General features: G+C 45.1%; 7 protein-coding genes across 18 annotated transcripts; 5 read left to right on the top strand and 2 right to left on the bottom strand.

Annotated features, from left to right (window-relative positions):
- Positions 1–4,838: 4,838 nt before the first annotated feature.
- LOC104474690 (carbohydrate sulfotransferase 4) lies at positions 4,839–6,685 on the top strand. Its single transcript, XM_010128038.2, has one exon. The coding sequence runs from the start codon at positions 4,930–4,932 to the stop codon at positions 5,968–5,970; it is 1,041 nt and encodes a 346-aa protein (XP_010126340.2). The 5' UTR covers positions 4,839–4,929; the 3' UTR covers positions 5,971–6,685.
- Positions 6,686–11,509: 4,824 nt separating this feature from the next.
- On the bottom strand, positions 11,510–14,461 carry TERF2IP (TERF2 interacting protein). 2 transcript variants are annotated; one of them, XM_086758003.1, is made up of 3 exons: positions 13,963–14,461; positions 13,763–13,839; positions 11,510–13,142 (listed from the first exon to the last, which is right to left on the bottom strand). In XM_086758003.1, the coding sequence occupies exons 1-3, from the start codon at positions 14,459–14,461 to the stop codon at positions 12,699–12,701; spliced, it is 1,020 nt and encodes a 339-aa protein (XP_086614129.1). In that variant the 3' UTR covers positions 11,510–12,698. The 2 variants fall into 2 exon arrangements, with proteins under 2 accessions (XP_086614129.1, XP_010126350.2); XM_010128048.2 differs by having other exon boundaries at positions 13,763–14,461.
- Positions 14,422–23,790, top strand: KARS1 (lysyl-tRNA synthetase 1). 2 transcript variants are annotated; one of them, XM_086758002.1, is made up of 14 exons: positions 14,422–14,580; positions 16,529–16,679; positions 16,927–17,092; positions 17,504–17,597; positions 17,711–17,897; positions 18,057–18,182; positions 19,216–19,335; positions 19,577–19,739; positions 19,839–20,012; positions 20,758–20,843; positions 21,496–21,581; positions 21,926–22,052; positions 23,195–23,338; positions 23,659–23,790. In XM_086758002.1, exons 1-14 carry the CDS (start codon positions 14,519–14,521, stop codon positions 23,743–23,745), a joined length of 1,773 nt encoding a protein of 590 aa, XP_086614128.1. In that variant the 5' UTR covers positions 14,422–14,518; the 3' UTR covers positions 23,746–23,790. The 2 variants fall into 2 exon arrangements, with proteins under 2 accessions (XP_086614128.1, XP_086614127.1); XM_086758001.1 differs by lacking the exon at positions 14,422–14,580 and adding an exon at positions 14,611–14,801.
- Positions 23,791–23,927: 137 nt separating this feature from the next.
- Positions 23,928–59,829, top strand: ADAT1 (adenosine deaminase tRNA specific 1). 8 transcript variants are annotated; one of them, XR_015260042.1, is made up of 12 exons: positions 24,316–24,612; positions 25,355–25,423; positions 27,826–27,880; positions 28,654–28,784; positions 30,309–30,930; positions 34,988–35,133; positions 37,542–37,671; positions 38,988–39,074; positions 46,925–47,016; positions 55,034–55,205; positions 57,264–58,316; positions 58,901–59,829. XR_015260042.1 is itself a non-coding variant. In XM_086758274.1 (10 exons), exons 1-10 carry the CDS (start codon positions 24,113–24,115, stop codon positions 47,055–47,057), a joined length of 1,632 nt encoding a protein of 543 aa, XP_086614400.1. In that variant the 5' UTR covers positions 23,928–24,112; the 3' UTR covers positions 47,058–47,934. The 8 variants fall into 8 exon arrangements, 4 of the variants coding, with proteins under 4 accessions (XP_086614400.1, XP_086614398.1, XP_010114424.1 ...); XR_015260044.1 differs by lacking the exon at positions 57,264–58,316 and having other exon boundaries at positions 59,030–59,829; XR_015260043.1 differs by lacking the exon at positions 57,264–58,316.
- GABARAPL2 (GABA type A receptor associated protein like 2) lies at positions 53,222–62,423 on the bottom strand. Its single transcript, XM_086758278.1, has 4 exons — positions 62,229–62,423; positions 61,837–61,892; positions 55,867–56,039; positions 53,222–53,799 (listed from the first exon to the last, which is right to left on the bottom strand). Exons 1-4 carry the CDS (start codon positions 62,260–62,262, stop codon positions 53,709–53,711), a joined length of 354 nt encoding a protein of 117 aa, XP_086614404.1. The 5' UTR covers positions 62,263–62,423; the 3' UTR covers positions 53,222–53,708.
- A 306-nt stretch (positions 62,424–62,729) lies between these two features.
- On the top strand, positions 62,730–69,379 carry TMEM231 (transmembrane protein 231). 2 transcript variants are annotated; one of them, XR_015260045.1, is made up of 8 exons: positions 62,730–62,892; positions 62,969–63,138; positions 64,047–64,175; positions 65,510–65,653; positions 65,930–66,011; positions 66,146–66,256; positions 67,097–67,376; positions 68,844–69,379. XR_015260045.1 is itself a non-coding variant. In XM_086758277.1 (7 exons), exons 1-7 carry the CDS (start codon positions 62,751–62,753, stop codon positions 67,279–67,281), a joined length of 963 nt encoding a protein of 320 aa, XP_086614403.1. In that variant the 5' UTR covers positions 62,730–62,750; the 3' UTR covers positions 67,282–69,379. The 2 variants fall into 2 exon arrangements, 1 of the variants encoding a protein (XP_086614403.1); XM_086758277.1 differs by having other exon boundaries at positions 67,097–69,379.
- LOC104485499 (carbohydrate sulfotransferase 5-like) lies at positions 67,259–79,477 on the top strand. 2 transcript variants are annotated; one of them, XM_086758275.1, is made up of 2 exons: positions 67,259–67,376; positions 77,962–79,477. In XM_086758275.1, exons 1-2 carry the CDS (start codon positions 67,309–67,311, stop codon positions 79,169–79,171), a joined length of 1,278 nt encoding a protein of 425 aa, XP_086614401.1. In that variant the 5' UTR covers positions 67,259–67,308; the 3' UTR covers positions 79,172–79,477. The 2 variants fall into 2 exon arrangements, with proteins under 2 accessions (XP_086614401.1, XP_010126168.1); XM_010127866.2 differs by lacking the exon at positions 67,259–67,376 and having other exon boundaries at positions 77,990–79,477.
- Positions 79,478–121,896: the final 42,419 nt, after the last annotated feature.

The raw sequence follows: 121,896 nt of genomic DNA, 5'->3' as shown, positions 1-121,896 counted from the left end.
TGTCTCCTATATTCCACTTGCTCTCAAGTAAGTAGCTCAGTGAGATGCTCCAGGAGACGGGATACCATCAAGAGAAGATCTACACCTCTCCAGACTGTGTGACAGAAACAATGAAACCTGGAATAGGAATGACCCAAAGTGATTGTCTCTGCATGGTTACAGGACACCATGTGTTTCTCTTGAGCCCCGCGCTGCCCTGCTTCACTACCTTACCTGGCACAGCCTCATTGCAGCTCCAACACTTTTGTGAATCATTAACAGGCCAAGTCCAGCTGCTCCTTTCACATAATTTTCTTTCCCAGCCTCCAAATGTTTAACTCAAGCAAGGCATAGACAGAAAAGAGTCAAAAAGACTTCACGTGAATCTGCTGACAACACGGCAAGCAGCCAGAGCAATGGTAGGCAAATATGCCCTGTTTCTGCGCTCCTGGTGGGCAAGCTGGTCCTCCTTGCTCCTGTTTGTCTTTTGCTCTGGCACTCCACAGACATTCCTGTTCCTCCTTTTATGGAGAGCAGTCTCTTTTGGGGCTTGCAGCGGGACTTAACATAGAAGCACCTCTCAGTCTCCTTCATTAATTTCCTGGCCCTTCTCCTTTACTAGCAGCGTTTGGTCATTTGTGCCTCTACAAGCAACTGCCATTTCCATGTTTTGCTGCATAGCATCGGGTGGAGTTTTATAGTTCAAGGCTGGTCAAAGTAGGCGGGGACTGTAGTCAGTCTTAGAGCTGGGCATACACAATTGAAGGGGACAAGAGGGAGCCGGCACAGGTATAGGTAAGAGCTGAGTATATGTGTATATGAGAGCCCAGCATGAAGGCGGAGTGCTGGTACCTGAACGCACAGCTGTTTGAGTGGCTGCCTGGACGAGTGTGTACCGCATTCAGTGTATGCGTGTGAGGGCAACTTTGCTTGAACCAGGTCTGATGGTGCTTCAGGAGGACTTGTTAAGGTGAGATTTTCAGCCATTTCTCGGTATCTGGCGTGGATGCTTTGGTGCCCACAACGATATTCACTGCTCATGCTCAGCAGCCTGAACTGGGAGATTTTTGTAAAACACTGTAAACATCTGGAGGCCAATAAATTGCTGCATGATTCCTCCTGCAGTCAGAAGCTGTTGGTCTGGCTTACAGGGTAGTTTCTGCTTCTCCAAACTATCTTCTCAGTGCCCCTTCTCAGCATTTCCCACTTGTGACAGTCATGCTACCTGTTCTAATTCTGCAGAAGCTGATCAGGCCAAATTGAAGAAGGATTTAGTAAAAATATGAGCAACTATGAGTGCCATCAAAGACCATTGTCTGGGGCTTCCCTGGCACCAGATCCTCTTTGCTACACTACTGCCACTACAGCAATGAGGGATCTGTACAGGTGTGGAGAGCTCCCCCAGATTTGCAGAGCACTCAGCCACAGTCTGCATAACATGAAGCATTTTGGGCTGTACTGCCACCCCCTGCCCCGATATGTATAGGTTCAACAACCCTGTACTCTGGGGACAGACCGCCTATGCTCAAGAGTGTGTTTGGTGGGTATGTCTCCCTGGGGATGCTTGCTGCTTTCTTTGCTAGGATCAAGCTTTTCCAAGGCCCCTGCATATTTCTGGAAAAGCTTAAAAGGGTTCGTTTTTGTTTGGGTTTTTTTTTTGTTGAGACTCTGGCTGCTCAGGCAGGCAGGTCCCAGTTCTTTGTGGGAGACTTTAACATGGTGACACTCAATTGTCTTGTTTTTCAGTAGTTTCTGTTCTTCATCCTTAGCGCCTTGAGATTCTTCCTGTTCTTTCTGCTCTCAGCCAAATCCTGGCTCATCTGTCTGCCAGCAGACAGTAAGTGTGCAAGTTTTTGTTCTGCAGCTCAGATTGTCTCAGTCGTTATGAGCTGATCTTTGCTCTGCAGCTTTGTGACGGTTTCATATTTCATTTTTGCAACATGCAATGAACTGAATAACTTTTGATTCTGGGTCTTTGCTGTAGGGGAAATGTTGTTAAGCTTAAGACTTTAGTTTAGAAACATGTCAGCTGCCACGATTGAGAGATACAGGTTAATATAAGGTTATATAATTACTATTTCTTTCATATTAGAAAATGTGTGATAGAATCTCTACCGTTCTTTGCTGCTCCTCTGTTCCACTTCACCAGGCACATGCAACTAATTTCAGGCCTTCTCTGTCCCTGTGGGACAGACTGGTCAGGGTAATAGTCATCACTGCTTCTTGGGTAAAGAGTGAAGAAGCTGTGGCATCACATGAGGCCATTTCTCAGGCAAACACCAGGAGGAGTCACAGCGATGGTCTGCGTAATCTGTGAAATGTCTAAAACATTCAGTTGTCCCACCTTGGTTTGATTCAAGATAAAAACACACCCTTGCTTCCCAAAAAAACCTGAATCCATTCTCTTTAACTCATACTCAGACTATTCACACTCAGACTGTTCTGTTTTAAATCTGCCTGGGTATCTTAATGCCAGTGTTCGTGTCTGCTTAGCAGAGTTTTTCTCAATTAAGAGCTTCTCGTTATAGTCCAGGAACTCTGTCGGGGGTTAGAATAACAATATTAATGGTGCCAGATGGAAGTGATATCGTCAAAGTTCATTTTGAAGCCAGGACTTTTGGTAAACACTGCTGTATTCATTTACAAGGAGGAAGCTGATGTATGACTTATTTTTACAACCGTCTTTGTTTGCAGCTCTTCCTGGGCTTGGTCCAAATGTCAACTTGAATCAGCTTCTTGTCAGACTTGAACACTACAGTCCATTTGTGTAACCAAAGAAATCAGTGGGCTTCTTGTCCAGGAGACCAGAAGCCTGTGGTCCCTCACTAAACGCACAGCCCTGTTCCTTGCAGGACATTACTAGAATCAAATTCATATTGTGGTAGCGCTTATTGCCAACAACTATGCTTACCCATTGGGCTGGGTATTGTCCTGGCTCTGAGAAATTATAATTGCTGCCTTATAAACCCTAAGCTCAAAACGAATGCACACCAGGGAGATTAGATAAACAAGCCATTTTACGCATATGTGCTGGAGAGAAAGACGAGTACTCTTCCTAGTTGGTTAGCAGCAGTGACCGTACCTGGAAATCTAAACATCAGTGCTATAGGAACTGAAATCATGGGAGGGGGCATCCCCGTGCAAATTAGTTTGAAAGGCTCGCTACAGAGGGAAATTGAGGCAGGGCATAAGGAGAAGGTTAGGGAAGTTTTGACTGGGAGTATTCACGCATTACCATGGACCCAGAAAATAACCTGGTAAGTGCACAGCAGGGAAGTGATGTCTGCACTGTGGCCCATTGGGGCACACTTCACACCTCTGTGGCTTTAGTGGGAAGGTGGCCGCTCTGTGTGGGCACGGCTGCCTGAATTCAGTGCAATTGCAGGCTGCGCAAAAGCAGTGTACAAAGCTGTAAGGCCCTGGGCCCCAGTGCTGCTCTCTCCAGGAGAGCTGTCAGCTTGCCCCGCAGCCCTGAAGGCCCTGCTCTCTCTATCCTGGCTGGCTGTGGAAGCACCTGGAAGGACTGACTGTGACCAAGAACCAGTAAAGTTTTTTAATCTTAGTTAACCTTGGGAAATGTAAAGCAGTTGCGCTGGCTGGGGAGGCCTGTCTCCACTGCAGCGTGGCTAAACTGCCAGCCTGGCACGCAGTGACAGGAGAGCACACCATCCGTGCTGTGTGGCCATCCGTGCTGTTTTGGGGAGCCCGTCCCCAGGGGTGGCCGGTGCTGAATGCACCCACCCGTGTTCACGGCACAGCCAGGCCGTGAGAGCGCACAAGAGAGGAGCATTTGGGAGAGCAGGCTTTACGGTACTTTTTAAAATTAAGTGAACGCTTTCTGCCTCAGATCCCATGCCTGGCAGTGTACTTCCTGCAGATTCCTGTGCCAGCCGGTACTCAGGCTGTGAATTGTCCCCAGGCAGCACAATGGACGTTTTCTGATAATGTCATCCTCAACAGGCAGAATAGAGGTTTAGTGCGGGGAACAAGGAGCCAGCTTTGGGCAGACCTTTGAGTTGGACTAACATTTTCTGTTGTACCTCTTCTCGTAAAAGACCTATAGGATGAGTGGGGTTGAGGGAGGGGCAGCAGGAGACCATCTTTAAAAAGGAGTTAGGGTAAAAAAGGACTTAGTTGTGGGTAAGCCTGCCTGCACAAAGATGGATGAGATAAACCCTTATGGGCCTTGCCAGCAAAAATGCCTATAATGCTCTGATTGTGAAGGAGATAGTTGTGCTTGGATTTATTACAGTGACAAATGACTTCCTTTGGTATGTGAGTTTTTGCCTGTGATGACGATAAATGTTTCCTGAAATTCCAAAAAGAATATAAGCAAAATAAATTGAAACCTACATTGTATTTTCACAGCATTCGGGCATAAAAAGAACTGTAAACAGTAGTCAGAGCAGGAGCTTAAAAGTTACAATGTGGAACTGTTGAATTCCCTAATAAAAGTGTTTGTTTCATCTCTCCTCCATAAAAATTGCCGGGATCATGTCTGCAGGGATTGTGTACACTTAAGTATTCATTTATGTGTACTGACTTATTTCAATACACTGGACTAACTCTCAAACTTTGATAGAAGTGCAGACAAACTTTTCAGTGATCTTCTAAGACTGCATTAGAATGGCTTCCTGGCAAACAGAGTTTTTGTTACAGAAAACTTCTAGTCCTCCAGTATTTCCATCCTTTCCAAAGACACCTTGTGCTGTGGTTGTCACAGTGTCACTGGTAGTGTGACAGCTTTCCAAAACCCTGAGCCTACAGAGGGATTGGCAGGTGCCTGATGCACCACATCTTGCCTTCTTCATGATGCTGAACTTCCTCTGTCTCTGCAGGTCCCTGGCAATTGTGATGAAGTCTAGAAGAGTGCGGGTACTCCTGGTTCTGGCAGTTCTGTCCTTCCTTCTGATCCACTTCCACTTCCTACCCTGCAGCAACAATGCCCCTATGGAAGAAAAACCTTCTCCTGTCCACATCCTTATTCTCTCCTCCTGGCGATCAGGATCTTCCTTCACTGGACAAATCTTCAGCCAGCACCCCAGTGTCTTCTACCTGATGGAGCCTGCGTGGCACGTATGGGTTACAATGTACCAGAACAGTGCTGAAGTCTTACACATGGCAGTGCGGGACCTAGTCAGGTCGGTCTTCCTGTGTGACATGTCTGTGTTTGATGCTTACATGTCTATTCAGAAGAAAAAGTCTGATTTATTTAAGTGGGAGACAAGCCGAGCCTTGTGCTCTCCCCCTGCCTGTGACTCATTCAGTCGCAGTGACATCATCACTGCAAGCAATTGCAGGACAATCTGTGGAAAGTACCCATTCAGCAAGGTGGAGGAAGCTTGTAAAACCTACAGCCATGTTGCCATCAAGGAAGTTCGGTTCTTTGACCTGAAAGTTCTCTACCCCCTTCTCACAGATCCATCCCTGAACCTCAAAATCATTCACTTAGTACGTGATCCTCGAGCTGTATTCAGGTCCCGAGAGAATACAGTGGCAGACCTGAAACGTGACAGTAACATTGTTATGGGGTCCCAGAGAACAGAGGGAGAAATGGGGCCCTACAACATGATGCAAGTAATCTGCAAAAGCCACGTTGAGATTTACAAGGCAGGCAGTCAGGCCGTTCCCAGCTTCCTGAAAGACCGCTACCTGCTGGTTCGCTATGAGGACATTGTCAGAGACCCGCTAGCAAGGGCTGCTCAGATGTACAGGTTTGCAGAACTCCATTTCACACCAAAACTTCAGAAGTGGGTGCACAACATCACCCATGGGAAGGGGCAAGGAGCACGGGCCTTTGATATTGGGTCCAGAGATGCGCTGAGAGTATCCCAGGCCTGGAGGAAGACCCTTCCCTTCCAGAAAATAGAAAAAGTGCAAAATGTGTGCAAGGATGCAATGGACTTGCTGGGCTACCGGCTCGTTCAGTCTGAACAAGAGCAAAAAAATATGTCACTGGATCTCTTGTTTGCCCAGAACTCCTCCCAGTAACAAATTCTGCAGGCAGAGAAACTGCTGTCTGCACCTACTCTCTGAAGGCTGCAGAGTGGAGAACTGTTTACTAGAGCAAAAGTGGACAGAGGTGCATGCATATGTGTATGAGTGCATGCATGGATGTGCTGTGCAAGGACAAGTAACGTAGGAACCCCGACTGCACTCGTGAGAGTTTTCTCAGCAGCACAGGGTCACTCTCCAAGGCCCCTGGAGGCTCAGCCACAATGCAAGCTGAAGTAATGCAAGTCTGTTTTCCCAATTAAGTCTATGGTTTATGCGAAAGAGGAAGTATGTGTAGGTTGGAGCAAACAGAATAGCAAAGGAGTGGGACCAGATAGCAGAGCTCGAACCCTTCACAGACCACAGCTAAGTGCTAGTGAAACCACATGGAGCAATTGCACTGCAAAGGAGGAGGAGATATAAATGGAAGCTGAATAAAGAGAACGTTATTTGTCGTGCTGCCACCCAGGATATGTAATGTCAGAACAGACACAAGGATGACCAGACATTGGTTTCTGGAATGATGCCTTTTTGGAACGGTTGCATTTTCAAGCCCAGTTTTTCTTTTGCTCCATCCCTGTGCCTGGGCATCCAGCCTTGGTGACATTATTGGGGAAATGTTTGCGTTCACTTACTATATGACGGGAAAATGGAATAAACCAGCTATAGTTGAAAATAAATATTGAGTTTGCATGTGGGGATCCATTTCTGGGACTATATGAATCAATTTTTTTTTTCAGCTGAAATAATTCTGTCTTCTAGCTTTCAAAACCAAGAATAGTTGTTCCCTGGGAGTTCTCACAGTCCACATGTGTGACTGAGAAGAATTCATGCTAAGGTTGAGACTGCAAAGACAAGGTAAGGACACAGATTCCATTGGTATAAATAAACTGGGAAGATAACGTTTATGGCAGTGGACTGAAGAAGCTGAGAGGAGAATGGAAGTTATACTATTGAATTATTTAGTGAGAGTATTTCCTGTCTTAGAGCACAACAAAAATATGTTTAATAGACTATGCCGTTCTCTGCCATCTCCATTGCAGATGCCATTCTCCCATCTTCAATGGGAATAGGTAGCTCAACCCTGAACAATAGAAATATTTTTACCTGGTTTTAACGGTGCTCCATAAGACAAGAAGAAATGCTTGCTACCAGACTTTGGGAGTAAAATGCCTACAAATACCTCCTTCTAAACATCCTCTTTCATGTGTAAATGGCAGAGTCCCTTTTACACGCATCTATTTAATAGTGTATTCGGATATTGCTCAGAGCTGGAATATTTCCACTACCCTGCAGACAGCAAGGCAGCTGTCCTAAATCAGGCTCACAAGCATCAACAAGAGATGATGCTCAATTCTGAGGATGTGGATCCTTGGGAGAAGGTGATCAAGGCACAGCTGGGCATTGGAGGTGATCTGAGGAGGCTCCAGGCAGGATCCATGGCATTCGGGGCCATGGGAAGCTGTGTTCCATCTCCACCAACACCACCCTCTCACACTTCATCCACTGGTTCACTGCTCCTCCTCCCGGTGCTCCTTTTCGCTATCTGCCCTGGCTGCAGCCCCTTGCCTCGGGGCCCTGTGCACTCTGTTGGTGAGCTGCCCTCCTCATGCCAGCGTAGCTCTGGTGAGGAGTGCTCATGTTAAACCTGCCAGAAGGGCATTTGGTGCCAGAAAAGGGTTCACCTTAACTGAATAGCAATCCCTAATGGTAGGAAGAAGGCTCTCTGGCGAATTCACAGCAGCTGGGTTGGCTGGTTTTTTTTGTTTTTTTTTTTTTTTTTTGTACAAAAAAAATCATGAGCATTTTGTTATGTACTGATTCTGCGAAGAAAAGTAGGGAAAGTAACCTTAGACAGGCACTGAGCAGTTATGTTGGTTAGCAAGAGAAAGTAGCTGCCAGCCAAAGAGTGGACCTGTGGAATGAAATGATGAGCTGTCCCCAGTTAACAGTCAGCTCTGGGACCACAAAGGGTAGCAAGCTTAGAGAAGTTGGAGAGCTTCCTAGCCCAGGAGCAGCTGTGTAGTCACCTTCACTGGGGTAGGCATCAGCATTCCAGATCCTGTGTGTCCCTTTAGGGTAAGAGACCGTCCTGCAGAAGTCATGAAGAGAACTGCAGGATGAATTGTGCAACAGCAAGTGGTGAGTAGGGGAGGTTAGCTGCCCAGGAAGGCAACTCTAGAAGCAGAATTGGTCAGCAGTGGGAAAGATTATATAGGCAGGAGGGAGGAACTTTTCTTTTAATTTCTGTTACATCCAGTATTATTGTTAATTATTTAGATTTCACAGGCCAGTGTTTTGTTGCAGCATTTCTCTTAACGCCTCTATGTACAGTCATACCTTTTAAGGGGTGGGTAGGTAAAGGCAGACCTCAGCTCGTTATCTAGTTAGCAGAGTTTCCCTGGTTTCTGGGTGCAGGACTAGATGGCAGTGTTTCTGAAGAAGCCCTTTGAAATTGTACTCAGACATCTCTTACCACTAAACAGGGCCGTGCACACTGAATTACTCAGATACACTACTAAGCCTGTATGCCATACAAGCTGAATTTCTCCTGCTGGTGATTCCTTCAGCACAAAGTCAGTCACTATCCAAATTTCACTTTCAGTCATGCTTTTCTTTTGGATGAAGCAATCAGCCCTGATCACCAAGACTAAAAACATTTTTAAAGCAGCTATGGATGATTACAGGATGTTTGCGCCTCGGGGACATGGTTTCTTTCTGGAGACCACTAAGATAGAGTTCCTCTAAGTATGACTCCTATTGTTTAAAACAAAGCTTATTCTTAGTGGTTGGAAAGACTTCAGGTGCTTTTCAGAGTCTGAATTTCCATTTCATCATCTGTAAAACTGCAATAATACAGACACAATTCAGAAGAGGCAGCTCTCAGTCTTGTATTGTGTAAGGTTTGAAGCTAAACTCATAAAGATAAAACATCAGAAGTTGTATCCAACAGTTAGGCTTTAGTGACATTTACAGATTACCTACTGCCATAGCACTGTGGGTATCTATATTCCCGGAGGTAAATCCCTGCAAAGGGTGGGATGTTGTACGTTATGGAAATCCTAGTTTTACTACTAGGAATCCTCTTGTTGAATGACAGAATCCATGCTGAGCAGGCAGCACCGGCATCATGGTAGTAAGTCCCCTGAAAGCACGGTATCTTCCTTTACACAGTTTTTATGCAAACTTAGAGCAGGCAGGCTGGCATAGAGAAGTAAGGCTCATACTGTGCCAGAGAAGCATACAGCTGCTGTATTTCTTTTAAAGTCACTTCAAAATGGACCTTAACATAATCAGCTGAAAGCATGGAGTCTCAGAAGCTTCTTCTTACTGAAGTCATAGTAAAGAGCTTCCTACCTTAAGTGCCAAGAAGCCTGTTTCTGAGCAAACATTGCTAATTATGTCTCTACATTAACCAATGTCAGCTTGAGTAGCATAAGTGTTTTTTTTTTTTTGTTGTGTTTTTTTTTTTTTTTTAATGAATACTTGTTTTCAGTGGACTTAATCAATTCTGTGTATCAAATGTTTAGCTGGACAAAATCCTTCATAGCGTTTTCAGTCAGCCACTAATCAAATGACATAAAAATAGTATATGATGCATTTTCTTAATGTACTTTTTTGAAAATAACTTCTGCTTCCTAAGCTTGATAAAAGAAAAAGCAGGGTTGTTGATTTCAATGTATCTTAACTACACTCCTTTAGCTATGTTTCTTCAAGTCAGCAATTGGTAAGATTTTTTCTTTTTTTTTTTCTTCCCTGGAAGCACCAAAGCCACACGTGAAAATTTAAAGTTGTCTTAATGCAAGCAAAGATGACTTAAAATTCTTTTTGGAAGAGGAAGAAAACAACAAAAAACTCTCAGACTTTCAAGATGGTGAGCATGACGCTTAAAACTATGGCTGCATCCTTTGGCATATGCATTAAAGAAGGATCGTGGAAATCTGTTTAGAAACAAAAGTCAGGTTTATGTTGTGCAAGTTCAGAAGCATAAACTGTTCTTATACCTATGAAGTGTAAAGAGGAGAAGTCAGCAATCAAAGGGATATTTTAAAACTGACTCTAGTATTCCTGTCTGTTGCTCTTCAGCCTGGTGTGTGCAATCAGTTCTTCACTGGTAACTTTAATTAAGAAAGGCCAGAATTCATCGATTTTGATGAGTGCTGGCTAACTCTAAAAGGAAGCAAATGGGAAATACTCAAATTCCAGATAATAGTTTGCAGACACTGTATTTCTGCCTCTGGAATTGTCTTTAGCTCAAAGTTCTGGCATGTACTTTGCCACTCTGCTCACTCTTCCAGGTTTTTACAAATACTGCTGTTCCAGGCAATAATACAAAGAAGAAACTTGTATACTACTTTGAGCTGCAAAAAGGGAGTTCCTGACGCTCCCCAATAGTACAGGGACTGAATTTGAACGTGGAAAGTCAAACTGTCTCCAGCATATTAGAATGTAACTGTATCTTTGGTAAGACAAAGCCGAGAAAACAAGGATTTTTGTCGTGGGAGAAGACAGGGCCTTCTGAAACACAACCATATGATACAGTGACATCTCCAGGTCATTAATGGGAAAGTGGACTGAAGAGATCTAGACCCATGTGCCTGCACAAGGAAAAATGTGGATCAGCAGTGCCTTTGAGAACAGATGAAAGAGGGCAACCTTGAGTAAGCTGTGCTGTTTGTGTCTTAGTTCCTACCCTACTGCGTGCACCAAGTGCATACATAAAGGTTCTCAAGAGGTAGACAATGTGTTTGGTTCTGCAAAGGTAAAAGCACTGTATGCGGACTCTGAACTTTGACATTCTGTGTCTGACGAATTGCCCTGAAAAAGACATACTCACTCTTAAAAATAAGTGTCACAGAATTATAAGATGTAATAAGCCTCACACCTGATCTTTTTATATTGCAGCCATTTAATGTGTGCTACCTCTGACTTTGAATTCTAGAGCAGTTTTGGTTAAAGAAGATGACCATTGATTGAACTGTGAGGTTATGGTGCTGCTGAGATGTGTACGCCACCCAAGCTAGAACGGGAGTTTTTGGCTGCAGGAGGCGAAGGGTCTTCTGTTCATGAACCCGGTCATTGGCAGTCCTTGGATTTCAAATCCAGCTGCTAAAGTTTCTAAACTTTAAAAAATCTTACTACTTTAATTGCGATGTTGTCTTGCACTCTCTCTTTAAGGGCTTGTCTGGCCTTACACAGAAGTCTTAAATAATCAGTCTGAGCAGCATGCATGTACCAAATAAGTTTCACTTTTTCAGCAGGACTGACCTGGCCAGTGAAATACCGCATAGTCGAAAACAGAATTTTGGCATTTATTTGGTTACATTGGTTAACTCCCCAAATAATCAGCTGGTATTTCAGGACAGCAGTTTTCTGATGTAGCAGTCTCATTATATCAAGTTATCTTGGCTTTCAATATAATTTGAATTTGGCTTAAAATCAGCAGTTTGCTAATTCATCTTAATTTTTTGAGTGCCACAGTACAATAAGCAAAAACTCCAAAATATAATTCTACAGAAAAACACCAAACAAACTGTGCTTTTATGAGCCCATTTTATTTCACCAAAAGAATGAATTTGATTTACAGGACTGACTTCAAATAATATTAAAATAGTGACCAGAGCACGATTTCAGGCTCAAAGTAGTGAGTTCTTCAGATTGTGACAGTATACTAACAGTGGTTTTCTCTCTCTCAAACACGACTTAGGTGATAGACAACTAAACTCTTGGCACTCTTTCTTAACTTCTATCTCCTGCTTGAACTATTGCATGTGGCCCTACAAGCTGGTCTACTTTTCCCAACTAGACTATATGGTCTGGTACAAGTGTTTCTTTGCCTGGATTAAAGAAGCTGGGACTCTTTAATCTGTAGAGATGCAAGCTGTGGCAGAGATATTCATTGGTTTTGAAATCATGCCGCGAGATGATACAGTTAATGTTATTAAACAAACCTTGCAATATTAGCACTGGAGAATACATGCTGGAAGTGGTAATAAAAACTGAGATGACTGTCTTACCTGCCTGAGGTTTTAACTGACAGATCTCTGTAACATGAGATTGAATATTATAACGTCACAGTGACCTTTTTTGGCCATTCCCAGTGCACTTGGCCACTCGGAAATATCTCAGCATTCATTTATAAGACCAAGTGCCTCATCTTCTGGCATGAATCTTCTTGATCCCTCTTTTTAAACAGTTACATTCTCATTGTTATAGTTTCCAAATGACTGCTGCTGTTCATTAACAAAAGAAAAAGGTAATGACAACAACTGGAAGAGGAGGTTATTAAATGATCATCTGTAACAGTCTCAAGTAAGACAGACGACAGAGAGCAGGCTGCTATTGAGCACTAATAATGTATTACAGGTTAGAGCACTTAACGTGATTCTATCAGATTTTGGTGCCAACCCTATTCAAAATCCTTTGCATGCAGCAATGTAAAGGTAGGACTGCCAGTTGGTAATATAGTAGATACACAATTAAAAGCAAATTTTCAGTGAAAACTTGATACTGTAGAGAACCTCTCCATTTTCTGCTTTTAGATGTTTAGTGTACTCAGTATTACAAGTAAAAATCAAATACAAAATAGGCCTTTTATTAAAAAAAAATTAAAGCATTTCTGAAACTTCAGAATGTATCAAATTTTCTGTCACATTCGCATTTCTGAAATGACTTTTTAAAGCTCCTGCCACAGTCCTAGATAGCAAAAGAGGGGAGTGACTGATTTAACTTTTCCTAAATGCCACCCGCTTTGCTACATTTTCAGCTCCAAATTTTGCTATCAATTTATTTCTGACACATTCATCATCTTTTTGCAATTCCAAATCATCCTCTCTGCTCCACACAGGGTACCCATCCAAGCGCTGCCCTGTCTGCAGAAAGTAGAAAGTAGTCTCCACTTCACCAGTGTTTTTCAGAAAAGCTTGTGTAACAGTGAACAGGTCCATGCTGAACTTCTCCATGAAATGCTGCATAGTTTTTACTACTTCTCCCACCACACTGGAAGAAGAGCAAGTACTTGTTGGTCTGTCTTCCCTTTGTAATTGGGTGTCAGGGAGAGCAGAGTCCTTTGGTCCAGTTTTCAAACCAGGTGCTGTTTCTCCTGGGGACTTTCCCTCTCCATCTTGTGTAGAAAGTTCCTCTGAAATGTCTGAAGTGTCACTTCCTGACTAAAAGTAAGAGAAGTGGAGTCATCAATTAGACATGGTATTTTCTGGCAAGCTTCTTTTTTCACTGCTACCCAACCACTTTCCACTGTGACTCTAGAGTATATAAAAAAACGCAGAAATTACTAGGCATCGTAAAATTCAGTGACTGATGTGAAGCCATGTTAACGAGGATATAAAAGATCACAGAAAAGCATGAAATATAAGGGAGAACTTGAACAAACTAAGCATAAAAGGCAAATGTTAATGCAATAGCAGGAACATTTTATGCCCGAGGTGAAAGGATGACTTCCATTTGCCAATAAAGCTTTTAATGTGACAACACTGACACATTGATTTCTTCAAGTTAAATTCGGCAGGGAATCAAACTAAGAAAATAAGCTGCAGCAAGGCACCGTTCATCATAAACCGCGTAGTTCACAGCTCACAAGAAGCTCCCACTGAGTCATAGCAGAAGGCACGTCATGGTACGAAGTCATTTAAGAAGTTAATTATGAGTTACTTGTGCCATTTTGTGACAGCCAGGAAGGGCCATTCCGAGCAGCTCGCTCTCCGGAGCGCTGTGGCGCGCTGAAGGAGCTGCAACAGCAATGCTGCTCCCCGTGCTGGCTCCGGACGCTTACCTCCGTGCTCTCAAACTCCCGATTTGCTGCCTCGAAAAGACCCGTGCTTTGTGCAGGCTCCTCCGTCCGTTGGGGCTCTGCGGGAACACACGCGCATCGACTGCCGGGCCGCAGCGGGGCCCGGGAACACGGTCGCCCCCGTCCCCCCGCCCACCAACCTCCCCTCCGCCGCCCAGCCCCGCCGGCTGCCCCCAGCTCACCCCCGAGCAGCGGCCGCAGGTGCCGCAGGTAGCGGTCGCGCATGGCCTGCCAGCTGTGCCGCGTCAGGCCGGCCCGCTCCAGCTCCTTCCAGAGCGCCCGGCCGCTCGCCGGCGCCCCGCCCCGCCCGCGCACCGCCCGCAGCAGCGCCGCGTCCTCCGCCTCTGTGAAGGCGAGGCGGCCGCGCGGCGACGCTGCGGGCGGCGCGGGCGGCGCGGCGGGCAGCCGGAAGGGCTCCAGCGGCAGCCGCTGGTTGCGCTCCACGCACTCCGTCACGTACTCGGTGGAGACGGCCCCGCCGGGCGCCGCCTCGCCGGGCTGCGCCAGCAGCACGGCTCCCGGCTCCTGCACGCGGCACAGCCGCCCGCCGCCCGCCAGCAGCAGGGGCGCCAAGCGCAGCTTGGCCAGCCCGGGCCGCACGTAGAAGCGCATCGGGCTTCCGTCGTCCCACAAAAACAGCGACCGCGAGCGCGCCACCGCCGCGCCCCCGCGTTCCGCCATCGCCGCGCCGGCTGCGCAGGCGCGGGAGTGCCGGAAGAGCCGACTGGAGCAGGCGAGATGGCGGCTGCAGCAGAGCGGATCTCCGAGGCGGCGGAGAGCGAGTCGCACCTCAGCAAAAAGTGAGAGTGGGCGGGCAGGTGGAGCCAGGCCGCGCTGCGCCGGGCTGGGGAGGCGAGGCGAGGCGAGGCGAGGCGAATGTCTGGCTGACCCAGTGCGTGCCTCCTCCAGGTGATCCGTCGGAGCGCGCCATGCTGAGCCCCGGCGCTGCGCGGCTCCGCAGCTGGGCCTGGAGGGCCGCGCCCGCGCTCCGATGGCGCCAGGCACTTCATGACCAAAGCAGGTCGGTGCTTTGCGGTCTGCTGGGCCCGCCTCTTTCCTCATGAAGTCTCGGGCGGCGGGGTCGGTAGCGGCGGGAAGAGCCGCGGCGCATGTGGGCCCTGTGGGGCCAGTCCCCGCCGCGAAGGCAGCTTCGGGAACCCGAAGTAGAGCCTGACTTTTTTTTTCGGTGGAGAGTTTGCCTTATTTCACGTACATGCTACGTGGGGTTGCTGGGCTCTTATGTGTAAAATGGCCTGCAGAAGTTCCTTGGCACGCATTCTCAAGGACTGTTTATGTAATGTTTAATTTAGTTTTAACTTTCTCTGAGTATTTGTCTCTCATAAAAGATGAACTAAAAGAATTCAAAGAAGAAAATGCATAAACATGCTTAAGGATTATCTTGACTTTTGGGCAGAGTAAGAGAAATGACGGTGTTGTAGTTCAGCCCTGATCAGGACCAGACTACGCAGTCTGTCTCTCGCTCCCCCCACCCTCCGAGAGAATAGGAGGAGATGATATAAGAAAAAACAGCTCAAGGTTTGAGATAAGGACGGGGAGAAATCCTTAAAGTTACCGTCACGGGCAAAACAGACTCAACTTGAGGAAAACTATTCATTTATTACTACAAACAGCAGGAGAATGAGACAGGGAACAAGATAACCTCCATCCACCCCTCCCTCTTCCCAAGCTTAACATTATCTCTACCACCTTCCCCTCCCGAGCGGCACAGGGGAGAAGAGGGAATGGGGGTTGCAGTCAGTTCATCATATGTTGTTTCATGCCGCTGTTTCATGGTTCATGGTTGGGGGAAGAACTCCTCGCATTCCTCCCCTGCTCCATTGTGGGATCCCACCCCTACGCCACAGTCCTTTGTGGAACTGCTCCGGCATGGGTCATCTCTTCCACGGGTGCAGTCCCTTCAGAACAGCTGTCCCAGCGGGCCCTCCACGGGCCACAGCTGCCTTCAGGCATCCACCTCCCCCGGTACGGGGTCCTTCACGGGCTCCAAGTGGATCTCTGCTCCTCTGTGGACCTCCATGGGCTGCAGGGGGACAACCTGCTCCACCATGGTCGTCACCACAGGCTGCAGGGGAATCTTGGCCAGGAGCCGCATTACTCCTCCCCCTCCTTCTGAACTGACCCTGGCGTCTGCAGCCGTTCCTCACAACAGGCTGGTAGATGTCTCTCAGGATCTTTTTTTACATCTTATTCACTTCCTTCTCATCTCCTTTCCACTTCTTGCAGCTGGGCTGGACCGAGTCGGGCCCAATCGGCTGCCTGGCGAGAGGCCAGAGGGTGAGGCCTGCAAGGCCCATGAGGCCTGTGCCTCCCCCTCTGCGCCTCTGCCCCCGCTCAGCTTCTTCACATCTTCTCTCCTCCTTTTTTTTCTGTTTTCCCATTCTTAAATACGTTATCGCAGAGGCGTTATCACGGGACATTCTGCTACCAATCGGCTCGGCCTTGGCCAGCAGCAGGTCCGCCCTAGGCCCGGCCGAGTCCACTGAACAAAGGGGAGCGACTTCTAGCAGTTTCCTACAGAAGCTACCACCTTAGGCCCCCCCTTACTAACAAAACCACGACATTCCACCCCTCGCCTCTGCGAATTACGTATTTAAGAATTCTAATTAAAATACACACACATCAACAGAAAAGCTGTCTCTACGATAAGCTTTTGGCGGAATCCTGATGGATGTTTCCCTGTAGAAGTATCAGAGTACCTGCTGCATCTGGTTTCTTTCTCTTTTGCAGTGAGCTGAAGAGACGTTTGAAGGCTGAGAGAAAAATAGCTGAAAAAGAGGCAAAGCAGAAAGAGCAAAGTGAAAAGCATTCAAATAAGCCTTCCTTGACATCTGACTCTGAGAGTAACATTGGTGCTGATGAGGAAAGCTTGGATCCAAATGTGAGTGTCTGGCCTCATGCTTATTACTGTTCTTAGAATAAATATTATTGATTTACATTTGATTTTTTTTTTATTAAAGGGGAACTGTATGGTTCCCCTTTAATAAAAAAAGGGAGAGATCTTTCTCTCCCTGTAGGGGAGAGACCTACATATTCCTATGTAAGAGCAGCTGTGTTTTAATTTACAACCTGTAAAATATTTTCCGTTTGTAACACAATCATTTGGTTTTGTTTGTATCTGGTGACAGCAATACTACAAGATTCGTAGCCATGCAGTCCAGCAGCTGAAGGGCACCAACGAAGATCCCTATCCCCACAAGTTCCATGTAGACTTATCTCTCTCAGATTTTATAGAGAAGTACAGTCACCTGCAGCCAGGAGATCACCTGGTGGACATTACAGTGAGAGTGGCAGGTAAAGGCTTATCTGGGATACAGAAAGATGGTCTGTTGCTTTGCTAAGGCAAGTCTTAGCTGCTTTTAGTGTTGGGGTGGTCTCTTTTGAATTTTGCTGATCCTCTGTTCCTGGGTCATGAAGTCTGTAGCAGCATTAGACTATTCAGGACGCGTCCTTTCAGACTGAGTGAACCCGTGTGACATCCCTTACAACTACAAGATCAGATTGTGGTATGGGCTCCAGGACCCACAGTTCATATGTTTTTTTTGTGCACTGACACTGATTTTGAGACTTAACTGCTTCTCTTTCACAGTTGGTGATCAGCTCAGAGCTGACGATCCTTTGTCCAAGTGATAATACTGTGGCTTTTGCCCCATATCCTTTTTGTTAGGGACTCTTCCTGATGTCCTAGGTATTTTTGACATTTAGGTCGAATCCATGCAAAGCGTGCCTCTGGAGGGAAGCTGATTTTCTATGATCTGCGTGGCGAAGGAGTCAAGTTGCAGGTCATGGCAAATTCCAGGTAAGTGGAGATATTCCCAGTAGCATTCTAAACTGAATTACGTTCTGGGGCCTAGAGATGCGTATTTGGGCATTCTATTCCTTCATCTCCTTATGTTGGTTTTGTAATTACAGGCTCTACAAATCTGAGGAAGAGTATTTCCGTATTAACAACAAGCTGCGTCGTGGGGACATTATTGGTTTAGAGGGGAATCCTGGGAAAACAAAGAAAGGGGAACTGAGTATTATTCCTTATGAAATAACTCTGCTGTCTCCATGTCTGCACATGTTGCCTCATCTTCACTTTGGTCTCAAAGATAAGGTACTTGTCACACCTGTCACTCTTGGAGGCAATTTGGTAGATAGGCCTGAACGGATGACTTTTTATATCTGCTGATAGTATCGGTCAACAAAGGAACATTAGTGTTGTTTTGGTATTTTTTCCTTTGGCAGCACATTTTGCCTATCTTGTTCTTTTCAGGAAACTAGATATCGTCAGAGATACTTGGATTTAATTCTTAATGATTATGTGAGGCAGAAATTTATAACCCGTGCAAAGATCGTTACATATATTCGGAGCTTTCTAGATGAGTTGGGCTTCCTAGAGGTAAGGCTTCAGTGTTTATTTCTCTCTGCATACTGAATGTCTTTAGAGCTTCTTAGCTTCAAGGATGCTTTATATTCAGGCTTGCATACAAAATGTGTACAGAAGTGAGAATAATTATCTCAGCACAGTGTGTTTTATCAGTTTAATGTAATGGGAGCCATTCTTTTCCTCTCTTTTTAAAGTTGAGACTATTCCTCAGTTGGTGAGGTTATGACTCACAAAACTTTTATCAAGGTGGTACTTCAAGCTACTGCTGTCTTTTCTTATTTCAGTGTTTTACTTCTGGAGGTAAATGCAGGTTTTACTTCATGTGAGTAAAATCGGCTTTATCTTAAGATTGATTGCGGAGTAGCATATGAGAAAATTAATACTAGCTCTACTCTCTGTTGTATCCAGATTTTGGTTGTACTTTACAGTTAGCAAAAAGATTAGAACTTTATTTATACGTTTTCATCAACTGAATCTCCAAATGCTGCCAGTGGGAGGTTTTTGAAAAGAGTGGAAATCCTGTGCTGTGTCATCGCTGTTGTATATGTAGTGGTTTTAATGTCTGTCTTTGATGTACATTTTACTGTTCTGATAACTTACTCAAAAAGGACAGTAAGACTCCTTCTCAATTTATATGAAGTTTTGTCTTCATGTGTTGGAATAATGGAGTAAGTTACTTAGGCTTGGTGAGAATGCTGGGAATAAAAGGCAGACAAGTCAGGGAATGACCTAGTATACAATAGAGTGCCGTCTGGAGATGCATCAATCAGACAGTGCTCAATCATACCACTACTCCATATGGCACAGGGTAGTGTCACTTCATTCCTCCAGCAGGCCTCTTCAGTTCAGAATTGTTTGCATACACTGGAATGTCAAACAATAAATGAAATACGGAGATTTTTCATCAAAGCTAGCTGTGGTTGGTTTGCTTGAGAGCTCTGCTTTGGAAACAGATTAAGACAAAAGCAGGGCACTGAGGTAGGAGCCTGCAAATACTTATGCCGCTGTTCAATTTTTTGTTGTTGTTGTTTTTACTATTTTACAGATTGAAACTCCTATGATGAACATAATTCCAGGTGGAGCTGTGGCAAAACCTTTTATCACGTACCACAATGAACTGGATATGAATTTATATATGAGAATTGCTCCAGAGCTTTACCATAAGGTAAAATACAAGACCTTCATGGCCAAGCCTATATTCCCCAGACTGTTGTGATCTTATTCTAAAAAAGGAAATCTAGCTAAAATGAGGAATATTCTTGAAGAAAGATGGACTCATTGGATTGGAGGAAGCAAAATGTATCTTGAATGAGATTCATAAGGTCATGTTGCAGTTGTTTGTGTTTGAACTTTCTTTAGTTACTTTGAAAAAGTTAGTGTGTTTACTAGAAATTCCTTTTGTTTAGATGCTGGTGGTTGGAGGCATGGACAGAGTATATGAAATTGGACGTCAGTTCCGGAATGAAGGAATTGATCTGACTCACAATCCTGAATTCACAACTTGTGAATTCTATATGGCTTATGCAGACTACTATGACTTGATGGAAATTACAGAGAAGTTGCTTTCAGGTGACGTATGCAATATCAATTCAAGAAGAGTAAGAATCTCCAGAAGAATTGCATATTATGTGGCATACTCTTTTTCTAAACTTCAGGTTCCTTTTGTAGGGATGGTGAAACATATTACTGGAGGTTACAAAATCGCTTATCATCCAGATGGTCAAGATGGACAGGCCTATGAGATAGATTTTACCCCTCCCTTCCGGCGAATTAGCATGGTGTATGAGCTGGAAAAGGTCCTAGGAGTGAAATTTCCATCAGCTGAGTGTTTCGAAACTGAAGGTTAGATGCTGAGTGTGAATGTCCTGTAATTCTTCCTTAACAGAAAGCGGGCAAAAAGTCTTGAGTTCTCAGCCTGCAGTCTGTCAGCTGCTTTTTTTTGAGGTGGTACTAACACATGGGATTGCTTTTCTCTGGTTTTGTGTGTTACCTAAGAGTCCAGAAAGAAACCTTTGTGCCTTGCAGTCTTTGGCAGGATCTGACTGTTTTGCCTCTTACTTTGTTGAGTGTATGTGATTCTGTATACTCAAGAGGCGTGATCTGGGGAGTTCTTGATCTGTTGAAAAGATGCAGCTTTTTATTTCTTCTGTCTTTTGTGCAGCTGAGTCTCCATGCCTGTGATCATAGGTTAGGAGTAGGATTATTTGAGGCTTTCTTCGAAACATGCATATGTGCTATTTTATTCCTGGAATCTAGAGTCGTAAGAAAATAAGTTCATACGCTGTTTAGTGATTTATTTATTTATTTATTTATTTTCCCCCCTTCCCCCCCCAATAATAATGTCCAGCAGTCATGTGGGGTTGTGCTTAACTGTTGTCAAGTTTCTGAAATATGAAATAACTTACATTTTAGTGTAAACTGATTAAGAACAAACACTATTTTTTTAGATTGACATTTAAGCTTATGTTTTCCATTATGTATACTATTAAGATCTTATAAATTGCTCTAAGTCATGTTGAAGGATGCAGAAAGAAAAAAACGCGGTTGCCTGGGTGGCTTTTCTGATTTTTGTCTACAACAATTTCAGAAACTCGCAGGTTCTTTGATGACCTTTGTGCAGAGAGAAATGTTGAGTGTCCACCTCCCAGGACAACAGCCAGGCTTCTTGACAGAGTAAGTAAAGGTGTTTTCAGATATCTTTTGAAGATCCATCTGTATCAACAGAAGTATTTTCAAAGCAAAAGTTTAGCTGCATCTGGGAAAACATGCTGAAATGCACTTCAGCTGTTTCTGTGAGAAAACTTGCTGTATCAAAATATTTTTTTGTTGGCTACACCAAACTTTAGTTTGCTGATGCCTACTTAATGTGAATGCTAGAGTATTTTAGTTCGATAACTGGTCTCTTGTGCTTAAAGCAGATCTGCTTTATCTTACGTCAGTTTCGTCTGTGAGATCTGTGCATTTGTACCTTACAAACTGGTAGTCTTACTGTATGGTTGTTCTGCTGACTGTATTAAGTCTTTTCCTTTGTACCCGAAATACTGCCTGATAGCTGTTTTTCTGCTGCTTTTCCTATTGGTCTTTGTTGTAATGTTCAAGTTGAATTATGTTGGTTTTTTTTAAATACAGTTTTTGCTACGTCATTTTTCTTATCTAACTCGGGGACACACTCTGTTAATGAAGACATTACCATGATCAGGAATTATTAGTTGGGAAGCTTTTCAGTTTTTCAGTAGTGAAGAAAGGGAAGTAGGATGTTTGGGGAAGGCAGTGCCAGGAAAGTGATATTATGCTCTACATCATTGTTTTGCTTTTGTTTTCCCAGTTAGTTGGTGAATTCCTGGAAGTCACATGTATCAACCCTACATTCATCTGTGACCACCCACAGATCATGAGTCCTCTAGCCAAGTGGTAAGAGTATGACCCACAGTCAGTGTGTAACTCTCTTAAACCCCCTAACTCCTACTTTATTAAAAAGAAAAAAAAAAGAAGAGGGGGAAAAAAAAAAGGGAAAAAAACCAAGTCATATGTGAAAACAGAGATTTTGATGTTGTATACTAGTTTGTGAATTCTGACACCAACCAAGATAGACATTGGTTCCTGAGCTGTGAATCCATCACGCAGGGAAGAGGTGTGCTGATGCTTAGTAGTTTGAACTTTTGACAGCTGTTATTGCTAAGTGTGGGCAATCGCCCTGTGCTCTTTGCTTCTGTAAGATGTTTACTTTAAGATGTGGTTGTTTTGTCTTCTCATAGGCATCGCTCTCATCCGGGACTAACTGAACGCTTTGAACTCTTTGTAATGAAGAAGGAAGTGTGCAATGCATACACAGAACTTAACGATCCGTTCCGGCAGCGGCAGCTTTTTGAGGATCAGGCCAAGGTATGGTGTCTTGCTGATAGTGAATCAATGATACAGGCACGCAAGCAAATAATATTTCCTATGTCTATTCCAAATCTGTCATCAGTCCCTATTGCTGAAAAGGGTACAAGTCCAAACACTGGTGCTGATTAGTTTTTTAGTAGTGTGACTTTGTTTGGAATATTGTTGCAGTTTAGCTACAGTCAGCAATCGAGTACCACACAGCTTCTCAATCACCCTTCCCAGGGGACCGAGGAGAGAATCGGAAAAAGAAAAGAAAACCGTAAACGATCCCGGAACGATTCCAAACAGAGAGAGACAAATACCTTCCCTTCTATTCTATCTGAAGTACTAATCTGGAAGAAAAGCGAATCTGCAAAGCATTTTCTCTGTCTTGCTGAGGCTGAAAGTTACTTTTCCTCAGTTAAACATTTATGTAGTCATACAACATTCTACTTCTAGGTTCTTAATTAAATTTTCGTGTCCAGTAAGAGTTTGGATGGTGTGTAAGAAATAGCCTGATTTCCTGAACTGAGTTGTTGTTATTTTAAATTGGCTTACAGAGTAGAGCTGCAGACTGGAAATTATTAGGCCTGCAAATTTACAGTACTAGGTTTCCATACATATGCCTCAGAAAGGAGTGACTGAAACTAGTTTTGTTGCTGATTAGGTATACACATCCATGAATGCATGTGTGCCCACGCATCACTGAGGTCAGATGATGCAGTCTGCAGAAACGGAGTTCCTGTTCTTCCTACCTTTTCTAATGGCTTCACAGTGCCTGAGAGAATCAAACAATTATCAAAACCAGGAGAATAGCCTTGTGTTAACTAACTTACTCGACAGTAAATTTACAAAAGTTTGGTCAGAATGAATAATATTACAGATTTCTTTCACCTTTTGGTCTGTTGTACGTTTGCTGCAGATCAGAAAGGAATTGACCCTAGAGCTATTTTGGAAGCACCTGTACAGGAGAGCTCTGCAGCTCTCCAGGTACTGAGACTCCTTCATCTGTTACTTGTGCAGCTGTTACAGGGCTTTGGTTTCATCAGTTATATGGCTCCTAAAAATACCAACATTCCTCTTTTTTGGTAGGGGGTTAGCCGAAGTGGTACTGTCTAGCTCTGTATAGCCCACCTTTTACTGTTAATTTTCTCATTTAGGCAAAAGCTGCAGGTGATGATGAAGCCATGTTTATTGATGAAAACTTCTGCACTGCGCTGGAGTATGGCCTTCCTCCTACAGCTGGCTGGGGCATGGGAATTGATCGCTTCACCATGTTCCTTACAGATTCCAATAACATCAAGGTAAACGTTAGAAATGGCAGTGCCTACTGCTTGTTTTGTCAGAGAACAGGGAATGAAATTCTGCAAAGCAGGCCATCTCTCTAACAAAACAAAGAACAGCGCTGCGAAGAACTTCACCTCAGAAAAGCTCTCCTTTGTGGCACTTCCTTAGCAATCCGTGCAGGGCGAGCCCCCGCCCCCACCGCGCTGCACGCAACTACCGCTGCCTGCGGCGCTGGGCAGCCGGGCCGACGGCCGCTCTCGCGAGACTGGCCCGCGGGGTGTCGCTGCCCAGGCCGGGGGCGCGGCGCTGGCGCCCGCTGACGGGTCTCTCTTCGCAGGAGGTGCTTCTCTTCCCTGCCATGAAGCCCGAGGACAACAAGAAGGAGGCGCAGCCCGAGCAGCCTGCCGAAGGCACCTCTGTGTGAACGGAGCGGCACGGACCGCCAATAAACGCAGCGCCCTCTGCCGCCGGCCTCTGTGTCTCTGTCCGCGCTTGCGCAGGAGCTGCCGCTCCCGGCGGGCGCCGCGCGCGGGGGAAGCAGCTGCGCGTGCGCGGGCTGGGCGCGCTTGAGGCGGGTGGGCGGGCGCGGCTGCCCGGTCCGGCGGGGGGCGGCGGCGGCGTTGGCGCGGAGGGCGGGGGCCTGCGCCGGGGCGGCCTGGTGTCCGCCTGAGCGCTCCACCAGCGCGCTCGCGGCCCTCGCGGCCCCGGCTCTGCGCTCCCTGGTCGCTGGGGCAGGGTGGAGGCCTGGAGGCCTCAGCGAGAGTGCGGTGGTGCCAGGCGCCTCGGGTGTGATGCCGGGGCGGCACGGGGATGGTGGTGTGATGAACTCTGTTGGCTGCTGCGTGGTGGGAGCCTTGGGAACCCAGCAGTATCACTTGCTGCAGGACTATAAGGGTTTTAGCATTCGTTTTTATTTCTAGCGATTTGGAGAAGAAATCTTTTATTTCATCTTATATACTTCTTATAAATAATCCTGAAAGGTTTCATGCACATGCGTATTGTGACCTGGTACAGGAAGATGTCGTGCAGAACAAGGTGGTAGGGTTTGAAGAGACGGGCTTTGTTAATCAGTGTTATGATGGAACCCAAGTCTGTTTAGAACCAGCACGTGCATCAGGAGCCATGTGGTCAGCTAATGAAATTGCTGAGCTGTGTTACCTGCATTATAGGAGCAGACTCCCTAAGCAGGGGAAACCAGATCCAAATAGGGAATGGACTTCACTGGCCGCTGTTGTCAAAGTGGAGTCTGCAACCCAAGGAGAGATTCTTGCTAGTCCAGGGAATCTGCCGGGTAAGAATGAGTTGGGGGAATTGGGGTGCGAGGGAGGGACGTGGGAGAGGAAGTGGCAGTCCTTGATGCTTTTTGCCTGCCCCCCGCAAGATACCTTTTAAAAAAAAATATACACCCTTTCCTGTCCCATTTCTGTCTCCATCCAAATTCTTTGCTCTTTGTGATTGTAAAAGCTTTTACAGCTTCTGTCTGGAAAGAGGTGGTTATAATGGAATGCTGTTCTTCCCAGACTGTGAAAGCCTGCATCTGGCTGTTCAATAAGTGGTGAAAGTCTAAATGTGACCTGAATTCCTAACGTAAGGCCTTGCAAAAGTGTGTTCGGCTACTGTTTGAAAGAATCCTAGAAAAGCCTGTTTGCTATCCTTTAACATACTGTGTTGCTATATTATGCATTTGTGTTAGTTCACCATCATCTTTTCCATGTCGTCATACAGATTGTATCCCATGCTTCTTTCTTAAGTATTTGAAGAATCCTATGCCAATGTCCACTATGTGTTGCCTAGCATATCAAGCCTGCGTTAGCACTCCTGCTATGGGATCATAGACTTTTCCTAGCACTGGTGCTTCTGCCTACTGTGGTCAGTTCTCCAGCTGATACTGTTTATTTTCTGGAATATTGCATAGCTTGCCTCCCTGTACCTTCCCTTCTACACAGTGTTGTGTGTGTTGTCTTACCAGAATGACTGTATGACAGCAATGCTTCTGGTATAGTTCGTTCAGTTAATGTTGTTTCCTTTTTCAGTAATAAAGGAAGTTGTTGCTCTGGGAACTGGAACAAAGTGTATTGGCCGAAACAAAATGAGAAAAACTGGTAAGTATGGTGTAAAATCCAAGAACAGACTACCTATGCTACCTCTTTCTTGCTCATGTCATAAAATCAATGAAAATGTCCAAGGCATTGAGTTCGGACTTCTGGATTGAACCCAGAAGTATAAAGGAGACCTCACGTTGTCAAGAAGAGAGGGGCTTAGGCAGCCAGAATGACTGCCCTGAAAGTTTGCTGTGCTTGCTACATTAAAGGTGAATAAACATTTTGTATGTGGAAATGTGTAGTTTAGGCCCTGAGTCTGGGTACCCAAAGACTTCATAACTAAAAGCAAAACAAAACATAAGCAAAACAGTTTTGCTTCAGTCACCTGTTACAGTCTATTTTTACTCTGTTCTGCTGCAAAAGATACCACTGCTGAGTAGGGTGATACCAGAAAAATACTAATAGCCTTTTTCAACCTTACCATATATTCTGCAGCTACGTAGTTCTAAGTGTTTGTACAATAAATGTATGGGATAAATACATGACTTCTCACAGCTATCATTTCTTGCCATTTATTGTAGGATTTTCCTTGCTCTGCGTGTTCATTTTTTTTGTTCAGAATGTATTTGTCTCCTCTCCTAGGAGAGAAGACATAGTAGTTAATGCTGAAAAGTGACTAAGGAGGAAAAGTTTTTGTGAATGTGTAGGTACAGAGCTTTCTATGTTGTTTAGACTTCAGAAAAGGAGTGGAGCAAGATAGAGGAGAAATGGTTTTGCATGCCTCAGTTTCAGACTGGTTTGTGGACTTGTGTGAGGGGTTTCAGTGATGGTCCGTGTAGGGCCACTGTGGGAAATTACAAGCTTAAGAGAGTATGGGTTGTGGAATACCACAGTGTCCCAGCTACGGACCACGCGGTGGCATGTGTGAGGGATTTCAGTGATGGTCTGTGTAGGGCCACTATGGGGAATTACAAGCTGCACACAGCTGTGAGAACGTGACCTTGGAGAGGGGAGCCTGGAGGGTTGTTACTGAGCAGGATGTTGCTGCTATCCGGGAACTGCTGTTAGCCAGCAGGGCACGTACTTGGCAGGCCTTGCTGCATGCGCTGGCCACGCGTGCACCAACACCTGGCCAGTACTCTGCCACTGAATCTGCTGAGGGGATAAACAGAGGCGGCTCAGAGCAGGGAGATTGAGAAAGGACCCAGAGCACACTCAGTGAACAACAGGGGATGCCCTGAGGGTGCTGCGGCTATCTCCCTTCTCTGCTCTGACCCCACTGATCATCATCCTCCTGCTCGGCGGTGTCTCCGGCTTAGTCGGGGTGGTAAGATGCTCATAAAGGGAAAACAACACACTGGTAACTGCTTATGCTAGGAACTGTAACTGCTTATGCTGGTAACTGCTTATGCAAGGCTACAGTAGAGCAATAAATACTGTTGTGCTTTTAAAATATCATATGTTGATTGAACTTTGTGCATAGGAATCCTATGAACCGGTTACAGGACTTCATAACGTCCTCCATACTGCAAGGAGTTAGTGGAGCAAAAGAGAAGAAACTAAATTCTATACCTTGAGAATTTTGTGTATGTTTCTTGTGACTTAGCCATCTTAGAAGAGTATTAGTACAGACATTTTTCTGATTGATTTAGAATAATTGTGATTAAACTGCTGTACAATCTAGGTATCAAGAGTCAAAACAGAAATTTGGCTAGGAAAAAGTAAAGCTAGTTCTCTCTGTTTCTTTCCAGTGCTCTTAAGTTTCGAAAATACTTTCCTCTTATGATAACGTTCATTTATTTTTAAATTATCTTGGTTTGTAGGTCGTGTTAATAGTTATCCATTAAAGAATTTTCAACCTTTAAAGTTTTAGAACTGTTAAAAAAAGACTTTTTATCACCTGGTGCTTTATTCTTGAAATAAAAGCTGATCTACAGATCCTGTTCCTTTAGATACCGCAATAGGCAGACGCTGTAGGAAGCTTAAAGATGAGGTGTGTAAACCTGGTAAATATTGGAATTATTTATAAGGAAAAGTAATTGTAGGATACAGTGCAACAAGAAACTTTAACCAAAAGCTTACCAAACACTTGACATTTTCTGGATGTTATGCTTAATCTGAGAATATAAAGATTTACTATTAAGAGCAAATATCATGAAGGTTTTGAAGGAAGACAACATGTATTCAACTCAAAGGATTTCAGCCACCAGAAGAGTTCAAATTTGGTATTTAAACAAGTCTGTGACTTGCTGCAGAGTGAAGACTCTTGTCCTTCATTTGTGAAGGCTATTGACCTTCTTTTGTAGTGATTAGAAGCTTAAATACCTTGGAATAACCTAATACGAATGTTAAACCTTCAAATGCTGACAAATCTGGAAAACTATCATCTATCAAATTCTGTTTGCTTGCTTGTCTCCTTTTCAGTAATGACATGTATTGTTCTCATCTGGTTGTTGCTTTAGGAGACATTCTGAATGACAGTCATGCTGAAATTGTGGCCAAGAGGAGCTTCCAGAGGTGAGGCATGAAGTTCAAGTGCAGTTATTCAGTGCTGCTTGAGGTTGGTTGTGATACAAACCGTTTTTACCTGTAGCTGAAATTGACAGATTCTGCAACTTCAGGGATGGGAATCTAATGAAAGAGACAGTATTACTTGTGTGTAGGCAACACTTTTTTTTCCATTTGTTAGCAGGTGTTTAACCTAATTTTTTACCCTTGCACGTGGTGGTAAGGTCCTTTCACAAAAGCTTGTTCCTTCCTCATTCTTGTAGAGTCTCTGTACAAAGAAGTAGGGTCTAATTGCATGTGATGTCAGTCCTGGTCTGATGACTAGCTGTCAGGGGTAGCCTTTTTGCCATTTCCCACATACTGGTCCTCTTGTTCACATGGGATAAGCTGGTTCAAGGAACTGAGCTAGGAGAATAGTAATACTGCAGAAACTAGTACATTTCTTGCGGTTTGGTGCCACTAGGCTGGCTCTCACTGAATCAGATGAGTTGCAGCGCTGGTAAAAACATAGAGCCGGAGGAGGAGACCTTAGATACGTGATTTGAGGAGATAGTTAACTCCACTGAATCCAACCCTTTGAGGTCTGTTGCTAAGGTTCTAATTATGTGTTTGTGTTTATGGAATATGTTGGATCCCATCTGTCTGTAGAAGTGTAACTGATTGGCTCCTCATAGACTTCATCAGGAAAGAACAGGCAGCCACTAGTGGGCATCTAATTTTTGTTGTTTTCCGGTGCATCAAAACTTAAGTTAAATATTTCATGAAAACTTTCTGCCTAACAGGTATCTTCTCCATCAGATGTGGCTGGCAGCTTCCCATCAGCAATGCAGTATCTTTACTCCAGGAACTGAAACTGGGAAATGGAAACTCAAACCAAACATCACATTTGTTTTCTTCTCCAGCCATACCCCATGTGAGTATGCTGGAGTGAACCAATTTCATGCCTTCCACTTGTAGAATCTTTTCTGGCCCTTGCCTTTCTTTGGTCTGGAGTGAGAGTGAGGCAGTAACATGTTCTCAGTACATGTCCTGACATGTACTTGACTTGTCCTCCACAGATATATTTGGCATTTCATCTCACTGGATGTAATTAATGAGAACTCAGTAAATGTGATATATTGCAGTGGAATGCTTCACTTTCTCTTTAAACAATAATGGCTACTGTTTTATTTTCCAGAAACTTAACATACTTGTCAGAGGTCCTGTCATATCTCCTGGTTGCTTTGCTTTAAACCTTGTCTCCTTGGATTCAAATTGGCATGGGCATTTACTACAGTTTCTTAAAAAACAAAACAACAAACAACCAAACCCCAAGAAAACAAAACAACAACAAATCAAAAAACCCAAACCAAAACTAACCCACCCCCCCAAACCAACCAACCAATGTAAAAAAACACCTGAAACCCACCACCCTCAAACAAACAACACTAAAACCCCCAAACCACCAAACAAAACAAAAAAAACCAAAGCAAACAAAATACCAAAACAAAAGAGGAAGAAAATACCCACAACATACAAAAACCCAATGAACCAAAACCAAACTCCCAAAACACCACCAACCCTCCAACCCAAAACTTATTATGGAATGGAATGCAACTTTTTGTTTTGTCATTGAAGCCACTCTTTGTGTATTTTAAGAAAACAGCACCACGAAGATGAGAATCTGTTGTCAAAATGTAGGAACGCGATCTCTTGGTCTACCAGCTAATCAGACGTCTCGATGTTACCACACTCTTACTGGTGTGTTCTTCAACTGCTAGTCTGTTACCAGAGTAAAGAGGTCAAAGTGCTCTCAAAGTGTATCTCCTCAGTACTTCACATAGTGAATTGGTTCCTCATACATTTTCACGGTTTTGTTGGTGTTCCTGGAATATGCTGTGATGATTTTCTTTGTTAATGCAATATGAGACTAGTACCTACATCTTCAAATTTAACAGCAAGAATAATTTATTGACTGCCTTTTTCTCATGTGCCTGTCAGACTTTGTTTGCTTTGAACTGAGCCTCAGAATTTTTGTTTTGAGCTTGTTTTAATGATACAGATTAAAATTTACATGCTTATTTGATAGGTTATTCTGTAGTTATTCTTTTAAGGTTTGTATTGTTCAGTTAGATCAGACTAGTTCTGTGAGTCTCCAGCACTGCTTGTAGTTTGTCAAATGCCTTTGATACCTTTTACTTTTTAATTTTTGTTTAAAATTTTGCATTTTTGGTTATTTCTCAGGTAGAAGGCAAAAGTTGAAATTAAACAAATTTCAGCAAAGTCGGATTCATCATCGTACAGGGCAATGTTCATTACAAAGTGTGTTCTCGTAATTAAATTTTCCTGAGTGCAAATCTGTGAAAGCTAATAGTAGCTGTACTGTTACTGGTGTGACGTGTTCTAGTCATGTAAGATCTGGTTTTGGCCAATTTTGATGTTACTTCTTTTGTTCTAGGTGGAGATGCTTCTATTATTCCAATTAGTGAAACAGAGAACCAACTTTCTACGCCAGTGACTGGAGATTGTCCAGAGACTGGACAATCAGCAGAGTGTAGAAGTAACCATGATGATTTGGGTCCAGAAGGTAAAAGGAAATCAGAGAAAATGGCAAGTAATCATATAATCAAGAGAATGAAAACTGACGGTGATGGTTATTTTTCCATAATCGCTGGAGACCTGGCTGTTCAGCAAGTATCTATGAAACAAGAAGACAACGCAAATCCAAAGAGCTGTGAATGTTCTGCGGAGATGACAACAGTCCACAGAGAGACTGGCTTAGGGAGACTGAAGGTAGTAGATGTTCACAGAACTGGGGCCAAGTGTGTGCCTGGAGAGCTAGGTGATGCCCGAATACCTGGGCTAGGGTATCACCGTGTGGGATTATTACGAGTGAAGCCAGGTCGTGGGGACAGAACATGCTCAATGTCCTGCAGTGATAAACTGGCTCGCTGGAATGTGTTAGGGTGTCAAGGAGCTCTTCTGATGCATTTCCTGCAGTATCCAGTGTATCTGTCAGCAGTTATAGTGGGGAAGTGTCCGTACAGCCAGGAAGCTATGCACAGAGCGATTATTGAAAGGTAAGTGCTCTCTCTTGGAAGTCATATAGTATATATGGAGACAATGAATTATGGAAGACAACATGTGTCATGCAAATATCAGCACTTTGCACCAGTCATTTGCAGAAAATGTGAATGTTGACAGGAAATCATGACTTTCCAATCTGGCTGCCAAATAGCACTCATCTTTGCTTTTTGAGCAAAACTTCATGATTCTGGGACAGTTCGTACTTGCATGCAAGCTAATATCTCTCATTGGTCTATTCCACCACTTACATTCACACTGATTTGGGTGTGCAGTGGAAGATCACCATTTGTAGGCTTTATACATTCTCAGGGATGCCCTTCAGAATTCTACCATGAGACTCTGGGCCTTCAACTTCTATTGAAGGATTGTGGCTCTGCAGCTCTGGCTTTGGCATACTTATTTCTCATTCTGCTCAGCAATGTAGAAAGAAGTGGAATTTTTGAACTTGACCCACCTTTAGGAATGATTGAAATGGCAGATAGAGGAGCCAATATGGAGACGAACTCTGCTGTACCTCATACTCACCAGCACTGAGGGGCTCATTGAGAATGTGAAGGCTGAAGGAGGCCTTAGTTGCAGTGACTATGAGATGATGGAGTTTAGGATTCTGAGGGCAGGGAGAAGAGTAAAAAGTAAGCTCACAACCATGGACTTCATGAGAGCAGACTTCAGCCTCTTCAAAGATCTGTTTGAAAGAGTCATATGGGATAGGGCCCTGGAGGCAAGAGGAGCCCTTAAAAATGGGTTAATAATCGAGGATCACCTCCTCCAAGCTCAAGAGTGGTCCATCGTGATGAATAGGAGGTCACACAAAAATGTCAGGAGGCCTCTGTGGATGAAGGAGGAGTTCCTGGCCAAACTCAAACATGAAAAGGAAGCATATCGAGGGTGGAAGCAAGGGCAAGTAACCTAGGAGGAATACAGAGACAGTGTCTCTGTGTACAGGGATGTGGCTGGGAAAGCTAAAGCCCGACTGGAATTGAATCTGGCAAGGGATGTCAAAGACCAGAAGGGCTTCTATAAGTATATAGGTGACAAGAGGAAGGCTAGGGAAAATGTAGACTTGAGACTGAGATGGTGGACTTGGTTACACAGGATGTGGAAAAGGCTGAGGTGCTGACTGCTTTCTTTGCTTCAGTCTTTACTAGCAAGACCAGCCTTTGGGAATCCCAGGTCCTAGAGATGAGGAGAAAAGACTGGATCAAGGAGGAAGGAAAAAGAAAAGGTCAGGGAATACGTAAGAACACTAAACGCGTAAGTCCTGGGTCCTGATGGGATGCACCCAGAAGAGCTGAGGGAGCTGGCAGATGTCATTGCAAGGCCATTCCCGTTAATCTCTGATTGATCAGGGCAGTTGGGAGAAGTTCGCAAAGACCAGAGGAAAGCAAATGTCACTACATTTTTCAAGAAGTGCAAGAAGGAGGTCCTAGGGAGCTATGGACCGGTCAGCTTCACCTTGATCGCTGGAGAGGAGATGGAACAGTTAGTCCTGGAAAGCATTTCCAGGCACATGAATCATCAGAAGTAGTCAGCATGGATTCACCAAGGGGAAGTCATGCTGACCAACTTGAAAAACTTCTATGATAAAATTATTTGCCTTGTAGATGAAGGGAAAGCAGTGGACATGATCTACCTAGATTTCACTAAGGCTTTTGACACTGCCTCTTGTAAGATCCTCATAAAGAATCTGTTAAAGCATGGGCTGGATGAGCAGTGAGGTGGATTGGAAACCAGCTGAACGGCTGAGCCCAGAGGGTGGCGGTCATTGGACAAAGTGTAGTTGGAGGTGTAACTAGCCAGATACCCCAGGAGTCCTGCCAGTACAGGATCCAGTCCTGATTAACATCTGCATTAATGATCTGGATGATGGTGCATAGTGTACCCCCAGCAAATTTGCTGATGACTGAAAATGGGGAGGAGCAACTGATACGCCAGGGTATTGTGCTGCCATCCACAGGGACCTTGACACACTGGAGAAAAGTAGGAACCTCATCATGTGCAACAGGGGGAAGTGCAAAGTCCTGCACCTGGGGAGGAGCAGCCCCGTGCACCAATATATGCTGTGGGCTGTCCGGATGGAAAGCAACTTCACAGAAAAGGACCGGGAGGTCCTGCTACAGCCCAAGTTGAACGTGAGCCAGCGGCGTGCCCTGGCAGCAAAGGCAGCTAATGGTATCCTGGGCTGCATTAGGCCAAGTATGGCCAGCAGGTCCAGGGAGGTGATCCTTCCCCTGTACTGTCACCGGTGAGGCCCCACCTGGAGTGCTGTGTCCAGTTCTGGGCTCCTCGGTAGCAGAGAGACATGGACGTGCTGGAGGTAGTCCAACAGAGGGCCTCAAAGATGTTTAAGGGAGCAGAGCATCTCTCCTGTGAGGAAAGGCTGGGAGAGCTGGGACTGTTCAGCCTAGAGATGAGGAGACCTGGGGAGGTCTTATCAAGACATATAAATGCCTGAAGGGAGGGTGCAGAGAAAATGGAGCCAGGCTGTTTTCAGTGGTTGCCAGTGACAGGACAAGAGACAGCGAGCACAAACGGAAACACAGGAGGTTTCCTCCAAACATCAGGAAGCACTTTTTTTACTGTGCGGGTGATGGAGCACTGTCAGAGGTTGCCCAGAGAGGTTGTGGAGTTTCCCACCTTGGAGATATTCAGAAGCCAACATGGTCCTGGGCAGCTGGCTGTAGGTGGCCCTGCTTTAGCAGGGAGGAGTTGGACCAGATGACCTCCAGGGGTCCCTTCTATCTCAACCGTTCTGTGATTTACTGAAGTGGTTCAGGACATCTAGCATGTGGCAGCTTGTACTGGTCAGTTGGAAAACTTAAAGAGTTGTGCTGGACTGCAAAGGCAAAGTTTATGTGCATTTCCACTGTGGTATAAACTTATCTGCTGCTTTGATCTGAATTACATCCAAGAGTGCATTTTTCTCCCTGCTCTGAGTAGTAGACCTCTGATAACGCAACCTGTCACATCAGGGAAATTTTTGTGAGAGCTAAAAAGTGCACTGCTGCTAAATGAGGAAAGTAACGTGCTGTGCACTGGCTTTCTTGCTCCTCAGATCTTGGAGTTGATAAAAACTATTCCAGCAACAAAACGATAGGAAGTGGATATTTTTCTTGCTTAGGAGGTTGAATCAGAGCAACAAAGGAATCTGCAGGCATTAGAAAAGAATAAATTGAACTGGGCAGACTGGAGGGAAAGGAGAGCAAGAAAGAAACCGGGGACCTGAACCGCTCCCTTAAGAGGCGGTTACTAGACCAGTTAATCTGAAAGATTTGACTTTGTGTAGTAACTCCTTTTCTCTATAGACTTGCATCCTTCTAAGATGGTTATAAAAGGGGTCACAGTGTATTAATAGAGGGAACTCTAGCTACCTATCCAGTGGAATTTACTGAATAATCCTTTCTTCGCTCTGTAACACATGGGAGCAGAATTTGCCTAGCCTTAGGTTGTGAAGTCAGGCACTTTTTCAGACTATTATGTCTGACAACATGATCCTCAGGGTTAATTCATTTCTGCTCTATGTAAATGTTATGATGATTAAACATGCCATTCATTCCTTCTCATGTGATCCTGATCCCATTCACTGTGTAATGGTAATTTAAGGCAACAAAGGTGAAGTTATACGTGGAACTGTAAGTACATTTTGTATCTTTCTAGTCTTTGATGGTGAACCTATAGCTTCATAAAACGGTTGTTAATGTAATATGGTTGACTATGTAAATGTGATTATTATTTTTAATTGTGATTATTATTTTTTTTAATTATTATTTTTAATTTAAAGGTCTTTTAACAAGACCTTTTTAAAAATCAGTTCATCATAGTTTTTCTAGGATGGACAAGGTCTTAATAAACTATGTGGCTTTGTTTTTTTAAGATATACTTTTTTGAGGGGAAACATGCCCCTCCAACTTCCTTGTCTCTCTTATTCTCATGAATTCAGTTTTAATGTAAAAGTAACATGTTTTAGATTATGAAGGGGAATTGCACAAAATCGGGTTCTTTGGAAAGATCAGACTTAAAATCACTTGTGTTTTTCCTTCTTTACTTTAGGTGTCAGCACATCTCATTTTTACCAGATGGCTTTCTTGCTCAGGAGGTTAAGCTGCTGCAGTCAGATCTTCAATTTGAACATAGCCGTCAGGCGATTCAGGAAATTCAAACTGCCAGCAAAACAAAACTTGTTCCGTGTAGTGCAGGTGAGTTAACTTGGGCTAGTTGCATAACTGTGTGCAGAAGTCCAAATAGAAGTTAGGTGGTTTTGGTTTCCTAAAATGGAACATCTTTCATTGCCAGTGCTAGAGGCAAAGTGTGACTCATAGCAAGAAATTAATTTCAGGCCAGAACTTAATTGTTAATAATTAATAATATTCAGCTCAGCCTCTAGCTCCCCGTAGGGCATTTTCAAACTGAATAAACACTTGGTCGGTGCCATTAAGAATTTATAATCTAAACAAAGATGGAAAATAACCAGCGAAAGCAGAAGTTCTGAGTGCAATAGGAAAACAAAAATATCAAAAGGCTTCTTGTTTCAATTAATTTTGCATTCTCCTTGGTAATAAGCAGAAGACTTGTCATGCAGAGTTTTGCTTGTAATTGCTCCAGGAATCTGAATGTAGAAAGAATACAGAGTAGTATAGTGTAAAGATTTTAATTGATAGAGGTTTTGGACATTGCATTTTTGTCATGGTGGTAAATGAATATGCAAGTCACGTTGTGATTTAGTAACATGGTCTTATTTGGGGGAAAAAAAAAACAACAAACCAATGGAACTGCCACTGTATGTGTATGGTTAAGCAGTTTCTTTAAACTCGGACATGTCTGCCTTCTGCTGTTGTATACTTTTCTGGCTTAACTGGGAGTTATTCTATTACAATAGAGCTGATGATAAAATAGAATGGAAACAAAGGGTTCCTTAATGGAATTCAGATTCATTAAATTGGAGTTATTTACAGGTGCCAGGAAGGAAAATACTTTGATTCTATGAGATAGGAAACAAAATCTATTATTGAAAAATGGTGCCAGTTCACTTAGCAAAAAAGATCTGAAGCCAACTTTGACTGAAGTCCTGTCTATGCTTTTCTTTCTGTATAGTTACTCAAGTAACTCTGTTAAATAAAGATGAATGATGTTTTGTCACACAGATTGCATATATGAGTTATGCCAGGTTGATTTTTTTCTTGAAGGGGTGAAAATCAGAACAAACTCTAAATTCAAGGCTGTTACACTGAGTATTGAAATATGCTTGATAGGAATGTTTTAGCTGGTATTTTTACAAATGAAAATGTGTTCCGTTTAATATTTTGAAGTTTGCAATAACTACGAAGAAATGAAAGAATAGAAAATGTTTTCATTTTTAAGTAAATTTTTATCTGCTTGTCAGAATCTGATATCCTCTGACCAGGTGGTTTTAGATATTCCACAGGTGGAGGGTTTAATGTTTAATACCAGTTGTATGTGTTTAATGTTATTTGACATTACGTAAGATTTTAATTTAGTAGAGTGATACAGCGTTGTACCTATCACAATGCAAGTACAATTTACACTTTTCAGAGTACAGCAATTGCAGTATACATTTGAGTCATAATAAAAGTGTGATTAACATAACCAGTCCCCATAATATGCTTTATAAGGTGTAGTTTTTGAGCATCTTGAACGGTATCATGAAAGGCAGAAGCTGAGAGAATTGTCTTTAGAGTTAATGAATGTGCAGCTGTTTTGCCTGTTAGGAACACAGAGAAATGGGAGAACTTAGGGAGTAAAAGTCGTCTCAAGGCAGTAGAAGTTAAAGGAATTGTTGTTAGGCTATGGAATGACAGATTGGGCATGTCAGTCAGTTTTGTTTCTGTTAACGTGCTATTGATGCTTTGCTAGTTATTTAAAAATCTATAAGATGTGGGCATGCAGAGTTTCAGCAGTAAGAAGTTTACAGTTTAAGATGGTAATAAGGTTACCAGAATGGAGGTAAAAGATAAGGTTGTTGGCACTTGCTATCTCTTCCAACAAATTATTATTTGACTACTAGATAATAATATTTTTCAAGTAAAGTCTACAGATATTTCTTGTATGTCAGTCATTTAGCAGAGAGAGAACTATTTAGAGTATACAAAACACGGTAAATTAATAAGGAAAATGTAAGAGTGACTGGTGCAAGTAGCTTGAGGGAGTATTTCAGAGCCTGATATGAAAATAAGCCATCTCACCTGGAAATTTCTTAAAGCTTTGTCTGGACAGGATGCATAAAGAAAGTAGAATCCCTCTAAAAAGGGGAGAATTACAAAGCTGGAAGCCAGATATTTAGAGGCATGGATTCTTGAAGGACCGGATTAAGATGAAAGCTTTGTGTGTGTGTGAGAGCGTATGGGGTTTTTTTGTTGTGGTGTGTTTTTTTGTTTTGGTTTGTTTGTTTGTTTTTTAAAATTTAATAGAATTTACCTGTTCTTTCAGGTACTGGAATTCTGGCCCTAGAGAACCATGATCCCTTTTCTAGTTTGAATTACTTTGGGAAGCAGCATGGTGTCACGTGAACACATACAATGAAAGGAACTGTTAAGTTTTGCTTTTGTGGTAAGAGCATCTTCCTTGTTCATAGTCCTTTCTTCTACAGCTATCAGTTGGAGTGCAGTCCCTGAGCAACCTCTGGATGTCACCTCGGATGGCTTCCGGCAGGGAACAACAAAGAAGAGGATTGGGAGCTATCAGAGCAGGTGTGAGAATGTTGTGATACCTGGATGCAGGTATCTTATTTGTCAGCATACATGCCTCTGTCAGCTCATGTGATGTATAGTACATTGTGAAAGCAGAAGGAAATGTAGGGAGTGGGGAAAAAGGGGAAAGATAGGGAGCAGAGGAAAAGGAAGGGTCACTGAGTGAGGGAGAGAAGGGGAGTTGCAATGACAGAAGTTGAATGAGGGTTAACAAATTTATCCTGGTTTTTTGTTACTGTTTATTAAAGGGAGCATTGTAGATAATCGTGGTGGGGGGAGTATGATTGATTTTTATTAAAAGACAGCTTATTTCTTTGTGAAGTTAGCAGAATTTTTGCTTTGTATCTTTTGAGTTGATGACTGTGAAAGAAATGCGTGTGTTGCAGGTCCTCTTTTTTGTAGATGTCTGGTATGTGTTTTTGTTAATGCTTAATTACTTAAAATTCAAAAAAATACAATATGAACCTTGGACAGATTAACATGAGGTGAAATTGTAGAGCATCTTTGCATGCTAATTTTGGAGTTCTTAACATACTAGCGAAATAGGAAGGCTTTTTTGATTGGTGGGTTTTTTTCAATGCTTCTGGAGAATCAGCTTGCACATGTTGAACTGAATCCAGTCATTGTTAAGACAAATGGATAAAGAGAATGTAATTAAATAAAGAAAATAGCTTGGGGCTTTAAAAAACAAAGCATACTTTATAAACAGCTCTTCTGATTGCCTTCTCTTTGGGTAAGAGAAGGGCTTAAAGCTGACAGAGATGCATATGGTATTCAAAAGACCTTTCAAACTTTGACTCACTTTATTTTTGATGAGCCTCTTCGTATTTAACTGCCATGCAGCTGTTGCTGTATGTGCCCTCATCACCGTTGTGAAAAGGACAGCGTTGTTCCAGGTATTTCTGCTGGTTCTTCTATTTGTACTGAATAATAGGAAGTTTGCCAGTTTGAACAAACCTTTGGAATCTTTCTGTGCTTGTTTGATCAGTTCTGGGAGTAATCCTTCTGGCCCAACCTTGCTGTAGTTGTGAGCTGATGATGCAGTCTCACACAGATAACAATGTGGGGATATTAAAATGTTCTCTGCACACTGACAGAGTGCTGGCTGGGACAATGAGAGCAATGCAGCTCTTCGTCAATATAACATAGAAGGGAAAAGGCAGGTGGGCAGCTCCATTCGGGTAGGAAAAGTTAAATTGTGGAGAACTTTTTTTGATTATTTAAGAAGTGGACATAATGTTTTTATCAAAAATGTTCAGCTGGGATGTACTGTTGTACGAGGAAGTGCATTTCTGATTTCTTTTCTCCATCATAATTTGTTTTGTTTTGGTTTTTTTTCTCATCAGATCCAAGATCTGTAAAGTGGAACTCTTCCATACATTCCAAAAGCTGGTGACAAGTATTTCGCAAGAGGATCTACCAGACACTCTCCGGTAAAAACATATTTGTTATATTTAGAAGAGTGAATTTATCTTAATGAAACTCAGAAATACTGTGATGGTACCAGAATCTACTTATGAATCTCACTTTAGATAACTTTGTTGTTAAAATTTTATACTTGAAAAATACCGTGTGTGCTCGATAGGTTAGGAAGCGTCTCTTTTTGGTCTTTTTAATCACCTCCTTGGAGAAAGAGCTATCGCATCTCGTGTTAATGACAGACAGAGGAAATTGCAGGTGGTTTGTTTGTTTGGAGTTAAGAATTTGATCTCTTCTTGAAGACTTACTGACTTTCAAAAGGGTAGATTCTGTTCCTGATCGGTGGAGCCCTGTCCTTCTCTTGCACTAGATCTGGTGTCTGTTGGACAGCTCTGTCAGTCTCTTCAACTTGCTGTCTTGGCAGAAAACTCTGCATTTGGGAGGTTTTTTTCTGAGTTGAAGTGGTCTTGTCTGAAAGCAACAATGGACAGCTGGGGAAGGAGGAGTGGAAAGGGAGATAAGAGGAGAAAGCAGTATCTTTTTTGAAAACATCAGCTGTTACATCAGGTGCCTGCAGCACTGAACCCTTGCTGGGGTTCAAACCTCCCATCCCAGAATTGTCACGGGGTTATTGATATCTGGTTGGTGTTTAGTAATTCATCAAATGCCACTTCTTTGTTTCACAAGAAGGAAAAGTTTGAGTAGAAAAAAAAAGAAGTTGGGTTTTTTTGGTTTTTTTTTTTTTTTTCCTTTAGAAAAGGCTAGGCTAAATTTTTTATTTCTTTCATCTACGTATAATATGGAGTAAGAGCTAGTAAGGTGAGGTAGTGTGTAGGGCTCTTTCTGCAATGCAGATATTACGTAGATAGAGACTTTCTGGAAAGAACAGAAAGAAGCTTTTCTCTGGGGAAGCCATACTTGGAAGTTGCTTTTACATTATTAGAAACAAGTTTGGTTTATCAGACTGGAGTTTCTTGCAGTAGTCATCTGGGCTGGCATTGCATTATGCACATTACTTATTTGGTGGTATTCCAGCCAGAATAGCTACCATAGCCATAGATCAGGGCGTAGTTTCATATATACAGAAACTTCTCTCTTGCTTTGGCTTAGAGAGTCTGAGAGGTATAGAAGGTTCCAAATCCATTGCCTTGGAAGGTTTATTTTATTTTAGACTGATTTCCAGGTGTGATTTCACCAGCTCTGGGATGCAATTATACCAACTGTTGAACTAATTTAACTGCTTGTAGCTGCTGATGGGGATGGTCCTGCAGCAGTCTCTGCTGCTACTGGCTGTAGATTCCTGTTTTCTCCTGTATGTTAGTAGCACTCCTTCAGCCTCATGATGAGACAGTTCAGCTAGCTAATGTGGCAGCAAACAATTTCCTTGTCTTCTGTGTTTTCTGTTGGACTAATGAGCTGAATTGGCTCATGGAAAGCTAAAACAGCTAATAAAACCCGTGCAAAGGAAGTAGAAGGTATGCGTGGCTGGAAGCAAGAGAGGCCGTTTCTGCCTTTCATGGTACCAAGATAGCAAGTGAGATGAACTTAGGCAAAGTAAGTGCACGCTGGGTCTTTAATTACTGGATCTTCCTTGCTTTTGAGTTTTTTGAATGAAAGATGGCAGTTACCTTCTGTGTCTGTAGAAATGTCTTGTAACTATTTTAAAGTTCTGATGTCAACATGAGCCATACTATTGCTGAAATGGTTTCAATGATTCTATAAGTAGAGAAACACTTTCTCCTTATTTCAGTTTTAAATATAAAATTAATAGCCTCTTTTGGGTGGGAATTTGTCCTCACTTGTTTAGCAGTCATAACTTCCTCAGAATAGAGTGTGAGCTGGTGCATTGTTGGGTAGGTGACTCATTGTGCTGATCATGTGCTGCTTACGTAAAATAATTTCACCTCAGGGCTTTTCTAGACTCCAGTGGTTTTGTAATTTCCTCTGACTTTTTTTTTTTTTTGTCCTCTACCATTTTTCTGTCTGGGCTTCTCCTGACAAAGTCCAGCTGATGCGCAGATGTGGCATCATTTTTCATCTGCACAAATTCTTATTTATGCAGTAGAGGTACTAAGTCACCAGTCAGCTTGTCCAGTTGCTTTCCTTTTGAAGTCTTTATTTTTCCTACTCTTTGCTTAAAAAGCATAATGGAAACATGTGTTTGTATTGCTGTTTCCTTCTTCTTACCTTTCCCTTTCTACACAATATTCTGATGTCGTTTCTTCCTTTTTCTGAATTTGAGTGGACTTCAGATAAGAAATCCCACACTCTCAAATTGTTTCCTCTAAACTCCAGTGTATTTAACTGTTAGCCAGTTTTCTATTTTCTTCCCATTTGAAGGTATCTTATCTTGTCTCCTCCCACAAATGGTTGACTCTAGTGCTATGCTATCACCCAGTTTCCTTTTCCCACTTTGCCCCTAAGTTCCTGTTCTGCCTCTCCTAGTCCACTTTTTGGTCTCTTGCCTCCCGTCCTTTCTCCTCCATCAGGGGAACCCAATTCTGTAGTCCTTTTGGACTTGGTATTGTAGGGTATGTTAGGATCAGTCTTTACTTAACCCTTCTTTCATCTACTGTTGTCTACTGTCAGACCTAGGATACTGGGGCAGTTAAAGCTTTACGTGGAACAAGTCTACTGATTCTGATGTTCTTTTGTTTTCTTCGTTCCTGTGTCTAAAGCTGCTTCTCTTGCTTTTTGTGCCTTCCTTTCTCTTCATTCTTCTCTCCTCTTCAGAGGATCAGTGTGGGCATTGTTAAATTGGAATAGGTAGAGAGCCTACAAGGGGCAGAACTTTGCTGGCTCTCCTAAAGGCAAGATTAGGAATTTGTAGTGGTGTGGCCTGGCTAGGATGCATTCAGCAGTTGTGGGGGGTTTTTTTTTGTTTTGTTTTGGGGTTTGTTTTTTGTTTGTTTGTTTGTTTTTGGGTTTGGTTTTTTTTTTTTTTTCAGGATTTAGTTTATTTGCTTTCAGCTGAGACTGTGAGAAGGAGGTGGTGTTTGGCTGGCATTAGCTATTTCACCAATAACCAGATAGTGCTGTATTGTGCTGTCTGACTTACTTTCTTCCTTTCTGATAATTTCTGTGATTTGTCTTCTGTGCCTTATTTAAATTCTCACTCATCTCTCTAGCTAGACTAAAATGTTATTTGTTTCTTCATAACCTCTTACCTCCACCTGCCATACTTCATTCTCTTCTGTTGACTCCCTCTCACATGTTGTTTCGTGTTAATGTTTTGAAATTACTGGTACATAAATCCTTTGTTTTTTTTTTTTTTCTTTCATGTTTTCCATGCTCACTGTCAAAGGAATGATGACACACTGTTGGGCAGCGTTGGGCCATTGCTAATCTGAATTGTTACCTAAAAACTTCTGCAGTATTATTGTTGTTTGCAGATCACTTGGTGTTAATATAGCAAAGGAGGGTTGGTTTTTTTTTGTTTTTTTTTTTTTTCAACGCTGTGGGTTTTTTTGCCTTCTGGTAGAAAAAAGCATGTGTTGGAAGTGAAAGCCTTCTTTTGTCATACAGGGGCATCCACCATACAGAGTCACCAGGCACTGCTGTTTATGCAAGGTATGACTGGCTGTGCAACCCTTTGAGTCTCAGGGACACTTGGTAACATAAACCTGCCCTGAGTTTCTTCCTGGACTTGTTAAATCGATGACTGATCCCCTTTGCTCTTAAATTGTAGTCAGGAGCCATCACAATTAAGGTTATGCTTTCTTCCTCCTTCCCATTCAGTGTGGATGATTCCAGATCCAGTGACACCTAATTGGAGGGAGTGGGCTGTTGTACAGAGGAGTGTGAGGACTTTCAGTTGGCTTTAAGATGTAAACATCTAAAGTATAGAGCCTTCTCTTGGGCTTCATGTTTAAGATTTTTTGCCACTGTTCATTTGTGAAAAACAAAAGGATTCCACCAGGTGACTGCTAGATATTTTCTGCTGGAATGACTGAGGATGATTGTAAGGAATTGTCAGCCTAATGAAAGTAACTGTCATGGGAAGGGTGCAGTTTCACTGTTACTGCTGTTCTCCAATTAAAAAAAAAAAAACAACCAAACAAAAAAAACCAACCACATTTGACAAGAATTTTCTTGCCATTTTCTAGTTCCTTTTCAATTTTCTTTTCAAAGTTTGTGCATTAATTCCTGTGATGGTCCTGCCACTGCATAGAAGCTTGCCGGGACAGCTAGGTCCTCTGATCTAACTAAGAAAATCTTTTGTATACTGCTTGGCACAGATGCTTGTTAGGTCTTTGCCAGATTGAAGAGCCTTTTATTAAGTGGGGGTTTATGCCCCATGAAAATACTTGCTCATCATAATTACCTCAAGACTTGATCTTTTTTTACTCCTTTGAGCTTCTACATCTTTTTCCTCTGTGTGATTAATTTTTTTTCACATCTCAGATGGCATTGGAAAAAGTCACAAAGCTAATTTTCAAATTTTTCAATAATGTTTTGAAAATTAGACACAGCAATGCAGTGTCAAATGCTGCAGAACCTTACACTACTGTTAAAACTTGTTGTATTTGAGTGGAACTCAATGAGTGAGTTAGCTTACTCTGACTTTGTTCTATATCTTCTTAACAATTCATGACAATTACAAAGTTTACTTGCAATGACTGCATTTTCTTGGAGTCATTGAAGAAGATACTAATAGAATCAGGCCAAGTATGATTTCTTGCTCCCCCTGCCCCATGATTATGAATTCACAACAGATTTTTATATATTGAAGACCTGTAAGCTTTTGCCCTCTTAGATGCGATTCATTAATTTTTGTGTAAGACTAATGTTTTGGTTGATGCCTTGTGTTTATGTCAACATTTTTCATGTGCAATATGTCTGTAATCTCAAAAGTGCATTATGGGTTGAATGTAAATGTTTGAATATGGCATTAAAGGTAGGGTTTGTTGCTGAGAAAAAAGTATTGCAGTAGTGTCTTTCTTTTCCTTACATACTGCCTTGCTTGTGAGCCTGCTTCTGCTCACCTTTGCCCATGACTGAGCACATGAATGTTTTCAAGCATAATGGTGATTTATGTAAGGCTTTTTCCAAGAGCACGATACCTTTCAGAATGAAATCTCTGGATCACCTCTTCTGTCTCTGGCACACAGTGATTGGAATAACTCTGTCTCTCTCATACACAGTAGTGTAGGGGCAAGATGGAAAGAGTGAAGTGAAACATAAAAGGAATGTAGTCAGGCAGACTTGGATAGGCTGGAGATTGTATGATTGTACTGGACTTTGCCTGGGGCAGCAAACTAGTGCTCACTTCTGCCAAAAAAAGTCACAGGTTCTTTGTTACTAATGCTCAGAGCCTTAATGGCCCAACCAAAGCTGAGATACAATCAAATCGTGAGATTTTAAGGCAGGTGTAGTGTACTTTGAATTTGAAAGCATTTCTCCTGTATAGATGTCGAAAATTTCTTAGAAGCTTAATGCAGAAGTTGAGCATGAATTAAATGAATGTTTGATTTTGGCAGTTCTTTGAAGAAGCTGTTTAAAATGCAGCTTTTTATTGCATCCACTGTTAAATCCTGTAGTTAAGTTGTCTGCTTGGAGAATGAGACCCCAAGAGGCTGTGGTCACATGTGCTCTTGTAGCTGCTACAGTGGGGTGAAAATACTGAGCTGCTCCTTACTGTCTATCCTGCTTTTGTGCTAGCTGTGTTTTCCCTTACTGTCTACTCTAACAGTTACCAAACAAAGGTCTGTTGGAGTAATCTAGGTTAGAAAAATCCCATATGTGCTTTAGTTAAATTGAATCAGACTGCCAGATATGAGTTGAAGAGCCGTTGATTTGCCAGCAAGATTCGGGAAAAAGAGCAATGTTTAGCAAGGAAGAAATGAAGAACAGCTAGGCATTGGAGTCTTTCTCTCGGCTTAGCGGCAGGTGGAATCTATCTATCTATCTATATATGGATCTATATCTAGATGCGTGCATCCACAGCAAATGTAAAGGAAACAGCTGTTTCACCTTTAACAAGATTGGGCCAGTCCAAAAATCTGTGTTGAATAATTCTTTTTTGATCTTTGACCGTCCTAAATGTGACTTCCTAAGAAATAGACGTGTTTTGAAGATGTAAGCAGCATCTGATATTAGCTATTTTATGATAAAGGATAAATTTAAGTTATTAATTAGATGCATTTATAGTGAAGAAGGGCAGGGTCAAAGTCTTAAACATGTCAGACGTATTTTAAGCACAAGAAGCGTGCTAGTGTAAGAGAGTTTCTTCCCAAAGAATGATTTGTTCATTATGCTTGCGTGTAAGCATACATATTGCTCCCCAGAGAATGGTTTTGAGGTGGAGGAGGTGGTGCAAGTGGTCTGTACTGCATCTGAGGTACATGTTGGAGTACGTGGGAGAGGAACAGCTTGCCTATGGATTTGGAGCTGGTTGGGTTGAGTTTGGCCCTTCTTGGACCTGTGTTGTTTCCCGAATGCTGCTTATACAGATAGTTGCTGGTCTTTTGCCTGTTCAGCGATGCTCCTAAACCACGATCCACTGTTGATTATAGGGTTCTGTGACTGTTCTACTGGCTAAGTGGAGGAGTGTTGCGGGGGGCCCTTCCATGGAACTTTCCCGAGCAGCTTGGAGGTTAGGTTCACAGAGTTTGATTAATGTGAAAGAGATAAAGAAAGCAAAATGGCTTGGCTGTGACAAGGGTGTGGGCAGGTTTGTAAGAAAGTATACATCTTCCATGTTCAGGAATAGCATAGACAGGTTCTCCACCCTTGCACTTTCTGAACCTAAGGTCTGCAGAATAGATAATATCTCGTGGCTTGCTATGCATGTCAGTGTTCTAGAAATACCTGTATAGCAGAATGGACAGTGTCTGAAATACAGCTTCTGATTGTCTGCTGTTACGGGTTTTTTTTGTTTGTTTGTTTGGGGTTTTTTTGGGGGGTGGTGGTGGTGATCAATATTACATTTGAGCATGAAAGCATGTTCTGGAAGTTAGTGCAGTTGTTCTCAGACTTTTTATATTAGGATTCCTGTATTAGTTTGGCTCTTCCTCTTTCTTGATGGAAGGTCACATTGCCTATGATCTTCCCTTCATATTGGGTCAAATGTGTAAACCTTATGTGCCACATGTGGCTGACAGACTGTTTGGCAAAGGCAGATGAAAGAGCCTAGGAAAGGAATGCAAGGAGAGGAAAAAAGTCTTGATGAAATTGTCTTAGAGGCACTTCTGTTCAGATACTCTAGACCTGAATTTCCCTATTTTGAAAATCAATGATATAATGCACTCAGCAGAGCAAACAGTGGTTCTGCTGAGATTGTGAGGAGCAAGTGCTACATGAGAAAGGGAAACAAAGTTGCAAAACTGCTGAGTCTCTTTTGCTTTAGGGTGAAGATAAAAAAGTATTTTCTTCTTTGTCTCGCTCTTCCACATTATTTCATGTTGAAAAACTGTCCTGTTCGTCCTTGTCCCCTTCCCTTCCAGCCGGCAATTTGTCCATTCTTCTAGCAAAACAAGGCTATTTTCCACCCAATTCAAAGCACCTATCTCAGCCACCTTTTCTGCTTTGCGTCAACACTTTTTCGTGTCATGAAAGTTTCCTGTAACCTGCTGGCACTCAGTCAAACACTGACACTTCTGTTCCTGGAGAGTGTGTATGAAGCATGGTAGAGGAGTTGTTTTGCTTCCTTTTGTTAAGACTGCTGACAATGTCTAGGTAGACTAGCTTCAGGGCCTGGGCCTCTCCAAGTCTCCCTAGAAGCGCAAGAGAATTTCACTTAGTAGCACGGAAGAGCTCATAGGATATCATTGTGTTCTTGGATGTTTGATTGCTTTTTTCATTTTGTGACGTTACATCCAATAGGATAATAGAAATGTTTTCATTATTGTGCATTTTCTGTCAGGATGAAGACTCTAGAAACCTACTGGGACTACAAGGAAGCTGCATTAAATTATCAGGAAGCCTGGAAAGTGCTGCGTAGCCAAGCCCTGCCAGGTTGGGTCAAGAACGCCAAGGAGTACCTGCACTTCACATGAGAATACATGCGGCTTTGTAAATCCAGCAATACGCCCTGGTGCACAGCACATACCTCTGCAGTTCAAGGGCCAGGAAAAGATGTCTTCTAGTTCATGTGACAAGAATGAAAAGGAAAGCAATTTAGAGAAGTCTTTATTTTGGTTGAGTTCAAGCCCTCTTTTTATTGAAATATAGAAAAGGATCATTGCAGACTTAAAAGTTCTGAGCTGCATGAAACAGCTTCCTCCAAAAGAAAGGAAGCACTGATGTGCTGTCCTCTGTTATCTGAGGATATGGTCTATCAGCAATAGTCCACTGCAATGGAAGTAATGTCAGCTGAAATTGAAGCAGTGCTATGGAAGAAAGGCTGTAATTGTAAAATTTTAATGCTGCTTTTTTCTTCCATTTTTCATAATGTTATGGTTAGTTTTGTGTTGCTGGGACGACCCTAATGTATAGTGAGTAATATTTTTATGCCTCTTGACTCTCCTTGTCTTGTGCCCGGAAGAATTTTCCATGTCCTCCGGCCCCATTGCTTCTAACTGAAAATAGTAGTTCTGTTAAAGGGTCTTTTTTTTTTTCTGGGAGTCTTTCATATAGGCTTCTATTTACTACATAAAGCCAAAGCAGAAGCAAAAGAGCACTGGGGAGAAGGCTGTGTCGAATAATACTGCTTATGATAGCCGGTGCATCTCTCTTAATTTCAGGACTTTGCCAGATACTCCTTCAACTGCCTTGCTTCTGTGGGCAGGAAAGAAACCTCCGGAGTTACTTGGTTCGAACCTGTCAATCCTGTGTAATTCCAAGCAGACATTTATCTGCTTTTCAGTATTTCAAGTACTGTCCATTCCCCTATCCCCTCGTGATACATGGTTAATTAAAAGCAGGAATGCCTGAGCCACGTATGTCACTGTTTCCTGGCAAGTGTTCGTTAATAGCCTGGCAAAGGTGGAGATGCTTTGAGGGGGACTGGAAGTAGTCTCTGGCAGTCTCTGCACTTTTGCTTTATTACCAAATAACATCTGCATGGCAAAACAGTCAATATTGTCAGTTCCTTAAACTTTCTGTCCCAATCATTGTCTTCTGTGAGCAAATTCAGCATTATGTAACTGCTACTGAGCACACTCCCCTTTTGTACTTTTTGTGTTGTAAATTACAATTCATAAAATAGTTGGACAAGGCAATGGCAGGATGAAAGAAGTGGATAATTTAGAACTTAAGAATTCTTTAGTCATTTGAGTTTTCTATTCTTTGGTATCTTACTATAGTTTTGGATTTGAAAAATGGGCACAGCATTTCTCTAAACAGCTTTCACAGTCAACCTGGGACTGAACAGTACATGTCACATTACAGTCTGATAATTGATTACAGCAAATCCTTTTAGTTCACACTTGTGTTGACTTGTCAAATAAGAACAGTTTTCTCTTACTTGTTGAAGAAGTAACAAAGAACTTGAATTCTTTGTGTATAAGCCTGTCCTCTCAAATCCAGCACTAACATGTAAAAAGACCAGTTGTACTGGTGAGGGGGGAGTCATTGTATGTACAGTGTTTTTAGAGGGCAGGGGATTATGGAGAATGGTGACTTGCATAAGTCATCAGAGGATGAAAAATGGCCAGATGCTGTTGCAGATGGGCTACAAGGTGAACTGCTGAAGAGAAATGCTAGCAGTTATTGTAACAGAGCAAATAGCATTCCAAGGGCAGAATCCTGTAGCGTACCTAAAGAGATAACCAGTAAATTTCCAGGATCCTGAAATTTACCTTTGGCCTTCCCTGAAATCTTGCAGAAACTATACCTTAACATACCTAGTTTCCCTTTGTTAATCAATGAAGTCTGTAGTGAGCCGGCAGACCAGACTGGAATGTTCCCATTTCCGATCCAGCGGCAATGTTAAAATGGGTTGCCTAAGGCTAGTTGTTCTGTAATCTTGGCATCAGACTACATCCGTTTTCAGATGATCAGTTATATGATGTACATTATTTTTGAGCCTGACTGTTAAGAGAGATTGTTCCTTGTAAGATTTTCCTGTGCATTTGTAAAACACTTGCGAACTGTAGACTGCTGCTTTCTGCTGTCAGGTTTCAAAGTAGTTTTGAGGTGCTGAACATTGATACTAACCTCACTTTTTGGATGGAGTTGAGGACATATTTAAGCCTAGAGTGAGTCAGTGGATATGTGAAGACAGGGAAGGAGCTAAAACAAAGCAGCATTAAAAAAGCTGAAGGGCTAAGCCTGCAGGATCTTATACACAACTGGATGGCATTTCTGGGATTGAAAATAAGTATTTAAATGCCACATCTGTTTAATTTCAAAATGTCAGGAAATGCTGTAGGCAGTACTGAGAAGCCGCTCTAAAAACTGGAAGAGAAAAATGCAGAGAGAAGAGATAACTCGGTATCTGCTTTTGGAAGAGGTAGCGAACTGAACTTTCACCATTGTCAGCAGACCTTTGGAAGAATTGCTCCTGGAAGGCAGCAGTTGATATGGTCCATGCTTGTATCACTCCTTTGCACTGGAAAAGCTGACACACTGAAAAACAGACATAGGCAAGGCATAGGGATGACAGTAGGATGCAGAGACTGTCACTGGGGAGCAGACTGGTGGGGAGAGGTGGTAAAGTAGGGGGAGTGAAGTATCTACAGTTCATGGTTAATGAGGACAACCAAACAATTGGTAATGGGTGCAGCAGAGCATATGAGGGCACAGAGATTCCCAAGGCACGTGTAAAATGCTCTACTGAGCATGTTTGTATTAGCCAGATAGGTCTTTGACTTTTCCAAACTAGTATGGGAACCAATGGTCTCTATTTGCCAGAACAAAGAAATTGTAATCCTTATTTTGAGTGTGATGTTTTTTAACAGCTTCACTATTGGAGAAATCATTCTGTTTCCAGTCACAGTAAGTAGGCAGAGCAGACTGCCTGCTTATCTCTAAGGAAGTCCAAACCAGAGCGTAGAAACAAGGGGTTTTTGTCCAAGTGTAGAAGTAAACAATCTGTTTGAGCTGGAGGCTGCAGTTCTGTGAGACAACATGCTAGCATCTGACTACCTTTGAAAAAGCAGGGTTTTGAGGAGTGTGCTTCCGCTGCTCAGCTTACACAGGCTGGAGCGCTTACTGATCTCACTGTGTTCAGAGTAAATTGAAGACTATTCAAATTACTGTCTTTGTAGAAAAACAAACCATGAGCCCAAAACAAGGTGTAGCTTTTCACTAGAGTATAAATCAGCTTTGCAATAAGCCCAGTAAGCACTAGAGGAAAGGAAGAGCTAGGGCAGAAGGAAGTGGAGCCACGCTTCCTTTCACTTGTTACAAACTATTAGCTGGTTATGAAACCACAAATGGAGAAAATGCTTGAGCTATGTTAACATTAATACTACATGTGTGGAAAGGGGCGAGGTGGAAGGAATTCATGGTGTGAATTCCTTTAGTAAACATTCAGTGACAGAATGTTTACTAAAGCAGTACTGTACATTGCAGTGCTATTCTGAAAGGCTTACTGAAATCAACAGCACATCTTCAGATGCAGTAAGCACAGGCAGCACTGTTACTCTGACAAGCCTCAGTAACAGAGTAGTGTCGACATTTCATAGGCTCATACCTTCTCGTTTTGGAGTCACCCTGCCCGTACCTGTGAGTAATTGTAGAGCCAAACATAATTCTAGGCATAAGGAGACTTCAGGGGAGTTTGAGTTAGTATGAATTTTATTAAAGCTTGGAAAGTGACAAATTTCCACTGTCACTGGAAACATTTTCAAAACTAAACTCTTCTGCACCATGTAATGTTGTCCTGGTTTTGGCAGGGATGGAGTTAATTTTCCTCTCAGTGGCTGGTGTGTTTTGGATTTTGTGTGTGAAGAATGTTGATAAAACACCCTGATGATACCAGTTGTTGTGAATGAGACTAAGGACGCTGCTGTGCTTTCCAAGTCTCACTAATGTTCAGGAAGCTGAGAGAAAGAGAGACCGAATAATTGACCCAAACTGGCCAAAGAGAGTATTCCATGCCATGAACGTCATGCTCAGTATGTAAGTGGGGGCTGGCCAGGGCGGGTATCTGCCTTCTTGGCATCCGTCTCCCTCGTTTGCTGGCATCGTTCCCTCTCCCACGCTGGCTCCCTTTTGCTCCTTTGCTTGCCTCTCGGTTTTGTTTCCGTGATCGCCGCTCGAGACGGGCTGTGTCGGTCATTGGGACATCGGGTGATGAGAAAACATACATTGTTCATTTTGTATATTTTAATATCCTTATATTCTGTTAATATTGTAGTTCTCTGTTGTTATTTTAGTAAAGTGTTTAGTAAACCCACAAGTTTTCCTTCCTTCCCAGTTCTCTCCCCCATCCTGCTGGGGAGCGGGAGGGTGAGCAAGAAACTGTGTGCTAATTCGGGCTAAACCATCACAAGTGTGAAAATGAAGTAGAACTTCTATTAGGAATCTAAACTGTAATTAGTGTTTCAGTGCTGGCTTATGAAGTTCAAAGCAATGCTAATTTTCCAACCCACTGTTATCCTTTAATATAAATGTGTGAACTCCAGTACTGTGCAGTTAGGTCAACTAGGTGGTTTTTCTGCCCCCCTCCCCATTCAGAGCCACAAGTTTGCCTCCTTGCTTGTTAAGTAGAGGTAGCTGTGTAACCGTGGGAAGCCCATTTGGAGAGAAGTTGAGACCCTCATGAACAACAGCTCTTCTTGGTTTTGTGGCAAAGCCTCTTTACTTTCTCTGCACTGCGTACATACTTTGGCAATAGTGCTCATGAACTGAAGGATCTGATCTTGAATTCTTTATCTTGCTTGCAGCATTTCTAATTCTAGTTGTCTGCCTGAACTAAGTAGAATCATAGAACAGTTTGGATTGGAAGGGACCTTTAAAGGCCATCCAGTCCAACCACCCTGCAAGAAGCAAGGACATCTCCAACCACATCAGGTTCCTCAGAGCCCCATCCAACCTGGCCTTGAACATTTCCGGGGATGGGGCATCCACCACCTTTCTGGGCAACCTGTTCCAGTGTTCCACCACCCTCAGTGCAAAAATTTTTTCCTTAGGTCTAATCTAAATCTACCTCCTTCTAGTTTAAAACCATTACTCCTTGTCCTGACAAGAAGTTTCTCCCCATCTTTCTTCTAAGCCCCCTTTAACTATTGAAAGGCTGCTATAAGGTCTCGCCAGAGCCTTCCCTTCTCCAGGCTGAACAGCTCCAGCTCTCTCAGCCTGTCCTCACAGGAGAGGTGCTCCAGCCCTCTGATCACCTTTGTGGCCTCCGCTGGACTTGCTCCAGCAGGTCCACAGCCATCTTATGCTGTGGGCTCCAGAGCTGGACGCAGTATTGCAGGTGGAGTCTCTGGAGAGTGGAGTGGAGGAGCAAAATCCCCTCCCTCGATCTGCTGGCCATGCTTCTGATGCAGCCCAGCATGTGACTGGCTTTCTGGGCTGCAGGTGCATGTTGTTGGCTCATGTCCAGCTTTTCATCTACCAGTCTTTCTCCTCAGGTCTGCTTTCAGTCCCTTCATCCCCCAGCCCATATTGATACCGGGGGTTGCCCTGACCCATGTGCAGGACCTTGCACCTGGCCTTGTTGATCCTCATGAGGTTCACATGGGCCTCTGTCTTGAGCCTCTAGGTCCCTCTGAACGGTATCCTGTCCCTCAGGTATGTCAACTGCACCACTCAGCTGCATAGTAAAGCTGTTCTTTCATATATTTATATAACTACCTGTAACACAACTACTGCTTTTTTTTTTTTTTTTCTTTTTGAGCTGTTCATGCAACTGTTTCAATCTGAACTCCTTAACAATTATTTCTCTCTCTCTGCAATAACTCATGCACAAATTACACGTTCCAGTTTTCCAGCTCTCTGGTCTCCTATTTCTATCATGCCTTCTCCTTTGTGCCCTTCCTTACATGCTAAGCTTTTGTCACCTAGATCCTGCTTTACAAAGCTCATATTTACTCCTCCATTGATAGCCTATGGGCAGGCATAGCTCTTCTCCCGATGAGATCTAGTAGCTCTGAAGCTACTGGTTTTGGGACCTACAGATAGCTCCTTGCTTCCTCCTTGTATCATCATTCGCATACTAAAGGTTGAGAAGCTGTACAGTGTCTAGTAAATAACATAAGCAGCTGTATAGTGTCTAGTAAATGTGATGTGTAACTTTCTGGTCAAAAGTTAAGATAAAGAAATTACAGCATTGCCTGTTTGCGACAGGAATTTTTATTGTACTTGTTTGTTAATTGAGAAAGAGGAACATATTAGCTCAATTCAACGTGATCAGCATCTTGCTCCTGCCTACGATAAGTTAGCAAATCCAGTGTTCCCAATACTAATTTAATGGTTTTATTTTTCTTAACAACTCAAAACAGAAAAAATGTGTACTCTTCTCATGTTTAGTAGACCAACTACTTTGCTTTATTATTTAATCAGTGTCATCAAATGTATCCCCCAAAGGCGTGAGGCTGCGGGAATTCATAGCCATGAGAAAAAAAAAATGCACAAAAACAACAAACTTTTTTTGATAATTTAACAGTCTAATAAAACAAGACCTATCAATATATTAAGAAATAAATCCAGTTACAAATGCATGTCTATAGAAGGACCTTCTGTGGATGTCAGAACAGAAAATGATCAGCTATTTACAAGATACACAGCAGGATGGTATAGTAGCCAAGACCCACCATTCAGAAACCAAATGTGTTCTCTCCGCTGTAGGCAACATACAAGAAGCCATCCTCATCCTTTTCCTTCTCATAAAGTTGTCCCATAGTTAAGCTTGAAGGGGGGAAAAAAAAGAGAAACAGTTTGCTTGGATCATGACAGTTGCAAATGGTAAGTTAGAACCTCACACAAGCAAGGACTAATAAAAGCTAAAACTTGTAAGTCTGTGTGTAAATTAAAGTCCAAAAATGAGCCTATATGAAAACTAGCTGACTCTTGAGTTAGCAAAATGATCCTGGGCTCTCTGCAGAGTGTCTATGTTTTTGTTAATTCTTCACAAATGCATTTCTCAGAATGCTTCCTTATTTTATTGGAAATTAGTCACTGAATGTATTTCAGGTTCTGAATCATCCATTATTTATGTCGTGACTAATACCAGGATCAATAACCTAATAGCCCCTTCCTTGAATGCAGCTGCATGAGCATCTTGCTGTTTCTGTGAGCAACCTCGTTTCTCCTTCCATCTGGTGTGCTTGTGAATGTTCATCTGGTCTCAAGTCTACCAAACTTGTGCTTTTTGGACTGTTTCTTTGAGGTCCAGGTTGTTTTGGAGAGTAAAAGCTTTGTTTTCTATATTGTTAAAAAGCGATGACTTAAAATAGTGCTAGTACCAAAATGCGTGGGCAGTAAATTACAAGTTAGCTAGAAACCAGTGCTTTTTCAGTGGATAAGGTTTGGAATGTTTGATCAAATGAAAAATTTCTTAAACTGAATAGGCAGTTGGCCCTTCACAGTCTTAGTGGTCACAGTCTTTAGGGCAATGTCTGTATTTTGAAAACAAGAAGAAATGCAAGCAATTACTTGATCAGTACAACTGCTCCAGCCATCTACCTACAGATGAAACGGGCAGTTGACATCAGTCAGTGGCACAAATGATGCCTCCTCAGCTCACCTTTCTGTGACTTCCCAAGACTAAGACAAGGCTAGTGCACTGAAAGATGCAGACTGAATGTGAGTGACAGGGAAAACGATCATGGCTTTTTACCCAAGAGAGGAACTGGGAAGAGTTGCAGGCAGTACTTGAAATGGGAGGAAATTGGTGAGTAGTAGATAAACTTTTGGATTAGGAGAGAAGCATGTAAAGAGTTAGTGGTCTATGTAATAAACTCAACCTATGAGAGGAGCAGAGCCATTAATAGATTAAACTTTTGTTTATCTGTTAACAAGTTGCCATTTTTGCATTAATATTGAAAGTTCAAGGCCCTTCTTTTCATGATGACATGCCACATCTCTGCTGGAACATGTGAGGTGAGACAATGTACCCTTTCTTTTTCTTTCCTATTCCTAGCAGTTCTACAGCATTGTTAAGAAGACGACACACAGGCATTCCTAGTACTCTCAGAAGAAAGCAAGCAGAAAAAGATGGTTCTCACAGGTCCCTATTGTGTATCACAAAGTAAATAAAATATTCCTAACCGAGTCTCAACAGGTTACCTGGAGGGACTGTTACTGTTACACAGGTAAGGAATAATAAGAAGAATATTATGGCTAAGCCATGTAACATCATGACGAACTATTTCTTCAAATGCTATTAAAGTATCTCATACAGAAAGGAGTTGTAGTAGCTGCTTGCTATACATTATTCTGTGGGTAGCAGACAACAATGAAACATTCCTATATAAAAGCAATGTGAAAAACCTTTCTATAGTCATTTTGCATTTTACATTTATAGAAGAAAATAAGTCATTTAACACTATAATTTCCTTGGGAGCTGACAGATTAATGTTTTTTTCAGAATAATTTATGGTGTTTGCTTTTGAGTATTTAATATGCAACTTTTTTGTCACATTGAGAATGTTTTGTTTTTTGGTTTTTTTTTTTTTTTGGCATTAATAATGTAAATGTTCTTGCACTCAACCAAAGATATCATAATAACTCAGAGCTCACCCTCTTGATATGGAAGTAAATCATAATATTTTGCAGTCACCTTTCCTTTCAGCCTAGCTCAAGAAATAAGATGTTTATCAAACTTATGAGAAAAAAACCTGTCAAGGTGAGATTAAGATGTAACCAAACACTTCCTAAAATCAACAAATAAGGCTCAAAGAGGGGAGTTACTGTCCCTGTGATATGCACAGGCTTGCTGAAATGGTTCTGAATACCAAGTGAATAGCCTCTCACCTGGATTGTGGGACAGTCTTGTCTACAAAGAGGAATATTGCTTTCTCAGATGGCAGTTGAATCCTCTTCCTGATGATCCACATGAACTGGGCCACGGTGATGTCAGATGGAACTAAGTACTTCCTCTTGTCAATATCAACAATCTGAGATCCTGAGACCTTCTCCACTATGACCTGTAAAGCGCAGGTGTGAAGGTCAGGCTTTTCAGGATTGATATGAACAGACAGCTTTGGTAAATCTCTTGCTGGTATAGGCTTACAACAGTGAATGGAGGGGAGGAACAAAAAGGTTTCTTGATCGCAACTAAATGAGAGGTAGGACTGACTCAGCACTGTAAAACCTGTTTTTTACGACTGCACTGAAATCTACATTCATATAAACAATGGCTTAAAACTCCCTATGCACAATGTTGACAGTCATGGGGTAAAAAGATTAATATGCCTAAAAGAAACCTGTGTCAGGAAAGTATACATGTATTTTTAATTCTTTGCACACTGATGATACAAAATTACTGCAATGTGGACCCAAAGGTGAAGGTGAGCCAGCAGCGTGCCCTGGCAGCAAAGGCAGCTAATGGTATCCTGGGCTGCATTAGGCCAAGTATGGCCAGCAGGTCCAGGGAGGTGATCCTTCCCCTGTACTGTCACCGGTGAGGCCCCACCTGGAGTGCTGTGTCCAGTTCTGGGCTCCTCGGTAGCAGAGAGACATGGACGTGCTGGAGGTAGTCCAACAGAGGGCCTCAAAGATGTTTAAGGGAGCAGAGCATCTCTCCTGTGAGGAAAGGCTGGGAGAGCTGGGACTGTTCAGCCTAGAGATGAGGAGACCTGGGGAGGTCTTATCAAGACATATAAATGCCTGAAGGGAGGGTGCAGAGAAAATGGAGCCAGGCTGTTTTCAGTGGTTGCCAGTGACAGGACAAGAGACAGCGAGCACAAACGGAAACACAGGAGGTTTCCTCCAAACATCAGGAAGCACTTTTTTTACTGTGCGGGTGATGGAGCACTGTCAGAGGTTGCCCAGAGAGGTTGTGGAGTTTCCCACCTTGGAGATATTCAGAAGCCAACATGGTCCTGGGCAGCTGGCTGTAGGTGGCCCTGCTTTAGCAGGGAGGAGTTGGACCAGATGACCTCCAGAGGTCCCTTCCACCTCAACCATTCTGTGATTTATTCATACCAGGACAGAAACATCATATTGTGTTTAAATATGGCTAATCTTAAACACTGACAGGCATGGGCCATTGACTACCTGTCTAGGAAGCCTATTCCAGTGTTTGTCTACCCTCTTGGTAAAGAATTGCTGCTTAATGTCAAGTCTGAACCTCCCCTGGCACAGCTCTGAACCATTCCCATGTGTCCCTGGATCTGAGGGAAAAGACATCAGCACCCCCTTCTCCACAGCCCCTCCTCAGGAAGGTGCAGAGAGCAATGAAGTTGGCCCTCAGCCTCCTTTTCTCCAAACTAGGCGAAGCCAGAGTCCTCAGCTGCTCCTCACAGGATATGCAAGTATGACCATCATTACTTGAAATCTTTTGTTACACAGAATTCTAGTTTGCAACAAGCATGCCTTATCCTCTTTTAAATTATCATATGACTAAATCAAATCCCACAATACTAAGAAATACAAGTTCAATATGCACACCACTTCTACTTTTCCAACTTAACCGTCTTTTTTTAACCAGTGTCCCAAGTTGCTCCTAACAGATGACAGAACCAACTGCCTTGATATGGCATATAGCAAAAGAAAAAAAAAAAAAAAGGAATAAATATTAGAAATAAATTTCAGCAACACCAAAGCTAAAAAAGCCCCAGTATTTAGGTAAATGGGAGGGAGAACCACCAGCCTATCTAATCTGCCATTTCACTTATTGCGCACAAGCCAGAGATGCTGAAATGTCTCTTGGACTTCCTTCTAGAGCACTAAGGGTATTAATACTTATTTTCTTCTCCCTGAAGTCTTTTGTATTCATCACTGCAGCATACTGTACCACTACACAACATGTACCGGTATGTCAGAGACTGTCACGCTAAATAGAGGCACACGGATACTTCAGATAACTCGGTGCAGAGTTGAAGAAGCCATGTTATACCTGAATCATCAAAACTCTGATAGAGTTGCAGTGTGAACTGTGCTATAAAGGAAGGTTCTAGTTGTCCATAGACCACATGTTCAGTTTTTTATGTGCTTTGCAGTACTGCTTTTGATTTGATATCCGTGCTCGCTGCAGTTCTGTAATCAATCTGGCAATGATTACTGACTTCCCACCAGGCATTTCAGCTAGGCTCGACAATGCCTCAAGGAGGAGCAATGAAGCGTGGCTGCAGTACGCTCTGTAATACTGGCCATACTTGGCCTGCCAAGAATGGCAGTTGAACGCTGCGTCAAATCACCAGAAAGGTGCTGTGATGTGCTCTTGTCTGTGTGCCTCTGCTGTACCAGACTTACACTGCCTGGTAATCCAGCAATGTATGCATCTGATGTTTATACGATTACAGCTTCAATTGACTGGATGAAGTTACAGGATGCCAGTAAAGCTATAATAATAAAGTGTAGGTTTTGGCTATATATGAATGACAGCCAGAGGGGACACGTAGGCTGTAAGGAAAAAAAAAAAAAAAAAAAAAAAATTAATTAATTAAATAATCTCAACCCATGCCTATGCTGCTAGGCCACCACAGGAACCTAGCTATTCTCTGCCTACACTTGGGGCTTTTGGTAACAGAAAGCTGGTAGAAACCCAAGCAGAAATGCCTAGGCAAGGTGATGTTTGCAGCATCAACAGGCTTTTGTTTGCAACTTTGAAAAAAGTGCCTATGTTAATCACTATTTTAGGATGTCTGTAGACTCAGGTCTGCAATTTTATCACTGGAAACCAGAAATACGTACATTTTTTAACAGGTGTTATTGAATATAACTGCACTTTTAAGCATATTGTTTGTTCCACCATGTTACTGTTATCAAGGTAGGACTCACTGATGCTATTCTCTGCTTTGTATTATGCTGAACTGACATTAGCATATCTTACTTCATACACTAGGAAATCAGGAATTGATTACAGGAAGGAAAGATGGCCAAAAAGAAAATCAAATAAAAAGCAACAGGTACAGGAGGAAAGAGAATTAAGTATTACTTGTGGAAAGGACCTGATGTTTATTGCTTCACACAGGCCACATCTTGAAGGAAAAATACAGCACATGTGGAAATAACGCTTACCAGAGGTTCCAGCGTCTCCATTCCTTAGCTCTGCATTCCCCATTGCTACAGCATACAGGTAATGCTCAAGTACATTTAAAAAATACACTATCTTATGAGCTGGAGAGTGTTTTCCTTATAATTTCTTCAGCTCTGCCTACAGAAACAGGAGGAGGCCACAGTAGCTGCCACTTGCAATTTAGTACGAGGGAACTGTAAAGAGGACCAAGAACAGCCTGAAAGGAATACTGAAGCCTTAACAACTGATGCTTTTTTTTTTTTTTTTTTTAGTTATTCTAATCTCAGAGGTCAGTATTGAGACCAGTGCTGTTTAAACATCTTTGTCGGCGACATGGACAGTGGGATTGAGTGCACTCTCAGCAAGTTCACCGACAACACCAAGCTGTGTGGTGTGATTGGCACCCTGGAGGGGAGGGATGGCATCCAGAGGGACCTTGACAGGCTGGAGGGGTGGGCCATGCAAACTTCTCAAGTACAACCAGGCCAAGTACAAGGTCCTGGACATGGGTTGGGGCAATCCCAGGCACAAATACAGGCTGGGCAGAGAATGAATCGAGACCAGCCCTGAGGAGAAGGACTTGGGGGTGCTCGTGGATGAGAAGCTCAACATGAACTGGCAATGCGCCCTTGCAGCCCAGAAGGCCAACCGCATCCTGGGCTGCATCAAGAGAAGCGTGGCCAGCAGATCGAGGGAGAGGATTCTCCCCCTCTACTCTGCTCTTGTGAGACCTCCACTGCGTCCAGCTCTGGGGCCCTTAGAACAGGAAGACATGGACCTGCTGGGGCAAGTCCAGAGGAGGCCACAAAGGTGATAAGAGGGCTAGAGCACCTCTCCTGTGAGGACAGGCTGAAAGAGCTGGAGCTGTTCAGCCTGGAGAAGATAAGGCTCTGAGGGGACCTTACAGCAGCCTTTCAATAGTTAAAGGGGGCTTATAAGAAAGATGGGGAGAAACTTCTTGTCAGGACTCGTTGCAACAGGACAAAGAGTAATGGTTTTAAACTAAAGGGAAGTAGATTTAGATTAGATATAAGGAAGATACTTGTTACAATGAGGGTGGTGAAACACTGGCCCAGGTTGCCCAGGGAGGTGGTGGATGCCCCATCCATCCCTGGAAACGTTCAAGGCCAGGTTGGACAGGGCTCTGAGCAACCTGATGTGATTGAAGATGTCCCTGCTTCTTGCAGGGGGGTTGGACTGGATGGCCTTTAAAGGTCCCTTCCAATCCAAACTGTTCTATGTTTCTAGGATAGTAACACACTAGCCATTTTAACGTCAAAATGCAGAAACTGTCTTAACTGGAAGTCAAGGCTGTTTGTGTACTGCTTCTAGTAAAACTTATAGATACCTTTCAGCGTTAGACCACCAGATTCCCCAGGCAAATTTAAAACGGCAGTGCTTAGCAAGCATGAATTTCTTTCACCTCACATTTTATTCCTTTATGTCGAGCCTAAGACAGAGGCAGGCTGTTCATATATTATCTTAGTAGGTTTGAACCAGTGAAATATCTCTAAATCCAGGTAGACAGATAGAGCAGGTAAGAGTTGAAGTCACTTTGACCTATATCACTCTGGATGCAGGCTATAACTTGGAAAGCAGGAAACACACATTAGGTCTGAAAAACACTTTTGACTAGTAAATGCCAAATACATGGCTCAATCTGAATCATCAAGCAGAAAATATGTATTGGCCCAGACAAAGCATCTCACTGCAGTTTGAGATTTAATTCCTGTATCCATCCACACCTTGCTGTCCATTCCCAAAACAGCACTATGGGTTTCAATGTGTCTTTTTCCCCTAGGGTTATGAAGGATATTCTTGAAGCGGACAAATGGGTATCCGTGGAGATGTATCGTCATTAGCATGCTACAGTCTATGTGTGAGGGGTTAGTTAGCCAAGTGGAGAATGCCAAGGATTGGATCAGCTTGCCAGACTGCAACTGGAGAAGATGCTGTGACTAGGTGCAACTCAGCAGCAGAGAAAGTCAATGGGATTAGAGGGTCTTCTCTGGGCTGCTCTATCTAATGGGTAAGTTATTTACCAAGAAGTCAGACAGGAGCAGCACTAGCTGGCAAATGGTCAGATGGGATGTGGAAAATTTTACTCACAAGCAGGTAAGCTGAGAATGTGGACATGTTGCTAGCTGTTACATAAGGATGTGAAGTGTGGTCATTTCAGTGACCAAAACATGATAAAATGGATTGCAGAGTGAAGAAGAGAGATTATTCACTATTTAGCAGGTAGGTAGGTATCAGTGCAGAAAGGAGAGCACAGCACTTGCACTGGCTCTTCAAACTACAGGATTTGCATGGGGAGATTCACCACGCTAAGAACGGTTGTAGGCATGGAATACATGAGGGAAAATAACCTTCCTCATATACCCAGGACAGAAGACTGTCAAGGTTTAAAGAATTTATGATCTTTCTTGGGATCAGGCACAGAATAAATCCTCAAGACACTGAAGGTATTTGCTGGGATATAATTGCTGTTGGAAGAAACCAGGACACTGATAAAACCGTACTCATGCCTGGAAAGTGTTTAGAAAGTCAAGGACTCATGCTTATTTGTCAATATGCACTGGGGCAGAGGAGGGCATGTTGGATTAGTTAGATGTGTTTGGGGCCTCTTTAAAAGATTTAGGGACACAAAAAGGAAGATGAATTTACTTAGTAGGATCTGATCAAAGAAGAGAGGGCAGGAAGGAAACAGCTTATCCACCTTTGCCTCCAGGTACTCAGATGAAGCTGGCTTGGTTACTCACCGGGACACGGTCGGGGTATTTGGCTCGTATTTTTGCCGACTCGACACATCTGTGCTCTGTGAACAAAACTCGTAATTAGTCATTGCATAGTAACAGTATCGCCGGTGTCCTAGGCAGAGAGGGCTGCGCGCAGGGACGGGAGGCTGTGGGGATCGCGATCGTCTTGCCCCCCGCCGAGGGGATCTCCAGCTGTTCAGAGGAGGCCGTCCCCGGCCACCTCGCCACCCTTCGGCGAGGCCCGCTGGCGGCTGTCCGCCCAGAGACAAGACGACCGGCTCGGGGAGCCGACCGCGGCACACAAGACTCGGGAGGCCCCAGGGCGGACGGCGACACAGGACACGGAGGGCAGCGGGGCCGCGGACCGGCAGTGCCTGGCCCGGGCCCACCCTTACCCAGCGCGTGGTCCTCCTTGAACATCCACTTCATGGTGCGGGACGGCGAGAAGCGGAGCCAGCGGCGGCGAGGCCCGGGGCGGGCGGGCGGGTGCTTGTGCCGAGCGGCCGGGCTTATTGCGGTCACGGTACCTGTCACAACAACAACAGCCTCGGCTCGGCGGGCGGGACTTCCGGCTCCCCAGTTCCCTAGCAACCATCCGAAACGCAGCGCTTCCGGCCGGGAGATCGAGGGGCGGGGCCGTAGCATCCGGGCACGTAGTCACCTGGCCGGTGCGAGGTGCAGTCGAAGCCGCATCGTGGGCTCCGCCGCCGCGGCAAGTACCGCCGTCCCGCTGCCGTTCCCGGGCGCTGTCCTGCCCTGCTCTAGTCGTCGGTTCACGGAATGCAGTGGTACACGCTCATTGGCTGGCGCCCCCGTTTCCTCTCGGCGCCCTGACGTGCTGATAGGCGCGGCGTCCCGCCAGTCAGGCGCCCCGCCGTTGCCACGGTGAGGGCGCGTGTTGGCGCGGGCAGCTCGCGATGGCGGGCGTGGAGCTGTTCTCCCACTCCGCGCTCCGCACGCGCTACCGGGCCGGGCTCTGCTCCGCCGCGGCGCTGGCGCTGTTGCTCATCACGGTGCTCACCTATGTGCCGCCGCTGCTGCTGGCCTACCGGAGCCAGGGTGAGCGCCGCTTGACCCCACGTGGCCCGGCCCGGCGCGGTGCGGTCTTGAGGCCTCGCGCTGTCTCTGCCCGCAGGTTTCTGGCTGAAGCAGAGCGCGTACCTGGAGCAGCCCGCGGTGCGGTTCCAGTACGAGGTGCTCTTCGTGGCCACCATCGGACCCGGCCCGCACAGCTTCTTGGTGTGGAGCACGTTCCCGGCGTTCAACAGGCTCCAGGAAGACCGGCTGCGAGTCCCACTCCTGTCGGTAGGCCTGCCCGGGGCGGGCGCGGCAGTGGCGCCAGGAAGCGGGGCTGGAGAGCGGGACGAGAGGAGTGGCAGCGGGCCCAGGCGATGAGCGTTGGCCATGCCTGTGAGCAGGCGGCCTCTCATGCACTGCTACCTTCAGGAACTAGTAGCTCCATGCAAAACCTCGTGCCTCACAGCAAAAGTTGCTTGGGACAAGTGGTTTGCACGAACGCTCCTGAGATTAGTTGCGCTCCCCTGCCATATGGCTTATCGTGATCTGAAGTTTGCAAGCGGTGGTAGGTAGCCCCTCATTTTGAATGCAGGTATGTATGTACTTTGTAAAGCACGTTGCCTTTGCCCTGCAACCATTGTTTCTTCTGGGATTCAACAGTGGCAGTTACTTTTCTGGGTTACCTCTGTTATGAATCCTGTTATGCTTGCAAATAGCTGAAGTACTGGGCATTTGTGGCACAGAAGTGTAGGAAGCCTTGACTCACAACAAGGAATTGGCATACAGAGGCCATTAAAAGGCAGGCTGTAACTGGCAAGAGGCAAAAGCTTGACCATCAGTCACACATTTGCACAGGACGTTACAGAAGATCCGGCACTAAGGCATGATTTTACTGTGCAGGGCATATGGTTGGAATGGCATAGGGCAGAAGAGACCTTGAAGAGTCATCTGAGTTTTTGCTCCCTGGGAGGCAAATGAGACATTGTATAACAGACAAAATTGCAGGCTTCTTGCTTGTCTGTAGTCCAGTGTCTATAAAGTCAAGCAGCTTTTTATTGCTTTCCTAACTATGCAGTTTATTTGCTTGCTTAGTATGCATGCTGCAGTTGTGGAGATCCCTTGGGGTTTTATCTTTTTGTTTTCTTTCTAACACAAGGTCCTATCTATTAAAAAAAAAATCTTATTGATTCTTTTAGGCTAGAGAAGAAGACAAAAATCAAGATGGCAAAATGGATCAGTTGCATTTTAAACTGGAACTTCCACTACAACCTACAGAGCATGTAGTTGGTGTTCAGCTGATTCTACTCTTTTCCTACCAGCTTTATGTGAGCATTTTTAGTTTTATTTGTTGTGACATATAGACCCAGTGTAATATTCCAATAGTAGTTATACAAAGGATGAAAGAACCTCTCCGCATTTGAAACTCCTATCTAAAAGATTTATTTTACTAACAAATATTTAATTTTCTCCTCCTCTGCTGGGTCATTCGTAGTCTAGCTCTGGTGTGTATTTTGATATGTTTCGTTAGACTTTTTTTTTTCTTTTTTAAGCTGTATGTTTTCTTGGGCTGTAGTGCAGCATAGACGAGAGAGATGCCCAACAGTAGATATCAATGTGGGTGGCATCAGGAAATAACTGAGAGTCTTGCACTAGGCAGAAGGATGTGCATTCTTACATACTTCTGTGTCTTGACATAACCAGTTAGTTTTCTGAGGTGGAGAAACAGGCTGTTGCAGCAGCCTGCAACTCCAGAGAGTTTGCTTACTTAATAGCTCTTGAAGCAATGGTAATCATCTGCCAGGATCTTCTGTATCTTGTAACTGGGAGAAGGAAGAAGATGTTATAAGGAGACAGGAAAAGAAAATTCTGCTACCATTGTATCTCAAGTGGCAGTGCAATTAATACCTAATAGAGTGTGTAAAACACTAGTGCACGGTGCATGGATGCATCTGAAAGGAGCAATAGTCTAGAGTTGAATGCAGCCACACAGACAAGAAGTTGCTTTACTAGAGAGATTAGGCTTAGTATATCCAAGAGACTCTTGCTGATTGCAGATGGACAAGCTTAGCAAGCATAGTGGTGTGGTGTAGAAAACATTCTTAAACCTGTGAGGCCCAGAGGAACAGCCCGACAGTCCTAAATTTGTGCTGAAGTATTAGGTCAGAGAGTTCTGATATTCACAACACCTTTGTTTTACAGTACATGTGAAAATTTTCCTTCAGATTGAGTGGTTGATTAGAGCTAAGGAAGTTTCGTCCTTATTGCAGACCAGTAGTCTTCAGCTGGCTTTAACTGCTGAGTGTTTTAAAGTGTGTCTCCAATGAATGTGTTTAGTCATATTGCTGCTTTTCACATGTTATGGCAAGTCAAATATTTTTGTCATTAGCTGCAGACTGTTGGACTTCACTGAATTTCCTGTCCAACTTTGTTTGGTTTATAAAATTAGCTAACTAACAACTAAGGTAGTTCACTTTAAAAAAAATAATTCATATTTCTTATTTGGTGTTCTCTTGTTTAGACTAATGTGATGACCTGAAACTTGGGAGTCAGAAAAAAAAATCAAATCTATGCAGAAAATCTGTAGATACAAAGAGGTAGAGAAATGTGTTGTGTTTCCTGCCCTCCCCTAAATGATCTTTTTTCATGTTCACCATTTCAGAGAATGTCAACACTTGTGATGCAGAGCATGGCTTTTCTTCAGTTTTTTTCTCCTGTACCAGGATCTCAGCTCTATATGAATGGAGACCTGAAACTGAAACAGAAGCAATTACTTAACCATTGTGGACTGGATACCAGATACAATGTGAGGAAACTTTTTTCCCTTCCCCATCAATTTCCACCCCCTCTTTATCCTCCTAGTACCGTAGGTGACACCCTAATTACTTGTATTCCAGCACAGAGTGGACCCTAGAACTTTGGAACTGGTGTTTTCTTGTTAGGCTGAAAGGTGGAAGAGGTTATTCTGCCAATATGTTTATGCGCATTCCTTCAAGGGCACGATTACTTTGCTTAAGAAACTTGGTAGAATTACTTCCTTCAAGAGTGGACAGATAATGCAAGTATCTTTTTGTTGTAACAGGTGTCTGTGGTCAATGGCACAAGTCCTTTTGCGAGTGACTATGATCTAACAAACATCATTGCAGCATATTGGGATAGAAATGGTAAGCCTGAATGTATAGCTGCGAATTAACAGGACAGCAGTAGTTAGCATATTGGCAACTGTTCTGTGAGGATTTGAATTCAGTATTAAGACTGAAAAGCCCCTTCACCTGGATGTTTCTTTTCCCCATTTTAGTGACAACAGTCTTTTCAGATCCCAACCCTGTTTGGATGACTGGAAGAGCAACAGATACGCCATTTATCATTAATGCCACTATTCATTACCCAGTGGAAGTTATCTTATATCCTTTGAAAACTGCATAAACTGTGACGTAACTGGGTTGCGTTATTTGGGTCTTCACATATAGGCCAAATGAAAACTGTTTTCTTATAAACTTGTTGCTAAACTTCTCTTTTGTTAGCTAAGCAAATTCTGTAGTTCCTCCAGATGGTTCTGCTTGCATAACCACTTTTGGCCTTTCTCTACTGGGAACCTGTGTTGCTTTTCAGCCTTACTAAACTGGCCTTTAAGGCAGTTGCTTAGCTATTCACAGGGAGTATCTTTTTTGCTTTGCTCCTGCAGCACTTGCTTTTTCAATCTGTCACAGATGCCGCTAGCAAAGCATGATTTTGTATTCTGTGACCTAAAGCAAACCACTAGAAATCTCTATGCAAGGTAAGCTCACCAAATAATAACCCCTGCAGTGGATGTGGTAAATCTGTGACATGTGCAGACAGAGCTGATTTTTTTTTTTTTTTCCCCCCCACAAAATAATTATTTGTTTCTTACATTCTTTACTCATTTACAAGCCTGTGTCTAAAAGAATATGAATGGAGCACATTTCTTATGAGGTTTGCTTACCTACCTAGTAATACCAGTAACTACTTTCTGGTGAGTCAGGGACAAAATAGGCACTTTCCAGAGAATTGGTTTAAATGTCTTCTAGGACGGTCGTACTCTGCAGCTTTTGTTGCATACTACAGTAAAATGGTTTTAGGGGTATCCATGGCTCAAAGGCTTTGTATTTGCCACACAAACTGATGCCTAATGAGTTTTGTGCCTTTTCACCTCTGAGTTCCTTTGTTTAGTTATTGCAGTGGTAGCATGAGAAGCTTCATTAACTCTCCTTGACTTTCTTTAAATATCAGCCAGGATTTTGGGAAATGATTAAATTTGCCTGGATCCAGTATGTCAGCATTCTCCTTATCTTTCTTTGGGTGTTTGGTAGGATTAAAATTTTTGTATTCCAGAATCAGCTGTTGGCTACAACTCCAATATCACCAGTTCTGCCAATGTCTCCAGTACTGGCCTACAAACAGCACCAGTCCTGAGGAGATGCCTGGTAACACTTCAAAGAAATGCAGTTCAAAAATAGATACCTGCTTTTATTCTCTATACACCTTTTACTTTGGAAGATCAGAACTTTGTAAGTATGTTCCAAGTATGTTCTGTTCGTGCTTCCTTTCTAAAATACATGTTAATTCGTCTATTTCTCTGGGAACACTGCTTTTGGACTGAAAATTTTAATATTGTTGACAGTTAAAGAGGAACCTAGTTGTTTGGGGTTTTTTTTTTTTTGCAACCGGAACATGCTTCAAGCAATGAGACTGCTTTTGCATGATTTTAGTTTTGCTAAAGCTTGAAGGCTGAAAATAATATGCTAACAGTAACAACGGAAGCCATTTTTACTCTCTTGGAAATTAATACACTGCTGAGTTAGAGTTCTGTCAAGAGCTATTTGTACATGCATTTATGTGCACTATCAAAAGAAAAACTGTAAGGAATGAGAAAAAATGTATGGATTAGTTAGTGTCAGAGCCACATTTCTGTAACTGTGGCTATACGTACTCACTTAAATTGCATGATGGATAAATTCAAGGTTGATGTTAGAAACTGGGTTGTGGGTGATAGTGTCTGCAAGGGTTTGCACAATCATTTACTATTGGCATTATTAATGTATCACTAGACAATTAATTGTGAATTGGAAATAGTAAAACAGAGAAGCCTGGTATTTATTTAAAGAAAACTACCAGAGAAGCTTCAGAATTTGAAAGCAAGTGAATAATTACTTTCAGAACTTAAATGATAACTTAGAACAGATAAAAATTAAATCAATTATAATCATCTGATGAGCACTGAAAGACTAAGTCCCTAATTTTTTATGGGGGTGATGGTGGTAGGGAAGACTATTTAGTTCTATCTTTTTTTTCTAGGCTTACTTTTTGTGCCAGGCAAGCTTAAAATGGAAAACAACAAAATTTCCGTTATGTTTTCAGTTTTGTAGTTAGGATTTAATTCTAGCAAAGCAGTGTTACGGCAGAGAGTCTAAAACAATTCTAGATGCTAGTTAGCAAAATTCTGAGTGTCTTTGGTTCTCTTGAACTCTTAAGAGATGCATGGTGCAGCTATGAAATGTGAAAGAGCAACTTATACAGCAGTACTCCATCTTTTGACCATTGTCCTCTAGAATTCAACACCCTGGCAGTTTGGAGACCTGCCTATTCCTTTTTCTTTTCTCCTCAAAACAGCCAGCTTCTTTTTGAACTTCTGTTTAAGGTTATTTTAAACTTTGTAGTCTTCCAGCTTGCATTTCTCCCAACTTCTACATGCTGGATGGACTCCAGCCTATTCGTCAATGCAAGTGAAACATTAATGTGCGGAGCCATGTCTTGGTTATTCAATACACTTTTGTGTTTGTAAAACTTATGTATTTACATGTGAATTGTAAATAATCGCAAGGAGCATTCGCTGTATATGCATACGTATATTTTGGTTTGAAATCTCCAGTTTGCTCATTCATCTCTTGAAGTCTGTACCTAGCAGCCTAGGAGTACTGATAATTGGCTTCATATCAGAGTGCACAGAGTCAAAGCAACTATCTACTGCTTTTTAGTGTTTCCAGGCACTACACAGGATGAATGGAGGGGTATGTGAAGTTGTTTCCCCAATATCTCAAGCCAATGTACATTTGTTCTGCTGTAGTCCCAGCTGTTCTCCCTTGCAGTGGTGATAGCACTTGTGTGACTGCATGAGTTAATTCAGAGAGTTCACTATGGTGAAGATCATCTTTACTAAATATACTCACTGTTTCAGACAAGTCAGTTCCCTGAATGAACTTGGTGTGTGTCTGCACAAGCATTAGGGTGGGCATAAGCAAGTGATAGAAATCTCTGGAGAGACCATAGAACTCGTATTTTAAGGGTTTGAGCTGTTTTACTCCCACAAAAATGGAATGCTTAACAGTCCTCCAAGCTGAACAGAAGCATGTTGAAGGTAGCAACTGGAATGTGAAAGAGGATAATGCCAGAAAACAACAATAATACTGGGAGACTCCATTATCCCTGTCTTGCTTTTCTCTCCTATTATATCCTTCCACATTAAGTTATTGTTACCGAAATCCGGAATAAAACTCCTTAACAGCAATGCGAAGTTAAGAAGCAGGCACTCCTTTATTGCAGCGCTGGGTACACGGGGGATCACTCCACCCAGCGTGAGCACCTGTCTGATCCAACAGCGCAGTTAAATACACATTCGATATACATATTCATTAGATTTACGAGAAATGTTATACATAAACATCAGTCTTCCGAGAAATCATTATAATACGTCTCCTCCCATTTGCGCATGCTCAGACTTTTGAGTCGAGGGTCTTCTGGTCGTCTTGGGGGTCATCAGAACGCCCCCTCCTCGAATTCGCTGGTTGAACTCCTCCTTAAGTCTTCCATATATAGTCTTGAGAACAAGGTCACCTTGCCCTTGAATCTTCTGGCTTGAAAGTGATGGCTCAAGGCCCAAGCTGCATCGTTGGTGCCTCGTTCTACCACTCTCCTAACTCCCCCAGACACATTAGGCTAACTTCCAATAAATGAGCTGTTGTAACAGTTCTAAGACTTCCCGTTCCCTCTAGGGATATTTCATATAAAATTTAACCCATGTGACTATAGTTCTATAGTTAGCAAGAATCACCCTATATTGATATTCCAGAATCATATTGATTAAGTATTTTCCTATTATCAATCATTGGTAATATAATTGATTATAATTCTACTGATTAAAGTCCTCAATACTCAGATCGAGATAGGAGGGGCGGAGCAGCAAACTAATAACTTTAACTCATAATACTTGTAACACTATGACAAGTGACGCTGCTCAGAGCAACAGTTCAGTGAAAGCATGTGAGATAAGAAATGGTGAATAGGCCTGGTTCAGGAAATACAGACAAAAATATCCTTATGTTCTATTTTGCTTTAGAAGGAGAAAGCTGGAAAAAAATCCTTCACAGTAATTTAAGGAGAGCTATTTAAGTTAAAAGGAGGAAATCAAAAAGAGTTAATTGCTTGCAGGTGGCATGTAACTGTTGAGTATGACCTGAAGCAATCTCTCCATTTATTTTGAAAGAGGTGTGTTTCATGACTGGGGCTAGTAAGTGAATGCAGTGTAAATGGTGCAGTAAAGGCAGATGTGACTACAGCAGGGAGAAAAACCTGTTTGTGATACCTCTGCGGTGGTAACTTCTGGGATCGCTTTTATACTGACCGTAGTTCTTGGTTCATAATTCTGACTCCTTTTTCAAGCTTGGAGAGGCATTTTACTTCTGTAAGTAACCAAGCAACAGGAAAAAAAGGTAAGTAAGAATTTATGGCAGTAAATGGAAGTAAAAGGAAAAAATATACTTGAGAATCCACTGCAGCTAGCATTAAAGGAGCTTTAGAAAGGAGGAGTCTTTCTCAGAAGGCTGTCTGTAAGGAATCCTTCTTTAGGTTACTAGGCAACAGAAAATAAATAAAAATACCACGACAATCCACTACAGTGCTACTACACAGATCTTCTGTGTACAGATGTGCTAGAGAGCAACCTAAAAGCTGTTCATTGAGGAAGGACACAGAGGATCAATCAGGTTTCTGTAAGTGGCCCTGGAAGAGGAATAAGTAAGTAGCTGGTTAGAAGTCCTGTGCATAAATAGAAGTGTGAATGTGGATGTGTAGGAGCCATGCTTCGGGAGTTTTCTTAAGGGGTGATGCTAGGATGAAAGAAACCACCTCTGTGCTTATTTCTTAACTAGCCACCAGCCTGTTTGTGGGCCTACAACTCCTTTGTCCTCGCACGAGGCAGCCTGTACGCGGCCCTGTGCGCCTGCGGCCGGGGCGGGCGGTTGTGGCAGGCGGGCGCGGGGCGCTGGGCGCGTGCTGGGCGGGCGGAGACCGCTGGGAGATGCAGCGGGACGGCTCCGGTGAGGCTGCTACGACTCTCCGGCCCGGCCGGCGTCCGCCCGTGGGGCGGTGCCCGAGCGGTGGGCGGGCGTATGCAGCACGCATACCGTCTGCTGGCGCCCGTTCCGCTGGAGCGGCCGGGCGCCGCGCTGTGCTGCACGGGGCGGGGCGGACGAGCGGGCAGCCTCTGCTGGGCTGCGCCTCTGCCCGGGGATGCTCCGCGTGCGGGGCGGATCGGCTCCTTCTTGAGCTCCTCCCGCTACCCCGGCGCCTCGGCCACGTCTGAAAGCGGCTCATTGTCTCTGTAGGCAGGTCGGATCCGCGGCGGTGCCGGGAGGCGGCGGGAAGGTACGGGCAGGCCGGGGAAGGGGGCGCGGTGGCCCCCAGGGCTCGTTGTCCCGGTCGGCGATCCTTTTTTCGGTGTCTGACAACGGGGTTCGTAATCACTTGCACTACGTTTCAGGGAATGTTTTTAAGCCGTTCGCATGCCCCTGCTCGTGCTGGTGCAGTAGCGGTCGTACCCGGAGCGGCGGGGACCCGCCGCGACCCTCGTCGCAGACTCCCGAGCCGGGCCTTGCTTGAGGTGTAGTCAGTCGTTGACAGAGGTGAAACTGTTGAAAATCAGCCCTTTTTTTCCTTCTTCTTCCCGCCCCGAGAACATGGCTGATTCGGATTAAGCTGGTTTTGTTTGCCGCAGTTAGATGGTGAAATCAGGTGCTTTAGAGAACATTTCCCCCTCATTCCGGGAAGTCCCTTCCATTTTTCTACTGAGTCCAGCCTCTGTTTCTAGGTGAAAGTGACGTACTGGACCAAAGAATTTGTCGTCATTTCTTAGTTGCAGTGGTGGCTTCAGTGGGGCACACCTCGCCCCTTTGTCCTTAGGCTGATGGAATTTGGGGACGCTGTTGGGGGACGCAGTCAAAGTCTCAAATAAGTGAATCGCATTCAGTCACTGTGAGTGTCTCTTTGTCACCCCAGTTTTGCCATTCTTAAACATAGTAAAAATTCCTAACAAAAATTGTAATTGAGCAGACCTCATTTCTTGAACACTGGTAATTCTAGTAGCTGAAAACACTTCGTGATCTGCAGCTGCGTTGCATGGAGAAATAGGTGTTGTAGCGCTGTGCCTCAACACTACTGTTTGTTCAGGCTGGACAACTTTATCTAACTCTAAACAATATAAAGAAAAAAAAAAGCCCAGTACTTTTTCATAATATTTTAATGGCCATATCATGGAATCTATGGTATGTTTTATTGTATTATAAAGTATTTAAACCTGATGATTGCCTGGAAACAACACTTCCAATCTCAACTAGGTTGTAAAAGGAAGTAAGTTTTCAAAAGCTAAATTAACACTGTCAGCTGAAATGCTATAATATAATGTCAGACTTCAAAATGTCTGATTATAGTACCTTTACTGTACTTCTATTATTTCTGTTGAGGTTTTGCAAAAAATAAGCAGGCGTATTAATTCTTTCAGCTATTTATCAATGATGAGCTATTGGAAAGACTTAACTCGTTTTGAAGTACCAGTAGTTATAGAAGGCACCCTCCAAACTAACTATTTATTTCCCTGTTCAAAGACCATTCTGCATATTGTTGCCAATACAGTAAGCTTTTGCCTTGTGAAGATATGTCATTTCTAGCTATGGAAGAACAATGGAAAGTGACATTTTGTCAGCTGGGTAATTTATAGCAAGAATTACTAATAATATTGTTGTGCGTTTTTCTTGAACCAGCTTTCTCGTGTTTCTGCATTTCACTTTTTTGAGCAGCAAACTATGTTTCTAATGTTAGCTCATAGAAACAATTCTGGTAGTGGTTGCACCCGTGCAGTGTCTTATAGGTGAAGTACGTAGTCAGTAAAATTCTCCATAAGATATAGTAGACCTTCAAGTGATTTTTGCTCTGCTTATCATGACATCCATAAATGTTTTCCTATGAACTCTATAAAATGCGACCTTTACACAGTCTGTACTGGGCTGTTCTGGTGAATTATAAGTACATAAATGATACTTACAGTCATCTCATATGATTGCTCTGAAAGTCAGCATTTAGTGTATGACAGGCATACAGGACAAAATCATTTTTGGTAGCAAAAGGCTGAACACATAATATAGCGTTAGATATTCATTTTTCAGTGGAAGAGGTCAATCTGGGAAATTAATTGAATATGTATTTTTGCATTTTGTAGAAGTTGAAGTAATTTCTGTGTAATCTGTAAAGACTTTGGCTTTAAAAGTGATGCATAAACTATTCTAAATGGAAGTGTACTGGAAATTTTCTCAGATACAAAATGGCTGGGGAACACTTTGACAGAGACAGCTAAGATTCAATTGCTCAGAAGTCCTTGTAGGGGACCTGTAATTCTTCTCTCTGTTGTTTTCAGTTCTTTGCTTTATTACAGCCAGATTTTTCTGTCTTCCTGCAACAGACCCAGACCTGTTTATTCTGATGGAGTCTTTCATCCCAGCCTTTTCTCCCAAGCTCAAAGAGAGTCTGTGTTTCTTTACGGCTCTGATGTGAGGCACTCTCTTTCTGTCTTTCTGCAGTCTTTTTAGTATCGCAGAAAAAAATAAGCAGCCTTATAGGAGAGTTGTCTTTTTTTTTTTTCTTCTTTGTTTAGCTACAGAGTTTATTTTTGTTAATTCACTAAGTCTCTTCAGGCTGAATTCTATATGAAAAGGAAATGTACTGAGCAATTGTGCTCATTTCAGTGCTGACCTGCGAAGAGCTGATTACTCAATTACAACATTACTTATTGTATGTGACAAAAAAAATAAACGTCCCTGAAAGCAAGAGCTAAATGATCATCCAGTGCACAATTTAATTCTTTCCTCCTCCATTTTTATACCATTCTGGGTCTGAAAAGTGCTCTGTTTAGAAAACAAGCTTTCTGGGATCAATACTACCACTCACTGTATTTTTACCATGCCTGGTAAAACTGGATAGTCTTCTGTAATGTATCTAGTCTCTTGGCAAGCAATGGCAGATGCTAGCGGCCCTGCAGCTCAGCATTCTATTTGACCTAGTTTAAGTGATGAAGAAAATAATTGCTCTTTTGGCCAGTTTGTATAATCAATTTCCTTTGCACAGTATGGAAGAATAGTTATTCTGGGGTGGACCCAGAGTTCATCTAGTTCAGGATCTTGTTTCCATTAGTAGCTGTTAGCAGACAAGCCCAGTGACAGAGCTTGACTCAGGACTGTCAGCTAAACCATATGTACAGATGCTTTTCAGATCAGATTTTGAATACTTGTGTAGGCTTCTGAAGAGATTATTCTACCTCAAGAATTTGTTAGAATTAGACTTCTGATTATTCTGCTGTTTGACAGAGCTCTCCCTGAAGAAACAGTATCACTAAAGAAGTAATACTACTATCGCAGAAAAGGAATAACATTGTGACTGCTACTAAAACAATGTATGCTTAGCAGTATTCGTGATGTACAAAAGCATGTATTGTGATAACACCAAGTATTGCAATAATTCAAACGTCTCAGCTGAGAGATGGCGAAAGGTGGTGGAGTGCTCTGTGCTGCAACCTGGTGTCCCTCATAGTCTGTTTTTCTGCCTCTTGTAGCTCCCTCACCACTTCAGGTCAGTCTGATTTGATGAGTTGGTGAGAAGTGCTCGCCAGAGATTTTGTCACTGAGGTGGCAGCTGAAGCGGCAGTAATGCTAGGATGTCTGGCCCTCTGGTGCTTCTCTCTTTCCCGACGTGTTTTTTTGTCAGCAGGCCTGCTCTAGTCAGGCAGGTGCGGCCCCAAGGGAGCACTACTGAGAAGCAGATAACAAAGGAAGATGCCCCTTTTTAGCTCTCCTGAGGGGAGCTTGGGATAGGCGGGTATTGCCACTGAGCTGTAGGCAGAGGAGGGAACTGGCAAAAAGAGAGCCGAAGCAATGCAGAGCAAGTCACAGACTAGTGTTTCACCTAGTAACTAATGAAGTTTTGGCATATTGCCTCTCTGCGCTGAAAGAGTGAGCTTGCCTAATAGCACCCTCTGGTGAGTTCTGCAATAGAATAAATAAAGGATCAGAAGGAGCAGCCTGTATCACAAGGTCCTGTCCCTCACGATTAAGGCAATGATATCGTCTAACCTATTCAGTAGATTTATAAAAATATATATATATGTGTATATATATTTAGCAACTTTATGAAAAGGTGATTCTTCAGGGTATTCCAGAGTTGCTTTCTGCCTCAGCTAATATTTGTCAAAAATCATTAAAGAGCTTGTTGGGTTATAAGGTTGCACATTAAAGAGGTGTAAGTTTAGCCTGGACTGAAAGCACCTTAACTATAGAATGCAATTGCAAATGGTAAAAAGGTATTTACATGCAAGCGGAATTACATGTGCCCAGTGTGGGAAATGCAGAAATAAAAGACACTGTTTACAGAGAAAATCCAGTGAACTGATGGTGTATTTGGCCTCATGCACTGGAAACTGCTCAGGAGAGTAGCCTTACAGATGCTGCATTTTGTTGAGTAATTATTCATTTATTTCTGGTGTCTGCAGGCATGCATATTCCTTAGAAACATCCCAACTTTCCCAAAAGGATAGAAGATTAATTTTAAATACTGAAAATGGGTATCTGCTTAGTGTTTTACTTTGATACCACACTTTTTCTTGCAGTTTATATCATACTGAAGAGCAGGGAAATACTTCATCTACAGTAATTTTACATATTATTTATGGAGCTTATGTTGGGCAGACTAGTTCAGACACACATTATGGACTAATGCTCATACTAGCTGATTTTTCATTGGCATAGTATTCTCTGCAACAGTACTTGAGTGGGAATCAGAGCGAGGAGAGATCCAAGAGGCAGTCAAGACAGATGTGAATTTTAAAAACTGCCTTTAGGTTTGACATGTATGTGTTTTTATTCCTCACTCCCCCACCCCTCGCCAGTAAGGTGTAAAGAACAGTTAGTGTTTGCACTTCTGCAGAGTGATCTAGATTAGAGTGGAGCAGCAGTTCTGTGTAGCCAGAGTAGAAACGCATTAATTCTTTATAAAGCATCGTTTGGTCTCTAAAAGCTGTGTAATGGGTTAGACTGTGAGGAGCTGCAGAATACAGTCCTAGTGAAGAAAATGGCTAACTTGAGGTACTTATGGCTCGCTTTCAGGTATAGAATGTTTCAGGAAAACTCCTTGAACTAGTAAATGCAACTGCTCTTCCACTTTTGCTTAGATTAGTTTGTCACCTTTGTTTGGCGAAGTGTCAGTGCAGGCTACTGCTGGGTCGCTGATAATCCTCACATCATCGAGAAACTCGTAGATGCTTCTGGTGACATAATGTGCAAAAATTCAGTATTTGAATGAGGCATTTGCCTTACTCTTCTTACAAGGTACTGTATGATACTGAAGGTAGATGCTTTTGTTGACTCCTTTTTCCTACTCAGCTCTTATTTCTGCTGTTTTTCTTGGCTTACAAACAAAAGTTTAGTAGCAAAATCGTGTTAATTTAAGATAGAATGCATTTCTTTATATTGTGAAGAGACATTTGGGCAGTGGAAAGAGCCAAAACTCCCCATTTCTACTATCTCTTTCATTTGACCATTTATTTCAGCTTTTGGTAGTAATTAATAGGGGTTTTTTTTGTGTTTCATTAGGCTAGCACTAAGAACTTAATGCATTTATTATGTCAAATGAGCATGTGTCTATGTTCACTAGTCTGCATCATTTACTTTGAGAGTCCAGAGTGTGTTGATATATGCATCTTCCACTGTAACAAGAAAAAAAAAATAGTGTAAATGTAGCTACGTAGTAAATGCTTATATGTAAAACTCTCGAGATGGTCTTCATACACGAGGATTCTTATTTTCCTAATACCATGCCTGCTAACATTATACTGACTGCTTACAAGTGGAATCTGCAAAAGTGGGAGCACAAAGGGGTAGGTGCCAAAAACCTCTATTAAAAAGTTGTGAGGAGCACATGTGGCTTAAACTTTGGCTTCAAAGTAAAACAGAGGTCCACTTGGGGTTGACATGCCTAAAATTTTCCAGGGGTTACATACAGACTAATTCTAACTCAGAAATGGATAATTCCTTAAATGCAAAGTCAGGGTATTCAATTGTACGTGCTCCAGCCCAGAGACACACGTCAGTTGCTTTTTCGTTTTAACATCTGTGGCCAGATGCGGCTTCAGGTTGCAAGTTTTCACCCATCTCCTGCAATTTGGAAAGTAGAGGGGTGTGTAGAACTGTGGATCGGTGTAGCATCATACTGTCACTGCAGGGTACAGTACTCACATTAGATAAGAAGATTAGTTTTATTTCAGTAGCCACAGTTATCACAGTTATTGATGTTCCTGTCTATTCGTTTTAAGGGACAGAAACCCTTGTAATGTTAGACTGAAATGGAAATACAATGGAGTGATTGAGAAAGGTGTTTCTAGTTGTTTTGTTTTTTTTTTTCCCTTGGCACTATTTACCAGAATTCAAGTTGAGAGCTTTGTGCATTTTATGGATTTTTTTTTTTAATTTTTTTTTTTAATTTCTTCCTCCCAGCGGTTGAGCTGCATCCACCCAAGGTTTCCTTCAGCATTGAACATTTGGTCTAAACTTCCTTCTGCTGTGATCTTGCTGTCACGCGTTAACGTTCTTTCAATTTCCAGCACCTGTCAACCTGCAGATGATCATTTCCCAGTGCCGCTGATTAAGGAAGGAAATAGTGCCAAATACATATATGCATATTTGAAGAAAGATTTTACTAATGCAAGACTTCATATTGTGTAAGTTTTATCATTATTGTGCCACAGGAGCAATGATTCACCAGCATTTTCCTTCTCTCTTTCAGCTTTTTTTGTTGCTTTTCCTCCGTGAGAATGGCAAGGATTCGGATTCCTAGCACAATTGTTGTACTTCTTGTTATGGTTCAGACTGGATTCTTACTCTTCATGTATGCCCGGTACAGTAGCTTCATGCCTCAGTCTGAGGAGAAACCATCTCAAGTACACATCCTCATTCTCTCCTCCTGGCGGTCGGGATCTTCTTTTGTTGGTCAACTTTTCAGCCAGCACCCCAGCGTCTTCTACCTGATGGAGCCTGCGTGGCACGTGTGGGTTACAATGTACCAGAACAGTGCCAAGGTCTTGCACATGGCAGTGCGGGACCTAGTCAGGTCGGTCTTTCTGTGTGACATGTCTGTGTTTGATGCTTACATGCCTTGGAAAAGAAACTTATCTGATCTTTTCCAGTGGGCAGTGAGTCGGGCTCTGTGTTCAGCTCCTGCTTGTGACTCCTTTCAGCGTACTGACATAACCAATGAAATGGCATGCAAGACTCTTTGTGGACGGTACCCATTCAGCAAGGTGGAGGAAGCTTGTAAAACTTACAGCCATGTTGTCATCAAGGAGGTTCGATTCTTTGACTTGAAGGTCCTCTACCCCCTTCTTACTGACCCATCCCTGAACCTCAAAATTATTCACTTAGTCCGTGACCCCAGGGCAGTCGTCAAGTCACGGGAACAGTCAGTCAAAGCATTAGCCCGTGACAATGGAATTGTTTTGAGTACTAATGGCACTAAAGTGGAAGACAGCAAATACAAAGTAATGCAAGAGATTTGTAGAAGTCATGTTCAGATTTTTGAAACAGCTACTCTAAAACCACCTAATTTCCTTAAAGATCGCTATTTAATGATCCGTTTTGAAGATCTGGTAAGAGATCCATTATCAGAAATCTCAGAAATGTATAAATTTGCAGATCTTAGTTTGACCCCCACGCTCAAAAGCTGGATCTATAATATCACACATGGACAGGGACCAGGAAAAAAAAAAGAAGCCTTCAAAATCACATCTCGAGATGCAGTTAGTGTTTCACAGGCCTGGAGAAATGTTCTTTCCTTCCAGAAAATTAAGAAAATACAGGAAGTTTGCAAAGGTGCTATAAACATGCTTGGCTATCAGCTGGTGGATTCAGAAAAAGAACAAAGAGATCTGTCATTGGATTTAGTGTTGCCAAGACGACAAAATCAATTCAGTTGGTCACCATTCAATCCAAAGTACTGAGATATTATTTTTGAGAGATGGGGTGGAGGGGGGGGGTAGATGATTGAGTATCTGTCTACTATGCAGCGTATAGGTAATTTGAAAATACTTGGCTGATGAGTTTAACTGTCTTCCTGTCTGCTGTATTTCTGTAAGGGAAGGAGATTTTTTTCCTGAGTTTCTTACACTACAAAAGCAAAAATAAAACATGAGAAATACCACAAGATATTTGTCAGATTGCAAATTTACAGCTGAGCTGTGCTGTTGTCAGCATTGTTTTAAAAATATAATTTAAGTACTTTCTATTAAAAGATGAGGTGTCAAAGATGTCTTTGTTCATTGATAATAATTCTCTTGTGTTTTCACGCTTTAAATATTTAAGAATCTCTGTTCTTAATTTGTATAAATGGAACAAAGTAGAAACTAAGACAGGCCTCATGCTGTACTGTTGTTTTCCCTGCTACTTGCAGTGGATCTGCAATGATGTTATGCATCCCAAATACCTCTAAATCCTGCCTCAGACACCCCAGATGCTGCCCCCAAACTCTCCCAAACCCTTCCTCAAAGCTCCTGCTGACCCCCAAACACTCCTCAAAGACTCCCTAAATCCCTCTTTCCATTCCTCTGTCTCCCTATCCCTCTTCTCTTCTCCCCATCCCCTTTCTGGATTCCTGTTCCTCTGTCAGGCTGAAGGTCTGGCATTCCTTTGTGTGTTGTCAGGCCTTTGAGGTGCCAAGGGCTGGTGAGTGGTCAGTGGAGTTGATCAGCAGTGAATGGAAGGTGGTGTTGATCTGCCTCATTCAGACTAAGTCTGACACCTTTCCAGAGATTTTTGTTGCTGGATGTGAACTGGGGGAGCACCAGTGGGCCAAGATGCTATGGTGGGGGGAGGTACAATTGATAGTGAAGAGGCTTGTTGGGAAGGTGTCAGGAAAAGAGAGATGAGAGTCTTCGAGTACTTGGGTGTTAGTACAGGTGCCTGTAGTAGGATAGTCTGGAGTTGCTATTGTCTGTCCTTCGCTTAGGCTATTATTGCCTCTGGCTCACTTGTGCCCAGACGGGGCTGTCATGTGGTGCAGCTTGGCTTGTGAATGTGATACTGGCACAGAGCCCGATTTCCTGTTGGACCTGTCTTTATGTAAACAGGTATCTTCCTTGCATCAGCCTTGTTCTGCTTCTCTGCCATCTCTCTGCAGCAGCAACTTGCACTTGACTAAGCCTTTGGGCACACCGTTGGGTCACAGGGCTTTCTAGCAGGGTCTGTTTGACTTGACTGTGTGTTAGACAGCCTATGGAAGTGGAGCGAAGCCTTGCTTCTCTCATTGTCCTGCCTGCAGTCTGTTTCTTAGCTTAGTCTCTCTAGTGCTTGGAGTTTTACAAGCAGCTTTCTGAATGATCTGGAGGAGACCAAAAAATTTGGGTGCCATGGGTGTTGTGTGCCTGATGTTTCTGTGAGAGAAGGGCTAGGGCACTGCTAAGTGAAGAAGTGTAGGTGCGGTGTGGGAGACAGAGAGCTGGAGCGTAGGCTGGCTTCCTTGTTCTCGGGGGAATGACGGTGTTTCTGGTGGCAGCATGCTGAGCAGGCAGTGCTCTTGGGCAGGGCAGTGCATGGTTGCTTGGGAGTCTGAGAGGTCTTAGCTTTCAATCTCTTGCCTGTGTTGAATGAGAAAGCAGATAGGTAAGACAGCTGCTTGTTCTTCCTTTCTATGTTACATGTTTTTTTTCATGCCAAATAAGACAAACACTTCAAATATTGCAGTATCTGTCAGTGCTGCACTTTCCCTGCGGAGAGCCATCTACGGGTTACGGTTAGGGTTAGGGTTTGTGTCAGGCTTATGGTCAGATTTAGGGTCAGGATTAGGGCCAGGGTCAGGGTTAGGGTTAGACCTAAAATTAGGGTTTAGGGTTAGGGGTTAGGGTTAGGGGTTAGGGTTAGGGGTTTGGGTTAGGGGTAGGATCATTAGGGTTAGGGTTGGGATTCGGGTTAGGGTTAGGCTTGGGTTTGGGGTTAAAGTGGTTAGGGTTAGGGTGGTTAGGGTTAGGGATTAGGGTTAGGGGTTAGGGGTAGGGGTAGTTTAGGGTTAGGGATTAGGGTTGTTAGGGTTAGGATTAGAGGTTAGGGTTATGTTTAGGGGTTAGAGTTAGGGTTAGGGTCATTAGGGTTAGGGTTAGGCTTAGTCTTAGGTTTAGGGTCATTATGGTTCAGTTTAGTGTTAGCATTAGTGTTAGGTTTAGGGGTTAGGGTTAGGGTTAGGGTTTAGGGTTAGGGTTAGGTACCATTAGGGTTAGGGTTTGGGTTAGGGTTAAGGTCAGGGTTAGGGTTAGGGTAAGGTTTAGTGTTAGGGTTACGGTTAGGGTTAGCGTTAGGGTGTGGTTTAGGGTTTGGGGTTAGGGTTTAGGGTTAGGGTGTAGGGTGAGGGGTTAGGGTTATGGTTAGGGTTAGGCTCATTAGGGTTAGGGTTAGCATTAGTGTTAGGGACCATTATCGTTAGGCTTTGGGCTAGGGGTTAGGGTTACAGTTAGGGGTTACGGTTAGGGTTAGGGCTAGGGCCATTAGGGTTAGGGTTACGGGTTACGGTTGGGATTGGGGGTTAGGGGTTAGAGGTAGGGTTAGATTTAGGGTTAGGGGTTAGGGTTAGGGGTATAGGGTTAAGTGTTAGGGGTTAAGGTTAGGTGTTAGGGTTACGGTCATTAGGGTTTGGGTGATTAGTGTTAGGGTTATGGTGTGGTTCATTGCTTGGTGTTAGCGTTAGGGTTATGGTTACGATGATTAGGGTTAGGGTCATTAGTGTTGGGGTTAGTTTTCGGGGTTAGGGTGATTAGGGTTAGAGTTTAGGATTAGGATTAGGGTTAGTATGTAGGGTTAGCATCAGGGTCATTAGGGTTAGGGTCAGGGTCATTAGAGTTAGGGATAGTATTGTGGGTTAAGGTTATGTTTGAAGGTGCAAGCAGGGACTGCGAGAATGAAGAACTGCCCATTGTACTGGAAGAGCAGGTTCGGGATCATCTAAGGAACCTGAAGGTGCACAAGTCCATGAGTCCTGATGAGATCCATCCGCGGGTCCTGAGGGAACTGGCGGATGAAGTTGCCAAGCCACTGGCCATCATATTTGAGAAGTCGTGGCGGTCTGGTGAGGTCCCCGATGACTGGAAGAGGGGGAACATAACCCCAATTTTTAAAAAGGGGAATAAGGAAGACCCAGGTAACTACAGGCCGGTCAGCCTCACCTCTGTGCCTGGCAAGGTCATGGAGCAGATTCTCCTGGAAACCATGCTAAGGCACATGGAGAGCAAGGAAGTGGTTGGTGACAGCCAACATGGCTTCACCAAGGGCAGATCGTGCCTGACCAATTTGGTGGCCTTCTATGACGGGGTGACGGCATCCGTGGACAAGGGATGAGCAACTGACATCATCTACCTGGACTTGTGCAAAGCTTTTGACACAGTCCCGCACGACATCCATCTAAACTAGAGAGACATGGGTTTGATGGACGGACCACTCGGTGGATAAGGAGTTGGCTGGATGGCCGCACTCAGAGAGTGGTGGTCAACGGCTCAATGTCCATGTGGAGACCGGTCACGACTGGCGTCCCTCAGGGGTCCGTGCTGGGCCCGGCCCTGTTCAACATCTTTGTCGGCGACATGGACAGTGGGATAGAGTGCACCCTCAGCAAGTTCGCCGACGACACCAAGTTGTGTGGTGCCGTCGACACGCTGGAAGGGAGGGATGCCATCCAGAGGGACCTTGACAGGCTGGAGAGGTGGGCCCGTGCCAACCTCATGAAGTTCAACCAGGCCAAGTGCAAGGTCCTGCACCTGGGTCATGGCAATCCCAGGCACAAATACAGGCTGGGCGGGGAATGGATTGAGAGCAGCCCTGAGGAGAAGGACTTGGGAGTGCTGGTGAATGAGAAGCTTAACGTGAGCAGGCAATGCGCCCTTGCGGCCCAGAAGGCCAACTGCATCCTGGGCTGCATCAAGAGAAGCGTGGCCAGCAGGTCGAGGGAGGTGATTCTCCCCCTCTACTCTGCCCTGGTGAGACCCCACCTGGAGTACTGTGTCCAGTTCTGGAGCCCCCAGCACAAGAAGGACATGGACCAGTTGGAGAAGGTCCAGAGGAGGGCCATGAAGATGATAAAAGGGCTGGAGCACCTCTCTTATGAGGCCAGGCTGAGAGAGTTGGGGCTGTTCAGCCTGGAGAAGAGGAGGCTCCGGAGAGACCTGATAGCGGTCTTCCAGTACCTCAAGAGGGCTTACAAGAAAGATGGGGATAGGCTGTTCAGTAGGGCCTGTTGCGATAGGATGAGAGGTAATGGTTTTAAAATAGAGGGGGGTAGGTTTAGATTAGAAATTAGGAAAAAATTTTTTACGATGCGGGTTATAGAACACTGGAACAGGTTGCCCAGAAAGGTGGTGGAGGCCCTATCTCTGGAAACGTTCAAGGCCAGGCTGGATGAGGCTCTGAGCAACCTGACCTAGTCAGGGATGTCCCTGCTCCTTGCAGGGGGGTTGGACTAGATGACCTTTGAAGGTCCCTTCCAACCCTAACCATTCTATGATTCTATGATTCTATGTTTAGGGGTTAGGGTTAGGGTTAGGGTTACCTTTAGGGTTAGAGTTAGGGTTAGGCTTAGCGTTAGGGTCATTTGGGTTAGGGGTTAGGTTTAGGGTTAGGATTAGGGTCACGGTTAGAATTAGGGTTTAGGTTTAGGGTTAGGGTTAGGTTTGGATTAGGGTTAAGGTTAGGAGTTAGGGTTAGAGTTTAGGATTAGTGTTAGGGTTTAGGGTTAGGGTCATTATGGTTAGGGTTAGGTTTAGGGTTAGGTTAGGGTTAGGGTCATTAGGGTTAGGATTAGGGTTAGTGTTAGGGTTGGGTTAGGGTTATGGTCAGTAGTGTTCGGGTGATTAGGGTTAGGGTCATTAGCGTTGGGGTTAGCTTTCGGGCTTAGGGTCATTAGGGTTAGGGTTAGGGTGTGGTTCAGGGTTTGGGGTTATAGTGAGGGTTATGGTTAGAGTTTAGGATTTAGGGTTAGCGTTAGGGTTAGGGTTAGGGGTTGGGGTTAGGTTTAGGGGTTAGGGTTAGTGTTAAGGTCATTAGGGTTAGGGTTAGTGTTAAGGTCATTAGGTGTAGGGTTAGGGTTAGGGGTTTTATGGTTAGGGGTTAGGGTTAGAGTTAGGGTCATTCGGGTTAGGGTTAGGGTTGGGTTATGGTTAGGGTTAGGTTTTAGGGTTAGGGTCATTAGGGTTAGGGGTCTTTAGCGTTGGGGTTAGTTTTTGGGTTAGGGTCATTAAGTTTAGGGTTAGGGGTTACGGTTGGGGTTAGGGTTAGGTTTAGGGGTTATGGTTAGGTTTTAGTGTTAGGGGTTATGGGTTAGGGTTAGGGTGTGGTTCAGGGTTTGGGGTTGGGGTTAGGGTTAGGGGTTAGGGTTAGTGTTTAGTGTGTAGGGTTTAGGGCTAGGCTTTAGGTTTAGGGTTAGGTTTTAGGTTTAGGGTTTAGGGTGAGGGTTTAGGGTTAATGTTAGGGTCCATAGGGTTAGGCTTAACATTAGGGTTAAGGTTGGGGGTTAGGGTTAGGGACCATTAGGGTTAGGGTTAGGTGTTAGGGTTAGGGGTTAGGGTGTGGTTCAGGGTTTGGGGTTAGGGTTGGCCTTAGGGTTTAGAGTTAGGATTAGGATCATTAGGTTTAGGGTTACAGGTTAGGGTTATGGTTAGGGGTTAGGGTTAGGGTTACAGTTAGGATTAGGGTGTGGTTCAGGGTTTGGGGTTAGGGTTGATGTTAGGGTTAAGGGTTAGGGTTAGGATCATTAGGTTTATGGTTACGGGTTATATTTCTGGTTAGGGTTAGGGTTTTGTTCATTAAGGTTAGGGTCAGGTTCAGGGTCAGTGTTAGGTTTAGGGTCAGGTTTAGAGTTCGGGTTGCTGTTGGGGGTGTGGAGGCGTTAGTCGCAGGCTATGGCAGTGATGATGAGGCCTTTGCCCAGGAGGGCAGCCAGGTAGATGCTCAGGAAGAGCCAGAAGTGCAAGAGCTGCAGCTCCCGTGTGTCTGCAAATGCCAGGAGGAGGAACTCAGTGATGGAGCTGCTGTTGGACATTGTCTTCCACTGGGAATGGAGCCTGGTCAAGTAGGAAAAATGCATGAATACATCAGGACAGATTTATTTAAGCAAAATCTATTCAATTACTCATAGAAACATCCAAGCTTTCCTCTCCCCTTTCCAGAAGAGATTCACAAGTCTCTTCCATGACATGTGGCTGGTCTTGGCTGAGGGTGAAACTGGGAGCAGGGAGCTCTGCCGTGGGCTCTGCAGGATTCAGTCCTGCACTATGGCAATTGGTTAGTAGGAACATGGAGTGAACTCAGATCAAATTTACTTTTGATATCAAAGAGCTTTTCAGCATTGTCACTGCCAGTTCTCCTAACTGTGGAACACAGTTGTGGGAATTTCTTGGTGTTGCTTTTGTTCTGGTCACCCCACTACAGCTGAGGAGTGTTGGAGTCCTTGCCATTCCTGCTGCACTCCAGGTGAAATCCTGTGGGTGCTGAGAGGCAAAGGAACTCTCCCTTAGTGTGGAAGGAGGCCAGACCCTGGTCTCAGCTCCACTGTGCTGCCACATTTTGAGCTGGAGGACAATCCCACTCAGGTGTTCCCACCAACAGAGACTGTGCATGGATCAGAGTAGAAAAATTCGGTTTACAAGTGCAGATTTTCCAATCCCTCACCTCTTCTCATCATAACCAAGCACCCCACCTCAAGTACTGTGTCCAGTTCTAGAGCCCCCAACATAAGAAGGACATTGACCAGTTGGAGAAGGTCCAGAGGAGGCCACGAAGATGATAAAAGGGCTGGAGCACCTTTCCTGTGAGGCCAGGTTGAGAGAGTTGGGACTGTTCAGCCTGGAGAAGAGGAGGCTCCGGGGAGACCTGATAGTGGCCTTCCAGTACCTCAAGGGGGCTTACAAGAAAGATGGGGAGAGGCTGTTCAGTAGGGCCTGTTGTGATAGGACGAGGGATAATGGTTTTAAAATAGAGGGAGGTAGATTTAGATTGGATATTAGGAAAATTTTTTTTACACTGAGGGTTGTAGAACACTGGAACAGGTTGCCCAGAAAGGTGGTGGAAGCCCCATCCCTGGAAACATTCAAGGCCAGGCTGGATGAGGCTCTGAGGAACCTGATCTGGTTGCAGATGTCCCTGCTCCTTGCAAGGGGGTTGGACTAGACGACCTTTGAAGGTCCCTTCCAACTCTAACCATTCTATGATTCTATGATCTCAGCTCTCCCCTCCCAGCCAGGGGCAGAGAGGGCTTATTACAGCTGCTCGCATACAGCTGCCTGACAGCATTTTCTTGGCTTTAGCCATGGAAAGATTTCCACGTTGGGCACTTGGAAAAACAGAGATGCCATAGGAGAGTCATTGCTGAGCAGCTTAGACCCAAACAGGACCCCCCAGGGAAAGAGTCATATATCTTAAAGTTGGGGTATCCTGAAGGGAGGGTCAGATCTTTTCCAGCCCCACACATTGCGCTGCTGAGAGCCCTAAAGGTGAAGAGAGGGGTTTGCTTCTTTTCCTCCATGGAAAAATCTGCATGACAGGACCCATAATGCTGGTGTCTCAGCTGGACCTGAACCATCACCCCCCTCTTTAGTGATCTGGCTTCTGGGAAGGCAATTGATGGTCAAGTGCTTGTGTCAGTGAGGAGGGAACACTGTGCTCCGTGGAAAAGGAGACCAGGGAATGGCTCCCATGAAGGTGTCTGCACTGGGGATGGCAGGGAGGTGCCCAAATCCCCCTTCCCACCGCCTTTCTGGCGTCAGCTCCCTCTCCCTCTCTGACAATGTCTCTGCCCCCTGCAGCTGTCTCTGCTGGGAACCGCTTCTCTGTGCCCAAGTCTCTTCCCTGTCAGTGCCCACAGAACCAGAGCCCCATCCCACTCCCTGTGTGCTCAGCTCTGCCCTGCAAACACCTCCTGGCAGCAGGGAACTGTTGCGGGGGCAGCTCTGTCTGTGCAAGGGCTAAGGAGCAGCTCAGAGACGTCCTAAAGAGAACGGGCATCTCTGTGTCTCCTCAAGAGTGGAACAATAAATTCCCATCTCCCACTTCTCTCCCAGCCAACCAAGAGGACTGATCCCAAAGCACAGATGCCTTCCCTTTCAGGTTATCACAGCTTTGACAATTCTCTTAAAAAGTCACCTTGGTAATGTCCTGGGGGTGGCATGGAGCTAGGAGCAGCCTATGGAGCACACTTTCAGCAGCAGAAGGACCCTGTCCTGTCAAGGGCCTCTCCTTCCACCCACAGCTTCTCACAGCCCTGGCAGCTGATTCCCCGTCCCGTCACACAGCCCCCCAACGGTAATGGGACCCAGCTTGGAAGGAGAGCACTGGGCACCCCTGCACACCTGGCTTTGCACCCTTGCACTCACCCCCCACACAAGGGAGACATCATGCCCTGTCCTACTGATGGTGCAGCAGGGAAGCCCCGCTCTAGAGCTCGTCCTCCTCCCCTACACCGGGGAAACTGTGAGAACCCTCCTGGCAGTTCTACAGGCTGTGGGATGAACCAGCTCGAGGAGATCCCTCCAGGAACACCAGCTTCCATGCCCTGCACACAGAGACTTATCATAAAGAGGGCTGTGAAGATTTCTCCATCACCGAGCTCCTGGCATCCTCCCACCCCAGGCTGCCTTTCACCTCTCTCTGCCTCGCTCCTCTCCCCTCAGCTCCTGCAGGCAGAGCCCTCAGCCCTGCTGCGCTTGGCAGAGGAGCTGCTCCTGGGCAGAGCTGTGTCTCTGCAGTGCTGCCCTGTTACCAGCAGCTCCCTCCATGCCAGGAGCCCGGCCCAGCTCAGCAGCAGAGGCCCAGCCCAAGGCAGCACTTTCTCTGTCCCCTCTGGGCTCCCTCCAGCTGTCCCTGGGGCTGCAAGGCTGACAGCTCCTGACAGGCAGAAGGGTCATCCCTGGGGAATGGCATTTGCAACAGACTGAAGTAATCCCTGACTGCCCCTCTCTGAACAGTGAGCATGCTGTGAAACAGGCTGAAGTCATCCCAGGTGTTCCCTCCCTCAGCTGGGGAGAGACACTTCCTTTCAGCAGTGTCATTGCTCCTCTCTGGAGAAGAGTTGGCTGTGAGAATGACCTTTCCTTATAGAATTATAGAATCATAGAATGGTTAGGGTTGGAAGGAACCTTCAAAGGTCTGGTACTTGTCCCTCAGTTAGGCAGGGTGCCCAGACAGTGACAAGGAGGGATCTCCTTTACCCCTGCTGAAGGAAAGAACTCAGCAGAGTCAATCACGGCATCTCACCCTGGGTTTGCAGTCCTAGGGCTGGAACAGGACCCATCTCCCTCCCACGCACACCCCAGACCCAGAGGAGGTGGGATGCCTCTTGCCTCCATTCAGTTGTGCACAAAGAGCTGCACCTGCATGTGAGCTGTTTTTCTCAGCTCCCTTTGTAATTCCTGATGACTGAGGGTGTTGTTCAGCTGTGAACACCTGGTGACATTTGAAGTGATGCCAGAGTTTGTCCAAGAGCTGTGCAGGCAGCTGCAAGCTCCAATTGAAGCAGTGCTGATGGACAGGACAGTATCTTGGGGCATCATTTTGGAGCCTGGAGGGAAATTTGCTTGGTAGATGGAAATGACAACAGTTAGGGCAACTAAAACCTCCCCTTTTGCATTATGTCTGAAGTAGCCTACAGAGGCAGTCAGGTGACCACATGGAACCAAGTCTCCCTCAGCTCTGTGGCCTAGATCTCCACTGCCTGTAGGGCAGTTTTCTCATGGACATCCCCACATTGCCTGACCTGATGCAGGGCAGCTGCTCAACTACAGGCCTGTAGTGCTACAGGAGATGCCAGCACACTGCAGCACAACTGCATGGGGCTGGCAGGGACACCACAGGCCTGTCACAGTTCAGGCTCAATCAGGGCCAGACTACGCAGTCTCTCTCACTCCCCCCATCCTCTGAGAGAATATGGAGAGATAATATAAGAAAAAAAAGCTCAGAGTTCAATATAAGGATGGGGAGAAAATCCTTAAAGTTACCGTCACGGGCAAAACAGACTCCTCTTGGGGAAAACTATTCATTTATTACTAGAAACAGCAGGAGAATGAGACAGTGAACAAGATAAACTCCCCCCACCTCTCCCTCTTCCCGAGCTTAACATTATCTCTACTACCTTCCCCTCCCGAGCGGCACAGGGGGGAAGAGGGAATGGGGGTTACGGTCAGTCCATCACATGTTGTTTTACGCCGCTGCTTCCACCTCAGGGGAAGAACTCCTCACATTCCTCCCCTGCTCCAGAGTGGGGTCCCTCCCACGGGCTGCAGTCCTTCGTGAAACTGCTCCGGCATGGGTCATCTCTTCCACAGGGTGCAGTCCCTCCAGAACAGCTGTCCCAGCGGGCCCTCCATGGGCCACAGCCTCCTTCAGGCCTCCACCTGCCCCAGCGTGGGGTCCTCCACGGGCTGCAGGTGGATCTCTGCCCCTCCGTGGACCTCCATGGGCTGCAGGGGGACAACCTGCTCCACCACAGTCATCACCACGGGCTGCAGGGGAATCTTGGCCAGGAGCAGCATTACTCCTCCCCCTCCTTCTTCACTGACCTTGGCATCTGCAGCCATTCCTCTCACAAGAAATTCTTCACAACAGGCAGGCAGGCATCTCATCTCCTCTCCACTTCTTGCAGCCAGGCCGGGCCGAGTTGGGCCTAGTCACTGCCTGGCAGGAGGCCAGAGGGTGAGGGGTGCAAGGCCCACAAGGCTCGCTCCTCCCCCTCTCTGCCCTGCTTCAGCTTCTTCACATCTACACTCCTTCTTTTTTTTTTGGGTTTTTCCCCTTCTTAAATACGTTATTGCAGAGGTGTTATCATGGAACATTCTGCTACCAATTGGCTTGGAGCTGGCCAGAAGCAGGTCTGCCCTAGGGCCATCTGAGTCCACTGAACAAAGGGGAGCGACTTCTAGCAGTTTCCTACAGAAGCTACTGAGAGAAGGGGTTAAAAGAAAACTCCTAAGTAGGTATAGCATTAATCAATTGCAGCTGTGCATACTAAGACAGATGGTGCTCTATGCTTTACTAACCAGCCATCGTGCAGACTATCTAAAGCGAGAAGTCTTGTATCCCTCCCAAGGACAGTTCTTGATAAGAGTGGAAGGGCCTTCTGCGTGAACCAGCCAGAACCGACCCTGCGGTTTGGACAAGAACCAAAGCATAACCGAGTCTGCGCGAAAACAAAGGGTTACTAGCAGTGATGAAGAGGAGCAGCTCATCTTCATCCCCACGACCCCCGACGACCACCACCAGGAGGCACTGCACAAGCGCAGGTGGGGCGAGTTTATGAAAATGGCCCCTTGGGACTAATTTTAATAGGAAGCAAGGATAGATCATGCATATGTACAGGTGAATTACGGAACTTCATGTGTATGTAACACCTGGATGTATAAATTCAAAGTGAGTTGCCGCATCAGGAGCGCACGGTTTTGGCGGGACTACCCCCTGTGCTGCCCGGCCCTGAATAAACATACCTACTTTACAATCTTACAGATTGTGGAGTCCGTTTTCCGCACGTCATTAACACCTGTATAATGGCTAGTGATATGCTCTTAGCCAATCAGCACCTGTCGCGAACGGTGTGAGTAACCAAGGGAATGTAGATTGTGAGCTCCTAAGGGGGAGACAGGCACGGTGGGGGACCACGAGAGGTTATAAATACTGTAACTGTGAACTAAGGGGTGCGTGTCTTGGTGGAGCGGAGACTCCTGGCGCACCCAGCGCTGTTTGCTTGCCTCTATTCAATAAATTGGAAACTGTAATTGGAATCCTGTTTGGGACTAAATAATTTATCACATCCCCAGCCAACCCAGAGCTTTAGGATGTCTGCTGGCATCGTGTGCAGAGCCAGTGCCTTCTGTCCCTCTCTGGCTGACGGAGGGACGTGGAATTCCCAGTGCACACCAGCACGGAGAGCTCCGTGCAGCTCCTGCTGACGCCAGCCCGGTCAGATCGTGGAGTTAAACGAGCTGGTCGGCCAGCCAACCCTTCTTTCCCCAGCTGAGGATCATGACCGCCCCAGGGCGCCGCCGCCAGCGAGATGCCCGCAGGCGCGGTGCTGGCGGCGCGGGGCCAGCAGCGCTGTCTGGAAAAGCCGCGTTGCTGCCGTGGCTGCTGCGGGCGCCCCCTCTGCCCCCGGCGCGGTCAGAACTCCAGCCACAGCCCGTGGGCCTGGCTGCCGCGCAGGGCTGTGCCGAGAGCTCCCTGCTCCCCGACCCCAGTGCAGGGACCCTCACTCGCGTGCGGGGGGGCCCAGGCTGGGGAGGGCCCGGGGGTCCCGGGGAGGGGGCGCGGCCCAGGGCCCGGCTCTGGCAGCTGCGGAGGTGGGGGGGAGGGACAGTTCCAGTTTGACGGGCAGGCGGACGGACCAATCGCCTGGGAGAGGCTGGCAAGAGGGAAGGGAGGGTGACGGATTTGCACCAATGGTGAGTGAGGAGGCAGAGCTAGTTACTTGGCAACGGCCGTTCCCCAACGTCCAGTGGGAAGTAAGTGGACTCAGGAGAGCCAATCACACTTGAGGAGGCTGGGGCAAGGCACATGATTGATATGTAACTAACCAATCAGACTGGGAGGCCCGCAGGAAAGGCAGCAAGACCAGGAAAGCTGGGCCACCTGCAGGGGCGGGGCGTGCCGGCTGCACCAATCACGCCTGGCGCGAGAGCAGCACAGGGACGATTGATAAGCTGCCTGACCCATCACTTGATGGATGGGGCAAGGGGCAAAGCCCACGCAGCCAATCAGAGGACGCAGCGCCTCAGGTGAAGGGCGGGCACTGCAGCCCAGCAGCCTGAGGCCCCTGGGGACCAGTCAGAGGCAGCATCCGTGCAGGGAAGGGCAGGCCCAAACCAGGGCAGAGTGACAGCCCAGGGCACTGTGACAGCCCAGGGCACCAATCAGAGTCAGAGGAGGCAGAGTGACAGCCCAGGGCACCAATCTGAGGCAGATGAGGGCAGAGTGACAGCCCAGGGCACCAATCAGAGCCGGCACCCCCGCAGGTGCAGGCCCCGGGCTGTGGCCGCCTGCTCCCCGGGGCGGCTCTGGGCGGAGCCTGGGCTGTGGCGGCGGCGCCGAGCCCGGCTGCGGGTGCTGCTGCGCGGTGCCCGGCCCGGGGGGGCTGCCCGTGTGGGGGGGGCCGCCCGCTCTGGCCAGGGGGGCGCAGCTCGGGCTGCTGATGGCTCAGGCCACGTTTGGGACGCGCCAGGGGCTCTCTCCTCGCCCGCAGCGTGCGTGAGGATCTGCTCTGGGGAGACTGGGGAAAGATCGTGGAGATGGTTGTTTGAACCAGAGAGACCCGTCCGTGGGTTTGTGATGTTTTTAGCTCCGTCCCAGCCGAAACCACGACAGCGAGTGTGTCCGTGGGTTCCAGAGGGGACAGCCAGGACAGCCGCTGCTCCTTGGGCTGGATGCTGGGACAGCGGGGTTTGCTGCAGCGGGGCTGGAGCAGAAGGTACCGGCTTCTGCTGGCTTCCCCAGGGTGACCCTGACTCACCAGTGCGCTTAGTGCAACAGAGCTCAGAAGCGGTTTGGCTCTGAGCGCGTGTCGCGGCTGAGCAGAGGTGGAGGGTCAGACCTACACGTGCGGCAGGGACTGCGTTAACCCCCTCCCGCTGCAGGAACGGCCGCAGACAGAGGTGCTGGGAAACAAACATCCAACCTGTAATGAATTAAGAAAGAAGCAGAGATCTGGGAGAGGGCTGGGGCTGACGTGGGTGAGTGCAGGTGACGTGTTGTGGGGGATTCGTGCTCCTCTCATTCTCTGTCCAGGCACCAGCAGCGGTCAGGGGGGCGTGGGGCACCTTTCTCCCCAGCAGTCCCCCAGGTTCTGGCTGGCTTGTTGGGCACGTTGTTGCCATCCATTGCTTTTTGCTTGCTGCTGCCCGCTTGCTGCCTGCTGCTCCTTGCCACCACACCGTCCTTGTCTGGCTTCCCCTGCCACGGGGCTTCCGAGTGTTTTCCCACGTGGCACAGCCCCGTCTTCCTCCTCTTCTTGGGTGAGCTGTTGTCCCACGGGGAGGTCTCTTGTAGCTTGGAGCCGCTGGCTGGCGCGGGGCGCTTGGCCTTCTTGCCGCCCGCCTCTCCTGGTGTGGGTGCCAGCTGGCAGGAGATGCTGGCCGGCAGCCATAGCAAGCGAAGCTGGGGCTTCCTCCGCAGCGCCTCCTCCAGCAGCTGGGCCAGGCAGGGCAGGTGGTGCTGGGGGGCAGCCGGGGGGCTGGGCAGGGGACTCAGCAGCGGGATGCGCAGGGGGCTTAGATGGGGACCCTCTGAAAGGTACTTCAGAGGAGCCTTCCGGGGACTGTCCCCAGCACTGTCCTCTGAAGTCTCCACGGAAGTCTCTGGAGACCTCTCTGGAGAGCTCTCCGGAGAAGTCTCTGGCCAGCTCTCCCGGGAAGTCTCCCAGGGGCTCAGTGGTAGCCAGCTGGGAAGGTCTGCCGCCAGCCCGCCCTGCTTCCCCTCGGGGTCCTGCGAGGGGGAGGCCGCCACTCCCCAGAAGGGGTCGGTATCCCCCAGCATGGCTTTCGCCAGGCGGTCCCTGGGGCAGCCCCCCTCCGGCCTGGACTCCAAGAAGTCAGGGACTGGGCTGAAGGAGGTGCTGCTGGCCGGGCTGCCGGGGACATCGGGGAAGGTGGTTTTGCTGTCCGTCAGCATTGCCGCCACCACGGTGCCAGCACGAATTTCAGTCGAGCAGCCCCTATGACAGGTGAAAGGAGAGGAGTAAAGGCTTCGCCGCCTAAAATCATCATCGAAATGTCATTTTGCGTGTGGGTGTTAAGATGAGAGACGTCTGCGTTTCTTTTCTTAACAGGACAAAAAGCTGGGGTCTGTTCCCAGACTGAGAACGAGCACAGGAATTCCAAGGAGTTTCATGATGGAGGCGAAAGATCCCAGCGCAAAGGGCGCGATGATAACCACCAGTGGAAAATACGTCATACCATTTGTTAATGCGTAAGTATGGAATTAACTGGACTGACCAAGAAGCGAACGAGGGAAAGCATGCGTAGATGTCCGAGTGGCAGTGCAAGCCAGCTGGCCGGGCTGTGTCATTTCGAGGGAGGAAACGCTGTCGTTGTGTCTATACCTTCAAATCCGGGATCCTTTCCCATATGGAAATAGGGTGGTGCCACTGCTCGTGCCCCTGGAAGTTGGTTAAACTGCGGGTGTGCTAAGGATCTGTTTTTCTGCAGAACATTTCAGTAGCGTTTCCAGGCGAGTCGTTCTTATTGGGAGCTCGTTTTGCTTCTGGTTGATGTTTCAAAGGCTTCTTGCAAAATTTAACCAGTTGCTGTTGGATGGAGATTTCCTCCCGCTCTGACTTTGATCAGATCTCATGTGCAAATCAGACTGCAACCAACGGATAGTCAGGCATTTAATCCACATTCTTCTCCACGGGAGAGCTGGATAAAACCTTCAGAACTGGAACCTACTACTTTTTTTTGAGATGTGTTTTATTCACTTACCTTGAGCTTGGGGACCGCTCGCTGTACTAGACAGTGGAAAAAAGTCGAGTCAAAACATCAGGACAGAGCCTTCTCCAGATCTTCCAGTGTAACAACAGTGAAATATCAAAACTGTACAGGTATTTGCTTCGTACTAGACATTTTGTACACTGTTGGACAATTAGAGCTCCATGCTCTCCATTCAAGACCGCATTCACCCATTAATCAGAGATGTCTTTTTAGCATTGCTTAGAACTCTCAAAATGTTGGGCTAAAATCTGTGTTGATGATTCTGATTCTTCACAGGCATTAGAACAGCACTGCTGGAATCTGAGGAACAACACTCTGCTACATCATTGAAAAGCGGCTCAACCAGAGGCTTGTGCAATTCATATCAGCAAATATTCTACAGATGGAGTCAACAGAAACATCTTGTGTTTACACAAAATACTAAAATCTGTGAACTGTCTTTGAAAAAGAGCTAAAAACAGAATATTGAAATATACAAAAATATGCCTGAAAGTTCACAGAGAAAGTTCTGTGGCCATATTTCATGTCCATGACGTAGAAAATCCAAAAAAGTTACACTGATAATTCCAGGTTTCCCTTCCAGTTTGAAGGCCTTTGCAGCATTGCCGTATAAGCTCTGTATTTCACCCCAGGAGAAACAACTCTTAACGTGAGCATTCACGGATTTGTTGCGTAAGTGCCACGGCACAAAAATTAAAAGCTCAGTAACACAAGTCCCCCACAGTCTTACCCCATGTGCTGGGCAGTTCTTTATGTAGTGGCCAGGTTTCCCACAACGGAAGCAAGTATATGATGGTGGAGGGGCAGCCAAGGGATTCTTCACGTAACTAGAAGTTTCTGGAGAAAAAAAGAAAAAGGTATGCATGTGTCTCTCTTGTTAGAACAAACACCTCTACAATTTGTCCACAGGCTCCAAAGAACACATTTGACATTATCAACACCTACTTGACTGGATCATATTCATGGCAAGACTGCGTCATCGTAGCTTTTATCTTCTCTTCTTCGGTGGCACTGGCTTCAGCCAGGTTGGCAGTCTGTGTAACGGGGAATTATTTGACACACATTAGAAACACCCTTCAGCCCACACAGCCAACGACACCAGCACTCACCCACTGCTGTAAAGAGCAGCACGGCGCTGGCTGTGCTTGCGCAAAAACAGCTGCTCATACAAAACACAGGTGTCCCGACGGTGTTCTGGGGGTCCTTACGCCGTTACATGGTGTTTCTGTGCCTGTGAACCCCCTGGAAAAGAGCGCTCTGGGGCACTCAGAACCCTGGGCTCTGTTTGCCCCTTACATACAGACGTGTGTGACCCATCCAGCCTTCTTCAAAGAGAAGCTGTGCGTAGAACAATTTATACTCGCCAGCATTTTTAAACTGGTCTTTAAGCTGCGGAAGATTTGAAGGAGAAGCTATCCACTGTACCTTGAATTGAGAAAGACAAGTATCATCATTTCATTTTGCAGCACTAAAAGGACAACTTCTGAGCTGGGAAATTTGCTTTTGCTTGCTGAAATTCAGCCTCGGACACAGAAGCATTAAAAGTAATCAGGTTTTTTATAATCCCTGGTCAGGACAAAATACTCTTTTCAGTAGAAATCTGGCCATCGTGTGCTGTAGGCAAGCCAAACTGCGTGTTCCCCCCCACTAACGTCTTCACATTCAGTGATTTAATGACAGTTAGCACAACCTGCAGGTTTTTGCAGTTGACTGTGTCCTTTCAACATTCAAATTGTAACATCAGCCTTACACAGAACGACATCTTCAAATTACTGAAGACAGTTGGTTTTTTTTTAAGTAGTATTTGTTCAAACGGTTTGATGACACAAGTCCAGATACCAGCAGGGTCTAAGGGAGTGACCATCAATTATCTGGTCCTGTCGTTCAGATCAGCCACTCATGGGTTTGTTTTCATATGTGAATGCTCACGTTGCTTCTCCTGGGGTGAAATACACAGGTTATACGGCAATGCTGCAAAGCCCTTCAAAATGCAAGGGAAACCTGGAATTATCAAGGTAACTTTTTTGTTTTTTCTACGTCATGGACATTAAATACGTCCACAGATCTTTCTCTGTGAACTTTCAGGCTTATTTTTCTGTATTTCAATATTCTGGTTTTAGCTCTTTTTCAAAGACAGTTCATAGTTTTTAGTATTTTGTGTAAACACAAGATGTTTCTGTTGACCCCATCTGTGGAATATTTGCTGATGTGAATTGCACAGCCTCTGGTTGAGCATTCCTGCCATTTAGCGTTGGGCACTGAATGGATATGCATGAGGTGTGAATCCAGCCTTCCTACAGAGACGGTGAATGTCAGTTTCCCCAGTGACTGGTTCAGAGCACTGAACTGAGCTCTCCCTCTGAACTGCGCTTTGCAGGAGGAGCGGGTTTGTGTCTCTTCTCTGAGTGGAAGGAGCCAAGGGATATCTCACCCTTAGGAACCTGAAGTTAAGCCAAAGAACGTCGACTGAGTTCAAAGCACTGCTCAAGGCTTTGGGTCACCCTGGCTATAGTCATTTAGGAAATAAGTATTTCAGCTGAGCAGCCCCTATGACAGGTGAAAGGAGAGGAGTAAAGGCTTCGCCGCCTAAAATCATCATCGAAATGTCATTTTGCGTGTGGGTGTTAAGATGAGAGACGTCTGCGTTTCTTTTCTTAACAGGACAAAAAGCTGGGGTCTGTTCCCAGACTGAGAACGAGCACAGGAATTCCAAGGAGTTTCATGATGGAGGCGAAAGATCCCAGCGCAAAGGGCGCGATGATAACCACCAGTGGAAAATACGTCATACCATTTGTTAATGCGTAAGTATGGAATTAACTGGACTGACCAAGAAGCGAACGAGGGAAAGCATGCGTAGATGTCCGAGTGGCAGTGCAAGCCAGCTGGCCGGGCTGTGTCATTTCGAGGGAGGAAACGCTGTCGTTGTGTCTATACCTTCAAATCCGGGATCCTTTCCCATATGGAAATAGGGTGGTGCCACTGCTCGTGCCCCTGGAAGTTGGTTAAACTGCGGGTGTGCTAAGGATCTGTTTTTCTGCAGAACATTTCAGTAGCGTTTCCAGGCGAGTCGTTCTTATTGGGAGCTCGTTTTGCTTCTGGTTGATGTTTCAAAGGCTTCTTGCAAAATTTAACCAGTTGCTGTTGGATGGAGATTTCCTCCCGCTCTGACTTTGATCAGATCTCATGTGCAAATCAGACTGCAACCAACGGATAGTCAGGCATTTAATCCACATTCTTCTCCACGGGAGAGCTGGATAAAACCTTCAGAACTGGAACCTACTACTTTTTTTTGAGATGTGTTTTATTCACTTACCTTGAGCTTGGGGACCGCTCGCTGTACTAGACAGCGGAAAAAAGTCGAGTCAAAACATCAGGACAGAGCCTTCTCCAGATCTTCCAGTGTAACAACAGTGAAATATCAAAACTGTACAGGTATTTGCTTCGTACTAGACATTTTGTACACTGTTGGACAATTAGAGCTCCATGCTCTCCATTCAAGACCGCATTCACCCATTAATCAGAGATGTCTTTTTAGCATTGCTTAGAACTCTCAAAATGTTGGGCTAAAATCTGTGTTGATGATTCTGATTCTTCACAGGCATTAGAACAGCACTGCTGGAATCTGAGGAACAACACTCTGCTACATCATTGAAAAGCGGCTCAACCAGAGGCTTGTGCAATTCATATCAGCAAATATTCTACAGATGGAGTCAACAGAAACATCTTGTGTTTACACAAAATACTAAAATCTGTGAACTGTCTTTGAAAAAGAGCTAAAAACAGAATATTGAAATATACAAAAATATGCCTGAAAGTTCACAGAGAAAGTTCTGTGGCCATATTTCATGTCCATGACGTAGAAAATCCAAAAAAGTTACACTGATAATTCCAGGTTTCCCTTCCAGTTTGAAGGCCTTTGCAGCATTGCCGTATAAGCTCTGTATTTCACCCCAGGAGAAACAACTCTTAACGTGAGCATTCACGGATTTGTTGCGTAAGTGCCACGGCACAAAAATTAAAAGCTCAGTAACACAAGTCCCCCACAGTCTTACCCCATGTGCTGGGCAGTTCTTTATGTAGTGGCCAGGTTTCCCACAACGGAAGCAAGTATATGATGGTGGAGGGGCAGCCAAGGGATTCTTCACGTAACTAGAAGTTTCTGGAGAAAAAAAGAAAAAGGTATGCATGTGTCTCTCTTGTTAGAACAAACACCTCTACAATTTGTCCACAGGCTCCAAAGAACACATTTGACATTATCAACACCTACTTGACTGGATCATATTCATGGCAAGACTGCGTCATCGTAGCTTTTATCTTCTCTTCTTCGGTGGCACTGGCTTCAGCCAGGTTGGCAGTCTGTGTAACGGGGAATTATTTGACACACATTAGAAACACCCTTCAGCCCACACAGCCAACGACACCAGCACTCACCCACTGCTGTAAAGAGCAGCACGGCGCTGGCTGTGCTTGCGCAGAAACAGCTGCTCATACAAAACACAGGTGTCCTGACGGCCTTTGCAGCATGGCCGTATAACCAGAACGTGGTGGCATTCCTTTCTTCTAAACAGGTATCTATAAGCAGCAAAATTAAAATTAATTTTTTTTTTAAAATCATGCAGAAAAGCGTATACTTTGTTCATAAATGTCTGTATTAGATGACCCTAACATGTTATCCATGATCAGATCCAATGATCCAGGGTTAGAGGAACACCTCTCACCATTCCAGTGAAGAAAAAGGAGTTTTCCTTAAAAGAAAGGTGAAAAATACAAACCACCACCTAGTAACTTTTCTTCTATCAGGACTATTTTAAAATGCATACTTACCCATACTATTTGACCCGAGTGACAAATCAAGATCTCAACCATCACCAGTCAAGTATCTCCTTCTGTTACTTATTTATATTTCAGCAGCCGAATGGCAGTGCTGTCAACTCTGAAGAAAAATGCTGTCCCTTCTCCACAGGTAAATTCCAAGTGGCGGTACACTAAAGAAAGGCTTCACCTTTGGGAAATTAAAGCAGCATCAACCCTGAAGTCACCCAGATCCAAAAATGTACTGCAGGCAGAAGTTCAGGAAAGCGACGGGGATTTTACCCCCAGGTGCACCAGGCTCTAACCCCGCAGCAAGATCTCCACACTGGGTTTTAGATATTTTCATTTGCAGACAAACTGCTAAACTGAACTGCTTCATCAGAGAAAGTGGAAAGATCAAATGCAGAGCTGTAGAAGACCACTTTGTGTCGCAGCGAGAGTTAAATCCACCACAATCTATTAAAGATGTTTAAGCCCTCACAGGGGCCCAACCAACATCACTTCAATTATCCAGTTCTAGGAATAAAGACCCAAGTATTGAAGGTTGTGAAAAGGAATCAGTTAGCCTCACAGAACTGTTCTCAACATGGATGGGATGTGTTGGGTTTGGTATTTGTTGGAACCCTCAAGTCCCATGTAAGGAACAGCACCAACTTTAACAAGAGTGGTTTCTCAGTGGTTTTTGATAATGTGTGTCAACTGCATTAGGCAAAAAAAGAAGTATTTAAAACAAAAGCTAAGTGACACAAAGTGAAAATGGCAAAAATGACACAGGTGTGTGTGTGTTTTATATAAAGTGCACAAGTATGTGTGTATGTGGGTATGGAATCAAGCGCGGTGTGTAGGAACAAGTGTGGGAGTGTGTTTTTACATACTGCTTTTGGTGTTCCGCTCACTGGCTCAGCTGGACTTCTAGAAAAAGAAAGAAAGAAAGGTGATCAGAACTTGAAATAAAGCACTTGTACCCCACAGAAAGCAGTGAAAACAGATTATAAAGCCTCAACATCAGCACCTTATGTACTGATAGCCCAGCCAATGTGGGAATTTATTCATATACATAAACTGTTCTCTCCTGGAACATCCAGTGCCACTAAAAACAACCACAAACATCCCAATTCTACTCTGTCACAAATTATTCCAAGACTTCCAGGGACAGAACACAACAGGGCAAGAGGAAGTCCTCAGGTATTTTGCCTCTGCTCTCTAAGTATCAAAACCAGGAAATCTGTGCTACAGTGTCCTGTTCTTAAATAACCAGCCATCAAACCAGGAAGGTAACTGTAGCCAAGCTGTAGATCCCTGGTGTTACAAACAGGCACCAGATACAGAACTGAGTTTCTAAGAAAGAACAGTGATGGCCTAGACACTGCGAAGGGCAAGTGTACTTAGCGCAAAAAGATCAGTCACCTGACCATATTTAGCCATGGCAGCGCCAAAAATACCAAATGTGTTACATCTGCTGTATGGACTGAAAACAGGAGTAGAAATGTCACCTGACAGCAGTTCCTAGGATCTGGTGTGATTTAGGAGTCCTGTGACAAACGTACTGTCCCAGCAGGCTTAAAAATGTCCGTCTGCTTTGGGACATCAAACCTACCCCATCACAACAAAAATTAACAGCAGCTTTAACAGGAAAGAGAAATCTGAATGCCTCTGTACGCCAATATCCAGGAAAAAGTGAACAGACTGCACCTGCTACCAAAGAATACAATGCTTTAGGGACACTCATGGGACAGAGGTTTTGCTGGGAGCTTTAACTCCTCCAGCAGGGATTCGTCTCACAATTACCGAGCAGTTCTTCGGAATCAAGGCATCTTCATCTGTGTATTCTGAAAGCAATACAGAAATAAAAAATCAGTCCATTTGTAAGAATGTACATTAATAGGCAATTCCGTAGCATTCAGAGGATCCCTGTACAGATTGAAAAGCCAAATGTTATATGTAAGATCCCGCTTTTATCGTCTCAACACACTAACAGGACATCTCAAGAAATCTGCAGGTTTGAGAATCAAACACAAGCAGCGATTTCTGTTTGATTCTTTCGAAAGAGTTTGAATGCCAACAGCAACATGGTCTGAAAGGTCACTAAAGGAGAGTCTGCCAGTGCATGAGGTTCTTTCCTGATCTAGCTGAAGTTGCTTTTGCCCATTTGCCTTTGTCCATTTTGCCTTCCTAGCGTCTTAACACGAGTCCATCATACCATTCTTCCCACTGGCTCTTAAAATCCCGCTTGCTTTGAGCTTACCTTAGCATTGCTTCTGTCACTAGGTTGCCATTATGGAAAGCAACAGTGACTGAGCTGGAAAGGGTTCGAGTTCTCTGAACAAGCAGGCCATCTTCACTCAAGTGTCACTTTGCTCTTTCCGAGATCGTTTCCACATTTAGTCAGGACTCCTGCACAGACAAAGTGACACAAAAACCATACTTGATGTCCACATGTAAGAGCTCCAAACATCCCATTTAGGCAGAAGATCCTGGTCTAGATTTTCCCTTCCTCTTCTGAAGGTGAGTTTAGGCATCTGCAGCTGATTAAGAAAACCTGAAAGTCACCGTTATGCACACAGACCAACAGTTTGGCACACAGACCTGTTACACTGAAATGTATTCCCTAGCTTGGCCCTGAAAACCACTGGGGGATTTTTGCGTTTTCCCATGAAAACACCCTTACGAAAGCTTCCGGAAGCATCTGTGTCACTAACAGACCAACTTTAACATTTGAGACTCATGCAACACACCCTGCCTAGAGGAGGATCTTGCCGCTGTTAAACAGCAGGGATGCTCTGTAAAGTACAAAGAAGATTCCTCCTTCAACTTCACCCTTAGGCAGCACCACACTTAACAGAACCCAGTGAAGCAGAGACTTTTTCTTCTCTGCAGGCTGATTACGTACAGAAACAATGCAACACACCTTGGACAATTGGTACGATGTCTGTTGGAGGGACACTTGATGGGGTAACATACTGATGAGCATCAACTTTTCTCCTAAAACTTGACCTTCTGTTCCTCACCTGCTATAACAGAGTCTACCTCTTTGCCCCATTTCAAAACATTTCTTCTTTTGGAGCGAATCATTGGGCTCCGTCGTGGGCTATGAGCATCCAACATTCTGGTTTTAAGGCTCCGTTTGAGACAGACCCAGCTGTTACAGGAGTGGTGTCAGCCAGCTGGCCATTCAGCCTGCTTGCGTTTGTGAAGCTGAAAGTACCTTAGCAAATAAAGACAAAATACAAAAACAAAGACAAACAAAGACAAAATTCCTGGCAGTTGTGTGATACTGTTACGTTGTACAAAAATACAAAGATTTATTAATTGGCCCTCTGACAGTGAATGATGTAGCAGACAGCATGTGCTTACTCTTCCCAGGGCTTGGATACCACCAAACGGCTCTCTACTCGGGGAGGACAGTTCAAGCAATCCCTGGAAAAACTAATGAAAATCCTTGAGCAACGCCAGCCATGCTTCATCCGCTGCATCAAGCCAAATGACTACAAGAACCCACTGGTAATGTTTCAACAAAATGAGGTCTTGTCTTCAGTAAACTTTTTAATTATGAAAAGCTGCTAGGGCAGAAAAGCCCTTAAAGCAAAACAGACATTTTTCAAAAGCTCTTGACAGTTTTATTCAACACCACAGGAAAACCAAAGCCTTCTGAAATGTGTCCCCACCTACATATGTCATGGCATCCAATGGCCTCCTGAGACCCCTAACACTGTGGTGTTGAGTCTCCTCACAAACATTCTCCTGAAAATGGTTTCACTGTCGATCAACAGCGAGCTTTATGTCCAACCACTGTAAAGGCTGGGGCTGAACTTACACTTCCTGCAGCAAACATACGATTCTGTTTAAGTTTAAACACAAAAATCAGGAAGAGGAAAAAAACAGTAGAACACATTCTAAAGAAAAGACTGTTGTAAGGGTGCCAGGGAACTAAAGGAAAAAAATAATGTTTAAAAAGTGAAAACAATTTACAAGTCTCTTTATTTCTGAAAAGTCCCATCCCAAAGTCTCCAATCACATTTAACCTCCTCAAGATGGCAGATCACCAAACAGAAACATCATACTAAGTAATACAAACCCATTATCAGCTCCAAGAATTGAGCAGATTTAAATGAATTTATGACTTCTCTAAGAATCCTTCTTGCTTCTATTCACCATAAATGTTCTGCCACAAAACTTCAGTACCAGCCTGACACCATTAACGTGCACTATCAGGGAAAAAAACCACCCACGGTTAGAAATGAATGATGAACTGATGCTCCATAGCATCTGCGTGGCAGTGTCCCTGGTGTACAGCAGCAGTTCTATTAACAAGAAATGCCAAACTGTCCTTCAGAGGCAGCCAACACTCTGTTACATGACATAAATGTTGAAAATTAAATATCAATATGAGGTGATTCTTGCTAACTGTAGAACTGTAGTCACATAGGTTAAATTTTATATGAAATCTATTTGTCCTTAGAGGGAATGGGAATCTTAGAGCTATTACAATATCTCGTTTGTTAGAAGTTAGTCTAGCACGTCTGGGGTAGTTAGGAGGAGTGGTAGAATAATGGTAGGTCCCAAAGACCACCTGTAAAAATAGGCGCTGAGCCATCATTTTGGAGCCAGAAATCTCAAGGACAACGCGACCTTGTGCTCAAGACCAGAGATGGAGATTTCAAGGAGGAGTTTGACCAGAGAATTTGAGGAGGGGGCGCTCTGATGACCCCCAAGACCACCAGAAGACCCTCGACTCAAAAGACTGAGCATGAGCAAGTGGGTGGGGAAATATTATAATGATGTCTCGGAAAGTTAATGTTTATGTACAATATTTCTCGGAAATCTAGTGAATATGTATAACAAGTGTGTATTTAACCTGCGCTGTTAATCAAACAGTTGTGCATGCTGGGTGGAGCGATCCCCCGTGCGCCCAGCGCTGCAATAAAGGAGTGCCTGCTTCCTCACTTCTCATTGCTGTTAAGGAGTTTTATTCCGGATTTCGGTAACAGCTTTGGCGACCCAGATGGGACCTTGTGAGTGAGACTTGATGAGATCGAGTGTTGATCAAACTCCGGCCGGCACCGAGGGATTCTTGGGGAGGCCCATCACTCTCGACTCACAAAGCTCCTCGCAACGTTCCCTGGAGAAAAGGGTAAGGCACTTCTTCTTTGAAATCTGTCTGCTCTGGATAGCCTGCCCGTAAGGCGCGGTGAAAGCTTCGCAGAGCTGGCGCTCAGAGGGTACCCGTCTGTTCTGGAAGCCTAGGCGTCTGCCCGTAAGTCATAAGCGAAAGCTATTGCTGGGTTGGACATTTGTGTATTTGGGACTGTGGGGTAACGTTAGAAGGGATGCACGTACGCTGGAGGGGCGGTCCGTGGCGACTCACGCACTGGACGCGGATGAATCCATCAGTGCAGGGGTTAGGTGTGTCCCTGTACGTGGTGGGCACGGATAAGTCCAGGAGTGCAGAGGGCAGGTGCGTCCACGTACATGGTAGGCACGGATAAGTCCATGAGTGTAGGGGTAGGTGCGTGGCGGGCATGGATGGGTCTATGGGTGCAGGGGGGCGGGTGCGTTCGCGTGCGTAGCGGGTGTACGGGTATTTAACCCTGTGTTGCACGGCATTAAATTGAAGGCTTGGCTTGACAGTATCCGTGTGATGCCCTGCTTTCCCCGGAGCGGGGCTCCGGTGCGTGCGGGGTAGGTTAGCTGGCAAGAGAAGCCTGCAGGGACAATTGTCATTTGCATTGGTTTAGTTTTTGTATTTGGGACAATTGTCATTTACATTTGTCTGGTGTTTGGCATTTGGTCTAAATTGTTTACGAGTATGGGAAGTATTGGTAAGGTTTGTACACAGCTTGGAAAGGGGCCCCAGGGTGTTTTAGGAGTGATTTACAAGCTGGTAATTGTTGCTTCAATGCTGGTTTTTGGTGTTTTTCTTTTTTTTTTTTTAAGTCTGTATGCATGTGTTGTGGTGTACGGGACTTGAATAATATACAGTATTGCATTTGGGGTTTTAAACTTTTCTTGGTGATGGGATTGAATTTGTCTGTAGAACAGTATTATTGTCTTTATGGTACCAAAAACTCTTTTGTAAAATACGGGAAAACACATAACTTCTATGTCTACCTTAATGGGAGGGGAAACATTAATGAAGTCTCTAGTGGGATGTGTTCTTAAACAGTGGGAGGATATAAGGGGAGACCCAATGACTAGGAAAAATTGATACAATATTTTACAGTTGATGTTATCTTGTAGAAGGGAAAGAAAGTGAGATGTGGTCCCCTATGTTGATTTGTTCTTTGCTTTGAGAAATCACCCCGAGTGGCAGAAAGATTGCGGATATGTCCCCAAGGATCTGATGGCTTTGGCATTAGAGGAAAAAAAAAGAAAAAAGGTTGAAAAGATCTTGTTTGGCTTGTAGCATAAAAAGTGGTGTTTAAATTGTGGAACTGAAGAGGAAGACATAGAATTCATGTGTTAAATTCATGTGTTAAATTCATGTGTTAAATTCATGTGTTAAATTCATGTGTTGTCTCTAAGTGTTGATGCAGGTTTAACAAATGAAACAGTAGAAAAAGGGGGCAGAACACCGAACCCCCGGTGGGAGCTGTAGAGCGGGGCAGTTGGATGATGAGGGATTCAGTCCTACTGCAGGGAGAACTGGAAGCCGACAAGACCAGACAGAACAAGGAGCGGCTTGAGCCCTGCCCCACACTTCGACAAGCGGTAGGGGAACAAACCGGGGATGAGGTCGGGGTGTGGTAGAGGAATGGATAAAATAACCGCAATAGGAGAGAGATTGGGAAAATCAGTGTGCAAAGTGTGAAGAATGGTGGCACTGGAAAAATGAATGTCCTTATTCTGAAAAAGAAACAAAAAACTGGCAGCACAGCAGATGCCTGTGTCAGAGGTGCAAAAAGGACTGGGGGAGAATTCCCCAGCAGAACCCCTGGTTACAATCCAGCTGGGGACCCAAACCAAGGATTTTCTATTTTGATACTGGAGCTATTCAGTTTTAAGTACTTGTAGAAGAAAATTGAGTAAAAAGCACGTAGACAAAATTGGTGCCACAGGGAAAGCTGAACAGAAATTTTTCTTTCAATCCTTAACTTTAAGCTGGGTAAGTAATGGGAACTGGCCAATTTTTATATATACCAGAGTGTCCTGTTGCCTTACTGGGGAGAGATTTATTGAGCAAATTGCAAGCAAAAGTTAATTTTTAAAACTGTGAAATGCAATTAAATATACCCTAATCAAAAGCCACAGAGTCAAGAATTTTTGTCTTACAGACAACTTCAGAGCCATATGAAATCCCTCAAGAAGTGGACAATGCAGTAACCCTTTGGTGTGGGCTGCCGAACTTCCCGGACATTCAAAAGCAGCAGAACTGGTAAAGATTTTTCTAATGGAAAGCACCAAACCGGTAAGGCAAAACCAGTACCCTTTAAAATTAGAAGCTAGAAGAGGCCTTGAGAAAATAATTGAAATAAAAAAAAAAATATCGACTATTAGTCGAATGTGAATCAGAATTCAATACTCCCATTTTACCCGTGAAAAAAGCCAAAAAGTGAGGAATATAGGTTAGAACAAGATTTTAATAGCAATAAATTTATTAGTCCAAGATATTCACCCCTTAGTGGCAAACCCATATACCTTGTTGACAGCTTTAAAAGAAAATCACAAGTGGTTCACAGTATTGGACTTGAAGGATGCCTTTTTCTGTATTCCCCTTGACAAAAATAGTCAGGCATATTTTGCCTTTGAACTGGAAAATCCCACAACTGGGCAGAAGACTCAGCTCACCTGGGCAGTGCTACCTCAAGGATTTAAAAATAGCCCAACGATCCTTGGAAATCAATTGGCTAAGGAATTAGAAACATGCAAAATAATTTATCCTGAAAGACTGGTGTTGCAATATGTAGATGACATTTTAGTAGCCACAGAAACCAGAGAAGAATATTTCAACTTGACTACTAACCTGCTAAATTTCTTGGGCCAAAGTGATAACAGAGTTTCCAAGACGAAAGCACAGATTGGAAAAGAGACTGTCATGCATTTGGGATTTGAAATCACACAGGGACAAAGACGACTTGGAAATGAGAGAAAAGAGGCGATTTGCCAAATGCCGGAGCCAAAAGGAGCTAAGGAGCTGCGAACATTTCTGGGAATGGCTGGCTGGTGTCACCTGTGGATTAAAGGAATCGAAGGAGGGACCCCTTGTGTGGGACCTGGAGCTCGAAAGGCATTCCAGAATGTGAAGGCAGCTCTGACGTCCACTCCTGCTCCAGGGTTGCCCGATTTAACCAAACCCTTTGAACTGTTTGTTCGTGAAAGACAGCACTCAGCTCTCAGAAGAATCCTTTCTCAGAAAAATGGAGAATGAAGAAGACCGGTTGGTTATTTCTCCAAACAATTGGACAATGTTAGCCAAGGATGACCAGGTTGTCTACGAGCTGTAGCAGCAACTGTCCTCCTGATTTAAGAAGCTCGTAAGCTGACAACTGGACAGCCAAGAACAGTTTATGTACCGCATACGGTGCTTTCTGTTCTGGAACAGAAAGAAGGACACTGGTTATCCCCAAGCAGGATGCTCAAACATCACATTGTCCTGTTGGAACAAGATGATGTCAAATTGAAAACAACTACAACGATAAATCCTGCCATCTTTTTAAATTCAATAGAAGAAGAAGTTCTAAGTCATGACTGCCTACAGACCATCAAACAAGTTTATTCCAGCAGAAGTAACAGAAGAGTGAACATATACCTGACCCAGAATTCAAGATATGCACTGATGGAAGCAGGTTCGTGAGAAATGGAAGAAGATTGGCTGGATATACAATAACAATAACAAACTCTGTTATTGACGCAAAGCCGCTCTCAGTGAACACCTGAGCACAAAAGGCGGAATTGATAACTAGCCCTCATAAAAGCCCGAAAATGGACAGAAGAGAAAAAGTGAATATCTGGACTGATTTAAAGTGTGCTTTTGGAGCAGTACATGCCCATGGAGCCACGTGGAAAGAAAGAGGAACGCTGACAGCACAAGGAACTGTGGGATATTTGGAAAGCAATGGACACGTAGTGAACAATCCAGACACAATGGGACTGTTTCAGAGGCCTCTGCAGGCAGTAGGCCCTCCATGTAGTAGATGGGAATATGAGCAAGTGTATCAATGTACGCGAATGTAGCGAAGTGAGCTATGCGGATGGGAATATGGGCGAATGTATCGAAGTGAACAGGACCTGAGCACAATGGACAAAGCGAGTATACATGCTGAGAAGCTACGGTACAATAGACAAAGTAAGAAATACGTGACTATATCCAGTATACATCTTTAACCAATCAAATTAGGACTTTAGGAGTACGGACAGCACATACTAACCAATCAATGAATGACTTGCTATGTCTATATAATCTGAGCTATCTAGGCAATAAAGTGGGATTTGCTTGATCATATTGGTCGTCAGCAGTGTCCATGACTTCCGCGTCAACAAGGAACATCCATTAAACACCAAGAAGAAATTCTGCACTTGCTCCAAGTGGTGCAGAAACCCAAAGAAGTTGCAGTAATGCATTGCAAAGCCCACCAATTTGGGAATTCCCCAGTGCATATTGGAAATAAATTAGTCAATCAAAAGGCAAAGGAGAGAGCAGAAAAAGGCATCATGACAATAATACCAGGTAAAGAAATGAAATTTGAACAACAAACCCCAAATTACAGTAAGGTTGATTTGGAATTAGACAAAAAGTGTGAAATTTCTTTAAAGAATAACCCTAGAAATATTAAATAACCACCCCCAGGAACCACATATACGGGAAACTTGCCTGAAAATTATTGGCAGATTGATTTTCCGGAATTGCCACAACAAAATGGATATACATATCTATTGGTATTAGTAGATATGGCCAAAAGTTTTTTTTTTCCCTGTCGCACCAATAGGCAAGAGAAGTGGCAAAAAAAAAAAAATCTGTTAAAAGAAATAATATCATGGTTTAGGATCCCCAAAAGAATGTAATCAAACAGAGGTCCTCATTTTGTAGCTGAAATTATTCAAATATTGAGAAAATTCTGGGAATTAAATTGAATTTACACACTCTTTTTGGCTATAATCTAATAGATAAGTAAAATTTGTCAGAAAATATCTTTAAAATGGCCTCACGCTCTTCCTTAAGCACTTCTGAGAATCACGATTCAATCCAGATCTAGGACTAAAATCAGTCCATATGTTAATGTATGGAAAATCTTATCAGACTCCAACCCTTGTTCAAAATGGGACTGTTCCTGGGGATAATGAAATGGAATTGTATTTGATATCCTTTGGAAGAACTCTGAATGCTTTAAAAGGGTATGGAACTGCCACGGAGCCTCTTTCTTTAGATTCCCCAGTTCACTATTTTTAACCAGGAGATTATGTGTACCTGAAAACTTGGGAATCAGAATCTCTTCAATAAAAATTGAAAGAACCATATCAGGTGCTTCGAACACCATGCAGCCCCTAAATTTGAAGATAGTGATTCTTGGATTCATTATTTGAGAGACAAGAAGCACCGCCTCCAAAACAGAAACAATGGATTTCTAAAGAAACATGTCATTTAAAGTTAACAGTCTCTCATCTGTACTGAATTAGACAAAATCATACCAAAATAATGAAATCTATCAACGGAATTTTAGTAGTAATGTTAATAATACTTTTTGACTTACTGATTATGGAGATTAGTTATAAGTAAAAGAGACATTTAAAAAATAAAATAAGTCTCAAAGGGGGGAGACGTTACATGACATAAACGTTGAAAATTAAATATCAATATGAGGTGATTCTTGCTAACTGTAGAACTGTAGTCACATAGGTTAAAAAATTTTATTCCGGATTTCGGTAACAACACAAGTGCACGATGGCTTTAAGGGCTCTGCTGAGATTCCAACTCACAGCTGCACTCTTGGCCCAAAATGTTGCTGGGGAGCAGTTTCTGCAACAGCCACAGAACCAGTTTTCCAGTGCCGCGGTGTACAAGAAGTTGAAGGCAAAGTTAAGTGACCAAACCCGCTGTTTTTCTTCAAGTCAGCCACCTGTTCCATTGCCATCCCCTTCAGCTTTCTCCAGCAGATTTCAAAGAAATCTGGCAAGCCTATTCTTATCAGATATCCTCCACATTTCCGTATAATTTTCCCTGAAGAATTCCCGGAAAGCAAAACCTTAGTGAGCTCTCCACGTTGCACATGAAGCGCGGGCACTTGTAGCCTGGCTGTGTGGCTGAAACACAGCTCTGGCGATGGTTGTCAGAAGAGCCGCGAGGAAGGAACAGCTCTGTGGGGCTCCCAGCACAAGTCCCAGCTAGGGATGGAGGGCGAATCCCATTGTCGCTTCCCACCCCGCGCCCGCCGCCCCCACGCACCTTCTTTGGTCTGGGCGTTGGTGATCTGCAGGTCGCTGTTGGGCGCCTTCAGCTTCTCCTGGGCCATGATCTGGCGCTTGAGGTCGCACAGGGAGATGTGCAGGCCGTTGAAGATGAGCGTGTGGTACTTGAGGCTGGAGGAGAACTTATAGTGCAGGCAGGACATGGTGAGGGCAAGGCGGTGTGTCCTCGGCAGCGGCGCCTACCGCAGCACACAGGGCCGTGGGCTCTGCTCTGAGTTGGGGCCCGCAGCCCCGGCTCGGCCTCCGCTCCCTGTCTGGCACACAGCGCTGCCAGGCCGGTGTGTTTGGTGGCTACGGCGACTGCGGTGCCCCGGCCTCAGCGTCCCGCCAGGGCTTTAGGGGCACCAAGCAGAGGGGCTGGGCCAGCGGTGGATCTAGGCCACGTTCCGTTGCCCCGCCAAGATGCTGCCTGGCGCCACGAGCGGAAGCAAACAGAACAGTCCGGCCACGCCCGGTCACCTGTCTGCTGGCTGTGCAGCCAGGGCCACTGGACTGGATCATCCTGACCGGGAGGAAGATGGAGGAGGCGCTGAAGCTGGGCCGCAGGGAGGCGGGCGAGGAGGGGGAGCTGGGTGGGCTGCTGGCTGCCTCGTTGGAGAAGCTGCAGGAGATGGAGTTGGAGCCCGCCAGCCGCTGCTCCTCCTGCCTGTGGGAGCGGCTGCGGGGCAAGTATCCGCTGCTCGGCCCCCAGGCTGAGGCCGCTGACGGCCAGCGCGGCCCCGAGGAGGGGCTGCCCGGCAAGCAGGGTAGGCAGAGAGGGCGAGGGGGAGCCTCCCCGCGCTCGCAGCCCTGCGGCTCACCGCCCCTCTCCCCGCAGGCAGCAGCCGTGAGTCGGGGAGCGTGGGAGATGGCATCCCCGCACCCCAGAAGGTGCTCTTCCCTGCGGAGCGCCTCTCCATGGAGTGGGAGCAGATGTACCCAGTCGGCGCCGGGCTGCACAACGTGGGGAACACCTGCTTCCTCAACGCCGGCCTGCAGTGCCTGACCCACACGCCGCCGCTCGCCAACTACCTGCTCTCCGGGGAGCACAGCCAGACCTGTGAGTGGGGAGGCCCGGCTCGGCGGGCGGCAGGGGAGGAGGAGCGCCCGCCTGTCCTGCTCCCGGCGCCGCGCTCAGCACCTCTGTGCGTGGCTCTGGCCAGGGCCGTGTGGGTGTCGGGATGCGCCTGCTCTGCTCCCTCCTGCCTGTTTCTCCGTCCAGAGGTCATCCTTGTGTCTGGGGAGGCTTTGTCTCTGCTGGGCGTAGGCAGGACTGAGATGGGTCCAAGGGGGTCTGCTGGCTTCCTGGGGGCTGAGCTGGGGGTCCCACACAGCCCCTGCCTGCGGGGAGCGCGTGAGGGCAGGGCCCAAGGCTGCATGCAGGCAGCAGCTGCTGTTGCTGGGGGGCTTCGAAAGGGAGTCCGGCGGGCACCGCTCCCAGCTGTGCCCAAGGGGAGCACGCGGGGCTCGCAGCCCTGTGCGTAGGGCTCTGCTGGGGTCTGCCCCTCAGGGCCGAGCGCTGGGCTCCTCCAGCGCATCCCTGTGACCTGTTTTCCGTCCACATGGACAGTGTCTCGTCTGGGGGGTTGCGCTGGCTGGTACTGTGACTCGGGCTGTTACCGAAATCTGGAATAAAACTCCTTAACAGCAATGAGAAGTTAAGAAGCAGGCACTTCTTTCTTGCAGCGCTGGGCACATGGGGATCGCTCCACCCAGCGTGCGTGCCTGTCTCATCCAATAGCACAGTTAAATACACATTTGATATACATATTCAATAGATTTACGAGAAATGTCACGCATAAACATCAACTTTCCGAGAAATCATTATAATACATCTCCTCCCATTTGCGCATGCTCAGTAATTTGAGTCAGGGGTCTTCTGGTGGTATCGGGGGTTGTCAGGACACCCCCTCCTCAAATTCGTCGGTCGAACCCCTCCTTGAAATCTCCGTATGTGGTTCTGAGAACAAGGTCATCTTGTCCTTGAATCTTCTGGCTTAAAAGTGATGGCTTAGAGCCCAAACGACATACCTGGGCCTCGTTCTACCACCCCCAAACTTTCCCCAACACATTGGGCCAATTATTTAAGATAAGGAGGTGCCATCCTTCTCAGATAAGGAAGTTTTATGTTCCTTAAGGTAAGGATACTTCATACATAAAACTTAACCCTATATTTCTATGGTTAGTAAAATCACTCTACATTTATATTCCAGAATCACATTGATTAAGTATTCTCCTATTATTAACCATTGATATTGTTATTAATTATAATTCTGCTGATTGAAGTCCTCGATACCCAGATCGAGATGGAAGGGTACGGGGTTTCCTAGCAGCGAGCTGGTATTCGTAAGGGGTTTGCAACACTTCGAAGGTTTTGCAGCATTTGTTTCAGAGGTTTTGCAGCACCGGGACCTGTCACAGAAGGTAACGCGAGAGCAGATGCTCTCACTAACGTGGCCCTCGTTCCAAACACACTCACGCAGGCTGAGCTGTCCCATGAATTTTATCACCAAAACTCTGCAGCCCTTCAACGACAATTACAGCTGACACAGGAACAAGCTCAGGCAACTGTGAGTTCCTGAAGCAGCTGCCAGAACACAGTTACGCCACCTTGATATGGGGTTAATCCGCGCGGTTTGTGCTCTCAAGAATTGTGGCAATCTGATATAACTCATGTCCCGTCATTGGGCCCACACAAATATGTGCATGTAACTATCGACACCCATCCCAGCTTATTGTTTGCCTCTGTTCATGCAGGAGAACGTGCTCGAGATGTTTGCCAACACTGGACGTCAGCGTTTGCTTTCATGGGGGTTCCCACGCGTATAAAAACAGGTAACGGGCCAGCGTATGCTTCTCGCGCAGTCCAAACCGTCCTTGCTCTGTGGGGCACCCAGCGTGTTACTGGTATCCCGCAGGATACCTGTCCCCCACTGGACAGGCCGTCACTCAACACGCCCATGGCACACTTAAAAATATGCTGTTAGAACAAGAAGGGGGAACGGAAGGGAGATCTGCAAACGAAAAGTCAGCGAAAGCAATGTATGTGCTCAGTTGTCTAAATGGTTGGAGTGACAATTCTTCCCCAATACAGAAACATTTTGGATCGTCTCCTGTACCTGAGGCCATCCGAGGGCAAGCTCCGGGGATGGTCAAGAATCTGGAAGCAGGGAACTGGGAAGGACTGTTCCCTCTTGTAACGTGGGGAAAAGGATACGCTTGTGTCTCTACAGGAGCAGTGAACACGTGGATCCCTGCGCGACGGGTACGACTGGCGCTCCAGGCTGCCTTGCGTTCGTCGGATTGTTAACGAGCTGTGTGGCAACTCCGTGGACATCAGTCACGGAAAGCAGAAATGTGTAGGGAACTATCAAAACCCAGCACTACTCCAGTGCCCACCCTGATGGGAGGTTTTTCATATGTGGGGACCGTGCGTGGGCAGGGATGCCCTCCCATATGGGGGGCCCTGCACCATGGGAACCTTGGAGATGTTTACACCCAATAATGCAGTGATTTTACAGCGTAAAAGACCTAAACGAAGTACATGTAGCTTTGATTCTGACTGCCAAGACAATACAGAGTTTGGGAACCCAAGTGAAATTATTGCTGCTCCAGTCTTTGCACTTGGTGTGGCAAGTGCCCAGGCTTCGCTATGCTAAATAAATTGGGCTGTTGGCTTGCTAAGCAAACAAACGCAACTGCATCGGCGCTGTCAGCGCTGCTGACTGATGCAGGTGCTGCACGTGACGCTACTGTACAAAACAGAACCGCTGTCAGCCTGCAGAGCACATCTGACAGGCCTGGTTGCGTGCGCTGGCCACGCGTGCAGCAGCGTCTGGTCAGTACTCTTCCTCTGAATCTGCCGAGGGGATAAACAGAGGCGGCTCGGGGCGCAGGAGAGAGACAGGGCCCAGAGCGCACTCTGCGAACAACAGGGGAGCCCTGAAGGTGCTGTGCCTGCCTCCTTTCTCTGCCCTGACCCTGCTGATAAGCACCCTCCTGCTCGGCGGTGTCTCCCGCGCAGTCGGGGTGGTAACAGAACAGAGCAGCAATAGAATTTTTATTATGAGCACAAAATCACGGTTGCCAGGATTTTGATGGGCTTTGCTGCGTGAATCTGTCTGATCATTCGGAATCCATTCACAAAAGTATTCAAAACTTGCAAAAAGGAGTACAGAAACTGCAACAAAGGGATGGCTTTGATGTATTCAGAAATCTTTTTGGTGGGTTGACAAAAGCTTACTACAAATAGCTGTAGGATGCTCATTCATTCCTTTTAGATGTGCATTTTGATCTGCATTCCGTGCGTGTGGAAATGTGTGCAGACTTTAATAGATAAAGCCTTGGAACAAGCCTCTTCTCAGAAACAAAGCAGGGGAGATGTGGGTATTTCTCCAGCCAGTACGGTGCCAGTGAAAGCGCACCGACCTTGGGGGAGGGATACAATCCTGCTCGCAGGAAGAAGCCATGGCAGGAGAAGGGAAGCTTTAGGATACAAGACATTGTCAGCAGAACTTACGGCTTGTTTCAACAGAGGCTTGCAAAAAACTAGTCACTGGCCTTGTAGGTAAGGAGGTTGCTGCAGTTGTTATGTCTGTAACAGCAGAAGAATGCTGTAGTAGAAAACTACTAGAAAGCAGTGAAACTCAGTTTTGCTCAGCAAACATGAATATTTGTGATCAGTAATTGTATTGGCTAAGCTTGTGTGTGGCATAACTGTTGACTGGACAAGAATGAAGTAAGGATGGGTTATGTTACTCTGGAAAGGAGCCATTATGGTAATTACAGCATTGTTGACCATGGCACGTGCTCTCCCTTGTATTTTACGATGTCTACAAGAAGCCCTCACAAGAGCTTTCGATAGAAGCGCATACGCTGTGCTGTTAAAACAAGAAGGGGGAATTATTGGGGACAACGAGTATCAGAAGCCACGGGAATGAGAAACAAAGGACTTTGCGAGAGAAGGAAAACAAGAGAAAGGACATCTGGGGGTGGATGGGCGATCGGAGGGTAGATAAGCACATAAGCTGTAACAATAAATGATTTCACTTAGCGTGCAGCGGGGGTCCGTCACTACGTTCCCACTGCCTTCCCTCGGCCATGACACTTTCTGAGGCCAAGAAAAGCTCACAACGCTCACCTGGCTGTCCTGTCTGGGCCAGACCACGGCACTCACGCTGATCTGCTCCACAGCCTTCCCCGGCACTGAGGCCAGGCTGACAGGCCTGCGCTTCCCTGCATCCTCCTGTGGCTCTTCCTGTGGACGGGCGTCACGCGTGCTGCCCTCCCGTCAGCCGGGGCCTCCTCGCTCGGCCAGGGCTGCTGGGCAGTGGTGGAAAGTGGCCTGCTGAGCCCTTCGGCCAGCACCCTCAGCCCCAACGGGCGGGTCCCGCCCGGCCCCGCAGATCTGTGTGTGTCGCAGTGCGGTCGCAGGGCGCTGACCATTTCCCCGGGGGGTGGGGGCTGCATCGTGCTCCCCGTGCCGGTCTCTGGCTCGGGGGCTGGGCACCCTGAGCACAGCTCGCCGGCACAGATGAGGCGCAGGAGGCGTTCAGCACCGCAGCCTTTTCCTCAGCCTCTGTCCCCGCGCTGCCCCTGCCCCGCCAGGGACGGGGATTCTCCTCAGCCCTGCTGCTGCTGCTCCTGTCTGTGCAGACACAGCTTTCACGCTCTCTCACGGCAGCGGCAGATTCAGCTCTCGCTGGGCGCTGGCACTGCCAGTTCTACGCCCGCACACCCTCACGGCGTCCTTGGCGTCCTGCGGAGCTCCTGCCCAGGCCCGGCCGCGCGGGGGCGGCGCCCGGCCTGCGCCCGAGGGGATGCCGCCTGGGATTGGTCGCTGGGCTGTCACTCTGCCCCGGTTTGGGCCTGCCCTGAAAGGGTGCTGGCTCTGATTGGTCCTCTGGGCTGTCACTCTGCCCTGGTCTGGGCTGCCGTGAGGGGATGCTGGCTCTGATTGTCCCAGGGTGGTGAGGCTGCTGGGCTGCAGTGCCCGCCCTCCACCTGGGGCAATGCTTCCTCTGATTGGCTGCTGGAGATTTCCCCCTTGCTCCTCCCATCTAATGACGGGTCAGACAGCTTATCAATCATCACGTGCTGCTCTCCCGCACGGCGTGATTGGTGGAGCCAGCGTGCCCCGCCCCTGCAGGGTGCCCAGCTTTTTCCACTCTTGCCGCCTTTCCTGCAGGCCGAAACTGAGAGTGCAGACTCTCTCGGTGCATCTTTGGACCTATAAAAAGTGGGGTTTGCCCTAAAAAGAGAGTTTAGATGCTTAAAATGAAGCTTTAGGCCTGAATAATGTTGTGATTCCTAAAATGAAGGCTTTGAGCTGTAGAAGTGGGGTTAGGGCCCTGTGAATGAGAATTTGGACTCCAGAAATGAAGCTTGGAGCCCTGTAACGGATGGTTTGGAAACGGAAATGAGGCTTTGGACACTGAAATGAGCTTCAGTGTCTTAAAGCAATGTTTGGGCTCTGAAAAGGAGACTTTGCAAACTAAACCCGAGGCTTTGACTCTGAAAATTAGGTGTCAGGCCACATTTTAGACATTGGACCTAAAGTGAAGGTTTGGACCATAAAAACGAGGCTTTGAAATCTGTAGGAGAGAGTTCAGGCCCTCAAAATTGAGGTTTGGAATGTGAAAATGAGGCTTTGGACTTTAAAAATGAGACTTTGGCCATGAGAAGTCGATGCCGCAAGCCTGTCAGTGTTTAAGAGGCACTTGGGCAGTGTCGGAATTAACGAGCTTTAACGTGGTCAGCCCTGAACTGGTCAGGCAGTTTGACCAGATGATCGTTGTAGGTCCTTCCAACTTAAATACTCTATTCTATCGTATTGTAAAAAAAAAAAAAAAAAAAGAGGCTTTAACCCCTAAAAATTGCAGACTGGATCCTACAAATCGGTCTATGGGAGCTTTGGGAGTTAAAGAGAGTGTTTGGACCTGGAAAGGAGGCCTTGGACCCTAACAGTGAGCCTTTCAACCCTCAAAATCAGAGCTGAGGCATTAAAAATGACACTTTGGGCCCTTAAAATGAGTCTTTGAACCTTTGGAGTAGGGTTTGATCTTCTAAATGAGGGTTTGTATCCTAAAAATGAGATTTTAGATCATGAAAATGACTCTTTGGACAACCAAAATGAGAGTTTGGGCCCTAAAAATGAGACTTGAAGTTTGAACTTTAAAAACATGTGACTGCACCTTAAAACTGGGTCTTTGGACACTGAAACAAGCCCTTGGACCCGGAAAATGATTGTCGTAGTTCAGCCGCGATCGGGACCAAACTACGCAGTCTCCGTTCCTCTCACAAGGAAAATTCTTCACAACAGGCTGGCAGACGCCTCTCAGGACGTTTTTACATCTCATTCACATCTCCTCTCCTCTCCACTTCTCAGCCGGGCTGGGCCCAGTTGGGCCCAGTCACCACCCGTCGGGAGGCCAGAGGGTGAGGTCTGCAAGGCCCACGAGGCTTGTGCCTCCCCCCTCTGTCCCCGCTCAGCTCCTTCACATCTTCTCTACTTCCTTTTTTTCTGTTTTCCCCTTCTTAAATACGTTACCGCAGAGGCGTTATCATGGAACGTGCTGACACCAATCGGCTCAGCCTTGGCCAGCAGCGGGTCCGCCCTAGGCCCAGCCGAGTCCACTGAACAAAGAGGAGCAACTTCTAGCAGTTTCCGACAGAAGCTGCCACCTTAGGCCCCCCTCACTAAACAAAATCAGAACAATGATGATTTAGTCTCTACATTGAGGATTTAGGGCCCTTTAAATAGGATTGTGTGGCTTTACGATGCAGCTTTGGACTAAGAAATGAGGCTTTGTGCCCTAAACATGAAGGTTGGCAATGAAAAATGATGATTCGGGCCTCCAAAAGGAGGACATATCTAAATCTAATTAACACTTTCTCTTATCTTATATCTAATTAACAACATCTTATCTGAGTAAATTATCTTAAGATATCTAAATCTAATTAACAACGTTTTATCTTACCAAACTAAAAATGTGTCCCAGGCCAAGTTTGAGGCCTGTGGCTCTGGGGGATCAGAAGAGGAGGGTGATTGTTCACGAGGACAATCACAAGGAGAACACACGAAAACCAACACAAGCATAGCAGTGCCCAACATCAAAAGTGCCCCAAAATAAAGCGCCATCAAAGGGTTAATCATTTTGCTCATTTTTGCAACCTTTTTTTCCTTTGTGATGGTTTAGCCCGAATTACCACACAGTTTCTCTCTCACACTCCCCCTCCCCAGTGGGGAAGGAAGGAGAACTCCTGGGTTGAGAAAAAGACAATTTACTAAAATAACAAGGGAAAACTACAATAATAACAGAATATACGGATATTAAAATATACAAAGTGAACAATATGTGTTTTCTCACCACCCGATGTCCCAATGACCGACACAGCCCGTCCCGAGCAGCGATCATGGAAACAAACCTGAACAAAGGAGCAAAAGGGAGCCAGCAAGGGAGAGGGAACGATGCCAGCAAACGAGGGAGGAAGATGGATGCCAGGAAGGCAGACACCCACCCTGGCCAGCCCCCACTTCTCTGCTACGCATGGCGTTCAGGCATGGAACGCTCTCTTTGGCCAGTTTGGGTCAGTTATTCTGTCTGTCTTTCTCCCAGCTTCCCGCATCTGCAAATTAGCGAGACTTGGAAAGCAGGACGGTGTCCTTGGTCTCATTCACAGCAACTCATATCATCAGGGTGTTTATCAACATTCTTCACACACGACATCCAAAACACACCGGCTACTGAGAGGAAAAATTAACTCCATCCCTGCCAAAACCAGGACAGTGTCGACCCCTTATTCCATACCATCTACGTCATGCGTATACATATATACGTGTGTGTGTATACACAGAGATGTAACTCCTTCAGTCTGTTGAGCTCATTTAGTCCATGACTTTGGGCTCCATCTGTCCTGACAGTCTTTCAGGACAAGCGAGATGGTATGTAGTGTGGGGTTGTTGCCTGCTGCACCTGGAACTCGCAGTTGGTACATCTGGCGTGGCTGGTGTATCATGTCCGTGGTCTGCGAGTGGAAGATGTTGATCTCGAGGAAGTTGTTGGGGGCCAGTTCCTGTTCCATCACCGTTGCATCTCTCTCGGTTTTATTGAAGCTCATTCTTCACTGATCAGAGTGTTCCTTGCTGCAATACCTTTGACGTGACATGTAAGAACTACAGAAATGATTATATACAGGTCAAATTATTGGCTGTTCTCACCTAAAAGCAGATCTCCTTCAGCTACACTGGGACTTCCCCATCCTCCCGCATTACCCACCAAGTACATCCAGGCCCTTGAGCAAAAGCAATCCCACGGGTGGGTTTGCTTTTGCAAGGGGAAGAATAACCCAGACCGTCTTTCCTAACATATTCCTTAGATGCACCACAGGGACTTTATCACCCTCTGCAATATGTAACAGTTCTGGCTGGGCAGGGCCAGCTCGATTGGTGGATCCCCGAGTGTTGACTAACCAGGTGGCTTTTGCTAAATGTTCATCCCAATTTTTGAGGGTCCCACCACCCATTGCTTTCAGTGTAGCTTTCAGCAGTCCATTGTGCCGTTCAATCTTTCCAGAGGCTGGTGCGTGATAGGGGATGTGGTATACCCACTCGATACCGTGCTCTTTGGCCCAGGGGTCTGTGAGGTTGTTTCGGAAATGAGTCCCGTTGTCTGACTCAGTTCTTTCTGGAGTGCCATGCCGCCAGAGAACTTGCTTCTAAAGGCCCAAGATGGTGTTTCGGGCACTGGCATGGGGTACGGAATAGGTCTCCATGCGGGAATTTGGGGCAAAAATGGGGGATTTTGGGGGCAAAATGGGGGATTTTGGTGTAAAATGTGGGATTTTGGGGGCAAAATGTGGGATTTTGGTGTAAAATGTGGGATTTTGGGGGAAAATGTGGGAATTTGGGGCAAAATGTGGGATTTTGGTGCGAAAGGCGGGAATTTGGGGCAAAAATGGGGGATTTTGGGGGCAAAATGTGGGATTTTGGTGCGAAATGGGGGAATTTGGGGGAAAAAGGTGGGATTTTGGTGTAAAATGCGGGATTTTGGGGGCAAAATGTGGGATTTTGGGGTGAAATGTGGGAATTTGGGGCAAAATGTGGGAATTTTGGTGCGAAATGGGGGAATTTAGGACAAAAATGCGGGAATTTGGGGCAAAAATGCAGGATTTGGGGGGCAAAATGGTGGAATTTGGGGAAATCACAGGATTTTGGGAGCAAAATGGGGGGATTTTGGTGCGAAATGCGGGAATTTGGGGCAAAAATGGGGGATTTTGGGGGCAAAATGTGGGATTTTGGTGTGAAATGCGGGAATTTGGGGCAAAAATGTGGGACTTGGGGGGCAAAATGTGGGATTTTGGTGTGAAATGGGGGGTTTTGGGGCAAAATGTGGGAATTTGGGGCAAAAATGTGGGAATTTGGTGCGAAATGGGGGAATTTGGGGCAAAATGTGGGAATTTGGGGCAAAAATGTGGGAATTTGGTGCGAAATGGGGGAATTTGGGGCAAAATGTGGGAATTTTGGTGCGAAATGGGGGAATTTGGGGCAAAAATGCGGGATTTTGGGGCAAAACGGGGGAATTTGGGGAAATCACAGGATTTTGGGAGCAAAATGTGGGATTTTGGTGCGAAATGCGGGAATTTGGGGCAAAAATGTGGGATTTTGGGGGAAAATGGGGGAATTTGGGGGGAAATCGCAGGATTTGGGGGGCAAAATGTCGGATTTTGGTGTGAAATGGGGGAATTTGGGGCAAAAATGGGGGATTTTGGGGGCAAAATGGGGGAATTTGGGGCAAAATGTGGGATTTTGGTGTGAAATGGGGGAATTTGTGGCAAAAATGTGGGATTTGGGGGGCAAAATGTGGGATTTTGGTGTGTTTAATGGGGGAATTTGGGGCAAAATGTGGGATTTTGGTGCAAAATGGGGGAATTTGGGGCAAAAATGTGAGATTTGGGGGCCAAAATGGGGGAATTTGGGGAAATCACAGCATTTTGGGAGCAAAATGTGGGCTTTTGGTGCAAAATGCGGGAATTTGGGGGAA

This window comes from Chlamydotis macqueenii, chromosome 13, assembly GCF_036417535.1.
Source record: "Chlamydotis macqueenii isolate bChlMac1 chromosome 13, bChlMac1.mat, whole genome shotgun sequence".
Lineage (NCBI taxonomy): Eukaryota > Metazoa > Chordata > Aves > Otidiformes > Otididae > Chlamydotis > Chlamydotis macqueenii.
This window is presented reverse-complemented; position numbering and strand designations above follow the sequence as displayed.

Bases quoted from the DNA above. Each gene is read 5' to 3' on its own strand.
- LOC104474690 (XM_010128038.2), top strand. From the start codon at position 4,930: ATGGAAGAAAAACCTTCTCCTGTCCACATCCTTATTCTCTCCTCCTGG.
- TERF2IP (XM_010128048.2), bottom strand. From the start codon at position 14,461: ATGGCGGAACGCGGGGGCGCGGCGGTGGCGCGCTCGCGGTCGCTGTTT. The intron at 13,143-13,762 runs GTAAGCGTCCGG...TCTTACTTTTAG, and splicing joins GGGAGTTTGAGAGCACGGAG to TCAGGAAGTGACACTTCAGA.
- KARS1 (XM_086758001.1), top strand. From the start codon at position 14,710: ATGCTGAGCCCCGGCGCTGCGCGGCTCCGCAGCTGGGCCTGGAGGGCC. The intron at 20,844-21,495 runs GTAAGTAAAGGT...TTGTTTTCCCAG, and splicing joins CAGCCAGGCTTCTTGACAGA to TTAGTTGGTGAATTCCTGGA. The intron at 22,053-23,194 runs GTATGGTGTCTT...TTTCTCATTTAG, and splicing joins TTTTTGAGGATCAGGCCAAG to GCAAAAGCTGCAGGTGATGA.
- ADAT1 (XM_086758274.1), top strand. From the start codon at position 24,113: ATGCCGGGGCGGCACGGGGATGGTGGTGTGATGAACTCTGTTGGCTGC. The intron at 25,424-27,825 runs GTAAGTATGGTG...TTGTTGCTTTAG, and splicing joins AAACAAAATGAGAAAAACTG to GAGACATTCTGAATGACAGT. The intron at 35,134-37,541 runs GTGAGTTAACTT...TTTCTTCTACAG, and splicing joins ACTTGTTCCGTGTAGTGCAG to CTATCAGTTGGAGTGCAGTC.
- GABARAPL2 (XM_086758278.1), bottom strand. From the start codon at position 62,262: ATGAAGTGGATGTTCAAGGAGGACCACGCGCTGG. The intron at 61,893-62,228 runs GTAAGGGTGGGC...TTTTGTTCACAG, and splicing joins CAAGGAGGACCACGCGCTGG to AGCACAGATGTGTCGAGTCG. The intron at 56,040-61,836 runs GTGAGTAACCAA...TGCGCTTTACAG, and splicing joins AATACCCCGACCGTGTCCCG to GTCATAGTGGAGAAGGTCTC.
- TMEM231 (XM_086758277.1), top strand. From the start codon at position 62,751: ATGGCGGGCGTGGAGCTGTTCTCCCACTCCGCGCTCCGCACGCGCTAC. The intron at 65,654-65,929 runs GTGAGGAAACTT...TTGTTGTAACAG, and splicing joins GACTGGATACCAGATACAAT to GTGTCTGTGGTCAATGGCAC. The intron at 66,257-67,096 runs CTTTGAAAACTG...TCTTTAAATATC, and splicing joins AGTGGAAGTTATCTTATATC to AGCCAGGATTTTGGGAAATG.
- LOC104485499 (XM_086758275.1), top strand. From the start codon at position 67,309: ATGCAGTTCAAAAATAGATACCTGCTTTTATTCTCTATACACCTTTTA. The intron at 67,377-77,961 runs GTAAGTATGTTC...TCTCTCTTTCAG, and splicing joins CTTTGGAAGATCAGAACTTT to CTTTTTTTGTTGCTTTTCCT.